We start from the raw sequence: 111,267 nt of genomic DNA, 5'->3' as shown, positions 1-111,267 counted from the left end.
GTCCATCAGCGGGGCCTCCTGGCCAGGCCCGGCTCTCAGCCAGTTCCCCTGCCAACTCCGTGGGACAGGGGACTCTAAAAATCATTCTTCCTGTCCCAAGCCCTTCCCCTCCTGCCATAAGCCCCATAAAATGCCAGTCCTGTAGAGCCCCCACGCGGTTTCTCCTCTGACCTGTCCACTTTGTTGGTCTGGTCGAGTTCTGCCCGGGAGTGAGTCTCAATCAAGCCTCCTTCAGCGGCCTTTTAAAAATCTGCCTCCTCTTGGTTGCCGCCTTGCCTGACCTTACAGGAAGGAGGCCAGCACTTTGCCTTCCAGGGCAGTCGGCCCAGTGCGCAGCCCACCCAGCAGGGGTGACTAGAAAACCAGACCAGCCTCAGCTGTACAGCTCCCTTGGACACACAAAGCTGACCTATCTAGAATACAACAACAAAACAGGCCTTGTTTTAGGCCACAAAGCAAGGGGTGGAGACTAGGCCCAGCCAAGGTGGCCGTGGTGACTGTCCATCAGGGAACAGGGAGTGTTAGGACCCGGCCAGACACAAACTCCACCGATGAGTCAAAACCCCTTTATTCAGGACTGAAGTCGTGGTTCAGGTGGACCCACTGTCCTGTTGGAAACGAGCCACTGAAGGAAGGAGGGACTAGGCTTATATAGGTTGGTGAGTGTATCAGTCTGGGCACTCAGGAATGTGGGGTCTGCTTTATAGATCCACGAATGTCAGTTTGAGCACTCAGGAATTTGAGTTTGGGGGTTGGGGCCCGTGGTCAGCATCTGGAGAGGATTTACTTTGGGAACGATTCATGCTTGCCAGAGACTATCTTTCAGGTTTGAAGAGACACCTTCTCCCCACCTCAGCCAGCACCTGGGGAGGATCTATTCGGGGGTAGATGAAAGCTATCAATGTTTGGCTTTCTTTTTTGCTCCCTTTTCCCAGGCCTCACTGTTTGGAGGTTTGTCATTTTCCGTATCTTTTACATGGGAACTTTCACCTCCTGGCTCCAGACAGAAGAGGGGACACCAGGACAACCCTGTTGGACCTGCCTCTTCCCCTGAGTGATCCTCAGGTCAAAGTAGCACCTCTGGGGCCCTCAACACCAGCAGGAAAGTTCTGAGGGGTATTGCAGTGGGAGTCTTCCTGCCCCTCACCCCAGTCCTTAGTTCCCTCCCGGTCTTAACTCAGATTATTGGCTTCCTATTTGCTTTCTAGAAACTTCCAAACAAAAAGAACTGTACTGATGACAATAAATTTTTCATTTTCCTGACGTCACATTGATACCACCAGTTATACTGGTGACAAGTTCTGCTTCCTCACATGAAATCTGAACATTAGTGAAGCACACCAAGGCAAGCGCATGAAGCAGGGTTTATTTAAAAAGGGGTCACATAGACTTCTCCCTGGAGGGAGGAGAGGGGCACAGCTGGTGTCCTGGTATCCCAAGAAGTGAGGTGTTGTCACAATAGCAAACGGTGGGACTTACACAGTCGAGGGAGAGAAATAAAGAATGTCTACACGCTTCTGCCCTTTTCGATGCTTTATTCACTCCATACAATTTCACACTATAGGTTCTTAATCAAGAAAACAGCAATCCTTAACTCTGGGCATGGCAATAGACATAATCAATTCACAGCAAACAATTCTAGATTAATTGTAAGCACTGCAAACACACTTAATCATGACAGCTCATAACAGACTGCCGCAGTCTGGCTGGGCACAAAATAACCGAGCCGCCACAAAGTCTTGTAGGTTCAAACAGCAACCCTTTATTCCCGAACTCTCACCGGCACTCTACACATACTTCCCGGGAACACACACACTCCACCGGGCTCTGTGTGCCAATTCTCCCAGAACCCTGCAAGAACTCAAGGGGAACTGCAAAGTAGCGGGCGACAGGAGTTCCAAAGTAGCCAGGCAGCAAGATCCGCCCTCATCCCTGAGCTGCCCTCTTCCTGAGCAGGGTCACCTTTCAACCATTCCCTCTGGCAAAAATGCCAGGCGACGTCCGACTAAACTGTGGCTCTCAACAACAGACATTCCCTCTGCGTGCTAAGCTCAAAAGTCTTCAGCCTTAGGTTTTGTATCCTGCAGATGCACACTCACTCAGACCACGGTGACCAGGTCTGGAACCAAGTCAGGCTTTTCCTGGTGTGGAGTGGACGCCCAGTTGAGGAGGGGGTCGTAGGGAGGAGTTGCAGCTCTCACCAAGGTCCAGATGAGACTGTAGAATGTGAAAGTGGTGAGGATCAGGCGGAGGCTCGGGAAATGATGACAGTGATGGGACGTCAGGTCCTCAGCAGGCTCTCCAGCTCGAGTGCATCCTGGTTTTGGCTGGCTGAATCCCTGTTCATCAGCTCTATTATTTATACTAAATTTTCAGGCTTTTGACCCCCCTGTCAATCCTTGTCAGCTACCACTGGATTTCTCAGTGACATAATTTACCTGGGGTCAGAAACGTCTGGTCTGGTGGTCTCCACCCTGATCTTCTCGCCTTTCCCTCGTATCAAGCGAGCACAGCCTGCCAGGGGCTTCCCTCTGTTTATCAGGGTGAGGGGAGGTGACTGGAGGGCTCTGTGGGTGTGCCTGGTGAGACTGCAGGTTTCAAACTGGAGTTTTAAGATGGAGTTGCTCAGGCTCAGGCCTCAGGCCATCCTTACAGGTGTTCTTTTTATATATTCCAGGCTTCCTTTGTACTCCTGCCCTCTCCCCTTATCTTTCTCCTTCCTGACTAGGCCCAGGAATGCTCCCCAGACAGCCAAAAGGTGGGACACCAGTGGGCTGAAGCGGGAAGGGCAGGGTGGAGCAGCCCAGGACACAAAGGAGGGGCAATTCTGGGACAGGTGACCTTAGCAACAGGTTGGAGCAGGCCAGGTTACCTTGATAAGGGTGGAGGGAGGGCTCTGAAGGAATCAGTCTCCAACTTGCTGGACTCACTCAAAATTGGCCTCCTTGATTGGACCTGGCTCCATTTACCTATCTGCACTGCCTGCCTGTCTAATTCTGGCTTCAACATCAGTCCGCTCTCTCTACGCTGTTCGTTCTCCTTCCATGAAATAGAGGGCCCCCCATGTGTCCCCATGGCTCCGGGCAGTGCCAGGGACCTCTGTACTGAAAGCTCCAAGTCTCCTCTGACCCCTGGGCCACTGTCTGTGACAACTCTCCCTCACAATCTGGTATTCTGCTCTTTCAATTCAGTGGGGAAAGTCTTGGTGTAGTTATCAGATATGGAAAATGACAAACCCCGAAATAGTGTGGCCTGGGAACAGGGAGTACAGAGAAGGGAGCACCCTGATGGCATTGATTCTTTGCCAATGACAGATCAATCCCAGGAAAAGAAGCATTTATCCTCACCCAAATAAGTCCTTTCCCAGGGACAGTACATGGGGACCCTGAAGGGAAAGAGATAAGCTCTGAATGCTGACCCCAGACCCTTCATTCTTCTCCAAGTAAAAATATTGCCCAGTAACAATAAATTTTCCCTAAACTCTCTCAAACCTGTTTCCTGAATGCCCAAACTGACCGCTGTCCCTAGACCCTTCCTGTGAGGATGGCCTGAGGCCTGAGCCCAAGCAACTCCACTTTAAAACTCCAGTTTGAAACCTGCAGTCTCACCAGGCACACCCACAGAGCCCTCCAGTGTGGCCCTCAGGCACCAATAGGTCACTTCCCCCACCCTGACATCAGAGTGAAGTCTCTGGCAGGCTGGCCTCGCCCAATAAGGGGGAAAGGCAAAAAGATCAGGGTGGGAACTACCAGACCAGATGCTTTAGCCCAGGACAAATGACGTCACTGAGAGACCCCCTTGGCAGCTGATAAGGATTGAAAGGAGGGTCAAAAGTGAAAGGAAAGTGACCACAACACTCAGAGCGACCAAGAGATCTTTATTGCAGCAGTGCAACAGAGGAGAAAAGGGAGAAAGAGAAGGCGGGGGGGGCTAGGGAAGGCTTTTATAGCCCTTCTGCTGTGCTGCCTAAATCTAACAGGGTCTCTGGTTTTGCAAAAAATGGGAGTATTAAGGGGGTTAAGTGCTCGGCCTTGAGAGACAGGCTGAGTATTCAGCCTTGAGCATTTGCGCTTGAGGCAAACAGTTGATAAAGAACCAGACAGAGGGTTTGAGTGGCCAGGTCATCCTGCAGCTGACTTTGTTTGGCATGACCTGCAGACAACTTATTCAGCCTGTCCTGCACCTAACAAAAAGCCCCAAAATTTGATATAAATATTGGAGCAAATGAACGGACTTTCAGCCAGTCAACACTGATGCCCTCATGCTGGAGAACCTGATGAGGACCTGGACTGACATCCCAACTCTTCTCCTCCTTTGCCTGATTTTCAGCATCTTCCTCATGATAAACCCAGACTAATTCCCTCTTACGATTGGGAGCCATCTCGCCACAAAGGCATGAAAAGTCAATTTTGGCTTCACTATAAATTACTGCGATTTCTAAACTTGCTTGGAATGCCTGCCCATGCCTTGAACTCCCCCATGCCTGGCTTTCCCTGACCAGATAGCCACCGGCTCTGAAATTTTAGTGGCACCTTATAAATTCTGGCTTTCCCCAGCCAGATAATGACACTCTTTGAAGCTCTCATGGCACCTCATAAATTCTGATATTGGGATCTGAATTCACTCCCCAAGTGCTGGACCAGCATTAGGCAGCCTTTGTGTTATGCTTGTCAAAATCCTGTTATCTGTAAGTTCTCCAGACAATTCCCTCCCCCTTTTTGCAACTTTCTGTGCTATGAAACTGTGCTCCTAGAGAGCTGTGGTGTTGTCTTCTGTTCCCACTGGTTTCGGGAGAGACAGCCCCAGCCCCGGCCGGTCAGAATTACAAGCTTGCTTTAATTTGATTTTAATTGGAGTCGGTGGTCTTTTCTTTGCATTGTGGTTTAACACCTCACTGCTCTCAAATGCTACAGCCAAATCTTGACCCTGCTGAGAGCTGCAACTTCTCCCTATGACAGCCAGCCATCAGTTCCACCCAGGAGAAGCCTACCTTGGTTCCTGACCTGATCGCCGTGGTCTGAGTGAGTGTGAATCTGCTGGACTTGAAGCCTAAGACTTGAGACTTCTGATCTGACACTTGAGCTTTGCATGCAGAGGGAATGCCTGTCATGAGCCTGTCATGATGAAGAGTGTTTGCAGTGCTGAGAATCAATCTAGAATTGTTTGCTGTGAATTGGTTATTGAAAGGCAAGTGACTCACCGAAGATGGAAATTAACCAGGAGATTTTATTGCGGGGGCTGCCCGAAGGGGAAGAACAGAAGAGGACAAAAGCAGCAGCATGAGCCTGCGAGCCTCAATTTCAGAAGGGTGGCCTTGGCGACGTGGAGGGTGCTGATCGGCAGGGTGACTCAGGAACGGGAGAGCAGACACTGTGTCCTGGTCAGAAAACTTTTGACTTTGGCGCCCTTCAGGGAGGAGGTGGAGGGGTAAGGGTTTATATGATGTTCTTCTTGAGACGGGAATCTAACTTCAGCAGGGAGAAACCAGAAAGCCAAAAGGCAAGTCTCCCACACACCCAACAATTATTAGGGGCCTAGCATTAGGATTGTCGTTTTCTTGATCAAGAACCTACAGAGTGGGCTGGGATGTGGCTCAAGCGGTAGCGCGCTAGCCTGGCATGCGCGGGGCACTAGGTTTGATCCTCAACGCCACATAAAAATAAACTAAAGATATTGTGTCCACCTAAAAAAACTAAAAAATAAATATTAAAAAAATAACCTATAGAATAAAATTGTATTGAGTGATTTGAGTGAATAAAGCATTGACTAGGGCAGAAGCACATAGACATTCTTTATTTCTCCCCCTGGACTGTGTAAGTCGCACCTTTTGCCCATCGCTACACCTCCCCATCTCTCCAGTAGGAGATTTCTAATGCCCAAACTGACAAGCTCATTAATTAAGCACCTCTCAGTATAACTTATAAGTTATATCATACCCTCCTTTGTCCAGGGACTCATTTTCCACCAGGAGAGTGGTCCATTCCCATGGGTGTAATCCTGTTCCTGAGTAAAAGACTGAGATGCTCTGTGAAGTTTGTGTCTGGCCTGGTCCTTTTGTGCTAACAGTAGGGAGAGAGAGTCAGACAAGGTCGCTGTGGATGTGCAGGGCTTTGAATCTGTCCAGAACTGGGCCAGGTGGTAGCCTGCTGCCTCCTCTGCGGCTGGTGATAAAGGGGCCCAAGGAAATCATGGATGCCCATGGAGCAGTCTGCTTAGGAGAGGAGATCCACTGGGGTCCCAAGGCAAGGGACACGGCAGGAGCTGCAGCTCCGGGCAGAGCCATGTTGGGCTTGGGGCTCACGGCACACAGGGTGCCTCCACCCAGAGGGATGCCTTCTGTCCACTCCCGCTCCTGGAGTGGTGGGTGCTGGTGCCAGATCAGTAAGAAACTTGATTCAGAAACGCTTCCCAGCAAGCCACCTCTGACCTGCGTCTGCCGTAGGACCACCAACTTGAGAGAGGATGCTGCCCTGCTGCTGAGCCCTGTCTGCTGCCTGCTTCCTCCTTGTGGCCTGGTCTACCTGGCCTCCACAGCTGTCCCCGCAGGCCTCTGCCCTGAAGGCTTTGCAGGAGGGCGGGGGCTCTCTGGACCCTGGACTTGGTCTGCAGCGCGTGCCCTGCACAGGAATTGCCCCTATCACAGGAGTTCCAGGAATTTCCTCCTCTCCGACTTTTTGCTTCAGCGATAAAGCCAGAAATCGCAAGCCTGGGTGTGAAGGAGAAGGGGGTGACCAGATGCCCTGGGAGCAGGGAGCCCTGGCCTTCCCATGGCCTCCCCAGCTACAAACCGGCTTTGGATACCCCGGGGATAAACACCCTCCTTGGGCGCAAACTAATTTTTCTGTTGATGCGCCAGCGAATGTGCCCACATTTCCGTCTGAACCCTGCTCGGGCCCCTTTTCTCCCCAGAGCGGCCCCGGGCCACACCGCCCTAGAGGAGGCGCCTGGCGGCCAGCTCCAGCCCCGCCGCGCTCCGCCTGGTCCGGCCCCGGCCTGCGGATGCTGCTCCTGCCGCCGGGGGCGCTCGTGCCCGCGCTCGGGGCTCGCCGCGCTCGGGACTCCCCGCGCTCCTCGCCTGGCTGCTCCTCCCGCCCAGGGCCGCGGGCAGCTCCGCCGAGTGCTGCTCAAGGCCAGCGGCCCAGAGAGCCCAAGCGCCTCTTCCACCTGCCGGGTTCCAGGCTTCCCCTCCCGGAGAGCAGCGCCCAGCGGGCTGCGGGCTGCGGGCTGAAGTCAGGCCCCGGGCCCGTCTCTCTTTCAGGGAGGAAGGCTCCCATCCACCCGCAGGGGTCAGCCAGGCTTGGAGAGTGGGTTTCCTGCTCCGCCTCCGGCCTCAGGAGACTTGGCCAAGGCCCGGCCTTCCCGAGCTTGCTTCCCCATCTACAAGGGGCTTCAAGGAGGGTCTTTGAGGACCCACGAGTAAGCCCCAGGAAGCCTCTCCAGCAGCAGCGAGCTCAGTAGACTTGGATGGGAAGTGGCACCCTCAGAGTGGGCACTGCTAGCAGACGCCCAGGTCCTGCCCTGCTGCAGCCGGCAGGGAGCAAAGTCCTGCTCAGGGCAGGGGTCAGCCTCTCCCTGGCCCCTTCTTTGGGACCAACTGGCAAGCCAGAGGAAGCTGCTCTGGGAACCGAGGGCATGTAAACCGCAGGTTATGGTGACCAGACCTGCTCCCCACATGTTGAAGTCTGCACATTGGAGAAGCACATCGAGGCAAGCATGTGAAGCAGGGCTTATTTAAAAAGGGGTCACATGGACTCCTCCCCGGAGGGAGAAGGGGCCATAGCTGGTGTCCTGGTATCCCAAGAGGCGAGGAGTTCCACCTTTTTATAAGTCCTAGGCTTCCTGTGTTCTCCTGCCATTTCCCCCTTATCTTTCTCCTTCCTGTGGACGTGACTAGGCCCAGGAATGCTCCGTGGGATGGCCAAAGGTGGGAGCCAGGTGGGCTGAAGGGGGAAGGGCAGGTGGAGCAGCCCAGGACACACCATTAACAACCTGTGGCTCCCAGTAGGGGGGGGCGATTCCTGGGACAGGCTACCTTGGCAACAGGTTGGAACAGGGACAGGTTCTTTTTTTTTTTTTTTTTCAATATTTACTTTTTAGTTGTAGTTGGACACAATACCTTTATTTTATTTATTTATTTTTTTTAGTGTGGTGCTGAGGATCGAACCCCGGGCCCCCCACTTGTGAGGCGGGTGCTCTACCACTGAGCTACACCCCAGTCCCAAGGACAGGTCCTTGATGAGGGTGGAGGGAGGGCTCTGAAGGAATTGGCCTTTCAGTCCCTCAGGGGACAGTCTCCAACTTGCTGGACTCACTCAAAACTGGCCTCCTTGATGACCTGACTTGATTTACCCATGTACACTGACTGCCTCTTCTGGCTTCACAGCAGCCTCCAGGGTCAGCTGCCCAGGCCTGCCCCTGCCCTGCTGGCCGTGAGCTCCTCTCTGGGCTGCAGGTTGGGAGACTGAGGTATAGAACAAGTCCCACAGCCCAGCTCCACCAGGGCTGATGCTGCAGAGACGCCCCAGCTGCTTCCCAGCAGCCACCAGGCCTGGGTGTGCCCCCTGTGCCAGGTGGTGGTGCTGGCACCTGCTGTGGCCAACCTCCGTGCCGCCTCTGCACTGCCAGGCGAGCTGACTTGGTCTCCAGGACCAGACTGACCAGGCAGGGCCTGGCAGGCTGGGCTGGGAGAAGACAGCTGGGTGAAAAACCATGACCAGGCACCATGGCACACACCTGTGACCCCAGCTTCTCAGGAAACCGAGGCAGGAGGATGGTGAGGTTGAGGCCGGCCTGGGCACCTTAGCAAGACCTGCCTCAAAATAAGAAGGCCTGGGATATGGCCCCTTGGCAGAGGCCCCCCCAGCCTGTTCGAGGCCCTGAATTCGACCCTCCATACAAGACAAACAGACAAGCAAAGACAGTGAGTTTCTATGTCCTGTTGGTCACCCGTCCTCCCCACATCCTAGTCCACAGGGTGGCCTACCACTTGGCTTCTGGGGTCACTTCTGCCTACCTGGGACCCAGTCCGCAGCAGATGGAGCCCCTCCCGCCTGGTGCTGGGCTGTGAAGTTCCCACCTTTGGAAACCCCTGGGGTAAAAATAACCCAGAAGACTCGAATTGGATGCTGGGGTGGTCAGGAGGAAGCAGTGGGGCATGGGAGGAAGAGGGGGACAGTGCCTGGGCGGAGGGAGGCCCAGCACAGGCTGTCCCCTCCTTCCCTCCCTGCCACCCTCTTCTGAACTAGACAGGGGGCTGGCTTCTGGGTCTGGGTCCTTCTGGGTCTGTCTTAGGGTTTGATGAACTGATTTGTAACAACATCCTTTTCTGAATATATTGGGAATACATGGCATTGTGGGTAGTTGGGAAACACAGAAAACTGTTTGAGAATGTTGAAATCCGACACCATTGTCCAGGGCTGCGCAGGGCATGGTGGCCACCCAGGGCCTTGTGTTCTCCCTGTCCATATGCAGACTTTTTTTTTTTTTTAATACTGAGGATTGAACCCCAGGGCACTTACCACTGAGCCACATCCCAGCCCTTTTTGTATTTTATTTAGACACAGGGTCTCACTGAGTTGTTTGGGGCCTTGCCTAGATGCTGAGGCTGGCCTGGACTTGATCCTCCTGCCTCAGCCTCCTGAGTTGCTAAGATTACAGGCTCGCACCTCCATGCCCAACCGGCTTTCGGCCTTTACGGACCTGGGATTTCCACCGTTGCTCAAGTGTGAAGGGGTGAGGTCTTCTGGCCATTAGCCCAGCCCTCCCCTGTGGGACCTCCAGTGAGTCACTGTCTCCGAGAGGGTCACACCCACATGAGAGAGAACATGCCCTGCTGGAGGCCGGCTCGACCTCAGCCTCACCCCATGGGGACAGCCTCTGGGTCAGGCCCAGTCATCTAGAGGGACTTCCAGCCCTACCCTACCTTGCATGCCAGGCTGCTGGGCCCTGACCCCACCCCATGTGTCGTCTGGGAATTTCCAATAAGTCACCTGCTTCAGCAGGTACCTCACCCCCTCTTACGGATGCAAAAAGGGGACATCCAGAGCTGACCTGGGGAGGTGCGGCCAGCTGCCCACACTGCAGCCCAGCTTTCTGCAGCCGGGAGGTCACTGCTCACCTGCTCAGTTCTGTGTGCCAGGAGCCGCCCAGCCCTGGGGCGTCTCTTTTACCATCTAGGGGTGTGGGTTCATTGTCTCTGTTCAGCAAAGAATTGAAGAACAGGACATAGAGACAGCAGCAGAAGCAGGTTTGTTGAAAGACAACAGATACAGAGGGAGACTTCTCGGGAGAGAAGGCCCCAGAGCTGGGAGTCTGCTGGGGAGTTGGGCCTGTTATAGGTTGGCTGTTATAGGTTGGTGCCCCCCCCCCCCCCGTGTCCCCGTGTCTGTTTTAGTTTTTCTATTGGGTCCCCTGCTTGGGAGCATGAGTGCAGAAGTGTCTGCTCGTCAGGTCCCCACGAGTCCACGAGCTCTTTCATCAAGCAGGAAGGGGGCCATCAGGAGACCCTCTCCACGCTCCTCGGTCCGGCCCTGCCCCGACCTCCTCAGTCGCCATCCTGCCCTGGCTGCCTGGGCCCCGCTGCAGCTCCCTCGTTTCCGCCAGGACCTAAGGGGAGAAGGAGAGAGAGGCAGTGTCTAGCTGGCAGGGCTTCCCGGGGGAGGAGGGGAAGATGGGTGGCAATCCTCTGGGAAGCCCTGCAGGATGAGGGCCCCCAGAAGGGCGAGGGTAGGGAGAGACGCCCTCCTGGCCGCACTGCCACCCCTGGGCCCAGATGGGCAGAGACTGGAGCACCACCCGGGGTATCCTGGGGGACTGGGGAGCCAGATGGAGCTTCGGTCCCCTTGGGGAGGAGGAGAAACTGGTGGGAGAGGTCCAGACAGGGTCGTGGAGAGAGGGAGACACGTGGGAGGCGTCAGCGTTGGGTTCCCAACTCTGTCCCCACTTTGCTGTCCTCCACGCTGGTGCCAACACAGCCCTCCTGTGTGCTGGCCAAGCCGGCCAGGCCCTGCAGCGAGGAAGTGGCCCAGGCCTTCACCACCACTTGGCTGCCTCTGGGAAGCGAGGGGGAGCTTTTGATTCTTACCCATTGCATCACCGTGATTCTAGGAAGGCTCCAGAGAACTGGACTGAGACTCACTTGTCTTAGTGACTTCGACTTTCTGTTCACTGAGCCCCTCTGCAGGACCCTGCCCTGTGCCCTCACGAGTCCTCGCAGCCAGAGAAGGAAGGGCCCCGAGTGTCTCCAGGTGCATCACTGTTCGTGGGCCGTCAGACCCAGGTCAGGCTCCACCGTCGTTCACCCCTCCTGCCCCCAGCCAGGCCCAGAGCTGAGAAAGTGGGAACAGAGTCGTGGGGGTGGATGCACGGCTCGTCATGCAGGGGCACCCAGTCCTGACGAATTTCAAGGCAGTCTGGGGGTTCCTGGAACCCACACATTGAACAGGAAATGGTGATTTGGTTAGAACCAGAAAGAGAAGTGACACTGAGTGCAGGCAGAGCCCCCAGGCCAGGCTGGGCCTGGGCTAGGCTTAGGCACCCCATCTAACCTTCAGCCCCCACACAGGTCAGCCCCTACACAGGCCTCTATAGTAGAGAGAGGAATCAGGTTTGAATGGCAGAAAAGCATTATGACCTTCCGGAAGGCATTAGTTCCCTTTCTACCACCAAAGAGCTGTGTGCCAGTTTTATTTTTAACCCATGTCTAATTTTGTTATTCTAATCATGTGAATGCATTCAGTGCTGGCCCATATGGACAGACTGCAATGACATGATCTTCCTTATTCAACTTTTTGGTTTTCCTCCAGAGTTGATAATTGCTTAATTTTTCTCCTTGCTCAATTTCCTTTGAATCAGACCCAAGTCTCCCCCACCCCACCCCCTCACAGGTCTGAAAAACACTTCTCAGAATAATTCTCCACATGTGAGGAGTGTCAGCTCGGCTGTGTCTGATGAGGGCTGGGTGTCCCATGCAGGTCCCCTCAGTGCCAGCCCAGCACCTCTGTGCACTGGGCCTGAGCCCCAGCCCCTCCTGGGGTGGAGCAAGACCTCCTAGGGTGAGAGAGGGAAGCAGGATGCTACCTCCCACAAAGGGAGAAGCCACAGAGAGGAAGGGTGGGGAGGAAGTGCCTGTCCTGGGCCTGGCTGTGTGGGGAGCTGGCTGTGGGAGCAGCGGTCAGGACTGGGGCTGCAGAGGCCCACCCCCATCTCTTCCCTGCACTCACCGGCCGCCCAGCACCCCCAGGCCTGGGGTCTCCCCTGCCTGTCTTGTGTGGCTCAGGGGATCCAGGGAGAACTCCGGAGCTCACCCAGAGCCCCGTGGGTTTCTGGGCTCACCCCTCCTACGCCCTGCCTCCTGCCAGCCCCGCCTCCCGCCTCTGCCTGATTCCACCCTGCAGGAGGAAGTCACTGGGGGAAGGAGTCAGAAACAAAGAAGAGGCGACCTGGGGGCAGAGACAGCCAAAGGCAGGGCTGGTCAGGAGGGAGAGCCAGGCGCCAGCCACTGGGGAGGGGAGGTGGGGAGGGGCCAGAAAAGCAAAGCCAGAGAAGGAGGCTGAGGCCCGGAAGGCTGACCAGCTCTGCTCTGCTCTCCAGGGACCAAGTGTGTCCTGGCTCTGGGCTGAAGGCTCATTCCTCTCCCTGTTCCTCTGCTGGACTGGACCACTGGTGCCTCTGAGGGTGGTGCTGGCCTCTCAGTTCTCCTCCCTCACCAGGCCCCCAGGCTCAGCCTCCAGCCTTCCCTCAGTGCTAGCCCAGCACCTCTGTGCACTGGGCCTGAGCCCCTGCCGCACATCCTCCACCACGGGAGCCTCTTAACCTTCAGCCTCTGTGCAGATGGGGTTTCCTCGGTGGGACTTTCCAGCCTCCTACCGGTGTTACTCAGCTGACCGTTGCTGTGACAAAATGCCTGAGAACAACAATTTAAAAAGAGAAAAGATTTATCATGGCTTACGATTTTATAGGTTTCAGTCCATGGTTGGGCAGTGCTCTACCACTGACCTACATCCCCAGCACGGTCCTTGGTGGGTTGGCTCCCTTGTTCTGGAGCCTGTGATGAGGGAAACATCATAGCATGTGACAGAGGAAGGCACTCACCTTATGGTGGCCAGGAAGCGTTATGGTAGGGAGCACAGTAGTGAAGCAGACCTCCTGGGGGTTGTGCTGTTATAACAAAGCCCCTGCCCCCAAAGCACTTCAGTGTGAACCCATGAATGTGTTAGTGCCCTGAGGAGTCAGGGCCCTCAGGGTCCAATCACTGCTCAAAGGGCTCCCTCTCCGAACCTGGCTGCACTGGGACCAACCTTTAGTGCTTGAGCCTTGGCAGGACCTTCACACCCAAACCACAGCACGCCTGTCACCAAGAAGCCCCTGCCCTGCTCTTGGGCTGCGTGGGGAGGGTGGCTGGGTAAAGCGAGGCGGGGACACAGGACAGTGCTCTGGATGGGAGGGGAGGGGAACAGTCTCCCTTCTCCTTTCTATGCACCCCTGGCTGCCCGCTGGGCCCAGGCTGGACCTCCAGGGTCCCCTCTTGTCCTGCCGGCTGCTGGCTTGCTCTTCTCTGGAGCTGACCCAGCGTCCTGGAAGGCAGGTCATGCACCCTCTGCACAGGGAGCCCCACCGTCCATCCACAGCAAAGCCCCCCACTGGGCCGTTTCTAGAAGGCGCTGCCCAGAAGGTGGGAATGGACCTTCTAGCTGGCCCAGGGCATAGAGGAGCCCAGAAGGCTGCTTGCGGATGCTGAGAGGCCAGGAGACGGTGGCCTGGTGCCCGCTGGAGCTGCTCCTCAGCAGGTGCAGGTAGAACGTACCCGAACTCCTAGCCTGGACCAGCATGACCCCCCCTCCAAAGAAGCTGCAGTGGCTCTAAGCTAGCAGGGCTCTGGGGACCGGCCCTCCAGCCCGGCGCCCCGCCACGGCCTTCTCCAGCCACCACTCTCTCGTGCTCCTCCGAGCTGTAGTCTCCCCTGACTTGGCCAGGCCTGGATTTTGTATTAAAGCTCCAAGTACTTGTTGGACCCTCACATCAAGAAAAGCCAGCAGCCTCTGACTCCAGACGTGCATCACATGTGGGGTGAGGGACAAGTATCAAGTGGGGACAGTGGAACAGGGTCTGCAAAGGGACACAAGGTCAGGAAGGGCTTTCCTGTCCTCAGGGGGCCTCCCTGAGCAGGTCAATGTCCTGCAGGAAGTCCAGGGTCCTCACTGTCCCCTGCACACCCCAGCCTGGCCGGGTCCCCTCTTGCTGGACGGCTCCTGCTGTCATTGGATGCTTGCCTGGCCCCTCTTGCCTCCTGTGCCGTCGCATCCACCCATGGCCACAGCCCAGCGAGCCCCACACTTCCCAAACTGAGCTGTGTTCCGCCTCCTACTGCTGCAGGTCCCCAGCTTTGCCCCCGAGTGACCTTCCTTCCCCAGGGGCCAGCCTTGGCTTCACAGACCACCTCCTTCCCTGAACTCCTGCTGGGTGCACAGACACTTGGGACTGCCCCGGCTTCCTCTGGACAGAGCTCTGTCATGGAGTGCCATCTGGACACCACCACAGCTGTCCGTGCTGCACAGCCGCCGTGCAGGCATCCGGTCACTCAGATTTCTCTGGGCTGGAATTTGAATGGTGCATCTTTCCGACCCCTTCCCTTTATCCTACCTGCACCACCACCTGCAAAATGGGTTTCATATGGGCAGCAGAGTTGGGTCACTTATTTATTTATTTATTAGTTGAAGATGGATACAGCACCTTGATTTTATTTATTTATGTTTATGCAGTGCTGAGAATCGAACCCAGTGCCTCACAGGTGCTAGGTAAGCGCTCTACCACTGAGCGACAGCCCCAGCCCACTCGGGTCAGGTTTTAAAGACCCCACCGGCCTGCATTTGTCTTGGACTCCGTGTGATTATGAAATGGCTGGAGTTAGGCAGGCTGTTCAGTTTTGTTTTCTGTTTGCCTCCTGTTTCCCGTTTTCCTGTGCAGTTATGAGTTGCATAGATATTTATACGTCACATCTTAGTTCATCCATTGGCTCTTGGCTGATGCTCCAGGGATTCTGACACCCACAACCCTTGCTGTCTCCCAGGGAAGTGCAGAGACAGCTGGCAACTCTGCCCCTTCCTGTGTGCCCCACCCCTTGGTGCTGTGCTGGTCTTGTAGTTTACATCTCCGTATGTCGAAAACCCACCAGACCGTGTTGCAAGTTTTGTGTTTGATGCGTTCGAAGGAACTTAAGAAAAAAGTGGTCAGTGGTGTTTGCCCTGATACTTCTCCTTTCCACTGCTCTGTCTTCATTTCTAAGTTTCCAGGTTTCTCTCTGGGATCATTTCCCTTTTGCCTACGATGATTTATTTCCGCTATGTTTTCTGGGAACAAATTCCCTTAGTTTTCCTTCATCTAAGAATGTCTTTATTTTCCTTTCATGGATATAGAAATCTGGGTTGAGAGTTCTTTTCTTTAATGTCTCTAAAAACTGTTGCTCATGTTCCCCTGGCCTGCAGGTTTTCAGATGAGAAATCTGAGCTCCGGGGGTTCCTCTGAAGGTGTCTTACCACCCCCCACCCCCACCCCACCCCCACCCCACCCCCACCCCCCACCTCCCACCCCCACTCCCCCACCCCCATTCCCCCACCCCCCACCTGCAGGTGTCTTACCCTCCCACCCACTCCCCTCCCCCCACTCCCCTCCCCCACCCCACCTCTCCCCCCTCCCCCACCGTAGCTCTCAAGACTTCTTTCTTCATCTTTTGTTGTTACAACCTGAGTGAGATGAAGGGAGCAGGTTCTCTTTGAGTCCGTCCTTTTTGAAGTTCACCGACTTCTTGCATCTGTGAATGTGCATTTTCACCAGTTTGGGGAAGCTTTGGGCACTAGAGCTTCAATCCTCTCTTCTGTGCCCCCTTGCTCTCTCTGCCGGGATCCAGGGCCGCGTGCTGCCCGGCTCTTGTTCACGTCACTGAGCACGTTTCCTCTGGGCTCTCTGTCATCCACACTGAACGGCTCAGGCGGGTCTCCATATCTACTCACTCTTTCTCCTCTGCCTTCACCTTGTCCTGTTAAACCCATTCGGTAATTTTTATTTCTGCCGTTGTGTTGACTTTTAACGTCCACAGGCTCTATTTTCATGCTTCCGTATCCTCCTGGGAATTCTCACCTTTGTGTTTATCTCAAGAGTGCCTGGCTCTTCACGGCCATGTTCACACCGATTCAGACAGTGAGAGCATTTCAACGGGGCACCGCATGTTGGTGTCTGTCGGTCATCTTTTCTCTCACAAGGCCTCTGGGTTTTCTCTGTCGTTGTTGGAACAGTCCTAGCTGTGGTCTGGGCACTCTGGACGTCATTCAAAGGGACTGGTCATCAGGATCCTCGGGACGGCATCGATCGTTCTGTTCTGGCAATCAGTCTGGTTAGGCTGGGCCACAGGTCCAGACCTGCCTCTCGGGGGCGGTGATTCAGGGTGAGTTCAGAGCCTGGCAGTGTGTCTGTGTCCACCTCACACTTGAATCCCTCTGGTGCAGTCTGCGACCCTGGCGGAGGCCCGCCCCACAGCAGTTCTCAAAGCTCTTGGGTCATTTCCACACCTGCCCAGCTCAGGGAGCCTGGAACTTGTACACAGCCTTCTGGTTCCCTCTCCTGGTCTCCTCCTTACCACCCTCCCTACACTCCTGGGGCTCTGAGGACCCTCGCCCGGTCCTCCGCCCACAACGCAGGGCGTGAGCCTCCTTGCCCTTCTTCCTGTTACTGGTTCACCTCTGGGACAAAGCGACTCTGCTGTCACTTCTCTGCTGTAGCTGGGGGTCAGGATTCTGCCTTGGGGTCGACCAGGAGAAGGAAACTAAGACGGGGGCTTCCCCCATGCACTCCAGCCTCAGGGAGCCCCTGGCCGCCCTGGTCAGGAAGGAGGGCCTCTCTTGGTCAGGCCTCCAGTGCTGCTGTAAATCTAAGCCAGGCACTACGGCAGGGGAAGAAACAGTGCTCTCGCCACCGTATCAGCCCTTTCCCAAGCTCTGATTATCGCCTGGGCTGTCCGTTATCTTATTCTGTGAGGCGGGTCCACTGTGATTGCCCTTGGAGGGCCAGTAGCCCACACTGGCTCCAGTTCAGCGGGCACCAGAAGTACCAGTCATTTTAAACTTCGAGGAGGAAGGTTCTGAAGGCAGAATCCACGTGCCCACGCGCGTCGTCTTCAGGGCCCTTCATTGATTTTTTTGGTTTGCAGAGCTGTGCCATCATGACCACGATCCACGGAATGTTCCGTCAGCCCAGCAGGTCCTCCTGCTGGGTGCTCTCAGTCCCCCCAGGTCCTCTTTAAAGGTCAAACGTGTGGCTTTTTAAAACTCTGCGTATTTTCATTCTTCAGGTGCACACCTGTGGGGTTCAGTGTGTATTTCGACACATGCACAGCGCGTGACAATCGGATCAGGGTAACTGGCATTTCCCTTGAATATTTATCATTTCTTTGTGTTGAGAACATTGAAAATCCTGCGAGCTGTTTTGAAATAGGCAGTTAGTTATTGTCCGCCTGGTTACCCTCCTGCGCTCCGCAGCCTGGGAACTCATTCCTCCTGTCCAGCCGCCCCTGACCCGACTGTCCCCGGCCTCCCCCAGCTCTGCCCATTGCTGCTCTGCTTTCCGTTTCCTTGGAGCAATTTTTAGCTCCAGAAAGAGTAAGAACGTTGGTGTCTGTTGCTCTGTGCTAACGTGTCCCACTGAGCGAGGTGTCCTTCACCTGCCACCACGCACCTGTGCTGCGCCCTCCGTGCCCTGGGGTGGATGCCTGGACGCCCTGCGAGCAGCGCTGCCGTGAACCTGGGAGGCCCCGAGACCCTTTGGGGTTCTGCCCAGGCCCTGCTGGTCACGGCTCCTTATATTCACAGGCCTGGAGCAGTGCCCTACTCTCCTCCGCGGTGGCAGTACCCGTTGTTTCCCACCAACAGTGCGTCAAGTTCCTCTTCCTCCACACTCTAACTGGCACTTGTTTTCGTCTTTATGGTGACAGCCATTCTAACTGGGGTGAGGTGACAGCTCCCTGCGGTTTTGATTTGGCACGTTGAGGACTTTTTCAAATATTTGTTAAACATTTGTGTGTCTTCTTTTAAAAAATGTTCGACCAGATCATTTGCACACTATTAAATTGGATTATTTCCCCTTTTTTTTGCTGTGGGACCTGATCTGAGAAGAATCTGAATGTTGTGGTTTTGAGATGAATGACCTGATCCTCTCCCTCCAGGTCACGTTGTCAATGTTGCTCATTAATCCAGCCTGAACGGGCCACAGTGCATTTGCTTATTTTATGCCACATTCGCCTTCAGCTTTTCAGGGTGCTGCGTTTTCTTCAGTGCTCTCCTGGTCAGGGCTCATTTTGCTGTAGTGTGTCTGAATCCCCCCTCTCAGGAGGTCTCTGAGATCTCCTTGGCAGCCTGGGAGCGACCTGGTTACTGTTGTCCCCCATGTTTTAACATTAGGTTCTGCAAGTTAGAGAGGGAACCCTGTCCCCCAGGCCCACTCTGATACGCTTGTGGCTGTGTCAAATCAGCACAGTTGTCAGGGTTTGCTTAATGGGTCTTTTTTTGGTACTGGGGAGTGAACCCAGGGGTGCTTACCCACCCAGCCCCATCCCCAGCCCTTTTATATTTTATTTAGAGACAGGGTTTCACTAAGTTGCTTGGGGCCTCGCTAAGATGGCTGGCTTTGAACTCATGATCCTCCTGCGTCTGTCTCCTGAGCCACGGGGATTATAGGCGTGGCCACTGCACCCAGCTAAACATTTTTTTATATTCCTAGAGAAAAATTTCACGTGCATATGAAAGTGGAGGGAAAGGGGTGATGGACACACAGGTCCCCAGCACACCTCCTTGGTGCTCCCACGCCCCTCCCCGACCCCAGCTCACCCTGATCATTTGGAAGCACATCTTTACCACATAACTCTAAAAGATGGGGGCCCCTTCACACACCACAAACAGTATCTCACCTGCAAAAGCCCCGACTTCTTTTTTTAATATTTATTTTTTAGTTGTATTGGACACAACATCTTTATTTTATTTATTTATTTTTACGTGGTGCTGAGGATGGAACCCAGGGCCTCGCACATGCTGGGCGAGCGCTCCACGGCTGAGCCCCAGCCCCAGCCCCACAACTTCTTAATAATGACAATGTTTGTGATTGCTTGATGTGTCCCTAGGTCTCTTACCCCGCCCGGGACTCCCCCTGCAAAGCCTCCGGCTCCCCTCCTTGGCTCTGCATGACCCTCAGTGGCTGTCTGGCGGGGCCCTCTCCAGCCTGGACTGAGCTCAGTGGCCTGCAGTCACACGCTCCTCGGTGCCGGCTATTTCCACAGACAGGAGACTGGACATGAAGGCTTGGTCTGACTCGGGTTCAGCAGACAGCTGCAGATGGACACATGCCTTTATTCTATTTTATTTGCTAAACTTTTGTATGTGGTGCTCAGGATGGAACCCCGCGCCTCACGCTGCCAGGCGAGCGCTCCACACTGAGCCACAGCCGGGCCCCGGTACTTTCCTTTCTTCCGTGTTGCATTCTCTTGATACTCTGAAGGAGACTGAACCATTGTGTGCGCATAGCCTTAGATTTTTTTTATCAAAATGCCCACCAATGAGTACTGTTCCCCTCCCGGATCACATGGGCAGCACTGTGGCCCGTCCGCCTGTCTTTCTGCTCCTCGAGATTGCTGATATTTTTACCATTATTTTTTAAACCAGCAGGTTATAGACTTCATGATTTTTACCTATTTTTGGTTCAGTTTCTCATCGTCCACTGTACACTCACCCGCCTGTCTACGTCTAGGGTACATCTTTTACGAAGGGTTGAGGGTGGTGATCTGAGGCCATCTGACGGTTTTGGGTGGGTGTAGGGGTCCTCCTGTGTCCCTCCCCCTCCCCTCCCGGTCCCTGCCCAGTCTGGCCCCCTCCTCCACGCCTGGGCCAGTGTCACTCCCTCAGAGCTTGCAGACTCTAGTTTTCTTTTATCTTATAAGACATCGGCAGAGTGTTCCAGGTGCAGGACTGATTCACCCAGCCCTGGGCCACCCAGTGGCCTCCTCGGTGGGGCCTCTGGGCTGGAGTCTTCTGTCGTCCGAGGGTCCCCCCGTCTGTGGGTCCCTCCTGGAGTCTGTGCTGGAGGTGCCGTCTTGCCTGGCTTCTTGCCTGGCCCATGCTCACCACCCTGGGCTGCTGCCCGGCCTCCGCCCTGCCCGGGCCCCGCTCGGCGGCCTCCTTCCTCCTGCTCCGTGCTCTCGGAGCGCTGAGGAGCTGCTCCCTCTGTCTGGCTGGTCTGCAGACGGTCTCCCACCAGTCACCAGCACCATTTCACAGGGTTCCACTTCCCAACAGGAGAGCAGCAGTGGGACGCAGGCAGGTCCCGCCCTTGCTTGGGGCTGTCTCTAGTCCCGCCTGCTGCAGAAGGTGAGCAGAGAAACTGGGGTGAGGGGCCCCCAGTGGGGCAACCAGCCACATGTCACTCTGCTTCCTCTGAGGAGCTGACTGAGAACAGGAAGCATCGCGCCTCACAACTGGGCCTTCACCGTGTCCTCCAGAGGAGACCGCGAGCCAGCCTGGCGCGCAGCTGGGCAAGCCCCAGCCAGTCCAGCCCTACACAGAGCCGAGGCCGCCAGGAGACAGAGTGAGTGAGTACGGCCCGTGGCCAGGATGCTCCTAAGGGACACTCAGTGCTCGGCTTTTCTCGAGTAGCGGCTTCCTGGGGAACAACTCCCTGCGACTCTGGGCCTGGAGTGGGCCCTGGGGACCTGTGCAGGCTCCCAGTCCAGGGCGTCCAGCGGGAAGGGGTCCTGGGAATGTGAGTCCAAGCCCCTTTAATGAGACCCGGCAAGGGGAGGTGGCCTGCCACTCAGGGCAGAGCTACAGGAGGGCCAGGGGCACCTGTAACTGAGGAGCCTCCGTGGTGGAGCCCGGCGGGTGGGGGAGCTGTGGGCAGGGAGGCGCGCTGTGGCCCACCTCCCAGGAGTGACACTGGCCCAGGCGTGGAGGAGGGGGCCAGACTGGGCAGGGACCGGGAGGAGGGGCGGCCGGGGCCTGGCTCCAGGTGGAACTGCTGGAGGGGTCCCAGGGGGGACCCCCGGTCTGGGCTAAGCCTCTGGACTGTGACGCCTGGGCCCAGCCTGGCCCAGAGCATTCAGATGAGGGAGGAAGTCCTTCGCCCAGAAGAGGCCCTCGCAGAGGTCCCTGAGCAGTGGTGGCTGAGCCCACGCCTCGGGCCCTGAATCCAGTGCCTGTTGGGGGTCACAACCCAAGTAGGACCAAGGGGTGGACACCCGACAGGGCCCAGACCCATGGCCACCTGACCTTCATGGGGCTGCGGCATCCGACAGACCAGGGTCCTCTGAGGTTGGGTCTCTGCTCTCAGGCACCAGGACAGGTGGAGCACCCAGCCACCAGGGCCGCTGTCTCTGCAAGAGCACACGGGCAGTTTCTGAGGGCAGCAGAGAGGCAGAGAAGCCCGCTTCCTATCCGGACTCCCCTGCTGAGCCCAGCTTGCTCAGCTCAGTGGCTGCCTGCCCCAGGTGGCATTCACACCGAAAGGGGCACACAGGCAGGCTGAAGTCACAGTCATCCCGGGCCACCTGGGAGAGAGCCCGAGGCAGCAAGGCCCCTCACGGGAAGTTCTGCAGAGGAGCCTCCTTCCATCCGGGCAGGGGAGGGGGCTCTGTGCTCACCGTCTGGAAGGGGCGTGAGTGAGCAGACCCCTGGCCCCCTGGGACTCAGTTTCCCCAACTGTGAAGTGGGGGTGGTCCAGTTGTCAAACTCCAGCTGCCTCACTTCCCTGGGGAAGAGACCCAGGGACACCTCGGGCTCCCCGGACGGCTCTGTCCACTCAGGCCAGGTGTTGTCCTGCAGGTGACAGGTGGCTGAGAGGCCTGAAGGCCATGTGCAGCCTGGGCCTCTGCTCTGTGGAGAGGCCCCCTGCAGGCCCCCCTTTCTGCAGTGACCGTGGTCCCTCCTGTAGCCACGTCCCCAGTGGCTTGCCAGTGCAGGTGTGGCAATGCCAGGTTCGCCCTCAGGTACAGGCCAGGCTGCGGAGAAGCCCCACTCAGGGAGCCCGCACCTGGGTGGCCGGCAGTCCCTGGTGACCCCCGGAGACACCCTCTAGGTAGGAGGCAGAGCCCTAACTGTGACCAGTGTCCATTCTCCTTTGCACAAACTGGATCTCAAGGGGGACCACTGGTCCCCTCCTGGACTCTGCTGGAGTGTGCAGGGCCATGAGCCTTCCACAGCAGGGGCAGCAGCAGGCTGAGGGCGGGCAGCCGGTGACTGTGAGCCCCTTGTCCCAGCCTCCTGGGCTGCAGCGGGCGGTGCTGACAGGGCCTTAGCTGGCTGGGGCCAGCCTTGACTCTCCAGCCGGCCTGTGTGGTCAGCCTGGCAGGAGTTTGCCTCCACTCTGGCCATGGCTCAGAGCCCAGTCCTTGCCAGGGCAAGGGGCAATGACTCTTTGCTCCTGGGCAGGAAAGTCGCCTTTCTAAGGGACACTTTCTTGGGGCAGGACCTGTGGCGTGGCCCAAGTCCTTGGACAGGGCTAGTGTCCAGAACCCACCCTGTGCGTGAGCAGCCTGTCGTGAAGAGGTGATGTGTGAGGCCTGCTCTGTGCGCACCCCCGGGGGCCTCCTCCCGGCCCTGAGGCCTTCCAAAGGGGGTGTGTCCACACTGCTCCCTCCCCCGGGGTCAAGGCAGCAAGGATCAGAGTCAGGGAGCAAGAGACCTGGCCGGGCTTCTTCATGAGACTCTCAGAGCTGTCCCCTGTCCTCCCAGTAGAATAGGGAGCAGGCACAGAGCCCCACCCAGGAGGACATGGGGAACTCGGGCTAAAGCCAGCAGGGTGGACCTGCAGGTAATGCCCAGTCCTATTTCTGTACAACCACCGCCCCCTGCCTGGAGTTGACCCTGACCTTAATGCCATGGCCTTGGCCTTTCACAGCCTTTGCCCCTCCCCCAGCCATGACTGGCCATGACCTCACTTCCTGTTGGTGAAAGACGTAGGGCAGGGCTGGCCTCTGGGATGCCCTGGTCTGGCCAGTCTGAGACCTCCATTCCCAGGGCATGCTCCCGCTGCTCGGGGGAGAGGGTGTCGGGCTTCTCTCAGTCTCCGGGGCTGGGGTGGGCAGGGACTCAGCCCTGCGGCAACAGTCCCGCCCCCTGGAGTTTCAAGCACCGAGGTGCCGGGTGTGGGCCTTTTGGTGTGAGGTCCGAGCATCTGGAGTGTGATGGAAACTCGGTGGAGTGGGGACTGTGGGCCTCAGCAGGGGCAGAGTCCATGACCCGCCAAGAGCCTGGACACCCAGGCTGCCCCATCCCTGAGGGGTGTGTGAGCAGGTGCCAGTGGGCCCTGAGGCCCCATTTGGCCCTCCCCGTGATGTAACTGTCCCCAAACACGTGGGCAGTAGGGAAAAAAACCTGGCAGGTTGGGAATCTGGGGAAGTGACTCCAAATAGGGCCCTGGGCACTGTGGAGCTCAGGGCTGTCAAGCCTACAGCAGAAAGCCCAGACGGGACAGCGGGGAACATCAGGAGCGCTCTCGCTGCCTCCCTCGGAGCTGGAGATGACCCCTGCCTCTGCCGTCCACCCGCTCACTTTCCTCCATGAGCCTGAGTGGCCTCAGCCGTTGGTCATGCGTTTTGTTGCTGGGCTCGATTCTGCAGGGCGTTGGTGATAAAGGCTAAAAATCTCCAATTTGACAGCTGCCCGAGCGAGATCCAGGTGCTGCGTGGGCAGGCCGGCGTGGGCGAGGGTGACTTCTGTTCATTTCCCAGAGTGGTTCTGCTTTTGTGACTCTCCCGCCCACCACCTGTGGTCTTTCCTAGGATATGTTGACCCATGCAAAAGCTATGAGTGTCTAAGGTCTCTTCAGAGATGAAGATCACCCTTCACCTTTTACACTAGATATTAAGTAGCTTCCTTTATGCAATTTTTAAAAAATGTTTATTTTTCAGTTGGACACAGTACCTTTATTTTGTTTATTTGTTTTTATGTGGTGCTGGGGATCGGACCCAGGGCCTCGCTCATGCTAGGTGAGCGCTCTCCCACTGAGCCCCAGCCCCAGCCCCCTGTTATGCATTTATGATGCACAAAATTTGTCATATTCAGGGTCCACCATCTTCTTGGGTTTTCCCTCGTCTGAGACCACATCTTCCATTTCCTGATTGTTTTATTTCTTAAAACTGATCTGCAGGTGTTCATTGCCGTTCCTTTATGTCCACACAAAAGCTGTGGGGCTGCTGCCTCCCTGGGTTCCGGCTTTAGCTTGTAGAGGACGGCTGTCCCTGTGCTCGGGTCTCATAAATATGACGTCTCTCCTTGTCTTGGGGTCTTCACTGGAGTGTTCTAAATGGTGATTAATATGGGTTGGAGGTTCATTTTCCCCCATTTGGTCAGAAACCGTGGCTCCTAAAACGGCAGCCGCGTGACTTCACGGCGTGTTCTCGCCTCACAGGCACCTGGGGGTCGCCCTGGGGGCTGGGGAACCGTCTCTGCTGCCTGTGTTCCCGTTGGCCCTCTTGCCCCCCAGATCTGCCCAGAGCCCCTGTGGCCACCCATCGGTGTTCCAGCCCCTGGAGCCAGCTGCTGACCACTTCTTTCGTGTGTGAAGCAGAAAAGATGCCATCGTGACCCCCCAGTTTGGGGAGAGACCTGGGGGTTGGGGTTGTGGCTCAGGGGCAGAGCACTTGAACGGCTGTCCCTGGGCTCAGGACAAGCAGGTGGACAGGCAGGTGTGAGGACCTGGGTTTGATCTTCATGAAAATAAATAAATACAATAAAGGTCTTGTGTCCAACCACAACTGAAAAAAAAAAAAAGGTGGGGGAGACCTGTCATCGCAAATGAGGGAGCGGGACGAGGCCATCAGGACCCGGCTTCCTCCCCTCTCCACCCCTCCCGGCACCTGGGCCCCACCTGACGTGCTTATCTGAGGGGCGCTGACCCGGCAGCACAGGTGGCTTCCTTCTCCGAGCAGGACCCTCCGGCCAGGCTCCGATGCAAAGTTCTCTGGGGCCAGCGGAGCTGGGTTTTCTCAGGCAGCTTGGCTTAGGGTTCTGCAGGTGGCCAGCCTGTGTCTGTAGCGGGAGCCCTCCCACCAGGCTCCTACCCTAACACCTGTGTCCAGCCCTCCCACCAGGCTCCTACCCTAACACCTGCTCTCCGCCCTCTGCGGTCTTGTTCAAGTTTCCTTACCTCCTCCTCTCTTTCTCTTTCTTTTTTTTTGTACTGGGGACTGAGCCCAGGGGTGCTCTGCCCCTGGGCCACCTCCCAGCTCTTTTCATTCTCATTACCATGGGCCTCACCCAGTTGCCCAGGCTGGCCTTGAACCTGCCATCTGCTACCTCCACCTCTGGGTCCTGGGACTTGGGTGCAGCCCCTGTGCTGGCCCTGTGCGAGGTGGGGAAGGGTCAGTCCTGTTTCTCCAAGGGCCACTCAGTTCCCAGCTTGCTACTTGGTGAACTAGGGTCCTGGTTTCCGGCGTTCCTTTGGGGTGGGTGGTACCCGGGCGGCTGGCCCGCGGCAGCACTGGGACTTGGTGACACTTACCACTTCCTGAGGTTGCTGGGTTCCGATAGCACCCTCCCCAGCGGGTGGGTGGAGGTCAAGGGCAGCTCTGATGCAAAGGTCTGGCAGGTCAGTGGCTCCTGGGCTTCTCAAGTAGCCTCCTGTAGGGCTTTGAACCTTAATCTTGGCAAGGGACGCACCCTTGTACCCAGGAAGGTTCTGCCAAGCCTCCCAGGGCTGCAGGGGCTGGGGGTCGGCGCTGCTACTGCCTCCCACATGGAGGGAAGCCTGGCTGCCCAGCCAGTGCTCAGCCCCACCTCTGGGCTCTGCCTCTCCTCCGGGAGCTTGGCCTTCATCCATCTACCCACTGCGCTCCCAGATGCACCCTTGGTCTGGCTCCACTGTGGGGTGGGTGGGGCTGGGGGGGCTGACTATTCTTAGCAGCCTCCAGCTCCCAGTTACCTTGGGGCCTTTCATGGTGTCAGAGTGACAGGGAGGTGGTGGCCCTTCCCATCTACTTCCTGTGGTCAAGGTCAGGACTCTGTGGTCTGTGGGTTGGTCTTGCTGTAACCAAGTTGTGTTCCCCCTCTCGGGGGTGCATGGAGGTGCTGGGGCACCTGCTCACATCCTGCTGCCTAGGGCCCCCGTTTCCCCACTTGGGACCCAAGGAGTTCGCCTGCTGGTGGTCATGAGTGTTGTATGGGGAGGGGGCCCTTCTGTGGTAGCCCAGGAGAGAGCACGGTGTTTAAATGGGTCCCTCCCCAGAACCAGCAACGGGCTCACCCACTGCATTGCTCGGAGCAGCTGTGGCCTCACAAGAGGGGACCATCTGAGGGCTCCTTGCAAGGCCCCAGTCAGTTGAGGGTCGGGGCACAGTTGTGGTCCCCAGACAGGGCAGCTTTGAGGTGTGGGTGGAAAGGTGGGACCAGACACAGCTGCCTCAGCTTGACCCCCGTGTCCCAGGTGGGGAGATGCCGGTTCGGGAGGCCGGAGCTGGGGTGGCCCCTCTCCTGCTGCCGCCTCAGGAAGCCAGACCCAGTGGGAGTTCTGCTTCTGAGCCCAACGGGAAGACATCTCTGAGCCCTGATTGCAGTCTTTCTGGGGAGGGAACAGGGCCATCTCCCAGAAGACGGGGATGTGGGGCTTGGCAGGGCCACTGGTCTGGGGGAGCCCCACCCAGAGTGCCAGGGGTAGATGCAGGGTTTGGGGGAGCAAGGGTGAGGACAGGTGCATCAGAGTCCCACGGGCCACAGCACCGATGAGCACTGTCCCCAAGGTAACCGGGCTTAGCCAGCACGCCCAGTTCTCACCCCAAGGCACCACAAGCAGGACCCCTCAGTCACCCAGGCCCTCCCTCCACAGGACATGCTGGGCCGGTGCCCCCTGCTGCTCTCCCTGGTGGGGCTGCTCTTCCTTGGGTCTGGTGAGTTTGGGGAGGGGTGTAACTACACACGTGGAGTTTCCAGATGGGGAGGAGCGGGCTGCGGAGTCGCACGCTCCCTGGGAGGCCGAGGAAGGACCCCACACTGGCTTCTGCCCCACAGAGCCGCAGGTGGTGGCTCTGATATCCTCCTGGGGATCTGCTCTGCACCCCGACATGGGGCGACTCGGAGCCCCTCCTGGGCCCCTGTAGAGCTGCAGACGCTGCCTGGCCCCGTCCTCTCCCCAGGGCCCCCTCCACCCTCCTGCTGTACTCACCCCACACGGTAGGCCAGGGTGGACACGGGGCCACTCACCTGCCTGTCCGTATCCCCAGCCCTCTCTCAGGAATGTACCAAGTACAAGGTCAGCACCTGCCGGGACTGCGTCCAGTCGGGGCCTGGCTGCGCCTGGTGCCAGAAGCTGGTAAGAGCCACATGGACGCCTCTGCTGCCCTCGCCCTTCCTGCCCTCCTGGCCTGGGCCCCATCCCTGCTGCTAAAGCCAGGGACAACAAGGGTCACCATCTCCAAGTCCTGGAAGGTGGGGAACAGAAGCAGCTCAGAGGCCACGGGATTGTTAGTCTGACAGGGCTGCCCTGGGACAGCCCAGCCCCAGCCCCAGCCCCAGCCCCGTCCCCCGCCCCAGACCCAGCCTGTGCTGAAGGCCTCTCTGTAACTCAGGCAGCACCACTATGGGGGAGCCCTGATCAAGGCCATGGGAGATAAGCTTCCCCAAGTGGACAGATGCAGCACCAGGTGTGGGGGGGACAGTCCAGCCTCAGAACGTGGTGAAAAGCCGGACTCTGGTGGGATCTTGCCCCCTCTCCTCTCAAGTCACAGTCTGTGTTTCAAAGTGATGACCTCAGAAGGGAATGACCATGGCCCGCGGTGGCCCTGCCTGGCGGGAACCTCCAGTCCCTGAGCCCCAGGCTTCTGGTTGAGGTACACTTTGGTCACTGTGGTAAGGTGGCATCTGCCAGGCTTCGCCACACCATGCCACTGTCTGCCCTGGCAGCTGGCAGCGGGGCTGGCTTGTGGGGAGGCCTTCTGAGGCTGGCAGATATGGGTCTGCCCCCAAACCAGCACCGGCCAGTAGCCTACGCTCTGTGAGGGCTGTTCACACTGTGACCGCCCTATGGCCCCGGGTGGCACAACCCCTTCCCGTGGGCTCTGTACCTCTATATTTCTGAGCACTGTCTTGCTTTCTGGACTGACAGCTGCCCCGGGTCTGACCTGCACTGCCCTTGCCCTGGCCCCAGAGTCTGCACTTTTCTGAGGGTCCCTGGCTCCTTCTCCTGAGCAGGGGCCTCCAGCCTCCTCGGCACATCTCCTGTCACTCCCAATCCTGACACGTGCAGAGAGAGGCTTTAGAGTCACCAGCTGTCACTGCAGTGACACCCACATAGAGCCCAGTGCTGCTGGGGTCATCTGTGTTCTTTGGCCTGAGGAGTGTGGTCCAAGCCTGGGTGTGGACGTTCCTGGGCAGATTGGAGCCCCCGCCCTCCTGAGGTCATTCTGGTCATTTGAAATAAAGACAGGGAGGCTCACTTGTTCTGTCTGGGCTGCATCTGAGGTTTCTTTTCTCTTGTCGATCGCTTGTAGTTCTCAAGGACGCAAGGCATTAACACAGTGTCACAGGTCAAACGAACAGGGACACGCTGCCCGGGAAGGGTCAGCCTCCCTCCCCCCACACCTGCCGGCACTAGCCCACCCCATGCTTCTGGGCTGTTCTGAGTGCACTGTGAGAGCGGCGGCTCATCCAGTCTCCTCTCAACGCTCTGTGATTTAACAGTTTTGATGCAGCGGGTGCTGGCCCAGGGCCAGGACCAAACACGCCCGTGTCGGGATCCAGGGGCCTCTGTGAGGACAGAGTGATCGAGCCCCCTGGGCCCAGGACCCTGCTTCCCTCTGTCTGCATTTCCCACTGAAGTGCCAGGACGTTTGCGGGGGCTCTGTCTGTGGCCCGGGGTTCCTGGGCTGCCCGTGGCTGCCCGTGGCTGCCCGTGGCTGCCCGTGGCTCGAGCTCCCTGGGAAAGCCGCTCCCTGGGAAGAGGAGCTGCTGGGGAGGCCCTCAAGGCCTGCTCCCTGCCCTGGGGCCAGCTGCCGACTCTCTCCATCAGCCTTTGGGCAGGAGACTGGACCCCAGGCGTTTTGCTGGGGAGGCCGAGGGTGGGGAGTGGTCTGCTCCCCAGGGTCCAAGTGTGTGCTGGAGCCCAGAGAGAGGCTGCTGGGAGACGGTCAACTCCTCCGCGGACTCTGTCCCAAATTCCAAGTGCAGTTGAGGGGGGGATAGGGCTGGGTCTTCAGTTCCAAGGGTCCAGCAGCCCCCTGCAGCCCTGCTGTGTGGCCCCTCCCGACCCGTGACTGCCCCCTCCCAGAACTTCACGGGGCAAGGGGAGCCCGACTCCGTCCGCTGTGACACCCGGGAGCAGCTGCTGAAGAAGGGCTGTGCGGCTGATGACATAATGGACCCCAGGAGCCTCGCCGAACCCCAGCAGGACCTGGAGGGGGCCTGGAAGCAGCTGTCCCCACAAAAAGTGACACTGTACCTGCGACCAGGTAGGCTGGGCCTAGGCTGTGCTTGAGCCGGCACCCTGTGTGTCCAGGAGCATGGGCCCACTCCAGGTGTTAGGGTGGACCAGGTGTGAGGTGGGTCGGGGGAGGCTGGGGCTGCTGGGGGCTGCTGGGGGCTGGCCAAAGTCTGAGCGCCTCCAGGTCCCCGCTCTGTCCCCAGGCAGGTTCCCACCCCTCCCCACTCCATGTCTGCACTGGGTGTCTGGTCTCCCTCTCAGCCCTGTCTTCTGTCTGTTTTTAGAAGGAACATTTGGAAAACAATGTTCTCTCTCCCTCTCAACAAGCCTGGAACTTGTGCCAGAGTTAGGGCTCTGATAAGTCCTGCAGTCAAGAGACTGAGGGACTGGGGAACTAGTGCCACCCACAGATGGGCCACACACCGGCTTCAGAGCACACCCTGCCCTGCTGTCCGAGGAGCAGGTGTGGCGGAATGAGCCCCAGGCCTGGAGCTGGCAGCCCCCTTGGATGGGCCAGTGGCTGCGGCTGCCCCTTTGATAAGGAGCCACCTGGGGACCTAGTGCCCTCCACAGCCTACGTGGGGGGAGGGCTCGGTGTTTGGATGCGGCCTGGCTGTCCTGGGTCCTACCCACAGCCTCCGGAGGCCATGTGAAGGGCGGTCTGGAGGGCCTGGGGGTGGGGACGAGGGCCAGCAAGGCACAGCCAGCTCATGACCCTTGAGATGCCCTGGACGAGGTGCCAGGAGCCTCTTGCTGTCTCTGTCCCTGACGGCAGGTCAGGCGGCTGTGTTCAACGTGACCTTCCGGCGGGCCAAGGGCTACCCCATCGACCTGTACTACCTGATGGACCTCTCGTACTCCATGCTGGACGACCTCATCAACGTCAAGAAGCTGGGCGGTGACCTGCTCCAGGCCCTCAACGAGATCACTGAGTCCGGCCGCATTGGTGAGGCCCTCGGCCACCGCAGGCCGTGCTCAGCCCTTCCCCGAGGCCTGGGCAGCTCTGCCGCCCACACCCCTCCACACACGCAGGACCCCAGGTGCAGGGACCTGGGGCTCCAGACATGGCATCCCCAGCACACCCGTGGGGCCAGAGTTGGGTCTGTGTCCCCACCAGGCGCCGCGTCCAGTCACTGGTGCCCTGAGACTCAGGGACAGCACCCAGCGCTCCTCTTCCCCTCCTCAAACTCAGGGCTCCGTGTGCGCCAGGCAGAGCTGCGCCACCGAGCCTCTCCCCAGCCCCTTTGTTCATTTTGTGATACGTTTAAAAGACAGAAGTCTCACGGAGCTAATTCCTGCGACTATGTGAACCACGCAGCAATCACAGCATCAAAGAAATAACCACGGTCAAGTCTGCAGGCTGAGGGGTCTCAGACTTGACAGCTTCCGCCACGTCCATAAAAGGCAGGCCCGGCCGGCCAGAGGGAGGGGTGAGGACACCTGCGGTCCCCACCAGTGTCATCCTGAACAGCCCTGCCTCAGCCTTTCTGAGTCTGTGAGGGCACCGGGGATTGAACCCAGGGACACTCGACCACTGAGCCACGGCCCCAGCCCTGTTCTGTATTTTGTTTAGAGACAGGTCTCATGGCGTTGCCTAGGGCCTCACTGTTACTGATCTCGATCCTCCTGCCTCAGCCTCCCAAGCTGCTGGGCTTACATTGCCTCGGTCCTGATGTGCACACATGAACACACTGACGCATGCTCACACATGTGCTGGTCATATGTGCGCGTGCACACAGCTGCTACACCTATGAGACACACACGACCACAGGTGCCGCCGTGTTTCTCCTGGGCCCTGCCACAGGATAGGGAAACCAAGGCTGTCTAGGACCCAGCCTGCCACCTGTTCCCCTCACCTGCCCACCTCGTGCCCTGTGCCCTCAGGCTTCGGGTCCTTCGTGGACAAGACAGTGCTGCCCTTCGTCAACACGCACCCCGAGAAGCTGAGGAACCCGTGCCCCAACAAGGAGAAGCAGTGCCAGCCCCCGTTCGCCTTCCGGCACGTGCTGAAGCTGACCGACAACTCCAACCAGTTCCAGGCGGAGGTCGGGAAGCAGCTCATCTCTGGAAACCTCGACGCTCCCGAGGGCGGGCTGGACGCCATGATGCAAGTCGCTGCCTGCCGGGTGAGGCCCTGCCCCTCCAAACCCGGCACCCCAGCAGGCGCCACAGGGTCGCGTGCCCTGGCTGGCAGCTCATCTCAGGGACCTCCGCTGGCCACCACTGGTGGCCGGGGCCTGGGAGGGCAGCCGGCCTCCCTGCAGGAGAGCGAGGTCTGGTGGCTGTGGGGTCTTTGGCCTCGAAGGCGAGGAGCGAGACCAGGCACGTCTGGGCCCAGCAGCCCTGTCGGGGCTCTCGGAGTCGGCTTTCCCTCGCCTCACTCGTTTGCGGGGCATCCTAGGCGTCTGCCGGGGCTGGCTGGGTCCTGTCTCTGCTGTGAGACCCTGGGGTGGACCCAGCCTGGGAGCGGGCATGACCCCTGCTGCCTTCTCCCCAGGAGGAAATTGGCTGGCGCAACGTCACAAGGCTGCTTGTGTTCGCCACTGATGATGGTTTCCATTTCGCGGGCGACGGGAAGCTGGGTGCCATCCTGACACCCAACGATGGCCGCTGCCACCTGGAGGACAACCTGTACAAGCGCAGCAATGAGTTTGTGAGCCTCTGCGGGCGGGAGTGGGGCAGGGCTCTGCTGAGGGAGGAGGCCTTGAGGACCTCAGGCCCTGGACATCACCTCCTTCAACCTGAATACCAAGTCTGAAGGAGCTTCCCAAAGCCCTGAGTGGCCGCGGTGAGGTCCCTCAGACCCTGCCTCCGGCCAGGCAGCCCTGACCCTCACCCCCAGGGCATGGGCCCTGCAGACAGGCTCCAGGCCCACTGTCCCCCTGGCCGGTAAGGTCAGGTGCAGGAACTGACCCTTTAGCCCCAGGCTTCAGCCAGGGCCCCCTCCCTGTCCTCAGGAAAGGCTCGCCAGGGCTCGGTGTCCGTAAGGTCAGGCAGTGGCGACCCAAAGGAGGCAGATTTAACAAGGCCACTGAACGAGGCTTTATTGAGACCCCACTCCCGGGCAGAACTCTCGGACCAGGAGAGTAAGAAGAGGGTCTGAGAAGAAGTGCTGGGGGCTCGACCCGGCTTAGGGCAGGAAGGGAAGGGCTTGGGGCAGGAAAAGGGGTTTTCAGAGCCCCTTGTCCCACTGGAGTTGGTCGGGGGAACTGGCTGAACTCCAGGATTGGCCAGGAGACCCTGCTGATGGACAGGCGGTTCTGTGGGTGCCTGACTGGGGTTCATTTCGCTCACGCGGGCTGTGTGGTGCTCTGTTCCCAAGTCACCTTCATCCACCTAACAGTGTCCCCACCCCTGGGCGGCCCATCCCTGCCCTCCCAAATGTGGTGCAAAGGGTTTTAGAGATGGTCGGCTCAGGGGCCCCCACCTGGAGCCCACAGACTCTGAGGGCTGTTGTGGCTGTGATCCACATGTCCTGACCTTGATCATGGTCTCTGTCCAAAAGTGAGTGTCCTTTTCCCATGCAAGTGGGCGCCACTGTGGTGAGCAACGTGTCCCAGACTCTGCCCCGGTAGGGCCCCAGGTGTTCCCCAGCCCGCACGGCGGCACAGACGCCCCACAGTGCTGCTCACACACTGGTCAGTGTGGGGAAGGTGGAGCGGCCACGTGCCCTGGCACAGCCATTCTCCGTGTTCTCCGACTGTGTCTCCTCTCTGCTTTGCCACCTCACGCCACCTCTGGGCACTCTCTTGGACCCTGTCCAGAGGAGGCATCGTCCACGACACGGGGACGGGCAGGGCCTGAGCTGGTGCTGGTGCCCGGGGGCCTAGGCCACTTGCCTCCTCCGTGTGGCCTGGGAGGCTTGTCCCCAGCCTCGGGGGCCAGCTGTCTGACTGGACACCCCTCTCCCCAGGACTACCCTTCGGTGGGCCAGCTGGCACACACTCTGGCTGAAAATAACATCCAGCCCATCTTTGCAGTGACTGAGAGGATGGTGCCAACCTACAAGGTCAGTGGGGCTGCGTCCTGGGCCAGTGGGGTGGGGGCCGGGTCTTGTCAGCAGGAGGATGACAGCCCAGCACTGCCACAGCGTCCCTGGGTCCTGCTTCTGTGCACTGCTGTGTGGGCGTCCGTGACCACGTATGGATGTGACCGGAACAACCTAAGGCTGAAGTTCCCTTTAGGGGATGTGACCCTTCCATGGGGACACAAGGACCCCGCCTACCATCAAGGCCCTATGCTGACGGAGGTGTCTCCTTTTCTGCTGGATGCAGCAAGTCTCTTGTATCTGTGGATCCAATTTTTTGTTTTGGGGAAACTTTCTTGTTTTCTACCCACACACCTTCGAACATGGACACTTTCACCAAGAAAGATATGCACAGGCAGATGGCACCTCGGTGAGCAGGAGCCCGAGCCTGTCATGCTGTGCGCCTCCCCTGGGAGCTCCCGCTGTGCTGGCCGAGAGCACCTCTCTCCCCTCGGTGGGCTGGGCACACCTTCTGTGAATGCCCGCGAGCAGGAGCCAGGACCAACACAGCCGGCCCTCGGCTTTGAAGCAGCCGCCCAGCGCTGGGGAAGGAAGCATCCCCCACCTGTGCCTCGGGCTGGAGGGCACAGTTGGAATCAGGCCCCGCTCCCCAGGCTCGGTGTCTGAAGAGCCCTTGTCCCCTGACCGCCATGGAAACCTGGGGGGAGACGCCCCCGTCTTCTCGGGAGTCCTCAACCTCTCAACTCACAAACCAGGGGTCTGGCCTCCACCCACGCATCTGTGAAGAGAGTATCGATTGGATCCAAAGGCGTCCCGGAGCGAGGAGCAGCTGGCCGATGTTTCTGATGGTCAGGGGGGCTTCCTGCAGCCCCCTGCTAGACCTGTGGCACCATCTCTTTCTGTCAGGGCAACAGCCAGGCACTGGCCGACCCGTGCCTTGTCCCACATTTCCGCTGCTGGTGACCCATGCCTGGCCTGGTGTCAGAAGGCAGCCACATTCTCGGGTGGCGTCTCCAGGGGTCGATGCCCAGGGATTTGGTAGATGGACCGCGAGAACTAGCCTCACAGTCAAGCTGTTGCCTGCAGGATGCAGACTGAAACCAGGTGAAAGGCCCCCGGGGCGGAGTCCAGGACACGGGGCTCCCTCCCCACGCAGGCGTGGGCACTACTCAATGCTCCCAGCAACAGCATGTGACCACACACAGGGGCCCTTGCCATGCAGCGTAGTGCTCCCCAGCTGCGGTCCCCAGGGTTTTTATTCAGGTCAATTGCATAAACATGGCTGATGACTGACCTCCAGCCCCTTGGGAAACCAAGCCGATCCAACCTGGCCCAAGGTGCCCCTAAACCACACTGTTGGGCTGCCTGGAGTGGCCCCAGCCCAGGCAGGACATTCTGAGGTCACCTCCTGGGGCCAGCCGTGTCTACAGTGCCCTTTACCCTGCAGCAGGGATTGGGTACAAGGGGAAGTGCTGCACCTCACTCCTAGAGGAGCCCTCTGCACCCAGCAGCTGCCCGGCACCTGGTCCTGAGGCCAGAAGGAGACGGTGCAGGAGGCCTGAGCAGAGGAAGGTGATGTGGCCATCGTATTTATGCAGCCTAATGACCAGTTCTTCAGAGCGGACAGGCCCGGACGGCCAGCCTCAGGTCCCAGCTCCATTACCGCTGGGCCACCTGGGCCTGTTTGTTAGCATGAATCCTCAGCTTCCTCCATGAGGGGTGACAGTACCCCTGGAGGACGCTCACAGTTACCTGAGCTCCCCCGCAGTGAGCTCAGAGGGAAGAGTTATCCTTGGGTGGCAGAGACCTTTCCTTAGCTGAGACTGCATCCCAGTCACCTCCAGGGGACAAACGTGAACTCCAGCTGTGTGCCTCTGCCCTCCCGCCTGTGCTCTGTGCTGCCCCTCTGCAGGTCAGGGCTGAGGGTGGACGTAGAGTCTGGGCAGGAAGAGCACACAAGGGCTGCCCGGGAAGGCGGGTGCTTTCATAGAGCGCTCACTGTAGAGCAAGGGTCACGCGTCACATGCAGTCACAGGTATGAGTCACACACGGCCGAGGTGTACGGGGGCTGGCAGCCACCGGCATTCCCGCGGCCAGGTGTGCCAGGCTCCAGAGAGGAACAGGACACTGGGACACGGGGTGGGGCAGGTGTCCAGCCAGCCCTCCAGAGTGGGTAGTGGAGCTTGCCAGGCTGCCAGGACCGTGGCTCAGCTCAGCACAGGGCAGACAGCGGGCAGCAGGCAGGAGGACTGCCCGCCATCAGGACATCACAGCCCCATGTCTTCACCTGCCATGTCCCCTCTTGTGGGGTCGTAGCTGGTCCCAGTGCTCTGCAGGCATTCCAGGGAGCAGCAGGGTGCAGACAGGAGACCCGAGTCCCAAGCCCACCACCTCGGTGCCTTGGGGTCACAGGCCTCCTGAGCCTCGGTTCTTGCGGTGGTCAAGGCCACAGGGAGTGTGTAGGGCAGAGCCCCCCAGCCCTCCTCAGCGTGCGTTTCTGTGGGAGCCGGGGACTGGACTCCACTTTGGCGTCACAGAGGGTGCTGGCCAGGAAAGTGGCCCGACCATCAACTGTGTGCTCCTGGGGGCGGAGCGGGGGGCGGCGACTGTATTTTTATTTTGAGAAATCGGCACAGCACTTGAACAGCGCCAAGGTGGGTGTGGGAGGGACTGGTCCATCTGTTGTCCAGGCTCCACGTGGCCCCCACCATGGACACTTTGGACAGCAGGACTGGTCTACCAGAGCTGTCACAGGGTTATGCACACAGTCCCTGTCAAAATCAAACCACACCCACCACACGCTCAGAGCCCCCCCCCCCCCCCGATTCCTGCTCGCGGTGCTGGTGTCTGGGCTGGGTGTGCTTCTGTCTGCTGTGCTTGTGTGCTGGGGATGCCACCCAGCTGACCAGGGCGTGTGTCCCCAGTTCAGCCATGTCACCAGCTGCAAGTCCACCAGGGTACGAGCATTTAAACCACAGAACGAGCAGAGCCTCTGCTGAGGGCTGTCTCTCCCCGAGGGCCGGTTGGTCCACGGGTGCCACACATGCCAGGTGCTTGTGCACCGCCAGGTGCCAGCTGCCCCCTGCCCGGCCTTTTCACCCACAGAAACTCACAGAGATCATCCCCAAGTCGGCCGTGGGGGAGCTGTCTGAGGACTCCAGCAACGTGGTGCAGCTCATCAAGGATGCCTACAACGTGAGTCCCCTCCACTGCCCCGCAGGGTGGGCCGGGGCCCTCGGGTGGCCAATCCTGTCCTCCCAGCTGCTGGTCAGCAGAGGTGAGGGAGGGGCTGCATCACAGGGCCCAGCTGTGGCCTCCTGCAGCCCCTGCAGGCCCACTCAGCCTCCTGGACACAGCCAGCTCTGTGTCCTCTCAATAATGGTGTGGCTTGTGCCACCCCAGACCCCCAGGGACCCTCCCTGAAACACAGGCCCCAGGCCCTTGTCACCCAGGCTCTGCTAGCTGGTGGCCATGAAGTGGGATGTGGACGGCTGGGGGTCAGATGTGGCATCCCAGGTGGGATGGAAGCCCTGGAAATCATCATGGTGGACCCGGGTCCAGCCCTCGAGGTGGAGTCTCTGCCTGTCAGCCCTACCCCTCCCTGGGCAAGCCCCTCAGGGGTCCTCGACCCTGGTCCTCCCCCTTAGTGTGGGTCATCCACCTGCAGCCCAGGATTGCTCCCTGGGGGACCCCTGGTCCTTGTGGGCCAGGGCATGCACCCGAGTGGTGCCTGGACACAGGCAGGCCAGGCCTGCGGCACACAGCAGGCAGCTCCCCTGAGCGCTGCTGCCCCAGATTGAACAGAGGCCTGCAGGAGGCCCGTTGGCCTCTCACCTCTGGTGAGCTCCGAACCCCAGCAGGCCTCCTGTGCCCTGGCCACTGCCTGCGTCTCTGTCTTCACATGAGGACTGGGTGAGCTCTGCCGCAGCTCTCCTCCTGGGGTGGCCCTTCATCTCTCTGTCTCTGTCCACGTCCGTCCCCCCATCAATCTCTCCTGCCCCCTGTGCTGATGCTGGGATTCGGTAGTGAGAGGACATCCTCACGGGGCTCAGGGCCCGGTCCATGTGGGTCCTGGCAGGTGGCCTGTCTTGCTGCCCTCCAGTCCCTGGCACATCCTGCTGAGCTCCTAGTGGACCTGTGTGTCATTTACCCATGTGGGGCTGGGAGGAGAGAGGCAGGTCCACGGCCAGCAGGGCTGGGCAGCGGGTGGGAAGCGCCCTGAGCAGGCCTCTCTACCTGCAGAAACTCTCCTCCAGGGTGTTCCTGGAACACGGCACCATCCCCGACACCCTGAGGGTCTCCTACGACTCCTTCTGCAGTAACGGACAGTCACACAAGGGCCAGCCCAGAGGGGACTGTGACGGTGTGCAGATCAACGTCCCGGTGAGCCTGGCTGGGGTCTCGGTCCCTCACACTAGGAGGTCAGCTAGGGATCTCGTGACACCAGCAGAGGCTCCCAGGGGGCCAAGGAGAGGGGAAGCATTGTCCCCCAGCCAGCCAGGTGTTCCCACCTTTAACATCCTCTGATGAGGCCAGAGAGGCCCCCGTGAGAATGTGCCCAGTGCTGGGGAGAGGACGCAGGGAGGGCACCAGCAGGTTTCTCAACACTCCTAAGAACCCCAACTCCCTGGTGCTCCCCAGGGTAGAGGAGGCTCTCACAACGACAGCGCCCCCTGGGGGCAGCCAGTTGTCACGCAGAGCCGGGCAAAACGCCGTGAAAGTGACCAGAAAGTCACCGAGTTCCCTAATGGTTCAGATTTAAATCGTCATCAAGTTATTCATTTTTTCTTTTTTCTGTGAACTAATATTTATCAAAATGTCTGCTTTTATTGCATTTTTAAATATGAGCCTGGACTTACTTCAGATGCTACTTCCTAGATGTTGCTTATGAAGTTCTACCAGAATGTCCCCCATGCCCTGCGGGGGAGCATAGTTCTAACTTGCAGCTGTTAGTTATGCATTTTTACGACATTCCTGCTCTATGTTAAAGTACTGTGCAAAAATCATTCGGACCCATCCTGGACATGGCTGAATTTGACCAACGCTGTGGCCAGTGGTGGCGTCTGCCCTCCTGGGCCAGCATGTACAGGGCCTTCTGCTGGGCTGGGGCTGACTGCGCACCTTCGTGCCCCTGGTTGACGGCCCCTGGACTGGGGCTTTCCCCCTTCCCGGGCTCAGAATGTAGCTCCACCCCAGGCCCAGGACTCCCGTGGGACTCTGTCAGCCTAGCACACTGGACTTATGGACGGGATACGTGGACATGTTGTCCCCACAACTTGGCCCTTCACCCTGGTCTGGGCCTTGGCGCACTTGGTGATGGCAGAGCCCACGGGCCTCCCCCGCCTGGTCCACGGCACTGACCCCCGAGCACCAGTGCTTCCTCTTTCTTCTCAGCTGGGGACAGTCCACATGGCCTCCTTCCCAAGTTAATCTGAGAGGCCAGCACCCTCCATCCACACAAGCCCCATGTCCCCTGAGGCTGGGTGAGGGGACAGAGGCAGGCTGTGACCCTGGTCGCCTACGGTCCCACCTGAGCACTGCCACTCCTCTCGGCAGATCACCTTCCAGGTGCGGGTCACCGCCACCGAGTGCATCCAGGAGCAGTCCTTCGTCATCCGAGCGCTGGGCTTCACGGACACAGTGACCGTGCAGGTCCTGCCCCGGTGTGAGTGCCGGTGCCGGGACCAGAGCCAGAACCGTGGCCTCTGCGGAGGCAAGGGCTCCCTGGAGTGCGGCGTCTGCAGGTGAGGCGGGCGCAGGTGGCCACGGGACCCCACCCACCCTCCCCAGGGCAGGAGGAGCCCTTGCTCTTGCTCCGGAGCCGGGGCGACCCTCAGCAATGCCACCTGGGCTCCACTCTCAGCCCCGGAGCGTCTAAGGCCGGAAAGCGGCTGGCAGAGGGGCGGGTGCTCTCACCAGAGGACAGAGACTGCCCTACGCCCCTGGGCCAGCCGTCCACCCACCCCATTCACCTCCGCCTCAGCCCCAGGGAGCCTCCAAGCAGAACCCACAGCCCTGGGCTGCCCTGGCCGTTCTGCTCCCCACTGTGAGGGGGCACCAAGCCCAGGCAGAGGGCGGAGGGCTGGGGCAGGCCGCGGAGCCAGGAGGTGACCGTCGGCCCCAGCAGCCGCCCCTGCTCAGAGGGGCCAGCTCACCCTCTGGCCCCTGTTGGTAATGTCCATCCCCCGCACACTGCCCAGGCTGCCCACCTTGGGGCTAGACAGCTGTCAGAACTGCCAGGGGACCTGCCTGTTTGTCACCACCACCTTCTCCCTCCTGACTGCTTTCCTGGTTTTCGCCTCCTGTGGTGCTGTGTCCCCGCAGGCCTGCACTGTCCCCCCACATGGCCCTGTCCCCGCAGGCCTGCACTGTCCCCACCCCCTCTTCAGCCCTGTCCCCTCAGGCCTGCACTGTCCCCACCCCCTCTTCAGCCATGTCCCCTCAGGCCTGCACTGTCCCCACCTCCACAACTCTGTCCCCTGACACAGCAGAGCAGTGTCCTGGCAAGGCAGCAGGGCCACGTCCAGCGGCCCCTGAGGCTCCGGTCACCTGTGGGCAGACATCACCCCTGGAACAGGCTGGCTCTGTGGGGAGCCTGCCCGAGGCCTGTGCTCACGGGCCAGGTCAGGCACGGTCCCCTCCCGGAGTCCTTGCCCAGCTCGTGGTGGGAGCAGGTGCCGTGTAGGGCAGGTCCTCGGCCCACCCCGGGGCCTGACCTGCGCCCTCTGCAGGTGTGATGCTGGCTACATCGGGAAGAACTGCGAGTGCCAGACCCAGGGCCGCAGCAGCCAGGAGCTGGAGGGAAGCTGCCGGAAGGACAACAGCTCCATCGTGTGCTCAGGGCTGGGCGACTGCATCTGTGGGCAGTGCATCTGCCACACCAGTGACGTCCCCAACAAGGAGATCTTCGGGCAGTACTGCGAGTGCGACAATGTCAACTGTGAGCGCTACGACGGCCAAGTCTGCGGTGGCCCAAGTAAGTGGGCTGAGTCACCGACAAGGACCACCAGTGGGGCTCTCGGCCACTGGCCCCAGGAGCCTGAGCAGGGGACACTGGGGCAGGACCTGCAGCAGTCCTCCTCTCTGCCAGGCCTGTTTCTGTGTCCATGAGGGGGAGGTGAACTCGCAGGAGGGTCCATGGGCGATGGTCGTGGTCTGACCACGAGTCCCATTCACAGTGGGATGGGAGGCCTAGAATGGCCAAGTGGCCATGCTGCTGGTGGGGGCCAGGAGGGCTTGCCCAGGGACTATTACTCAGGCACTGGTTCACTGCATCCCCAGGGCCCCGGGGGGTTCAGGAGCGGAGGGGAGGGGAGGCAGGGCAGGGGAGGAGGCCTGCGTGCAGACTCCCAGCTGAGGCCGAGCTGGGGTGGGGGAGCCGGGGCAGGGGAGCCGGGCTCAGGCTGCACTGTCCCCTCAGGCCTGCACTGTCCCCCACACGGCTCTGTCCCCTCAGGCCTGCACTGTCCCCCCACACGGCCCTGTTCCCTCAGGCCTGCACTGTCCCCCCACACGGCCCTGTCTTCTCAGGCCTGCACGAGGGAGCCGGGGTGAGGGAGCTGGAGTCAGGGAGCCGGGCCGGGGAGCCAGGGCGAGGGAGCTGGGGGGAGGGAGCTGGGGCTGGGGAGCCAGGGCGAGGGAGTGGAGCCGGGGAGCAGGGGGCAAGGGAGCTGGAGCTGGAGCCAGAGAGCCGGGGGCGAGGGGGTGGGGGGACCCAGGGAGCCGGGGCCAGGGAGCCACCGGGCAGGATGGAGGCTGCAGTGGCCCCTGCTGTCTTCCAGAGAGGGGGAGCTGCTCCTGTGGCCAGTGCCACTGCACAGAGGACTTCGAGGGCTCAGCGTGCCAGTGTGGGAAGTCCACCGCAGGCTGCCTGAACGCTGCGCGGGTGGAGTGCAGTGGCCGCGGCCGGTGCCGCTGCAACACGTGCGAGTGTGACCCTGGCTACCAGCCACCCCTGTGCCAGGACTGCCCGGGCTGCCCCTCTCCCTGCAGCATGTACATGTGAGTCCCCCGCCACAGCCTGCCTCCCTGCCAGGACACCTGGAGAACACGCCTTCACAGCCGTCCTGTAGGGTCCCAGCAGGCCCCACATGCCCCAACATGTGCTTGCACCCCATGGATCTCTGCACCCTGCACACCCGTAGCCGCCGCACACACCCACACACCCCCTCTGTGTCCCCTGCAGCTCCTGTGCCGAGTGCCTGAAGTTTGAGAAGGGCCCCTTGGAGAAGAACTGCAGCACAGCGTGCAAGAGCAGCCTGCTGCCCAGCCGCCCTGGGCAGGGCAAGGCCTGCAAGGAGAGGGACTCGGAGGGCTGCTGGATCACCTACACACTGCTGCAGCGGGACGGCAGGAACCGCTACGACATGCACGTGGACGAGAGCCGAGGTGAGGCCACCTGCGCCCGGGCCCAGGGCAAAGGCCCTGCAGTGGGAGGGTCTCTCTTCCTGGGGCAAGGCGAGCTGTGCAGGGCAGCTGGCCAGGAGCGGTGGCAGGGCAGACTGGTGCGTCCTCCTGCCCTCCCAGGGACCTCTCCTTGAGTCCTCTCCAACTCCACAGCGTTGGGCAAGGTGCGGCCACAGGGGTCCCAGGGCTGGTGCAGCTGCATGCTGGGCACAGCACCCCTGGGTGCTGCATGGCCAGAGGCCATCTCCCACCTGATGTGGGAGCCATCAGCTGTGTCAGGGTCCCCACCTGGAGAGTCCCAGGCACTGCCACCCCTGATCACTGCCAGCTGTCCCCTTGCCCCCGGCCCAGTGACACCTGTGAACTGAGGCCCTGACCTGGACTTCTGGGTCCACATTCTAAGGGGCTACCTGGCACAGGGCCACCGTCAGGCACAGATGCCCAGTGCAGGGTGGGCTGTGGCCACTGCGTTGGGGGTTCTCCTGGAGGGAAGGATGAGAGCCTTGGGGCAGGGAGGCGGAGAGTCTGGTTGGGGCAGTCCACTCCGGGTCAGGGGCCTAGGAGCCTGGGAGGAGTCCAGAGATCCTGCAGCAAGGCGGGTCTGAGGAAGAAGAGTGGACCTGCAAGTGTGGTTTTCCAAAGCCCGCCTGGTGGCCAGGTGGACACCATCCTGTGAGGGCATGAGGTGGACACTGTCCTGTCAGGGCTGGGTGGACGCTTGTGTGTCAGGGCACGAGGTAGATGCTGTCCTGCCCTGCTGCACCCTCTCACCTCTCTCTGAGCCACAGCTGCTAGTAAGGAGATTCCAGACAGGCAGGAGCAATGGGGGATGCAGACAGACAGACGGACGCAGGGAGAGAAAAGTGGGGCCAGATGGCAGCCCGGCTTCGACGGAGTCTGGCCGTCCCAAGCCCGCTCAGCACGTATGTCCCACAGCGTTCATCATCGGAGGTCATTTGTGGGAAGTCCCAGCGCAGCAGGCAGTCTGAAGCATGCAGGATTGGAAGACATTGGGTCATCTTGTTTTGCCCAGAAACCTCCATCCCTGGGAGAAGGTGCTGAACCAAGGTCCTGACTGCAAGGAGCCGCTGTTGTAGGGACAAAGGAGGCAGGGCACCCAAGACAGCAGGAGACAGTTTTACTTGGCTGCAGCCAGGTCCAGAGGGCACAGCTTTTGCTGTAATCAATCAATCCCCCTGAACCTCGAGTTCAGGGAGTTTCAGAGTTTTATGCCCAGCGTGTAAGGGGAGGGGCTCAGAAGTTCACAGTCTGCAGAAGTTCACATAAATCAGCTTTTTCTCTCACTGTTCTGGGCACGTTAACCTTCAAGGACCACACCTGAGAAGGGGGGAGCTGCTTCTCCCCTCTCTTTCCTCCCCTGCCAGCTGTTACCATGGAGCTGTTACCATGAAGACTGATGCTCAGGATGTGTGCTTGTAACTTATCTTAGAAATGTAGACATCTCTGTGAAGCCCAACTCAAGGCCAGAGCCTTGTTTGCACATTTCTACAAACTACTATACTGGATACATGTGTGAAAAGCTGGTAAGGGGTGTCCAGCACCTGGAGTGCAGGTGTCTTCCCAGCCAGTGGCCAAGTAAACAGGGTGACATGAAAATAGGAAGTTTATCCACATTGGACTCTTTCTCAGGGACTCTTTTGCCGACAGTCCTAAAGTCAGCCATGGTGGAGAGGGCTTTTCTGTGGAGAAAGGGGGTGCCACTTCACTGTGTGCCTTGGCACGGAGCCTCCAGGGCCCGTGTCCCCATGGCAGCTGGGCATCTGACCTGCACCTTTGCACAGACAGTTCTCAGCCCAGACACAGCCACGAGAGAATCAGAAAGACCGTGATCCGGACCACCACTCCACACCGCCAGGCCTGGGGTGCTGCCCTGTCAGGGGCTGGGTGGGTACAGGGTGTCAGGGCTGCGCTGGGCCAAGGACATGGAGAGTGGAGACGGGCGCAGTGGATGGGGAGAGTCTGGGCTGTGGACAGAGCCTTCTCTGGACGGCACATGGTGGAGGATGTTAGGAAGAACGGTAGGTAGAGGGTCCTGGAGCCCAGGAGACGGAGTGGGCAGAAGGGTGGGAGGTATGTTGTGTGACAATGACCAAAGATGTTGGGGATGCTGAACCTTCACCTTAGGGTTTTAGGTATGCAGCACCCCACCCATTCCTGCTGAAGGGACAGGGCTGGGCGGCCACTCAGATGGCCACAGGAAGCCCAGGTCAGCAGCACACGGGACTCTTACTGATCTGAGACCTGGAAGCCCCTCCACAGAGGGGAATGTGTGGAGGCGGTGGGCTCAGACCTCCCTGTGCCCTGTCTGCAGCTCACAGCCCATCCTCGGGCCTGGGCTTCAGATCCAGCCGCCCACATAATGGCCATCTCCAGGTTACTCTGATGGACAGATATGGGCTCATGGTTCAGGGCAGCTTCCAGCCAAATTCTTTAAACTCTGAGAAGACCGTAGAGCTCTCTGTAAAGGCACAGATGGAGCCACAGAAGTCATTGTTGGGGACCCAGCAAATCGGGGCTTGCCCTAGAGGTTCCTGCCTGGGTTCCAGGGCCCCCAGCAGGAGCCACAGCTGCCTTGCCTGCCGAGTGCAGGTGCTGGTCCTGCTCTGGTCACCACAGACACCTTCCCTGGTGAGCCAGCAGAGCTCAGGAGCCCCCAGAGGGCTGCCAGGCGGCTGGGCCTCGGGCACCCTCCCACCTGGGTGCCAGTGCAGACTCCGCAGGTCCCAAAGTTCAGCAGGTGGTGGCCCTGTCCACAGGCTGGCATCCTGTCCAGGCTCTGCTAGGTCGGCTAGTGACCTGGCCTCGCCTTCTTTGTGAACAAGGGGCCATGCCAAGTGGCCTGTGAGTGTCCTGGTGGGGGCCAGGGCCGGGCTCTCTCATCGACCTGTAGCAACGTGATGGAGGGTGAGCCCCACGTGGGGACCTCCATGGGACGAGGCGCTGACCGGCTGAGAAGACTGATGCTCAGGATGTGTGCTTCCTCAGAGTGCGTGAAGGGTCCCAACATCGCAGCCATCGTAGGGGGCACTGTGGCAGGGGTGGTGTTGATCGGCGTCCTCCTGCTGGTCATCTGGAAGGCCCTGACCCACCTGAGTGACCTCCGGGAGTACAGACGCTTTGAGAAGGAGAAGCTCAAGTCCCAGTGGAACAACGTAAGTTGCTGTCCTTGGTGGTCCCCACAGACCCCGGGCCCTGTGACCCCGTGCTTGCTGCAGGCTGTCCGGGCAGGTCTGCACGCACCCTGCCCCAACAGCCTGTCCCCCAGTGATTGCGTGAGCCCAGGCTCTGCCCTGCTCACCCCCCAGTGTTGACCCGGTGCCCGGGGCATCTGCTCTAAGAATCCACGTCCACATTCCTCACCAGGACAACCCCCTCTTCAAGAGCGCCACCACGACAGTCATGAACCCCAAGTTTGCGGAGAGCTAGGAGCCCTTGGGGAAGAGGAGGCTGAAGGACAGAGCAGAGGGGACCCCAGAGCACGTCTCCACCCTGCGGCCTGACTTGGCTTCCCCTGTGGACCAGAAGTCCGCTCTGTTTCCCTCTGCCTTCAAGTGACAGAGGTGGCCAGGGGCTTGCGGACTCCTCTTCAGGGACAGTCTCCCCCCACCTGCTGTCTTCCCAATGCAGCCCGAGAGTGAGGCCTCTTAGGGGGCTGGTGTGGCTCCCCGTGGGGGTGGGCAGATTCCTGGCCTTTCACGTTCAAGGTGTCACAGTCCTGTGTGTGGAAAGAACACACCCCAGGAGGCTGGGCTCTGGTGTCCCTCCTGGCCTGCACAGTCCTGGGCTCTGTGCTGCCTGCTTCCACAGGAGGGATAGACCTGCCCACCCCTTGGGCTGCTCCTGTTCTATTCTTTCTCCCCTGCTGGCCACGCCCTGCAGAAGGTGGCCTGCTCAGGTGAGCCCAGCCTGAGCAGCTGGCTCCCCCTCCCAGCTGCCAGGTCCTGCCTCAGCCTCTCTCTCAGGCTCCAGCATTCCCCAGCCTCTTTCTCTAGCCTCCAGCACTCTTCAGCCTCCAGCACTCCCCAGCCCCTCTCTCTAGCCTCCAGCACTCCCCAGCCTCTCTCTCTAGCCTCCAGCACTCCCCAGCCCCTCTCTCTAGCCTCCAGCACTCCCCAGCCCCTCTCTCTAGCCTCCAGCACTCCCCAGCCCCTCTCTCTAGCCTCCAGCACTCAGCAGTACATTTCTGCTGCTTACATATCACCCTTCTCAGGTATTTTGCGGCTGCTATAGGAACAGACCAAGGCCCTTATTTGTAAAGGCACATTTGACACAATCACCAAACAATAAACTTAACCATATTAGTGGCACCACATTCAGGAATTGGCTTTATTTTACAATACATTTAAAAACAATAGAATGAAGTTGAGCTGTTTTCTGATGAAGCTGCCTGTAGGCCACGCTTGTCCTCTGGTCCCTAAAGGTTGGCAGTTCCACTGTCCCCAGGCTGGCCCGCTGGGGGAGCCATCTCAGGTGTCTGCACACCTCAGGCCCCACTCCCTTCACTGTAGGCGCCAGCCCTTGCAGAGGCCTCCACCCACAGGCAGAGGTGGCGCATCCTACCACCCCCAAGCTCCCCTCCGGCCAAGGTCCCTTTGGGAGGTGCTCCCCCCAGCCCCAGGCCTGCACTGGTATCCTGGAGGGGGCGCACACCTCTCCTAGAGCAGACGGCGGCTGCCCTCCGTGCGGTCCAGCCTCACCCCCGGCTCTGGCCACAGCACTGCCTGGTTCAGCTTGTGGCCAGCTTGTGCCCCCCAGCCCCCCAGCCAGCTCCTGCCTTCTGCTCTAAGGACCGGCTCTGAGGCAGAAGCGAGTCAGGTCTTGTACTGTGCATCTGAACCAGCTTGGGGACAGCTGGTCCCCGCTCCTCTCAGGGGCTGACGACAGGTGGGTCTGGTCTTCCCAGGTCCTAGTCCAGCCCTGCACATGCTGCCGAGTGTCCACCCGCTTCCCGTTTGCCCAGGACCTGTTCCAGGCCAGGACGGCAGCAGCCCTGGTTCCATACCTGGCACCAGCCATCACGGGTGGTCTGAATGGCCCCTCCAGGACCTGTCCGATTGCCCTTGTGACCTGCTTGACCCAGGGCTGACACCAGAAGCTGTCTCTGGCTGACACTGGAAAGGGCAAGTCCCTGGCTTCTCTTGCAGCTCCACGACAGGGTACAAATGATGCTTTTGTCTTATTAAAAAGTCACCATGGGCCCTGAGGGAGGCTGGCTGCTCCCAAGGAATGGTGGACAGGCCCCATGTGGCACGAAGCAGCTCCAGAACCCACCGGGAGTGATCGCAGGGTGCGAGTGCGCCTCCTCCCAGCAAGAGCTGCTGCCCCCTGGGAGCCACCCCACACTCCAGGATGCACACCCTGCGTCCTGGCTTGTCCAGCCAAGGGAACTGGGCTCTGGCTGAGCGTAGCTCCTCCCCCTCCTGGCCTCCCATCACCCCAGAGCCCACGGCCCTGCTGCCCTAAGGCTGCACGTCAGGCCCCACCCACGGCTCCCCTCCAGGTGTCCAAGATCTCAGACCTTCACAGGCTTTTGCCCCCTGGCAGTGCTGATGACCTTGGTGGGTTGTCACGAGCCATCCCTGGGTGTGTGTGTGTGTAGACTATTGCCCACAGTAGCGAAATGAGGGGACAGGCCTGGCAGTGCGAGCTCCCTGTCAGGAGTGATCGCAGGGTGCAGGTGCGCCTCCTCCTCCAGCTCTGCCTAAGATCCCACACAGCACCTGAGATGGGTGGGACTGGCCAAGATGTCAATCCATCTGCTGGCCACAAGACATCATGAAGCAAGACTCCACCCTTGAAACCCTATCCTTGCCTCTGATGTTCCCACCATAAAATAAACCCACCATGGGCTCAAGCCCTCTTTGAAGCGTGGAAGCTGACCCTTGAGGTCAAAGAGCCGTCCCGCCCCTGATTTGAAAGTTATGTCTGTGTTGGGTGATTTCTCGCCACCGCCTTCTAAGCTTAATGTTGCTGCCATCCCTGGCTGCAGTGGAGAGTGGGTGGCCGTGCTAAGGCTCGGGAAGTAGTGAGCATTTTAAATGCAACTTCTCTGGAAGTAATTCTTCAACCAACCAAGGAATGTACTCAAAATAATGAAAAAACCAGCACAGACACTTCACTACCAAATCAAAATGGGGGTGAAAATCCCCAGCAGGTACCCCACCCTGCCCAACTCCAGGTAGGTAAAGGGCACCGCATGGGTAGTCCCCTGGAGATCCACGATGACGGGGCTTTGGCCTTAGCCTAGTGGTGGCGTCTCCATGGCTCTGCAGAGCTGCTACCATCTGTCCCAAGTCGATGTCACTGTGACTACAGCAGTCTAGCCCTTAGCCAGCGTTCCTCTGTAATCCCAGACTGCTCAAGGACCCTTGGGTCTCTCTAGGGCCCCCCAGTTTGTGCTGCCTATGAGCTGGGACTCTTCGACTCCAAGGCTGCATGGGGGGCTCCAGACGTGTTGGGCATCATGCACCGACTCTGGGTGATAAACAGGACCTCGGGCTGTATCCACCCAGCGTTGTTTTCTTCACTTCTGCATTACTGAATTGTTCCAATGAGGGAGAACAGACAATCCCTGGTACCAAAACAAAAAGAAAGGAAAAAATAGGAGAAATAGTAGGTAGAAAGGTCACAAATGGGGAAGGAAGGGTCCTCTGTAGAATCAGGCAAAGGTATGAGGGAATGGGTCTCTGTGGGGACACCAAGCTGGAGTGTCTAGCACTGACCAGGAAGGCACAGCACCAACCAGGAGCATGCAGCTGACTCAAGCCACAAAGGGGACAGCAGGCGTTTGAGGTAACTAGCTTAGGTAGATTCCAAAGGTGTTTCTCTGTTCCTGGGAACACCTCAAGGGGGAGGTGTCAGCTGTTACATCCTCCTGTCAGTGCCTCATGGTGTAGACGCACGCCCATGGCTCAGGAGAAGGCCCATCTCATAGGAGCAGCCCACGGTGTAGGAGCAGACCATGGTGTAGGAGCAGGTCATGGTGTAGGAGCAGCCCATGATGTAGGAGCAGCCCAAGGTGTGGGAGCAAGACATGGTGTAGGAGCAGCACATGGTGTGGGAGAAGCCCATGGTGTAGGAGCAGCCCATGGTGTGGGAGCAGCCCATGGTGTAGGAGCAGTCCATGGTGCAGGAGCAGCCCATGGTATAGGAGCAGGCCATGGTGTAGGAGCAGGATTGGTGTAGGAGCAGGTCATGGTGTGGGAGTAGCCCATGGTGTGGGAGCAGCCCATGGTGTGGGAGTAGCCCATGGTGTAGGAGCAGCCCATGGTGTGGGAGCAGGCCATGGTGTAGGAGCAGCCCATGGTGTAGGAGTAGCCCATGATGTAGGAGCAGCCCATGGTGTGGGAGCAGGCCACGGTGTAGGAGCAGCCCATGGTGTAGGAGTAGCCCATGGTGTGGGAGCAGGCCATGGTGTGGGAGCAGGCCATGGTGTGGGAGCAGCCCATGGTGTGGGAGCAGGCCATGGTGTAGGAGCAGCCCATGGTGTGGGAGCAGGTCATGGTGTAGGAGCAGTCCATGGTGTAGGAGCAGCCCATGGTGTAGGAGCAGCCCATGGTGTAGGAGCAGGCTGATGGTGTAGGAGCAGGCGATGGTGTAGGAGCAGCCCATGGTGTAGGAGCAGGCTGATGGTGTAGGAGTAGCCCATGGTGTAGGAGCAGCCCATGGTGTAGGAGCAGGCTGATGGTGTAGGAGCAGCACATGGTATAGGAGTAGCCCATGGTGTAGGAGCAGGCTGATGGTGTAGGAGCAGCCCATGGTGTAGGAGCAGCCCATGGTGTAGGAGCAGGTCATGGTGTAGGAGCAGCCCATGGTGTAGGAGCAGGCTGATGGTGTAGGAGCAGCACATGGTGCAGGAGTAGCCCATGGTGTAGGAGCAGGCTGATGGTGTAGGAGTAGCCCATGGTGTAGGAGCAGCACATGGTGTAGGAGTAGGCTGATGGTGTAGGAGCAGGCTGATGGTGTAGGAGCAGCACATGGTGCAGGAGCAGCACATGGTGCAGGAGTAGCCCATGGTGTAGGAGCAGGCTGATGGTGTAGGAGTAGCCCATGGTGTAGGAGCAGCACATGGTGTAGGAGCAGGTCATGGTGTAGGAGCAGCACATGGCATAGGAGCAGGCCATGCTGTGGGAGCAGGCCATGGTGTAGTAGCAGGCCCATGGTAAAGGAGTAGCCCATGGTATAGGAGTAGCCCATGGTGTAGGAGCAGGCTGATGGTGTAGGAGCAGCCCATGGTGTAGGAGCAGACCCAATCATGTAGGAGAATTCCCACGGTGTTGGGGATGGCAAATCAAGTCAAGATGGCGCCTGGCAGTTTGCCAGGAGGAGTGGTTTGTGAAGCAACACCACCGAGCCATTTAGATGGTGGGGATTCCTATTTGGCTGCTTGCTGTATCTAGATGATGCTAATTGAGTCAAGCTGTGTGTAATCAGTTAGGTATATATACACCTCTGGTGTCCTGCAATAAAGCGGCTCCTGCTACCTTGGGTGCCCGCTACCTTAAGTTCCCGCTCAGTTTCCCCACAATAAAGCAGTTCCCACTTCAACCTTCAAGTTGCTTGTCACCTCCTGGTTATTTTGCCCAGCTAGACTGCGGCATATGGTGGCCCATACGGGGAGCTCCAGGACGCTTGGGAGTAAGTGACAAGGTAAGGCTGCTTGCCCCTGAGGATAGGGCGAGAGGATGGGTGACCATTTCAAGAAACAGTGTGTTCTTGTTTCATTTTTTTTTTTTTCATTTCATTTTTAAGCTGCCTGTCCCTAGAAATAAATAGGATGGGAGAAAAGCTGATCGGCCCTGAGGAACAGATAGGGCCAGAGAACGGATGCACATTTCAAGAAAATACAAAAGTTGATACAGTGTGTTTTTGTTCCGTTTTGTTTCGGTTTTATTTTGTGTTATCTTAGTGGATTGTTTTATCTTTGTTATGGAAAAATGGGATCAGAAGTTAGTTAAAACCAAACCGAAAGGGTGTTAAGTAAATTGCTAGAGGAAGGAGGCCCCCAGTAAAACCAAGAATAATTAGGGCATACGTTGATACGATACAAAAATGTAGCCCATGGTTCTTTAAGGAGGAGTTGTTAATATCACAATGGGACCATCATGGTGAAGATTTAAAAAAGATAGAAAAGGAAAGCCCAGGAACTCTGCCAGTTGGCACATTACCATTATGGACGTTGGTACGATCCTGTTTGCTTAGTCAAGAAGACATCTTTGATCAAGTAAAAGAGGAAGTCTCTCGAGCTAGTCAGACAGGAGAAGAAAGTTTAGAGGAGGAAGGGCTATCAGGGGAGGAGTTACAACGGGAGGCTGCTACTAACACCTTTCTAACACCAGAGGGTGTAAGTATTCAACCAACAGCTACACCTATAGAGACAACATATGCTGGGTGGCCCCCAACCCCCATAGTTGATAGATGGGATCCTGAGACAGGACCTTGAAGATTAGCATGCCCTGTACTTGAGGATGAGAGAGGGCAGCGATATCACCAGGCTTTGGATTTTAAAACTGTAAAGCAGTTAAAAGAAGCTGTAGCAGCCTATGGTCCTCAAGCCCCTTTTACCATAAGCATGGTTGAGTCCATTGCAAATTATAACTTGACACCAGCAGATTGGGCTAGCATATGCAAGGCTGTGCTAAATGGAGGACAATATCTGTTATAGAAAGTTGCTAATCAAGAATTGTGTATGGAGACTGCCAAGGGAAATGCAGCAGCTGGGTATCCACAGAGAAATCTAGATATGTTGCTAGGAGAAGGACCTTATGAGGATCAGCAGCAACAAACTAGATTTGATCCTGCCATATACTCACAAATCGCTTCAGCTGCAGTTAAGGCATGGAAGACTTTACAAGGACAAGGAGATTTACAAGGTCAATTATCTAAGGTAATACAAGGAGCTAATGAACCTTAAGCTGAGATTGTAGATAGGCTTATACAAACAGCAAGCAGAGTCTTTGGGAATGTAGAACAAGCGATGCCATTAATAAAGCAACTAGCCTACGAACAAGCCAATAGATGGTGTAGGGAGACTATTAGACCTTGTAAATATAAAGACTTAAATGCATACATTAAACTGTGTAGAGATATTGGTGAACCAGTGATGCAGGGGCAAGTCTTGGCAGCTGCAGTAACCGGAGAGTACAACAGGCTTTAGGTGCCAGGCCAAAAACATGTTATAATTGTGGTCAAGCAGGACATTTTCGAAGAAATTGCCCTATAGGAGGAGAGTTTAAAACAAGTTACAAAACTGGGTATGATCAAAAAAGAAAAATACCAGGTGTTTGCCCACAATGTCATAGAGGAAAACACTGGGCTTATGAATGCCGTTCTCAGACTACTGTAGAGGGTACTCCGTTGCCAAAAAACGGATGAGGGGGCCGATGCCCCAGGGCCCACAACCGCAAATATACGGGGCACTGAAGGAACCCAGCAACACCATCAGGGTAGTGCCCAGGACACATTATCCGTTAACTCCTTTATCAGACAAACCAGAGGAAGCGCAGGATTGGACATCTGCGCCTCTGCCAGAGCAGTACTAACTCCAGAGATGGGAGTTCAAATCATTCCCACAGGGGTAAAAGGACCTCTTTCCAAAGGAACAGTAGGCTTATTATTAGGACGCAGTTCTTCTACTCTAAAAGGACTTATGATAAATCCTGGGGTAATTGATTCCAATTATGAAGGTGAGATAAAAATTATAGCTAGTTCTCCAAGGGGTATCTCAGTAATTTCACCAGGAGATAGGATTGCACAGTTATTAATACTCCCTAGCTCACATGACAAATTTGCTAGTCATAATGTAGAAAGAGGTTCCAAAGGATTTGGCTCCACAGGTATAGATTGGGCTATGCTTTCTTTAAATTTAGATTCTCGCCCTACGTTAAACTTAACTATTCAAGGAAAAAATTTCAATGGACTACTAGACACAGGTGCAGATCTTAGCATCGTCTCTCGTCAAGAATGGCCAAAAGATTGGCCTTTACAACAAGCCACTCAAATGCTTCAAGGCCTAGGAGTGGCAACTAATCCCCATAGAAGTGTGATGGTATTAAAATGGAAGGATCCTAAAGAATGTAATGATTGGCTCACAGCGGCCCCAGCAAACTTCCAGCTGCCAGCTGATTGGCTCCTCTGTGGTGATGCTCATTGGGCTGTTTCCCCACCCTTTCAGACCATGGAGCTGCTCATTGGGGGACTCTTTTGGCTCCACCCACGCAACCCAGCCAATCGGCCTCAAGAGCAGGAGGAGTGTGTGGTGGGGGTTGAGAGGCTGTGGGAAGCCGGTGGTGGTAGTTGGGCTCCCAGGGAATTCCTGAAGAGGTCATGTGGTGTTGCCTGTGTGTTCTAAAAATAAAGTTCGTTTCTGCTTCACAAGTGCCTCCTGAATTGTGCCCAGCCAGACTGCAGCAGACAGTGAGGAGCTGAAGCTCCACGCCTCAGTTCTTCTGTCCCAAGGAAAGAATTTAAAGTCAGACACAAAAAGTCAAGTAAGAGGGGGCTGGGGTTGGGGCTCAGTGGCAGAGCACTTGCCTAGTATGTGTGAGGCACTGGGTTCGATTCTCAGCACCCCATAAATAAATGAAATAAAGGTCCATTGACAACAAAAAAATATTAAAGAAAATAAAAGTCAAGCAAGAGTATTTGAGTTAAAGTCAGGCTCAAGCAGGGAAAACACAGGCCATCTCTGAGCTGCTTCCAAATGCGTTACTTGATAAACTGGGGGCCACCTTCTGCAGTCTTCACCATTTGTTCGACTCCTTCTTCACTTCAGGCAGGGGTCCTCTCTGGAACACTCAGGGGGCTTCATCTACAAGCCCTGTATCAAAACCTAGGTCAGTGGGGGTGCTGGGGTCACTGACCTGACAAAATCTACCTCAGTGCACCTGAACAGTCATGAAATGCCCTTCTGAAATACACCAAGGAACCTGTGGCCAAAACTCCTACTTTTACTAGGATCCCAGTAGGCCCTGCCAGGAGCCAGCCCTACCCATCTTTCCTTCCTCTTTTTCTTTTTTTAAGTTAACTATCCCCTATTTTTTATTATTATTTTTTAATTGTAAATGGACACACTTTTTTTTTTTAAATGTCGTGCTGAGGATGGAACCCCAGTGGCTCTCAAGTGCAAGGCAAGTCCTCCACCACTAAGCCACAACCCAGCCCCCACCTTTCCTTCTTGATGCAATTCTTACCTGGCCTAGGGCCTACGCGCAGAAATGAGCAGTGCACCCTCTCTCCAGTGCTAACAGCCCTGGGGAAGTGCAGCCCCCTCCCCAAGGCTAACAGGCGGTGCACACGGGAAGTGCACACCCCCCCTGCTAACAGCCGGGTGGGCGGGGAAAGTGCATCCCCCCTCTCCCAGGTGCTAACAGCCGGTGGGCGGGGAAGTGCCACTCAGAGGTGAGCTGATAGCAGCTCATTTCCTTTCCTTTGATAACCAATCCTTGGCCCTGGCCTCAACTTCAACAAGATGCCTCCCTCTCCTGGGGAAGATGCGGGCGGCTCAGGACGTGACCCAGAGCGTGAGCGAGGGCGGCGGGCAGTGCTGGTCACGGGGCCACCCCACCCCCCAGGGCGCCCCCGCGCCCCTGCAGCGCTGGGAGCTAAGCCTACAGGGTAAGACGACAGCCCGGGGACCCTAGTTAAGAGCACCTTGAGGTGGTGTCTACCGTTCTTAAAGGGCCGTGAACGGACCTTAACGGAATAATGTAACAACGCAAGTAGCAAGTAACGCACAGTAACGTGACGTTCCTACCCTCAGGGCTGCCGCGGGCCCCTCAAGGACGTGGCAGGCTTGAGGCCACCATCTGCAGCCCTTCAAGGCCAGGCCTCGCGCCTTCCAACCCAGGACTCGCAGCCACAGTCTGCTCAATCCGCACGACCCACCGATCCCCAAGGCGAAGGCGCAGGCGCACTGAGCCTCAGGCGCCTCAGTCTGGCGCAGGTCCTCGCCGCGCAGGCGCACTGAGCCGCAGGCGGCCTGGAGGCTGGCCCGAGCCCCGGGCCGCGCACTCCCGGCCCCGCCCCTCCCGCCCACTTCCGGCGCCGCGGCCTTCCGGGCAGAGACCGCAGGGCTGGCGTCGGAGTAGGCTCGCGTCCGAACTGCTGACCGGCCGACCGACCGACCATGGCGCCAGGCGGGACTCGCGGGCCGACGCCGCGCTGGGCACTGCCCCTCGCCGGCGCCGCGCTGGTCCTGCTGCTCATCCCGGCGGCCGCCGCACAGGAGCCGCTCGGAGCCGGTGAGACCTGGGGTCGGGCGGGGGGTCGCGGGCGGGGCGCCGCTCTGCGCGGCCGGGCCCAAGCGGCTCTCGGTGGGGCCGCAGCGGCTGTGGCGCTCGGGTTCACCCCGCCCCCGGGGGTCGCGGACAGCGGCGGACGCTGGCCGGCCCTTACTCCCCAAAGGCGCGGAGGAGGGGCTTGGTCGGCTCCGGGCCCGTGGCCTCTGCCTGGAAGTTGGCGGTGCGGGGTCTTCGTGCGGTAGACGTGCGGTGGGCACTCTGCGTTCGTGGGTCCCACCCGCGCCAGCTGCGGGGCGCCAGCTGCGGGGCCCCAGTGGTGACCCACAGAGTTCCTCCAGACACCGGCCAAGAAACAGGCGGGCGCGGGGTGCAGGGGTTGTGGAGGCGGAAAGTGCGCACTGGCTCGCAGAACCCAGCAGCATTTCTAGAGGGTGGCTTCCTGGAGGGCAGGGCCGAGCAGAGCTTGGCCTCAGGGCCGTGCAGGCTCCCTCCAGGCTCTAAGCTGGAGGGTCTCGTTGGACCTGTTTTAGAAATGGTGCTCACTTGTGTATGAGTAAGGAAGCCTCCGTGTCACCTTCGCCTGATTCCTGACTTTTGCAATTAGGGTTGACCTGGCCCCGTTGGAGGGGCTATTGTTTTTTTCAACTCGTGTTAGATCAGCCTCTGTCAGTTCTCTTGACTCTAAAGCACCTTTTCTCTCTGTGACCTTTTTGAGTGTTATCCATTGCGTAGTGTTTGTTTCTAATGCATTTCTAATGCGTTAGTGACTTCAGTTAGGTGTCTTTTGAGTGTGTTGCTGAAGACACCAACTAACACTGTACAGGCTTGGGGTCTCAGTTGAGTTGTGAGCACAAGTGTACAGTGAATGCTCTTCACCAGACAGTGGGCATCTGGGAGAGTCATGGAGGCCTAAGACAGGGCTGTGTGTGCTTTTTTGCCGGAGTGGGAGTGAGGAAGGCAACCTGAGGAGCTGGGTGTGGCTACTCTGTTTTTCCTGCCCTGGACTTCTCAAGGGCAACTTGGGAATTCACCCAGTAGTGCAGCTTCAGTGTGTCAACCAAGAAACTTCCTTCTCCAGGTGGTGGCTGCCCTCCTTGGTGGGCAGACTGTTTTCTTATTGGGGATATTTTGAAAGGGACATTAGTTTCATGCCTGTGTAGCTGTTCTTCACCTAGGTGCCCTCCGGGTCTGCATTCACCTTGTCCCTGGAGAGGAGCACTACTTTTCTACAGAACATGGGCTTGGAATGAGATTGTTACTGTTTATTGTTCAGTGGGAATATGACTACTAGTGTTTAAAACATTGTCTTTACAAGGGTACTTCACGGTGTCATGCCATCCAACACCCCCACTTTTTAATACCTTTTAAATACTTCTCTGTGTGATTTGGTGGAGGGTAGACATTAGTAACTATATTAAAGATCTTTAGAGCAATATTCATGAAATTAAAAGAGACCTTGATAGGGTTTTGGATCCCATATTAATTGTTTATAGAATCCAAGAACTTCATCTAGGGAAGACAGTCCCTATTAGGACTTCAGCTTCAACCTTCAACAGGCATTCTAAGGAACAGTGGCTGTTGTCAAGAGTGGTGTGTCCTTATAGTGGGACTAGGCGTGGAGGTGCATCTTGCCCACCCTGAGAAACATGGGTTAAGGCACAAGATGCCGTGGTGGCATGCTCAAGTGGTTTTGATGACACTATCACATCTCACCTCATTGCCTACTGAAGTGGTGGCTGCCCTCTTTCTTCACCTGAAATTGACAATGAAGGTGTCCTCTGCACCTGTCACTGTGCAGAGTGGGCACAAAGCTGTGGTGGGGTGTGTGTGACAGGTGCTGCATGATAAAGAATATTTTCTCTTGTTTCCTTGTTTTTTGTTTGTTTGTTTTTTTGTACCTGGGGTTGAACTCAGGGACACTTGACCACTGAGCCACATCCCCAGTCCTGCTTTTGTATTTTATTTAAAGACAGGGTCTCACTGATCTGCCTAGTGCCTCGCCATTGCTGAGGCTGGCTTTGAACTTGAGATTCTCTGGTCTCAGCCTCGTGAGCCACTGGATTACAGACGTGTGGTGCCTACTGTTTCCTTGGTTTTAAAAAGTATATCTCATGTGCTAGCATGTCCTTTTGTTCATAATGAATTAATTGACCTACCTGAAACTTTAGAAAAGCACTAAAAATGAGTTGTAATGATTTAGTATATTCTGACAGAACTTTTTTTTGGTCTTTATTTAATTTCCAAAGTGAATGAGTCTGAAAATTCTTGAAAAATTAATCAGTAGACTCTAAGTGAAGCTTCAGAGTCACAGGAGTCAGACATTCACATTCGGTATTACACTTAGGAAATCCACAGGCATGTTTTCTTATTTCCAGCACTTGTTTTTCTGTATCCCATGATGAGTAAGGATGGTCTGTGGCTTCTGAAAAATGCACACTGCCTTTCTCATGAGCAATAACAGTGCTTATTGTATTTCCTTCCTTACTATTCGAGATGGTGAGGTGTGATGTCATCAGGAGAATGGAGTAACCTTTCCCATTTTGGAATTCATCTTAACAAGGACTGCCTGACGGTGAAGACCTCCCTGTTCTTGGTGTGCAGAGGAGGAGGGTGGGAAGAGCCGCTGGGCAGTTCTTCCTCTTCCTCTGCATCTACTCCTTGACTCAGACTGGCCCGTAACCCAGAGTGTATCTTGGAGCTTGGTTCTTTCAGTTTACACAAGACATTTATCAGAATGAAGATCCTGTGAAAGGAGGTCCCTATATCATCATCACTGTCCCCCGGGCCACTTGACTGATAGGAGGAAGGTGTTCTTGCTTGTAGACCTGTGAACAGAAGTGGAGAGTGGGCATGGTAGGCAGGCCCCGTGCTCCCTCTGGGGCCCTGAGGAAGCTCCTGAGCTCAGGAAAGCCCAAGAATCCCAGTGCTGGGTTGCTTGGTCATCTGTCTGTTGTCTCCTTATTAGTGTCTTAACGTTAAAATACTTATATTTTATTTCTTTAAGAGTGTTTATTGCAGATTGACAATTTGCTTATTATTATTTAGCCAACCCAGAGAATAAGCTGCTGAGGTGGCCCTTTACCCCTGGGTGGAATTTCTCCCGAGAACAAGAACACTCTTCTGCACAAGTGGATATAATTAGCACAGTCTGGACATTTGGCACTGATACTTGCATATTATATTTGGAACATTGATATTATAATATTTGCAATACTTGATTTAACATGTAGTCCATACATAGATTTTACCAGTTACCCTGATATGTCTGTTCCCCACTCCTGAAACCAGTATGTCACACTGCCTGGTTTTGAGTCAGTCACTGATCTGGAACAGCCCTCCAGCTGTCTGTTTTGGAAGCCAGTCAGAATTGTCAGTAGGTTCACCGAGGCCCTCACTGCCCAGGGTCAGGGAGCTCAGCCATCTCTTTGCTCCATAGCTGTGTTTTCCCATCTCTTGGAGCAAGACACTGGCGACTTTTAAAAATGGGTGGTCAGTTTTCTTTACCTCCTGGGACTGAATAAAATCTTCTGTTCCTAGTATTTAAAGTGATTTACAGAAAATACCAACATAGATCAACAGTACATAGCAGGAGACTGAGAATAGCACCATTCAGTGACAGTCACTGTGGAATGGTAGGGGTCAAAATGTGCTTTTATTTCAGATGAAGTAGATTTCATTTAGAGAAGTAAAACGTAGAGAAACTGGACTGTTAACTAGAAGGACTCCAGTGGGCCTGTTAGTTCAGGTCTTCCCTAGAGAGGGAGGGCAGGGAAGAATTGAGTAGTTCCTGTTCTCGTCCTTCCACTTAGGTTTGGTCTGCACATTTGCCAGTCCACCTGTCCAGGTCCAGCTGCAGCCTCCCATAGTGCACCTGGAGTCACTGGTAGACATCTCCTGTACTTTCACACCTGTCATTATCTGAGGTTGTCTTGTTTTTCAAGATGAATTTCTCCTTTGGTGAAGTGCAGGAAAGTTGAACGTGCCTTTGGACGAGTCCCCCCACATAACCCTGACCCCTGCCAGAAGCAACCATCAGTCCAGAGTGCTCTGCCTCTCCCACCCAGGGCTGCACTCGCAGCCTTTCCCTTGCTGAGGGCCGAGGAGTCCCACGTGTGGAGCTGTGGAGCTGTGGGGCGTGGGTTTGAGGTGCGCCTTCTCTCAGTCCATGAGTGTTCTTCCGTCGTCTGCTTTCTGTCTTTTGTGACTAGATAAGTGTTCCACTGTGGATGTTCTGGCCTGCCTGTCCATCCTCCTAGAATGGACCTCTGGGCTCTTTCCAGTGTGGCATTGTTAACTTGTACTGTGGCAGTGAGCGTCCCTGCTGGGGTCTCCTGTGACGTGTGTCCGTTTCTCTGGGTGAAGTGCCTGAGTGGGATTGGCAAGTCATAAAGGGTGCCTGTTTGCTTTTTGAGCACCTCCAGGCCGGTTTTGAAAACGGCGGCATCAGCCAGGCTCTGTTGCTGTTGTCTTTGTCACCACTTGCAGGGCAGTCTCTAGCCGTTCTGTGGGTGTGCAGGTGCTTGTCCTCGGGGCCTTAATTCTCATTTCTCTGGCGACCAGCAACGTTGAGCATGAGCTCTTTGCACTGTGTGTTGCAAGGCGTGGTGGGGAGAAGCAGTTGGCAGTTGACCAATAGCTTGTGGGGAATTCTTGGTGTGGACCCTAGTCTTCACTTCTGACTAACTCGTGTTCCAAAGCTGGTAGCCACTTGGAGTTTGATCTTTTCCTGCAGCTAGTGGGCAGAGTCCCAGGTGTTCCTCGTGACTGGAACAGGCTGATAGGCCATTGCTTCTCCCTTGGGATTGGGGAGAACAACCCTGTCCAGGGGAGGCTGGCCACAGGCTTATGAGATTTTTAGGTAAACGTGATTGCTGCTTGTTGCTGTGACACATACCTGAGATGAAGAGCATGAGGAAAGATTCAGTTAGGCTCACAGTTTCAAAGGTTTTAGGTAGGAGTTCAGGGACACCGAGGTGGCAGAGGCAGGCACAAGAAAGATGCTGCTGGGGGAAAGACAGGGAGAGGAGCATCATGTCCCTGTTTTAGATAAGTTCCGTTACCATAACAACTCCCACCATGACATCTGCCACCGGTCAGTGTTTTTAAATGACCAATGGGGGTAAACTGGGCAGTATTCTAATTAGGTTTTCCAAAGTCACCAAGGGGGGAAATTGGGCAATATTCTACTTAGGTATCTAAGTAATCAGTGGGGTAAACGGGGTGAGGTCCTCAGTCAGGTCTGCTCAGGGAAGAGAAGCCGCACAGCTCAGCCTGGAAGGCCTAATTCCAGACCTTGGGCCTTGACCCCTGCTCTGCCCACTCTGCTCTTCTTAGGGAGCGCCACTTCCACCTCTACTTGCAGTAAATGTTCTGTACTCTGCCTGTTACTTGTGTGGGCCTTGTTCAGTTCCTTGTTAGGGACACCAGGGACCTGGGCTGCACCTGGCCATCCTGACGAGAGCGGTGGGCTGGCTCCATGTGTTGGGCCTGAGGTAGAGCAGAACGTCCTGGCACAAGGGTGGGAGGAGGAGGGATGTCAGCTCGTGGCAGCCAGGGACAGTGTAGTCCCCAAGGGCCCACTCCTTTCAACTAGGCCCCCACCTCCAGTGGCCAATTCCCATGATCAGTTCCCACATGAACTAACCCACTGATGTGGTCGAGCTCACGATCTCGTCATTTCCTAAATGTCCCACCTCTGGACGTTGCTGTGTCCAGGACCAAGCCTTCAACACACGAGCCTCTGGGTGAGGGGGTCCAAACCCTAACGGTAAGTCTGCAAACTTGGCTGCTGTGGGCAGTGTTGCTGGCATTGCCGTGCCTCCTGGTTCCCTGGAGGGGTGCTGAGACCTGCTGCTCAGGTCACATTGATGGTGGTGCGCAGCCCCACGGCTCACCTTCTCCAGAGGCCAGCGGCAGAGCGCAGCTTTTGTGTTTGGAACCTTTCTTCCCTGAAGATCCTCGCTTCTGCTCTTCCAGGTCCCCTGCTAGCAGCAGCAGTTGATGTTTTTCCTGCGTACCTAAAGCAGGCTGGTGCCGGGAGGGCCCTGGAACTCCTTCAGAGGTCTGCCCCGCCTGTGAGCTGTCTTTCGTCGTGACCCTCACGATGCCTGTCTTTCCCCACAGGTTGTTCTCAGTACACAAACAGATCCTGTGAGGAGTGCCTGAAGAATGTCTCTGTAAGTAGTGCAGATGAGGTCGCTGACCAGAAACGGACCGGCTTCCTCTATCCCAGGAGACACGTGGGTGTAGAGAGATTGTAGGGTGTTCGTGGTGACGGCCATTACAGACACTGTCGGGCTCTCCCGGGCACACTGCACCTCCTTACCTTTCACCACACAGGCAGCGAGGGCGACTGTACTCTTGCAGCAGGTGTTAGCGAGGAGGAAGTGTGCAGGCAGGGTCTCCTGGAGCTCGTTGGCAAGCTCAGGAGTGCTGGTGCTTGGTGGCCAGTGCTGAGACAGAGTCCCTGGGCTGAGCATCTGCTGTACAGCCACTTCCTGGCCAGGCCTTCCCTCTAGGGCCGTCAGCCCTGAGAGTCTGTTGGGGACGGTGACTTCATCTCACTGAGGGGCTGGGCCTCCACAGCAGGCCCAAGGCTCTGTTGCCCACTTGTGCTCAGTGCTGTGGCAACCACCCCCCTCATAGGGCCTCATCAGGAGGACCTTGGGCCACTGTCTGCGACTGTACCATGCCTTCCCTCCACAGTCAGGGCCTGTGGGGTGCGTCAGTTCCTCTTACAGGAGGGAGAGGTTGCTTAGGGAGAGGCACCTGGCAGGTCATTGAAAGACTTGGGGCCAGCCTGTCCACTGAAAAGACAGCCAGCATGTTTGGATTTTGTCCCCAACGTTTTAAAATCCCTATGTGCCCTTCAGTAAGAGGGTGGTCATTCTGGAGCAAGATTGCCCAATCCTCCGCTTTATGAGGTGGGTCAGAGACCCAATTGTCTCCCTGTAGATGGGTCATTCTAGGCTTGTTGGAAATGGGTACTCCATCTGGGAGAAGTAGGAGCCAGCTGTGGGGATACCCCAACATAGATCCTGAGAAGATGCATGAACGTCGGCTTGGTTCGGGGCCTTTGGCCTTTCTGCCGCGGTGGCCTGCCCCCAGCCACCTCTCAGCAGCTCTGGCCGGCCAAGGGGCTCTCAGTTGACCCTGTGTAGTCCAGAGCCCTGTAGTAGCTTGAGAGAAGGCTAGCAGTGGGGACCAAAAGCAGCCTTCTGTGGCCTCTTTCTGAGGTCCAGGGAGTCCTCCTCCCCCATCTCCAGGAGGTTGTCACGGGTTTTCAGGACTAGAGAGCCTGTTTCTTCCCCAGCCGTGGGAAGCAGCAGGAACTGAGTGGCAGATGATTTCCACTGCGTGGTGTGTTTTTAAAGAACAACTCTCACCCACCTGACAGTGGTGCGGTTTGTGATGTGTCTTGTCACTTAGTGGGACTGAAAATCAGGATCAGCTGCCCCTGTAGCCTATCTTTCTTTTTTTTATTATTATTTTTTAGTCACCAATGGACCTTTAATTAATTTATTTACATGTTGCTGAAAATCAAACCCAGTGCCTCATACATGCTGGGCAAGCGCTCCACCACTCAGCCCAGCCCAGCCCAGCCCTGGGCAGCCTGTCTTGACACCACTGTTTTGTGGCTGTTTGTTTTCTGACTCTGGCTTTCCTATTGGAAGTCATTTCAGCCATAAAAATAGCTTGTCGCCAGACCTGGCCTTGTAGTCTAGAGCTGGTTTGTGCTGTACTGCCCTGGGTAGGTGTGGTGACAACAGAGTCCACAGAGACCCAGCCAGGTCACATAGGTGGGGCCAGTCCTGGAGAGCCGAGTCCTGACCCCACACTAGCCACAGGGCAAACCAGAAAGGCCAGGTACAGAGGGCTAGCCCCAGACCCTCTGGGCCTCTGCTGGAGTGCACTCAGGCTTCTGGAGGCCACAAGAGGACCAAGTAGGATTTGAAAATGGAAGACTAGCCAAAAGTGGTTGACCTCTGGAGTGGAAGATGTTCCAGATGGCAGGTGCACAGGGTCTGACTGTTGTTACCACGTTGTGCTCTGAATTGTGTGGAAACAAGACATTAAGGCATTGCTGTGCTCTTGCCCTGGGGAAGGGAGCCCAGGGTACACTTTAGTATTTTTGTAATAGATGTTCACCCTAACTTAAGATCAAAATATTGTGATTGTTTTTAGTCCTGTTAAAAATTCCGGGGCTGGGATGTGGCTCAATGGTAGAGCGCTTGCCTAGCATGTGTGAGGCCCTGGGTTCCATCTTCAACACCACATGTAAATAAAATAAAGGTCTGTTGACAACTAAAAAAATATTTTTCAAAAATAGAAGAATGGCTCAAGTGGTAGCGCGCTCGCCTACCATGCGTGAGGCACTGGGTTCAATTCTCAGCACCACATAGAAACAAAATAAAGATATTGTGTTCACCTAATACTAAAAAATAAATATTATTAAAAAAACCAGGAGAAAGAAGAGTTCTGTAATGCTGTTAGCATCAGGGTTTGCAGTGCAGGTGTGCCCCAGCGTAGGCTGGCAAGCTCGGTGCTGCTGGGGCTGCGGCTTTTCAGCCCCATCCCGTGTGTTAGCTGCCCTGGCATCCCGCTCTGGGAGCATGCCCAGACTGTTGTGCACACCTGTGGCGTCTGGTGGGCCTTGTCCTGCCCTGCTCTTGACACCACTGCAGGTGTGAGGGTGCCATCTCACACAGCTGCACCTCACCATGACCCTGTGGGGCTCAGCGTCGACCGTGAGGTTCCCATAGGTCTTCAGCTCAGGCAGTTGCCTCTGAGCCCTGGCCATGTTGTCTTCCAAGCTGTAGTGATGCAGTGCCACTGTAAGGAGGGACCTCTCAGTGATTGTTGAGGTCCCCAGTTCCTTCACCAGGCACCTCAGGAATGCCCACTGGGGGCCAGGCTGCATCCCAGGCCTGTTTGCACAGATGCCTGTGCTGGTGCAGCGTGGCAGCAGGCATGTGAGCAGGGCAGGCTAGCGGCACCAAAGGGCGGACAGTGGGGTGGGGAATGTGCTCCCTGGACAACAGCCAGCCTATGTAGCCAAGTCCAGTTAAGTTGTGCAGGCTGTCTGAGGTACAAGGGTTGTTGACAGGACTCCTAGCCATTGTATGGGGCATTGACTGAAGGGCAGCAAGGATGAGAAACACGAGTTGGGGGCCAAGGCCATTGTGGTCATCTGGGGAGAGGTACTGCTGCCCATGGCGGTGGAGGTGGTGAGAAGCGCCAGGTCCTGGCAGGCTGGCTCTGGGTTTTGCATTGTGTTCTCGTTTGGTCTTTTCCAGTGTCTGTGGTGCAACGCTAATAACGCCTGCTTGGAATACCCCGTCAGAAAAATACTGCCCCCTGCCTCTCTCTGCAAGCTGAGCTCTGCACGCTGGGGCGTTTGCTGGGGTGAGTTGTTTTCATTTATTTCTTGCAAAATGGTGCTGTTTTGAAAATTCTAACACATCTCAGGTAGTGTAACATGCGGCCGTAACTCTGTGACACTCCTAGAGAGAAAGAAGTCAGGGAGCCAGTGGTCATCTGGTGTCAGGTCAAGCGGCCAGGTCCTGGGAGTTTGAAGGAATCCTTCAGTGTAGTTGGCCTCAGCATCTGTAGTCACACAGGTTCTGAGGGAGATGGCCTTGTAGTGGCAAGAGGGAGGGTTCCCTGATTCCCAGATGAGCTCGGGTTGGCTTATCTGGTGACTTCTGAGGGCTGAGAGAGACCTGCAACCTGCTGCTGGGGACAAGCCCATACTGTGTCTGTCCCATGTGTGAGAAGGGGGTTGTGAGCTGGGGGTCCACATCATAGGAGCGTAGTGGTGGGAGTTTGGAGGGCCTCTCAGCATCTCCTGGTGCCAAGAGGGGTCAAGGCCTACCTGGGGGTGGGTGTTTATCCTTAAAAATAACTCTCTTGGCAAACTGCCACCTTCCAGACCTGCCAGGACGGCAGCCTAGGGAGACAGCTCTCTGTGGTATTTCTTGATGTCCTTGAACAAACTGAGGCCACGGTGCACCACCGCCCAGAGAATCTGTTCTTAAAGCTGTCTTCAGTAAACTCTTCTAACTGGGTGATGGAAATATGTTTGTAAAAGCTGTACAGCATGTTCTTTAATTGGCTCTGGTTTGAATTGAGTAGAATTGACTACTTTCAGTTTAAAAAGACCTTTAAGGAAAATTGAAGAAAATGGTAAAACTTGTTTTGGATTGGCTTGAACTAGCAAGTCACACCACTGAAACTCATTAGGCAGCCACATTGAACAAACCCTGGGGAATCGATAGTACTCAGATTTGAAGACCACCCCACATGGCCTGTGGCTTGGGCTGCTTCTCCAAGCTCCTTCCTTTTGGGTCTGGTGGTCACTGTCCCCTGAAAGAAGTTTGTTTTTCTGGGGAGTGGTTGTAATCTTCTTGACGTTGATTTAAATGATAAACAGAGCTTCCTCAGGGTGCCTAACCTGTTTTTACAGTTCCGCTATGTTAGGAGTTCAGGCTGTCCTGGGACAGGACCAATAGACAGCTTGGTGGGTTTTTTCTTTTCTTTTTAAATATTTTTTTCAGTTGCAGTTGGACGTAATACCTTTATTTTATTTATTTATTTTTATGTGGTGCTGAGGATCGAGCATTCTACCACTGAGCCACAACCCCAGCCCGATTCTTTTTCTTCTTGCTGGTTTTTGTTAATCTTCGTTAGTTTGTGAACATCTTTCCAATCTCAAGTAAAAGAAGCTGTTGTGTCCCTTTGATTCATTGTGGTTAACCTAGAAATTGTAAGTCACACATAGATGTCTAAGGAACGCGGTGCCAGGAGCCACAGACCAGGACTGCCCCGGTGGCTGAGGGGAGGGAGGTTCAGTGGTAGGTCCCATACCTGAAGCAGTCCTAACTCCAGCTGTTGGATTTCCAGTGAACTTCCAGGCGTTGATCATCGCCATGTCAGTGTTGGGGGGCATCTTCCTCCTGGGCATCACTGTTTGCTGCTGCTGCTGCTGCCGCCGGCGGAAGAGGAGTCAGAAACCAGATAAGGACGACGAGCGCGCCATGAGAGAGCACGAAGAAAGGAGGGTCCGGCAGGAGGAGAGGTGAGGTCTCAGCAGGGGAGTTTACTTCAGGGAACTCAGATCTGGAAACATTTATGAGTCATGAATTTTGTTTTTTCAAAAGGAGAATGTGCTCAGTGTCCACAGGGTGGTCCTAGGCTATGTAAAGAGTGAGAAACTGGCAGGCATCTCGCGGAATGGCTCTAGCCGTGGCCCAGGCCTTCGTCTGTGGGTTTTCTCTTGGTGGCAGGCAGTTGGTGGTGCAGCCTGGCTTGACGTGTGCTCCTGTGATGTAATGACTGCCCTTGAGCCTGCAGAGGTGTCTGGGCTTCTGAGCCCTCTAGTCCCTGCCCCATCTACTCAGCTGAGCAAGCGGAGGCTCCGGCACGGATGGGGTCACCCTGACACTGTGCAGCACAGCACTCTGCTGGCCTGTGCAGGGGCCTCAAGCCCTGGTAGCTGGAGGGGCTGTTGTCCCCTCAGACTGGCAGCTGGTGTCCTCCTGAGGTTTCCACCCTCTGGGCCACTTGATGCATGTCTGCAATTGCGTTTTCCTAACCTCCCTCAGAACCTGGCGGGGTTGGTGCATTTTCATTGTACAAAAGGAGATTGTAAAAGATCACAGTGTTGGGCATTTGAGGAGGTGTACTGATGAGGAGACTGGATGCTGAGCAGCCTTGGGGACTGCTCTGCCACCCTGTGCTGCCCTAGTGGGCCCGTCTGATGGCTCAGCTCACCCAGCTGGGTCTCCTGGGAAGCGTGTATTTTTTGAGACAATGTTGTGCATTGTGGTTTGATGCTACCTGATGTTTTTTATGCTTTTTAGGAGAGCTGAGATGAAGTCAAGACATGATGAAATCAGAAAAAAATATGGTAAGGCTCCATTGCACCTCCTTTGGGCTGTCCTGGAATGGGTACCATATCTTGTGCCGCAGCTACTCTCTGTGGCTCTCCGACATGAGGACAGCAGCTGGTGTTACTCTAGGCTCAGTGCTTAACGCGTGATGGCACGAGTGTCTTCAGAGGAGAGACCCCCGCAGGCGTTTATCTGGGCCAGACTTGTTTTTCTTGGGTACTTGTTTGTTCCTGAAGTATGGTAACTTCCAGAAAGGCCATCAGTAGCTGGTGTGTCCTCCTCGTTGCCTTCAAGTGGGCGCACCTGTGCCACAGTTAGGCTGGTTCCCTGTGCAGCCCACAAGCCCTTCACCCTGGCCTGCCTCCTGCTGTGGGCTGAGTGCAGCAGACAGCCCTCCTTTCTCAGGCGCTGGCCTGAGCTGCAGCTGGTCTGTCAGTGCCTCTGCTGTCCCCTGCACGCTTGCTCTTGCTGCCTTGTTTTGGGGTGGCTTTTTTTTTTTTTTAAGAATTTTGTTTTATTTTTTTTTTTAAAGATAGAGTGAGAGAGGGAGGGAGGGAGGGAGGGAGAGAGAGAGAATTTTTAATATTAATTTTTAGTTCTTGGCAGACACAACATCTTTGTTGTACGTGGTGCTGAGGATGGAACCCGGGCCGCACGCAGGCCAGGGGAGCGCGCTGCCGCTTGAGCCCCATCCCCAGCCCCTGGGGGTGGCTTTGAAGGGGTCAGAGTGAGGTGTGTGTGTCTCATGTAAACCTTTCATCCTGGTGGCAGGGTCTGGAAACCCAGTCACATGTTGCTGGGAGCATTGGACCCTGCTGTCTTCTGTGCTCCTGTGCTTCTGAGCTGATGTGGAAGCCACCAAGTTCCAGAATTTTCTGTGCTGGGTTTGGTGGTTGCATGGTGGTGGGCATATGAGCAACTGCCTCCCTTGCTGTCCAGGAACCCAGGCCTCTGGGTCCCTGTCCTTTCCTTCACTGAGGCCCTGTGCTGTCCTGGAGAACTGTGTTAAGGGTGAAATCCTATGAGGAGAATTTCTTTTTTTTTTTTGGTGCTGGGGATTGAACTCGGGGCACTCGCCCACTGAACCACATCCGCAGCCCTATTTTGTATTTTATTTAGAGACAGGGTCTCACTGAGTTGCTTAGCACCTTGCTTTTGCTGAGGCTGGCTTTGAACTCAGGATCCTCCTGTCTCAGCCCCCTGAGCTGCTGGGATTATAGGCATGCACCACCGTACCTGTCACCTGAAGAGAATTTCAGAATCTTTTCCCAATGAATGCAGTTTGAGTCCTCTAAGTAAATGCGATATTTTGAGATCTTAGCCGTTGGGATCGTTATTATCACTCCTTGGTTTCTGTGGTTGGGGGAAGAACAGAACCCAGTAGCACTAGTAGACAGTGTGGTGCTTCCAGGTGTGAGCTGTTAAAATATTAAATGTGTGTGGGTTTAGTTCCCTGTGGTGGGGCCACAGGGGCCCCATTGCTGCTGGTGTTGGTGCTGTGCACAGTGATTAGCTCTGTCAGCTGGCCAGGAGGTCTCTGTCCTAACTGGTCAGACCGCTTCCCAGTCACACTGTGCACAAGAAGCCAAGACTGGGTTGCAAAGGCCAGGACTGACCCTGCTGGCTTGGCGTGTGGCCTCAGGCTAGAGATGGCCCTGCTTTCCCGAGGCCCGGGACTCCTCTCCTTCCAGGGGGATGCGCAGCAGCTGGTGGAGCTCCTGCCCTCGCCTGCTCCAGGCTGCTGCACTGGCCCCTGCTCTCTCCTGGCCAGCCTGCCATCCCCACTGCCTCTGCCGCAGGGCCAGCCTGTTTCTAGCCCTCACCTGGCCCTCTGCACCCCCTGGCTCCAAGTGTGGGTGGCGATTGGACTTCCTGGTGCGACTCCCATGTAGAGCAGGACATCAAGCATCCATACCACCCCTTGGCTGGACGCAGCTTACTTTGAAGAGTCCAGAGGAGCTTTTTGACACTGATGAGTGTAAATATGAATAGAAGACTAGGTGAACATGCATGCTCACGCGTGCACACAGAGCACAGTGTTGGTCACTGCCACGCACCCTTGGACTTTGGCTTTGCCTGACTTCTGTGTGGGCAGAGGCCAGTTCATGGCTCTGGGTGGGTCGTACTGCTTGCCTGTTCCTGCCATGGTGGTGCTGGACTTGCCCTCTCCTTGGGCCTCTGCTTTTTTTGCTCGCTTATAATAGAGCCCATTGAGTGGCCTGCACTTTGAACAGCCTTGGCTGCGTGGAGTAAGTCCCCGGAGGTCCTGGTAGGGGAAGACACTTGGGTTGACTTGGTCAGCTAACAGGGTCCTTGGGCCTCTCGTGGTTTTGGAAGGCATTTAACTTGTTATCACAAAATGGCTTGCCTCGTGTTTTGCCTCCAAACTGGCATGAGAGCCAGGAGCTCTTCTCTCACTAAGGCCTTGGCATGGCTGCTCCTGTGTGCATTCAGTGTCTGGGCTATGGGCCAGAACTGACTGCAGCCTCCTCCACTGAGGTCTGCACAAACAGTCCTGACCGGTCGCACCCTCCTGTTGCCCTGCCCGCGTGTTCCCTGCCCCTGCTTCCCCGCCCCCAGCAGACCTGCAGTAAGTAGGTTTGTTGTGCTGGCTCCTGGTCATTTTGTCACACACAGTGTGTGTGTGTTTCTGCAAGGTGAAGAGGAAACGTCGGGTTTGGGGTCAGTACCACGGACTGACTTTTGTGCATACATTCTCTTTTTATCCCAGTTATGTTGTAATGCTCAAGTCAACTTGGTGGTCGGCTTCCTTTTGTAACTTTGATTCTAAAGTTTAATAGCAATTATAGGAAATTCAGAGTGAGGAGGTTGGTTTGGTTTTTCTGTATAATTCTAGGAGCCAGTACCAAAGGAAGCATTTGCTTTCTCTTTGTGCTTTCTCTTCAGCAAGTCAGTCTTCACTTGTTAGGATCTGTCACCATTATTGTTTCTGGTAAGTTTTCAGTTTCAGAGTCCACTGTGGTTTGACTTCAGGAAGGGTCCGGCAGCTTTGGCCTGCGGAGAACCCGTTCCTCGGCCTCAGTACATGTTCATGTGAAACTCAGCCAGCCAACATTGCTTTCAGGCGTTCTGTTTCCAGTTGAGTGAGTGCATTTCTAATTCAAGTCTGTTTTCTTTCAGGTTTGTTTAAAGAACAAAACCCATATGAGAAGTTTTAGGACGACTGCGTATGTGTCCGAAAGATTAGGCGGTCCTGGGCCCTCCTGCAGGCTCATGCTGCCCAGCACAGGTCAGGAGCCCGCTGCACCCTGGGCTAGCCTCCAGCAGAGTCCTGGAAGCTGCCCTGAGAGGACAATCCTGCTCTTGCCCTGTCGGCTGTGGCCTTCTGTCCCTCCTGCCTCTGTTCTGTATTTAGCTGCTCAAGACATTAATCTCGCTGGGCCCTTGCTCTTTTCCGTTCACTGTCGTCTGCCTGTCTTGGTCTACAAGCTGATGACCAGGTGAGCAGTCCACAGTCCGATGTGCCAGCAGTTCTGCTGCAGCAGCAGAGGTCCCGAGGGCCTCTCTCCACCAGCAAGCTTCACACAGTGATGGGGACAGTCACCTTCACTGTGTCATGGGCGAACTGAGCAAGCCATTCTCATTTCCCAAAAAAAAATCCATGGGTGGCACTTCTGTGTGCCCATCTCTTTGAACCTTGGTGTGTCTTAATGCAGGTAGCTTTTTGTAGAAAATAGTGTCCCATACACAGTTTGATAAGGATCTCTTTCCTCACTGCAACTATGTCGAATAGCACTAAAGAAGAGTTAAAATCACCTTAATTAAAAATAATAATTCTTGGATGCCATCACCAAAGTATTCCCACCCCCAGATATTCTTGTAAAAGATCAGACCCTTATGAGATGGTAGTTTTAAATTTACATCTATTAAAGACCCGAGAGTCTTTCCCCATGGAAACACAAATTGCCCTCGGGCTGGAGTGGGTGCTCTGGTGCCCACCTCACCTTCCCTCCAGCTCCACCAGCACCTGGGCCGTCATAGGTCCTTGGGAATATTCTCGTAAGCCTTCTGAGAGGTGGTCATTTTGGGTCATGGGCCTGGCACGTTTACCCCAAGAAGGGAGAAGGTCATCCATAGGCCAGCCCCTCTTCAAGGCCCAGTATGCAGGACACCCGTGTGTTGGGGCCTGCCGAAGGTCCTCCACACACTGCCACAGGTAGGCTGCCTGCAGCAGGCCACCTACTCCAGCTGCACTTCAGCTTGGGCTGTGGGAGGCTTTCTGTCTGAGGCGGCGACTGTAAGTTATCAGAGAAGCTCCAGGTGCCCCAGGCTGTGCATTTCTTTAAAATCAAGACACATGAGTAGTGAGCAGAACGTTCTTGGTGGCACGGACAGCTAGATGCTTTTCCTAAAAGATACTAGACAATACTTCCAGTTGCCAGGTTGCTTTGAATTTAAAAAAAAAAAATTCTCCCCGGGAATGTAGGTAGCCAGCACCAGTGGCAAGCAGCGTGTTCCGTCCTCACGCTCCTGATGATGCTGTGGGTGGCATCCGTGACTGTGGCCCTCGTGACGGGCAGGTCGCCTGGCAGTGGCTCTGCCAATTCTTACACTAAGGATGTGGCCCTTGACAAATGCTTCAGTCTTATTTTTCTGACTTCTTGGGAATTGGATAGTAATTTTTAAAGTATTATGAAACATTCCTAAGTATGTGATGGCAGCTGTCATAATAGGCTTTAATGAACTTTGTATTAACCTGATAGTATGTATGTAAAATCACAGTTTCTTTCATTGAGGTTGCCACGTTAAAGTAGAGCAACCTGTTTTTAAATACAGTGTATTTGATTCTCACATCAGGTGACCTTAGGCTGGTCTTGGTTGAGCTTTTCTCTGAACTGAGGCTAAGGGAGCCACACAACTGTGAGCTTGAGGAGACTGCCGTGTTCAGAGTGCCTTACTTTTAACCAGTTTCCAATAAAATGGTTCTGTGCCTGCTTTTGTTTACTAAACACAGTGTCCCTCTCTGGGTGGCGACTCCTCTGTGGCTGGGGGCAGGTGGATCTGTCAGGTGAGGCTGAGCTTCTGGGCTATCCTATGATGCCGTGAGCCGATCCAATGACACCATGACCCCCAGGGCTGGACCAGGCTATGTCCTGGAATTGCCCCACCTGCCAGCGGCTTTCCTTCTGCTTCTGTGCGGGGCACAGAGGAAGCCGTCTTCCTTTGCAGTCTTTGAAATGCCATGGTGACAGGCACCTGGTCTAGAGGGCCTGATTCTGCAGAGTGCCCGGAGACTGCCTCTGTAGGGCACTTTGGGGTGCAGCAGAGATGGAAGATATCCAGGTGACAGCAAATCTGCCCCTGCAGAGACAGCTGCTGAGGGCTGGGGATGTAGCTCAGCAAACTTGGTGAAGTGCAGGGCCCTGGTTCAACCCCCAGACCACCAGGAGTCTCTGAGCCCCAGTGTGCACAACCAGAAGGTTGTGGGTTCCCTGGCCACTAAGAGCTGGCTGCCCAGCGCCCAGCTGCAGTGCAGGACAGCCAGGGAAGGGGCTCAGAACAGGAATCCAGGGAGGTAGCTACATGACCTTGGGGAAGAAAGGAGCTTGCTGGGCAGAGTGCCACCCGGGCTGTTTGTGTGGGAGGCCTTGGGAAGCAGAAGTGCCCGTGTCCCCGCCTTTGCAGGCAGGGCACTGAGGGATGGTGATCCCCAAATGTCCTTTGCATCCTGGTCCAGGGCCCTCATACCTGGTCACTCCTGGTGCCACAGGGCCCCCGGTTTCTGTGACACAAGCAGACTGCTCTGGGTAAATAATGTTGGCAACATTCACCAAAAGCTTTACCAAAGAAGGGCTGACGGGCGGGGCTGATGGGTGGGTGTCAGCCTTCCAGGGAGGTGGGTGAGCTCCTGGGTCTGGCTGCTGCTGCTTCTGCAGCAGCAGCAGCTGCACAGGGCCTTGGTGGCCTTGAGACGATGAGTCCTGGGCATGTTCCAGGAAGGTGGGACAGATCCGTTCACAGTTGACCTGGGCCCTCAGACTTGGTGATCATGTGGAAATGCGGAGCAGAGGTGACCTGCAGCCTCCGCAAACCTCACACCTCTGTTTGCAGAGCAGAGGCCCCTCACAGCCCTCAGCCCACACTCTACCAGATCACCGTGGTCACCACTGAGCCTCACTGTCACACCCTGTGCTGCAGGGTGGCACTGAAAAGACAAACCCCATTTTGCAGTGAAGAGTCAGCTGCACAGAATGCTGGTCTGGGTTCTATCCCAAGGAGCATTAGCACAGGGAAGAGCAGGAGGGGCTCCCACTGAGCTCAGGTGGGGCCTGAGTCTGGCGCTCATCCCAGCTGTTCTCTTGCTCCCTCCCAGGGCTCAAGATAGGCACAGGTTCCAGCAGGGGAAAGGTGTCCCGCACACAGCCAGTTGGGAGGCTCTGAGCTGTGACTTGATGGGATTCTTTCACTGGAGGCACCTGGGTTCCAGGAGATGTTCAGCCAGGAAGAAGAACTTTCATAAACTAGGACTTAGGAGCAGTGTGCTGAGCTCCCAGGGCCCCGTGCTCTCTGCCCAGGTCTTCCTTTAAAGTCTCAGGGCATAGTCTGTCACAGGAACTGCCTTGGCCTGGCCCTCAACCGGGGCCCTTGCAGGTCTCAGAGGCACTGACCCCAGGTGCCTGCCCACCAACCTCAGCACTGAGCTCAGTGCTCAGCCTTTCTCTGCATTTCATCCTGGCCCATGCTCTTGACTCCCACCCTCCAACCTTGGGGTACCCACCTTCCCCAAAGAAAGACCTCCAAGACATTGTCCTGGGTTGTGCTTCCCAGGAACCCCTGGAAGTCATCACTTATGGCCATCTGGGTCTAGGAATGTGATTAGCCAAGTTGCAGCAGGAGGTAGAGTTCCCTCATGACTAAGTTCATGTGTCACCTTAGTGGGTTCAGAGATGTCCTTGTACCTGATGAGGCACTGTTTGTGGGTGTCTCTGCGGTGTCCCCATGAGGTTAGCATTGGACGACCAAGTGAACCCAGGCAGAGAAGAGAGAATTTGCCTTCCCTCTGCAGGTTGCTTGAGCTGGGGCCTGGCCTTATGCATGATTGTGTGAGACTCCCTAATGACAGGTTTGCTGAAATATTTAAGAGTTTTGCATGTCATGCTGGGTATGGTGGCACACACCTGTCATCTCAGCTGCTTAGGATGCTGAGACAGGAGGATCATCAAGTTCAAGGCCAGCCTGGGCAACTTAGTAAGACCCTGTATCAAAAAAAAAAAAAAAAAAAGGGATGGAATGTAGCTCAGTGGTAGAGTACCCCTGGGTTCAATCCCCAGTACTGCCCAAAATCTTTTTATCTTTTTTTTCTGCCCAAAAAAAGATAAAAAGATTAAAAAGTCAGGGCTGGGATTGTGGCTCAGCAGTAGAGTACTCCCCTAGCACGGGCGGGACCAGGTTCTATCCTAGCGCCACATAAAAATAAAGGCATTGTGTTGTGTCCATCTACACCAAAAGAAAATAAATATTAAAAAAAAGGATTAAAAAGTCGTTTTCATCTTTACTCATAAGTTTAATATAGGTTTTTGCTATGCTTGTGGGTTTGGGTTTAGGGTTAAGCTAGAATTGTAATTAACTGTGGTTTTCTGTATCATGAACGGTTTGATAAAAGACCAGGATGTAGTGTTTTTTTTCGGGGGAGTTGGTATTTCAGTACTGCTTTGGTTTCTTTCACAATTCTTGACCTATTGTTGTCTAGGTTTTAAGTCTACCATTTAGTTAATGTTTTTCTCGAAAGTCGTCCATTTAATTTAGTCTTTCAAATGCATACAAATATTTGCCTAGTGCAGAATCTCTCATCAGTGGTTGTGTTGTTTCTCTGTATGGTCTTCCTGATCCCAGGTAACTTGTCCCTCTTCACAGGAGCAAGGAGTGAATCTGCTGGTTGAGTCCCCACTTTCCTTTTCATTACCTGGGGGGTCTGGGCAGCAAGGTACTCTTGGCCCTCCCACGCTGACCTACTGGGACTCAACCTGGGCCTCAGGGGACCTGGCGTCTTCTGCTTTCCTCTCATTTATTTGCTTGGTGTGAAGGAGCCCCAGCTGTCCTGCTGGTGCCGTAGCCTAGTGATGACCAGCACCACATGCCAGACACTTGCTGGGGTGGAGCCACTTGCTGACCAGAGCCACAGGGTGCCTGGCAGAGTAGGACAAGCTGTTGATCCAGAAAACATGTGTCCAAAGAAAATGGTAGCTGTTCTAAGCCGCCAAGTTTTGGGTAATTCATGATTCACCAATAAACACTCGATACATTCCCCCCCCCCCAAGTATACTAAAATCAATGGTATTTTTATATAGTAGCCAAAATAATGGAAAATGAAAATAGTATTTACAATAGAATTGAGAACATAAAATTCGTAGTAATGAATTTAATAAAGTATATGTAAGACGGGTACACTAAGAACTACATTACTGAGAGAACTTAAGAGCTGGATAAATATGCACATTATTCATGAATCAGATGACTCAATTTCTAAAAATTTAGCAATATTTTTATTGTGTTAAAATACACATAAATTTACCATCTTGCCTTTTTTTTTGTACTAGGATTTGAACCCAGGGGCACTTAACCACTGAGCCACATCCTCAGCCCTTTTTTAAAAATATTTTTTTAGCTGTTGATAGGCCTTTATTTTATTATATGAGGTGCTGAGAATTGAACCCAGTGCCTGCCTCACACATGCCAAGCAAGTGTGCTGCTGCTCAGCCCCAGCCCATTTTTATATTTTATTTAGAGACAAGGTCTACCTGCATTGCTTAGGGCCTTGCTAAGTTGCTGAGGCTGGCTTTGAACTTGTGATCCTCCTAAGCCACTGGGATTATTGACCATTTTTAGGTAGACTTTTCAGGAACAAGTACGTTCATGTTGTACAACCAACACAACCATCCATCTCCAGAACTTTTTCATCTTGCAAAACCGAAACTCTGATCCCATAAAACAACTCCCCAGTCCTCCCTGCAGCTCTTTCAACTACTGCCCTGCTGAGCCTCTACAGACTTGGCTGCTCCAAGTATCTTGTATAGAAAGGGAATTGTACATTATTTCTTTGTGTGACGGCCTTATGAGAGTTTCCCTAATCTCTTGAGGGTACCACTTCTTTTTACATTACCATCTTCTTTTGAGTTTAGCTAATTTTTTGGTTAAAAAAATACTAAATTCATTCATCATTTCTTTTTCATATATTCTAGAGCTCTTTTCCTTGTGTTACCATGGAGACTGAAATGCAACAGTGGTCCACTTTATGCTTTGAATGTAGCCCTTGCTGATCTTCCGCTGCAACTTATTTTAAAAATGGACCTGTTTCTGGGGCTGGGATGTGGCTCAGCAGTAGAGCACTCGCCTGGCACGGGCGGGACCCAGGTTCGATCCTCAGCACCACATTAAAAAAAAAAAAAAAAAAGAGGCATTGTGTTGTGTCCATCTACACCTAAAAATAAATATTTTTTTTTAAAAATGGACCTGTTTCTTTCTCTTCCTCTCTCCCTGATCCTCCTCAATCTTAGGGGGAACAGGGTCACCTTCTTTCCCATCCTAGGCAGAGTTATCTGTCCCTGAGCATGCACCCACCCTGGGAACGAAGTAAACAAGACTTTGGGGATGGCACCAGAAGATCTCAGAAATGACTGTCTCCCAAATTAACAAATCACAATTCAACAGAGAACCCTGGGATGTAGCCTTTGAACCACCTCTCTAACAGCCCTCTGTTCCTGCAGAGGGGCAGAATCACAGCCTCTGGGGCAGCAGTCCCCTGTGTTTCCCCTTTGCTATCAAAGCAAGAAGCCTTTTTTCTCAAAATCATATGTTGCTAAAAGCTTGGTCCTTGTCCCTGAAGCCAATCCAATAACAAGGACATGCTTTTGAGAAAAAGGAAAAAATTAGTTTATTGCTTTTAGGAAGGATAGATCAGGGGAAAGAAGATCAGGGAGAAGTTGAGGGAAAAAGATATCAGAGAAGATCAGGGAAAAGTTTAGGAAAATGAGGATTATAGAGGAGAAGTTGAGGGAAAAGTAGATCAGAGAGGAGAAAAAGCTTGGGGAAAAGAAAAAAAGTTCTAAAGCCACAGGGATATAGTCAAAGCATCAAGTGGACCCTGTCACATCCTCATTACTGGATTGGCATCCGGGACAAGGACCGAACTTTGGGCAACAATTACTTTAACATTCTAAGACTTTAATGTTCCAATTTGAGTTTGTGCCATCTTAACCTCAGTAACGCATGCCAAAAATGTGCCTCCTCATACCTCCATTCTCAACCCATTTAAGGTGCTAATGTGACAAAATCACGTTTTTAACACTGTCCAAGAACAAACTAGTAATTGCACATATAAATATATATATGTATATGGGGGATACCAGGGATTGAACTCAGGGACACTCAACCACTGAGCCACACCCCAGCCCTATTTTGTATTTTATTTAGAGACAGGGTGAAGGGAAAGCAAGGAACAAGAGATGGGTAAGCAAGAAATGAAAGATGAGACCAGCAGGCAGAGATGCGCAGGAGAGTGTATTGTCAGAGTTGACAAAGGCCATCTCTGTGGGAGAGTCTAGTTCTGGGACTTTTATGGGGAGGTTCAGGAGTGAGAGACGGGTGGGTCCCAATGCGGGTGGATAGGGGTTGAGTTGGTGTGAGGGAGTGCTGAGCCTTTCTCAGAAAGGCCCTTGGGTGGGAAAGCAAAGGCTGTCAAGATGGCCATCCACATGCTAAGCAAGGACCTTATATTCCCCCTTTTTTGTGTGTTTATTAGGCCCCTTAGGGAACAGGGACAGGTCAATCTCCTATAACTGCTTCCTGCTGGGAAGGGGTGTTTGAATCTCTCATTAGGGGTGCAGGATGTCACTGGAATCATGATGGAGGTCAAGTGGTGGTGGAATACTGTCCCCGGTTCCCCAATTTTTGGTGAGCGATTGGTATTCCTATAATAAAAGCTGGTTTACAGTTTTGTTACAGATTATTTGGACCTGGTCTTGAGCCAATCTAATGATGCAGGGGACAAGCATTAACAGAAGGCCTGTGACAAGGAGAGGGGTCAGGAGAGGAAGTGCCCACTGGAGAAGGGGTGACATGGTGGCCACCTTCAGCAGAGGAGAGCTGTTGTTTCTGACCTTCAAGGTCCTGTTGGAGTTGTTTATCTGTCCTTTGCTCTGCAGATTGATTGACACCAAACAGCATTCATCCTGTAGAGACAAAGTCCGCCTCTTTTGGCCATGAAAAGATCAAGGCCCCTTGGATTCTGCAGTACCACAGCTGCTGAAGAATCGAGCTGGGACTGGGTGGTTAGTATGGTTTGAGCAAGTTGCTGTGAGTCCCTAGAAATTGGACTGGTAACTCCTGGTGAGTGCAGAAGGAGGGAGGAGGGCAAAAATGAAAAGGGAAGTGTGGGCCTCAGATGCCGCAGTCTGGCTGGGCACAAAATCACGAGCCACTCAAACAGGAACAAACTTTATTTCCAAAACTCCCGCGAACACCACACGCAGCCTTCTCCCGGGACACACCACACCAACCGGAAATCCCTCCTCTGGAAATCCCTCCTCCGGAAATCCCTCCTACCGCACTTCCCCAACCAATGGGAACTCTCCGGAATCTCCGCAAGAGCTCCAAAGTAGCAGGCCCAGGTGGACAGCAGGGGTCTAATATCCAATTGAATACACATCTTAACATAACCATTATCATCTCAATGGCTTGCTGGTATCACCTTTCAACCAAAAATGCCATACATCATTCCTACTCAGCTATGGCTCTCAGCATCTACCCCCTTCTGTTTAATTAAGCACCAAGCATGTGGCTTAGGGACCGTGCCTGTCAGGCTGTCCAATGCTACATATGGCCCTTACCCGTCATTGGATGAGCTGACCTCAAGGCGTCAGCCTGCTGTCTTAGGTTGGTACCACTGCAATTGGATCTTACCCATCACTGACTACCGGTCCAGCATACAGCCATACTTGTGGATAGGCCTATGCACCAGTGGGGGGGGGGGTGTGTGAGGTTCATTGCCTCACCTCTGTTGGCCCCCAAATTTGTCCTTGGTGCCAGTGGGGGGTGGTGAGTTTCTTTGCCTCACCTCTGTTGGCCCCCAAATTTTAGACCATCACTAGTAGAAGGTAGGAGGATACAGAAATGCCATGACACTAAGCCAATTGACGGCTCCTTTGAAAAATTGTACCACTGGTGACTCTATCAGCAAAGATACGCCAGCAGTACCACAATTCGCTGCACCAACAGATAGTTCACAATGCATACAAGTGATGCATAGTCCAGGCAAGTTCTTCAAGCAGTTCAAAGCAGAGGAATCTATCAATATGTCCATTTCCTCCCAAAGTAAATCGACTCCTTGATTGAGCATTACTTGTTGAGTTATTATTCATTGATGCATCAGTTTATACAGTTTACTATGATAGCTATCGAAGAAGCTGTAGTTTGGTTTTATCATTGTCTTCACTGGCACTGGGATGAAGATAGGAATTCTGGCAATGATGGCTAAAATATATATATATGTAACATTCCAACAGGTACTAAGAAAACAATTTTCTGAACAATTTACATTATCCTGAACAGAATTATTAAATATAATGAAAAGGAAAGGTGAAAGTAAACAAACACATCTGTTAACCTCTTTATTTGTTCACATATTAAAACAATCCTCAACAGCTGTTCACCCAATTTAAATTAAACCATTTAAATCACTTGAATAATAAAAATATTTGGATCCATTTTTTCATGAGTGCTCCTCATATATGATCTATGGACATACGCACATATAGACATACAACACAAAACACAAGTGTGCACACATAACATACAACACATAAGCCAAAGTAAAGGCCTTGTAGCTTTTCACAGGTGAAATCTCCATTGCAATGTTTAAAAATTCCACAGTCAAAAAATAAAACTGATCAGAAAAACGCTAACCTAGGTCTGAATGAGCTCAAAAAATGAAATAGAACTTTATGATGTGGGAAAAGGCAATAATAAAATAGATATTGAAAAAGACATCCTGGTTACCACCTGGGTTTGACTCCTTTTTGGATAACCCATCCTTTTTCCTGTAACTTGCATAATGGGTCTGAAGGTATTTCCATAAGCAAGCCCCAAGGTTTTTTACATTTGAAATAGGCTTTAATGGTGTTCATTATTCATTAGCCTCCAGGTGTGGGAGAACCACTGTTGCAGATCAAGAATAGCCAAGTTGGAGCTCTGGATATCAGCTGTTATGGATTTGAGCCAAATCATCTTCTTTTTGGTCTGTAGAAATCGCTTTAGTTAGTCTCTCTGGAATCCAAATCGGCTGCTGTTCTCCCGGTGGAAACACACAAAACAGAACCCGACTCCAGACAATCACTGGGTCAGGACCTTTCCATTGTCCTGTTAAAATATCCGTCCAAATTACCTTAGGCTTATGTACATTTTTTGGACACATATGCCTTTCTGCAGCACTAAGCCCTGATGAATCCAAATTTAAAAAGTTTAGAGTAAAAAGGGTTATTTTAAGTTTACCTTTGGGGATATATACCCCTTCCCAATTCCCTCTTTTTGCTTTAATAAGTACATTTTAATAGTTTGATGAGCTCTTTCAACTATGCCTTGTCCCTGTGGATTGTATGGGATTCCTGTTATATGAGTAATGCCAAATGATGAGCAAAATTGTTTAAAAGAGGTAGAAGTATATCCAGGGCCATTATCTGTTTTTTACTGCTTTGGAACGCCCACAGTGGCAAAATTTTGTAAGCAATGAGCTATAATATCTTTAGTTTTTTCTCCGGCATGAAGGGAGCCCATCAAAAATCCGGAAGAAGTATCAACTGTAACATGCAAATATTTTAATTTTCCAAATTCTGGCAAGTGTGTGACGTCCACCTGCCAAATATGGTTAGGTATCAGTCCTCTAGGATTGACTCCAAGATTGACTTGTGGTAAAATGGTCACACAATTTTGACATTGTTTTATTATTTGTCTAGCTTGTTCCTTAGTTATTTTAAATTGCTTTTGTAAAGTATTCGCATTGACATGGAACCCTTTATGAAAATTTATAGCTTCTTCTAGTGTAGAGAAAATATGTATGTCATGTGTAGTTTTATCTGCTAAATCATTGCCCAAACTAAGGGCTCCAGGCAATCCTGTATGTGCCCTGATATGTCCCATAAAGAATGGATCTTTTCTGTCCCAGATTAGACTTTGTATAGTGGAAAACAAAGAGAAAACAGTAGAGGAAGGGGAAATCCTACCAGCATCTTCAAGGGATACTATAGCATTAACTATATACTGACTATCAGAAAATAAATTAAATACCGAATCTTTAAACATCACAAAAGCTTGTAATACTGCATTAAGCTCTACCTTTTGAGCTGATTGTTTGGGTACTAAAAATGTAAAAGTTTGATCAGGGGTAACTACTGCTGCTGTACCATTATTTGACCCATCAGTGAATATATTTGGAGCATTCATGATAGGTGTTTTTATTGTCATTTTTGGAAAAACAACAGGATGTGAAGACCAAAAAGACAACAAAGGATTAGATGGTAAGTGATTATCAAATGAAACGTTAGATTTACACATGATCATTGCCCAAGTATTTAACTCATTAGCTAACTCATCAATTTGATCCATAGTATATGGAGTAATAATTTTATTGGGAGAAATGCCAAACACTCCCTTTGCTGCTTTTATTCCTTTGAGTAGTAATTGTCCTACAGCCTCAGGATACCTAGTAAGAATAGTGTTAGGAGAATAAGATAAATGTGTCCACAATAATGGACCTTCTTGCCAAAATACTCCTGTAGGAATATTTTTTGTTGGTAGTACAATAAATAAGAAAGGCAAACTTATATCAATTCTATCCAAATACATATTTTCCATATATGTTTCAATAATTTTTAATGCCTTTCTTGCTTCAGGCGTTAACATGCGGGGTGAATTTGGATCTGATGGACCTTTTAGGATATCAAATAAAGGTCCCAACTCTCCTGTTGGTATGCCTAGATAAGGCCTTATCCAATTTATGTCTCCTAATAACTTTTGAAAGTCGTTAAGTGATTTGAGTTGATCTACTCGTATTTGAATTTTTGGTGGACGGACCATGGTTGAGGATAATAGAACTCCTAAATAATTAATTATAAAATTTAATTGTACTTTATCTATTGCTATCTCTAGATTATAATTTTTTAATAAATTTGCAAGTGTGGCATAACATTCTAGCAATGTGTTTTTATCTTTATGTGCTAATAATACATCATCCATATAGTGAAATATTTGTAGTTCAGGATTTTGAATTCTAAGTGGCTGGATTGCTTTGTTAACATAAATTTGACACATAGTTGGGCTGTTAGTCATCTCTTGAGGGAGTACTTTCCATTCATATCTCTGATCAGGACCTTCATGATTCAGTGCAGGGATAGTAAATGCAAAACTTGGACTATCCTCAGGATGAATTGGAATTGAAAAAAAAAACAATCTTTAATATCTATTAGCTAAAACCTACCAGGTTTTTGGCAAAGCAGACAATTGGGGAATCCCCGATTGAGCAGGTCCCATAATAACCATCTCATTATTAATGGCTCTTAAATCTTGCAATAATCTCCATTTACCAGATTTCTTTTTGATGACAAAAATGGGAGTATTATGGGGGAGATACAGAAGGTTGTATATGTCCCTCCGCTAATTGTTGTTTGACCAGGTCATGGGCTACTTGTATCTTTTCTTTAGTCAGGGGCCACTGAGGAATCCATACTGGTCTTTCTGATTTCCAAGTAATTTTGATTGCCTCAGTGACCCCTTCTGAAAACCCAGTCCATGTCTATTTATTCCTTTATCTATTTGAATTGGTGCTGCTATACCTTGTTCTTGTTCTCCTAATCTTTTTTCTTTCCTAAAACCTTGTCTAGCCCTAGTAGTGGGCACATTAGGATTGATGTTATTTGTTAATGTCAAACCTAATTGATCTAGGACATCTCATCCCCATAAATTTATAGGAAGATGATCCAATACATATGGCTGTATAGTTCCTTCACATCCTTCAGGATCCTTCCAATCTAAAACCATCACACTTCTATGGGGATTAGTTGCCACTCCTAGGCCTCAAAGCGTTTGAGTGGCTTGTTGTAATGGCCAATGTTTTGGCCATTCTTGATGAAATATGATGCTAAGGTCAGCACCTGTGTCCAGTAGCCCATTAAATTCATGTCCTTGAATATTTAGTTTTAGCATTGGGCAAGAATCAAAATTTAAAGACAGCATAGCCCAATCTACACCTGTGGAGCCTATTCCCTTGGAACCTCTTTCTACAGTACGACTGGAAAATTTACCATGCAGGCTGGGTATTATTAATAACTGTGCTATTCTATCTCCTGGTGAAATTACTGACATACCTCTTGGAGAACTGGCTATAATTTTTATTTCACCTTCATAATCAGGATCAATTACCCCAGGACTTATCATAAGTCCTTTTAGTGTAGAAGAACTGCATCCTAATAATAAGCCTACTGTACCTTGGGGAAGAGGTCCTTTTACTCCTGTGGGAATGACTTGAACTCCCATCTCTGGACTTAGTACTGCTCTGGCGGAGGTGCAGATGTCCAACCCTGAATTCCCTCTGGTTTGTTTGATGAGGGATTTAATGGACAATGTGTCATGGGCACTACCCTGATGAGGTTGCTGGGTTCCTCCATTGCCCCATATATTTGTGGTTGTGAGCCCCAGACCATTGGGCCCCCCAGTCCGTTTTTTGGCAATGGAGCCCGATGCTTTTCTCCATGATATCGTGGGTAAACACCTGGTCCTTGTCCGTTTTTTTGATAATGGAGTACCCTCTATGGTGGTTTGAGAATGGCATTCATTAGCCCAATGTCTCCCTCTATGGCATTGTGGGCAAACACCCGGTATTCTACTCCTTTGATACCTAGCTTTGTTAAACCCTCCTCCTATGGGGCAACTCCTTTTAAAATGACCTATTTGTTCACAATTGTAGCATGTTTTTGGCCTGGCATCTAAAGCCTGTTGTACTGTAGCTGCCAGGACTTGTCCTTGTTCATTAATGTCTCTACATAATTTGATATATGTGTTTAAATCTCCATGTTTTCATGGTCTGATGGCCTCCTTACACCATCTGTTTGCTTGCTCAAAGGCTAGCTGTTTAATTAATGGCATTGTTTTCTCTGTATCCCCAAAAACTCTGGTAGCTGTTTGAATAAGCCTATCTACAAATTCAGCGTAAGGTTCATTAGCTTCTTGTATTACCTTAGATAATTGACCTTGTAAATCTCCATGTCCTTGTAAAGTCTTCCATGCCCTAACTGCATCTGCAGCAATCTGTGAATATATAGCAGGATCATATGCAGTTTGTTGCAGCTGACCCTCATAAGGTCCCTTTCCTAACAACATATCTAGATTTCTCTGAGGATAACCAGCTGCTGCATTTCGCCTAGCCGTCTCCATGCAAAATTCCTCATTGGCAACCTTCCATAACAAGTATTGTCCTCCATTTAGCACAGCTTTACACACACTAGTCCATTCTGCTGAAGTCATGTTTAAGTTGGTAATGGATTCGACCAAGCTTACAGTGAAGGGTGCTTGAGGACCATAGGTTGTTACAGCCTCTTTTAGCTGCTTCACTGTTTTGAAATATAAAACATGGTGAATTCGCTGCCCTCCTGCCGCCTCAAATACAGGGCATGCTACTCTTTGAGGTCCTGTCTCAGGATCCCATCTATCAACTACGGGGGTTGAGGGTCCCATAGGTGGAGCTGTTGGTTGGACACATACACCCTCTGGTGATAGAAAGGTGTTAGTAGCAGCCTCCTGTTGTAACTTTTTCCCTGATGGCTTTTTCTGCTCTAAACTTTCTTCCCCTTTCTGACTATCTCGAGAGGCCTCCTCTTTCTCCTGTTCTAATATGTCTTCTACCATAATCTGAACTGAAAGATTTGGACTAGGCAAACAAAATCGTATCATCATCCACTATGGCAATGTGCCAACTGGCAGAGTTCCTGGGTTTTTCTTTTCCCTGTCCCTTAAATCTTCACCACGATGGTCCCATTGTGATATGTTCAACAACTCCTCCTTAAAAAGCCATGGGCTACATTTTTGTATTGTATCAACGTATGCCCTGACTCTTTTTGGTTTTACTGGGGTGCCTCCTTCCTCTAACAATTTACTTAACATTCTTTCGGTTTGTTTTTTGCTAATTTCTGACCCCATATTTCTGCTACAAGGATAATGCAACTCAAACAGATAAAACAAAACCGAAGCAAAATGAAACAAAAATCATTGTATCAATTTTCTCTTCCTCAGGGTCGAACAACTTCAAACCTTGAGCCAACCATTTTTCCCAGTTTGCCTGAGAAAGTTCTAGGGACAGGAAGCTTGAAACAAAAACAAAATAAATCAAAACAAGAACATATTGTTTTTTGAAATGGTCACCCATTCTCTCGCTCTCCCTCAGGGGTGAGCAATTTCACTTTCATTTGGGCCACCAAATGCCGCAGTCTGGCTGGGCACAAAATCAGGAGCCACTCAAGCAGGAACAAACTTTATTTCCAAAACTCCCGGAACGCCAGGCACGCGGCCTTCTCCCGGGACACACCACACCAACCAGAAATCCCTCCTCCAGAAATCCCTCCTACCGCACTTCCCCAACCAATGGGAACTCTCCGGGGATCCCTGTGAGAGCTCCAAAGTAGCAGGCTGAGGTGGACAGCAGGGGTCTAATATCCAATTGAATACACATGTTAACATAACCATTATCATCTCAATGGCTTGCTGGTGTCACCTTTCAACCAAAAATGCCATACATCATTCCTACTGGGCTATGGCTCTCAGCACTCAGAGACTGAAGGAAGAGGGGGGATTCCGGCCTTGGAGAAAGGCAGCTTGAGAGGGCCTGTGGGTGTCTCTGTATAAAAGGGGGAGAAACCGCTTTAAGTGGGAGTTATGAACCCAATATGGGAGGCCCTCAAGGTGGGCCGTCAAGGGAGTGGTAAGAATGACTGATAAGGTCCAGTCCACTTTGCAGAGAGTTAAGGGGAGGTGCCTGTTGGGGGGTTAAAGGTACCAGGGCGCCAGAGACCGAGTGGGAAAGGAAGAGGCAGAACTAGGCTTGGCCAGAACAGCATCACTGTGTTGCCAAAGAAGGTTCCTAATGTGTGCAAGAAGGGGCCAGAAAAGATGAGGAGCAAGGGGCAGTGGAGAATCAGAGGGGCTGAGCTGAGCATGGAGGTGGTTCCATATAGGAGCTCAGAGGGGAGATGTGGAGTGGCTTCCTTGGGAAGGCTTGAGACCTAAGAAGAGCCCAAGGAAGGATTTAGTCCAATCTAAATGTAATCAAGGGATAGTTTAGTGAGAATGTTCTTCAAGGTCCAGTTGGTACGTCCACCTTGCCAGAGGACTGGGGATGCCAGGGGACATGAAAATGCCAGGAGATGTTGAGTGCCTTAGCTACTGACATGAAACATGGGGAGTAAATTCAGGACCATTGAGACTGGAGCGAGGAGGGGAGGCCGAATCGGGAAGAATGTGTTCAACCGGGATGTGGCCACCATAGGGGCACACTTATTGGTGGTAGGAAAAGCCTTGACCCATCCCGGAAAGTGTTGAAAGTACCAAGAGAAAGTTGTGCCTCTTGACCGAGGGCACATGGGTGAAGTCCAGCTGCCAATCAGAGCCAGGGAGATGTCCTCTTGCCTGGTGTAAAGGAAGGCAGGGGGTGGAGATTGGAGGTAGGATTGGGTTTCTGGCAGATTTTACAGGAGGTAGAGGGTAGAGAGGAATTGTAGGTCCTCTGGAGAGAGTTTGAGGTGGGATGTGAGAAGTTGTTTTAAAGGTGTGGTGTTGGGGTGAGGGGGTGAAGGAAGGTGAGCCTCTGTTGAGCATCAGCTGGGGGAGAGTCCGTCAGGGACTAGCAAGGCCGAGGACTGCAGGTGGACTAGGCTGTCGCAGCACCGCGGCCCTCGCATTGGAGTCTGCCTTGTTGTTGCCGAGTGTCACACAGGAGGTGTCTGTCTGGTGGGACTTGAAATGTGATTTTCCAGGGGCTGGGGATGTGGCTCAAGCAGTAGCGCCCTCACCTGGCATGCGTGCGGCCCGGGTTCGATCCTCAGCACCACATACAAACAAAGATGTTGTGTCCGCCGAAAACTAAAAAATAAATATTAAAAAATTCTCTCTCTCTCTCTCTCTCTCTCTCCCCCCCACTCTTTCTTTAAAATAAAAAATAAAAAAAGAAAACTAAAAAATCAATAATAATAAAAAACCTCTCTCTCTCTCTCTCTCTCTCTCTCTCTCTCTCTATCTCTATCTCTCTCTCTCCCTCTCTCTCCTTAAAAAAATTTAAAAAAAGAATTAAAAAAAAAGAAATGTGATTTTCCAGTGGCAGAGGGAAGCTTTGAGCCCTGAAGAAGACAGAGGTAAAGGGGCATTAGTAACAGAAGTCCCCTTGGTGGTCAGGAATCCGCGCTCCTTCCACGTAGCAGAGTGGAGAGAAGTAGGTGGAAAGTAGAGTCAGTGTAGACATTGGGGGAGGTCCCCTTTGCCACAGTGAAGGCTCTGATGAGGGCACCATGTCAGCCTGCTGAGTGGATGTGTTACCGGGGAGGGGAGCGGCTTCCACAGCCGAGGGTAGAGAGACGGTAGCAGACCCTGCCTGACGACGCCCTCCTGAAGGAAGGAGAGGCCATCTGTGGACCCTGTGCATGTGGCCTGGAGCAGGGCCTCCTGTATGTGGGAGGGGTGTGGAAGGAGCTGCCCCAGAGTCTCAGTGCATGAGTGGGTGAGAGGAGGAGGGGGGAAGGGTCCTGAGGAGCAGGAGGAGGGTAGCAGGGTTTAAAGGTGAGCAGGTGTGGACAGTGAGACTGGATCTCCCACCAGGGAAACCTGTAGAGATCAAAGGTGACAGGGGTAAGGAGTGTAAGCCCTGGTAGGTGAGGAGATCCTTTAGGTGACGGGGAGCCAGGATGGTGAGTGGGGCCCCAAGGTGGGTTTCTTTATGAGTAGAGAGGCTGCGGCCAACATCTGTAGGCAAAGGGTCCATCCCTCATCAGTAGGGTCAAGACCCTTGGATAGATAGGCCTCAGGAGCAAAGGTTGGCCCCAGCATGTGTCCGAGGACCCCTAGAGCAAATCCCTGCTTTTCAGGCACCTGAAGGTGAGGTGGGCGTGTGAGCTCAGGGAGATGGAGAGAGGGGCTGGAGGAGGCCTGCTGGAGCCTGGTGAGGGGCTCTGTAACGGAGGCAATAGGGGTTCAGAGAGGGGGTCCTGGGCCATCATATAGAGGTTAGCCAATATGGAGTAGTTAGGAATCCAGGCTCTGAGGAATCCCGCCACACCCAGAAAGGAGAGAATGTCTTCCTCAGTAGAGGGGTTGGTATGTTAGTGATGAGGGCCTTTCTGTCAACCGACATGGCTGTGTGTAGGGTCAGGAGGAGGCCTAGGTCTGTCACCATGGCCAAGGAGAGCTGTACCTGGGATGGAGAAGCCCTATAGCCACGGGCAGAAAGGAAGTGGAGAAGTTCACAGGTGTCCTGATGGCTGACCTCAAGGGGGGACTGCAAAGAAGGTCATCAACATGCTGTGGCACCACAGGCTGAGTGAGATGTGTGGATGCTAGGTCCTTAGCCAAGGCCTGTCTGAAGGTATGAGGGCTGTCCCGGAACCCTTGGGGGAAACTGTCCCCATCAGCTGACTCAGGGTCTGTCCATGGGAAGGCGAAAGTGTCCTGAGAGTGAGAATGGAGGGGATAGAGAAGAAGGCATCTGTCAGGTCTAGCACTGAGCTCTAAGAGGTCCCGGAAGGAGTGGAGGAGAGAAGGGTACAAGGATCCGTTACCACGGGATGGATTGGGACCACGCAGAGTTCACGGAAAGGAGCTCTTGGACCAAGTGGTAGGAACCATTAGGCCTTTCACTGCCAAGATGGGGGTGTCATAAGGGGAATGAGGAGGTCTGAGGAAGCCCTTTTGCACGAGGTCTTGAATGATAGGTGTAAGCCCAGGAGTTTTTGTCAGGGGAGCAGGTGTTGTGATTGGGCCAGAACATGGAGGGGGCCTTTGAGACAGATGTGAATGGGCTTGTGGCATGAGGCGATAGAAGGACTTGAAACATCCCGGACAGTACGGTCCACCTCAGAAGTGGGTAATGGGAGGCCCTGGCAGATGAAACAGGGGAAGGTCCTAAGGTCAGGGTGAGGATCAGGGGAGCGGCTGCGAGTTTGGATGGAAGCGTATATGAGGGGAGAAGGAAAGCGTAGCCCCCAACTGTGTGAGGATGGCCCTTTCCATAAGGGGAAGAGGACACTGTGGAATGACCAAAAAGGAGTGGGTAAAAACTAGAGAGCCCAAGGCACAAACACGGCCGGGTGTCTGTAGGGTTGGCCAGGTTTACCCTCTACCCTGGCAGTCGAGGTCACAGAAGGAGTGGTAGGCCCTCACAACCCCTTGAGGACTGAATGTGTAGCCAGGTGTCTAGGAGGAAGGACACAGGCCCACCTGAAATATGCAGTTACCCTGGGCTCCCGCAGAGTGATGCTAGTGGTCAGGTGATGGGGAGCTGGGCCTCGTCCGTCCTCTGCAGCCAGTCCTAAGAGTTGGAAAGGGGAACCAGAAGAGCTGGGTGACTGGGGCCTGCTATGGGCTCGGGGACAGTCAACAGCCCAGTGTCCCTTCTGATGGCATTTAGGACAAGGGCCTGGAGGCTTGTAAGGCTTAGGACATGGACGAGCCCAGTGACCCATCTGACCACATATAAAACAGGGTCTGGTGGGTGCAGAGAAGACATTCGGCAGAATGGAGGCCCTGGTCCCAGGATGGAATCCAGATTGGGGCTCGGGGATGTTCAGTGACTGTGAGGATGGCCTTAGGCCTGAGCCTAAGCAACTCCATTTTAAAAAACCTGCAGAGACCCTCCCGTGGGCCAGTGCAACCAGGGACAGATGCTAAGTCTGGACAGACGGCTTGAGCCACCATCTGATATTTCTCCTTCTGTGCCTTCTCGTCTCCCCTGTTCTCCACCTTAAAGGCCCCTTGCAGAACCTCAGCTTGGGGAGTTAGGGGCCCCCATCAAGGTGCCTTAGTTTGGCCTTAATATTGGGGAAACTCTGGGAGGAAAAGTAGGTCTCCCATCTGGAGCCTCAGGTCCAGGTTAGTATATTGCAATAAACCCTGGTCAGGGGTCTAAAAATGCTGAAGGTTTCATTCTTATCTTGGAAGATTTCCTGGAGCCTTTCATAATTGCTGGCCTTGTGGGCTGCCTTTCTCAGTCCTTCCATGAGGCAAGTATGAATTGGTTTCTACGAGTCACTCCTCTAGGCAAATTACAATCCCAACTGGGGTCCCGATCAGGGACTGCCTTAGTGCCCATCGGATGGCAGGGGAGGTCTGATGTACCTCATCAGCATAATTTCTAGCTTGCTCTCAAACTCGCCTGCGGTCCTCAGGCAGGAGGGTGTTAGACAAGATCATATGGACATCGTGGAAGGTCAAATACCTGACTTATCAATATCAAATACCTGACTTATATGATTGACTCAGGTATTGAAACTCTTTGGTCTATGTGTTGGGACTTGAAGTGTAGGACCCAAGCTGCTTTTCCATCTGTGAAAGATCTGACAAAGAGAAAGGCACATGAACCCGATTACACCATCCACCCAGCCGCCTCGCGTAGAGGACACAGAGATGCAGGTTGAGCAGTGGTAATCCGTGAGTGTGTGGCAGGAGGACAGAGAGCGGAGGGGCGTGGGGACAGTTGCTGCAGAGGCTTCAATAGAAACAGAATTGTGGCATGGTGGGGGCTCATCTGCTGGGTGGAAGGAGAAGGAGTCCTGGGTAGGGTCTTCTGTTCCTTTGGAAGCAGGCGCAGAGGAGGTGAGAGCTAAGAGGACTTGTGCAGGAGAGCAGGAGTTGCAGAGAGAGGGCTTAGAACGTAGGGAGGAGAAGGCCTGAACATATGAAATCTCTTTCCAAACACTCACGATAGTTGAAAAGATCCCTGATGATATTGGGATCTAGAGTGCCATTAAGCGGCCATTTAGAGTCATCATCCAAAGGATATTGAGGCCAGATCTGATTGCACAAGTGGATGAGTTTCTGGGGGTTTAGGTCCGGGGTGAGAGAGAGAGACCCTAGGTTAGCCAGGAGGCTTGAGAGGGAAAGCGAAACCTTTTCCTTAAAATGGCAGCTGTCACTTAAGATGGCCATCCAGATGCTAAGCAGGGTCCTTGTACTCTTGGTCTGGTAATTCAAAATCTGAGTCTTTTTGTTGGTATCTGTTGTCATTTCCCTTAAGAAATCATCATATTTTCTTTGTTATTTGTATACCAAGTTTGTGAGTTCTACGCTGAACATTTTGAAGTTCTGTCGCATCCTCTGGGTCCTGCTACAGTTCTTGGGACATGTCAGTGTTCTTCTTGGGGCTTGCACACGTGTCCAGGCTCTTGGCTTTAGCCTACCTCTCTACCCGCTGTCTGGGGCCAAGAGTGCTCTCAAGTTGGGTCTTGAAACCCTTCTGTGCTGCCGCGTCCCCTTCTGTGTGAAGGGGCAGCACGGAGGTCAGCCTGGAGCTGAGGCAATTCACACTGAAACACAAGGTCCCTCCTCTGTCTCTCTTCTTCCTGAATCATCTGTCACATTCCCCAGTTTCCAGGGGCCTCTTCCCAGAACTCTGGCTGTGAAGGGGAACTTCCCTAGGAACCTGCACCACTCATACTGCCTCGCAGGCCAAGGGTCCCCGCCCTGTCTGGACCGCAAGCTGCCCTTTCCTGATGACTGTGGCCAGAGAGATGCTTTTGCCTTCAAGAGCAGCATGGGTGTGCGACTTCCAGTCCACCCTCGCACGCCTCTTATGATTGGGTCCTCCTTGAGAAGGAGCCGAGAGAGTCCAGACCAAACTGGCAGCCAAGCCTGGGAATCACCACTTGCTTGGCTTGCAGGGTCTCTTTATCCCTGGAGCTTTTGCTGTGTGTCCATGTGTAGAGCCCACAGGGCCACGTGTCATGCTGGGAGGCAGGAGCAGATGGGAAAGCCACCCCATCAGGTCTTTTGTTACTCTGGGTCTCATTTGCTATCGTGGTTATTACTTTTCATGTTTTCTGGAGTTTTTAGTGTTTCTCGGTAAGTTTGGTGGGCTGCAGCGAGCTCTCTCCATCTGGTCTGCCACTGGGGCGCCTTCACTTTTGGAAGACATGTTGCTGGGTATAGAAGTTTACTATTTCCTGTCACTTCCTTATCTTCTGGTTTGAATATCTGGCAGTGGGTGTGTGATTCTTCTTATTCCATTCATCTCTATCTACAGGCAAGATGTTTTCTTTATCCTTGGTTTCAGAGTTGAATATGGTATGACTGTTAGGTCGGTGGTGGTGACTTGGTGGCGATTAGTGGCAACTTAGAAGAAAGCAGCCCGCGCCAGGAAAAGAACAGCAATCAGATGCCGGCGGAAATGCCTGTCAATCAGCCAGATCTCCTGACTAACGCCTGTCAATCAACAGGACCCCCTGGCCAATCCTGGAGTTCAGCCAACTCCCCTGACCAACTCCAAGGGGGCAAGGGACCCTAGGAACACCTTTTCCTGTCCCAAGCCCTTCCCTTCCTGCTGTGAGCCCCATAAAAGTCCAGTCCGGTTGAGCTTCCACATGGTTTCTCCTCAGACCCTTCCCCTGTCCCCTCTGTGGGTCTGATCGAGTTCCGCCCTGGAGTGATATCTCAATAAAGCCTGTTCAGTGGTCCTTTTAAATCTGCCTCCTTTGGCCATTGCCTGCCCCGACTGATCTGACATCTTGGTGCCGACACCCAGGAAGGGATCTTTGGGCTTCTCCCTCAGGGGATTGAAGCCCATCCCTTCCCCCTTGAAACCAACTGGGAAATTTCTAAGCAACTCTTTCTCTCTCCCTTCATCCAGCTGACAGGAGTGGGGTAAGTTCCTCCTTTCCCCTGACCTTCCAGATCCTGTCTGTCTGTCCGCGGGGTCTATCCATAAGTGCCATAGGCCCTGCCCATTCTGTTCAGGGCTCTGGGGACTGTGGAGACGTCCTAGTCCTCCTGAGAGCCCCCCCCCCCCGCCAACCAGGTTGGCCAACTGCTGGGGCCCGCGGAGGCTGAAGGGACGTCTCAACCTCCGCCCTGGCCCATATCTCTCCGTAGGTGAGTGCAGACAGAATTTGGGATGCCTTTTTTCTGCTCCCACTCACCCCCGAAGGTGCCAGAAGGTCATGGGAAATGCAGAGTCCTCTCCTTAGACCCCAAAGTCCTTGGGTGTCTATATTCAAATTTTGCCAAGTTAGGGCTCATTTAAGAACCGCCTGGTATTTTACTGCACTGAGACAATTGGTCATAATGGCTCCCAGAAAGAACTGTTGATTTTAAACCCTCACTGAATTGGACAATTTCTGTCGCCTGACAGGGAAGTGGGAAACCACGTTCAGGATTTTTGAGATTTGCTCCCGTCCTGCCCTCTGCTCTCTGCTCCCGACCTGCCCTCTGCCTCCTTCCCTCTGCTCTTAATGTCTGTTCTCCCTCCTAGTGCTGAGAGCCATAGCCAAGTAGGAATGACGCATGGCAATTTCCTTGTCAGCCTACCCAATGTTGCTTAGAGGGAGGACTCTCCATTGTGAAAATGGGCTTGCCTTGGACCCAGGTCATTTGCAGTGACATTGCATGAATATTTGAGAGTTTTGTTTTGAAAGGTGACCTTGCTCAGGGATTAGGGTGGATCCGGGTTTAGGGTGGATCCTGCTGGGAATAGGGCATATCCTGCTGCCTCAGGCGCTGGCTCCTTGAGTTCTCGCGGGATTCAGAGGGTATTTGGGATGCAGAGCCTGGTGGAGGTGTGGATTTTCCCCGGAATGGAACGTGCATGTAGAGTGCAGGTGAGAGTTCGGGAATAAAGAATTGCTGTTTGAATCTACAAGGCTGTGAGTGGCTCGTGATTTTGTGCCCAGCCAGACTGTGGCATCCTAGCGGTACCGTGTCCCCTCCTCCTCCCTGCTGCCACTTCTGCAGCTGCTGCTCGCTGCTCGTGGCCCAGTCTGCGCACTTCCAGTCTGCCTGGCTACCAGACACGTGCGCCCTTCCTCCCTCCCTTGCTGGCTCCCTCTGCCACCCTGGCAGGCAGAACGGGTCCCACCTGGCTGCAGGGGGTGGGATCTCCGGATCCCTCCGAGCCTCCTCCCCCACTCTGCTCACCTCTTCTACTGATAAGCCCTTCCCCCTCCCCCACTCTCTTCTTCCTCTCCTGCTACCTTGATTTCTCCGCTCACTTCTTCCACTGATACCACCCTTCCCCCTCCCCCTCCACCCCTCTCCTCTTCCTCCTCTCCTACAGCCATGATCACCTCCACCCACTCACCCCTCCCTTCTCCTGATCCCTCTTATCAGATAACCCACACTTTCTTTGTCCTCTCAGAGAAGTTCGATTCAAGATCTTTCCCAGATTGAAAAACCTCTTGGGTCCTTCTCTGCTGACTCTTCTGCTTATATTAAGGAATCCCGACATCTCTCCCAGACCTATGATCTTACCTGGCACGACGTCTTTGTTGTTCTGTCCTCTACTCTGACCCCAGATGAGCGAGCCCGCATTCAGCAGGCTGCTGGAGATCATGCTGACCAAATTCGTTTAACAGATATGACTCTCCCCACAGGTGAAGCAGCTGTTCCCCTAACCGAACCTAACTGGGACTATCAAGATGGCCAACAAGGTCGCCGTCACTGTGCTCGCGTGGTCCAATATCTTATAGCAGGCATGCAAGCAGTTCCTAATAAGGTAGTTAACTTCGATAAACTGAGGGAAATTACCCAGAATCCTGATGAAAATCCAGCCTTATTTCTCAACCGCCTTACAGAGGCTCTCATCAAATATACTAAGCTGGGTCCTGAGACTCCCACCAGGGCTACAGTGTTAGCAACCCATTTCTTTACTCAATCAACCCATGATATTAGAAAAAAGCTCAAACGAGCTGAGGAGGGCCCTCAGACCCCCATCCAAGACCTGGTGAAAATGGCCTTAAAAGTTTATAATGCCCGAGAGGAGTCGGCTGAGTTAGTCAGGCAGGCTCAATTACAGAAAAAGGTAACACTCCACACCCAAGCCTTGGCAGCGGCCCTGAGGCCTACGGCTCAAACGAGGGCTTTTTGGAGGATTCAGCATTCCTCTCCATCAGGGGCTTGCTTCAAATGTGGATGTGAAGGTCACTGGGCTTGCCAATGCCCAAACTTATGGCCTCCTTCCAGGCCATGCCCCACCTGTAACCAGACAGGACATTGGAAGATTGACTGCCCCATGGCTGGCCCTTCCTCGGTGCCTCTACGCAGGGGGTATGACCAGTCAGGCAGTCCCTTCTCCTGAACTATTGGGGTTTGCAGAAGACTGAAGAGGCCCAGACTTGAAGATCCCCATCACCCTCGCTGAGCCCAGGGTAACGCTCCAGGCAGCGGGTAAGTCCATACGGGGGCTACCTATTCTGTCTTGCCTGCCCATTCTGGCCTCTGTTTCCTTCCCAGGTCTCAGTTATGGGGATTGATGACCAACCCTTCTCCCAGACAGAACTGTAAGGCTGGCCTGTGCCCTGGAGGGACACCCATTCACTCACTCTTTTCTGGTCATTCCATCCTGTCAGTTCCTCTCCCAGGCAGAGATGTTCTCCAATTACTAGGAGCCACCCTCCAACTACACCCCAAGAATACTACCACCCATCTCCTTCTGCCTTTAATTCTTACCCTCTCTAATGACCTGACCTAATTGTCCCCAGATCTGGGACATCTCCAAGCCAGTCATAGCCTCCCACCACAAGCCAGGCCGAATCCAGCTGAAACCCCAAACTAAACTTCCTTGAGTCCCTAAGACTCCCCCTGCAACACTCCCATATTTCTGGTACGCAAACCCTCAGAAGCTTATCACTTAGTCCAGGACCTTTGCCTAATTAACGAGGCTGTTATTCCCATCCACCCGGTGGTTTCTGGCCCTCACACTTTTCTTACTCATATCCCCCTTTGACCACTCACTTTACTATCCTGGATCTTAAAGTTGATTTCTTTACAGTGCCTCTGCATCCTGACTCTTAATACCTCTTTGCCTTCACATGGAAAGACCCTACATTCTTTAGGTTTCAACAGCTGACATGGACAGGCCTACCCCAAGGCTTCAGGAACAGTCCCTACCTCTTTGGTCAGGCCTTGACACAGGATTTAACTGTTTGTGATTTTGGAATAGCACTCTCTTACAGTTGGATAGAAGCCTTCCCTACATCCAGGGAATCTGCTGACACCGTCACCTCCATCCTCATTGAGCAGATCATTTCCAGATTTGGACTTCCTACCTCCATCCAGTCAGACAACGGTCCAACCCTCACTTCTCAGGTTGCTCAACTAGTCTCCAAAGGCCTCAACATCACGTGGAGGCTCCCCATCCCCCAACGACCCCATACAGTTATACTTCCATGCTGGGGCCCACCGAACTCAAGATTTCTCGCCAACCCTCTCCTTCTTTTACTAATCATTAATCTCTCAAGCTTCTATCCCAACCCACAGATGGCGCTTCTACATCCAAGGGACATGGCAACAGGATGGCACCACCCGCTCTCAGTTTATGGGCCAAGGCGATTGCCCTTTCACTGGCTGTAATCGGGCCGTCACCCTTAATGTTACTGGATTCAGCCGGGCCACCTCATCCCACTTATGTTTAGCAATGCTACGCTTCATATCAGACCAAACTGAGGAATCTTGTAAGCGCTGGCCTGACACCTATGGTTTGGATCATACTCCATTGACTGCGATTCCCATTGATTTTCCACTCAATACCTCATCTAGACCCCAAGGACCTCCCTCTCCAGCCTTTGAGGAAGTACCTCTTTTTCGTAACTCATCAGGGAATTTCTCTTGCTGCTACGCTTCCTCAGGTTCTGCACCCTGTGACCAGATTGTTCGAATTTCTTCCTTAACCTTTGCTCCGCCTGGGTTTTTTTTCTGGTGCAATGGTACCCTAACAAAAAAATCTAAGCCTCAACATGCCCTTTGCTTTTTGTGTTCCTTCCACCTTGGTCCCCAATTAACTCTGTACAGCGAGGCTGAGTTAACATGGCTTGTCACCACCTCCCTTTCCACGACAAGAAGGGCCATCTTCCTACTGAGTAGTTGGACTCTCCCTGGCCTCCTCCCTCGCTGCCTCTGGACTCAGGGCAGGAGGACTTGGTTATGCAGTAACCGCTACTCAGAAGCTTGAACAACAACTTCGGGAAGCAGTAGAGGCATCAGCCACTTCTCTCCCTTCCCTACAAAGGCAAATAACATCTCTTGCCCAAGTCTCATTGCAGCTCTAGATCTCACAGCAAATAAAGGAGGAACCTGTTTGTTCCTGAAAGAAGAATGCTGCTATTATATCAATGAAACTGGATTGGTCCAAGAGAATGTTGACACCCTCCGTCATTTGGGTGAAAGGCTTAAACAGCAACCATCAAATGACCCCTGGCCAGGCTGGCTAAATTCAACCCTCATTGCGTGGCTGACTCCCATTCTCACTCCTATTTTAGTAATAAGGCTTCTACTAATGATTGCTCCCTGCCTCCTCAGGTTTGCTCGAAAGCACGGAGTGAAATTGCCAGAGTGACCTACAACCAGATGGTCCTACACCCCTACAGTCGCCTCCCCACCGAACCTACATCCGAGCCACTCCCCCCTATGACATCCCTAAACAAGCAGGAAGTAGCCAGATGAAATTCGCTGCCCTATATCACCAAAAAGGCTGGACTGTTAGGTCGGTGGCCATGACTTGGTGGCGATTAGTGGCAACTTAGAAGAAAGCAGCCCGCGCCAGGAAAAGAACAGCAATCAGATGCCGGCGGAAATGCCTGTCAATCAGCCAGATCTCCTGACTAACGCCTGTCAATCAACAGGACCCCCTGGCCAATCCTGGAGTTCAGCCAACTCCCCTGACCAACTCCAAGGGGGCAAGGGACCCTAGGAACACCTTTTCCTGTCCCAAGCCCTTCCCTTCCTGCTGTGAGCCCCATAAAAGTCCAGTCCGGTCGAGCTTCCACGAGGTTTCTCCTCAGACCCTTCCCCTGTCCCCTCTGTGGGTCTGATCCAGTTCCGCCCAGGAGCGATATCTCAATAAAGCCTGTTCATTGGTATATCTCAATAAAGCCTGTTCAGCGGTCTTTTTAAATCTGCCTCCTTTGGCCATTGCCTGCCCTGACTGATCTGACAATGACTTTTTTAAAAAAATAATTTTTATTACCGGTTAGGACTTTCTGAACTTGGATCTGTAACATTAAATGTATTATTATTTTTAGAAAATTTTTTATGGGGCTGGGGATATGGCTCAAGCAGTAGCGTGCTCGCCTGGCATGCGTGCGGCCTGGGTTCAATCCTCAGCACCACATACAAACAATGATGTTGTGTCTGCCGAAAACTAAGAAATAAATATTAAAAAATTCTCTCTCTCTCTCTCTCTCTTAAAAAAAAAAAGAAAAGAAAAGAAAAGAAAATTTTTAGCCATTATTTTCTCAAATATCCTTTCTCTTTTTTATTTATTTATTTAGGTACCGGGGATTGAACTCAGGGGCACTTGACACTGAGCCCCATCCCCAGCCCTATTTGGAATTTTACTTAGAGACAGGGTCTCACTGAGTTGCTTAGGGCCTCACTGCTGCTGAGGCTGGCTTTGAACTTGTGATCCTCCTGCCTCAGCCTCCCAAGCCACTGGGGAGTACAGGCATGCACCACTGGGACCGGCTTCAGATATTTCTCTTCCCTCTTCTCTTTTCTCCTTGTTACTCCAGTTATTTGAAATTACCCTCAGACTTTTGCTTGCTCTGCCTTGTTATTAGTTGTTGTTTGTTCCTTTTCCAGTTTCCCTCTTGGTGTTGGTGGAGGGACCCTGCACTTAGCTCAAGTGACCCTGCACTGACCCTTTCTGGGGACCTCTGGGAGCCTGTCAAGGCAGCCTCGTCCCTCTGACCGGGTTTTATTTCTAGCGGTTTCCTTAGACGGTCTTCTGTAGTTCTGTTTCTGTGCTGGGACCCTTCGCCCTTTCCTTCACCCCTTTACCAGGGCACGTGGACCTTCCAGGTGAGTTCTAGGAGGTGGCCCTTCCCTCGGAGCTGTCCCTGGGTCTGGCTCTGCAGGCCCAGCCTCCTGACCGTGTGTGGGAGTTTACTTCCTGAGAGAGACTGCGGCGCACGGTGGTGACTGGTGACGTGGTGACAGGTGTCTTCTGGCAGGCAGGGGCTGAGCTGGGCTTGGGTTTGGCCCATGTGGCTACTGCCCCGCCCTCCATGCCCCAGCGTCACTGTGCAGCAGGTGGGAGACGGGGTTGCTGGAGGGTTTTTCCCTCCATGTTCCCGCCCCACCTTGGAGTTCAGGTCTCCCCATGTTCCTGCCCCTGCCAGGGTTCCCCTGGGTGCTCTCGGGCCTCGTGGTGGTGAGCTGCCCTCACTGGCTCTTTGATGCTCGCAGCCTGCTGTCCGGGGACCAGCGCAGTTCTCCGGGCCCTGGTCCCGTCTCAGGCTTAGGCAGGCCTGATGGACCCGGGTCTTGGGTTTTCAGGATCCTCTTCCTTCTGCAGGGAGAAGAGACGCTGTGCCCAGAGGACTCTGACCCCCTGAGAGGTGGGCTTTTTCCTGGTCCCTTCCCCAGTCCCAAGGGTCCTCATACGTGCCCTGGGGGACAGCCAGGGGTTCTGCCTCTCCCTTGCCCCCTGAGGCTTTGTTCTAGATGGGGTGGGGGCCCCGCCCTCCCTGCACTGCCCTAGCACAGAGGGCTCCCTGCCCCTGGGCCCCCCAGGGCACAGCCAGTCTCCGGGCAGGCCCACTCCCTGGGCTCCGTGGAGGGACGCTGTGCTCACACCCTGCCTGGGTTCCAGCCTCCCACTGCCCTGCCGTTTGGCTCCCTGACCGTGCAGACTGTCCCGGCTCTCCTGTTTCAGGGTGGGCAGTGCTCTCCCCAGCTGCCCGCACTCTTGGCACGTGTTTTCCTCGGCTTCGCAGCTGTAGGCACCTACTGCACGCCACCAGCGCATGGGCACTGTGACAGATCACCGAGAGCGTCAGAGCAGGGAGGTCATTTCCAGAGGTGGCAGCCCATGGTGGCCGGCTCTGTTGTTTCTGGGCCTGGTGGGGCAGAGCTGCGGGGGTGCGGTGGGGCACAGCTGGGAAGCAGAGCTCATTTCATGTCGAAGGGACTCCATTGCTGAGGCCAGAGCCCCCACCCCCATCACCTTCTGGGGTCCAGCCTGCAGCCCAGGAGCCTGGGGACCGCCAGGGCCCTTCACACTGCCACAGAAACCCCTGCGGTCCTTATGGCTGGGCTTCCTTGACTCACTCCAGGAATTTGCTGGATTGGTCAAGTTTTGTCTTTGCATTGTTTTCCTCCCAGTAGCTTGAAAGCTAATTTTTGGGGGGATAATCCTAAATATTGTTCTTTGAAAACCACTTTTTTTTTTTAAAGAGAGAGTGTAGAGACAGAGAGAGAATTTTTTTTAATATTTATTTTTTAGTTCTCGGGGGACACAACATCTTTGTTGGTATGTGGTGCTGAGGATCGAACCCGGGCCGCACGCATGCCAGGTGAGCGCGCTACCGCTTGAGCCACATCCCCAGCCCCTGAAAACCACTTTTTAATTGAAGTTAAACATACACACAGAAACTTGCTCACCTAATCTGAACATTTTTCTGTGTGTTCAAACTCGTCATTCTGTTGGCAGCTGTTGGTGGCTCTAGGTTCTCGCTGTGAGCCGGACAAGGCCCAGGCCTTGCTTTCTCTCTCCTGCTTCTCCCACACCCACTTCTGGGGTTTCAGTCTCAGTTTTTTTTTTTTTTTTCTGAATTATTTTTTTTACACTGTTAGACCACATATTGAGCATTAAATATGAGTTTTGCTGTTTCTCTGCTCATGACCTGTTCATTTTCCTGGTCAGGAAATACGGCTTTTGAGTCTGCAGTCTCAAGGTGTTTCTGGTGAGTGGTGTTCCCAGAATTCTGCAGTGCGCAGCCCGCCCAACAACACAGGTGGCTCTGCTAGATTTTCTGACAAGAGTCACGTTTGCATTCTGTTGCAGTGAACCCTTAGTGAGCCCCTTCGCCTTCACGGTCTCATGTCTCTTGCTGAGCTTCTGCGTCTCTTCAGGGCCCAGCTCCCTCTTGGTGCTCATGGCGGCTCCTCTTTCCAGGCTCACCTGGGGCCACTTCCCTCTGCTGAAGAAACCCCGTTAGCTCTCTGCCTGTGCGCCTCACCGCAGCGGGTCTGCTGTGACTTGCTTGTTCCTGAAGGGCTTCATTGTGGGTCTTTGACGCCATCTTCCCTCTGGGTGTGAAGTTCTAGGTTGGACATTATTTTCTTAGCACTTTGAAGTATTCCATGACCACCCAGTTTCTGTGCACAGGCAGATATAGGTCCTTCTCCTTGAGACACACAGTCTTGCATCGCTTAAGGACGGGGACACCTTCTAATGAGAAATTGTGCTGTGAAATCGCAGTGCACCTGCACACACACCAAGATGCTGCACTGTCCCAGGTGAGTGGGGTCTTGTGGGTTGTGGGTGGGACGCCGCTGCCGGGTCCTGGTGGCCTGGCTGCTCTGCCTTTGTCTCTGGTTCTCAGCAGGTTCACTCTCAGAGCCAGGTGGGGTTTCCTGCGGGTTCCTTCTGGTCGGGTTGATGCTGTCTCTGCAATCGTGTTTATCTTTTCTTAGTTTTGAAAAAGTCCTCTTTTATCTTGAAATACTGCTTCTGGCCCTCTCTTCTCTCCTTTGGGTTCTGTTTTACTCTGTGTTGGGCTTCCCTCTGTGTGGCCTGTCTTCCAGGCCTCCCGGGGAATCTTGAGCTTCTGTTTGTATGCTTTCCTCCAGCCTGCCGTCCAGCCTGCTGACCCTCCCTTCCACGGTGTCTAATCTGTTTTAAACGTTCATCCTGCTTTGGATCTGGAGCATAAGGCTCATGCATTGATGATTTGTCCCCAGTACAGCAGTGTGCAGAGCTGGGGGAGGTGGTGGGACTTGGTAGGTCCTTGGGGGCATGCCCTTGGGGGATCTTGTCCCTGGCCCCTCCTCTCTCTGCTCCCTGGCTGCCATATGCTGAGCAGCTTCCCTCCACCGTGCCCTTCTGCTGTGAAGATCTGCCTCACTCAGGCCCAGAGCCATGGAGGAGGTTGACCTTGGACTGAGACCTCTAAAGCCAGGAGCCAAAATAAATCTTCCCTCTTCTAAGTTGATTTTCTCAGGTATTTTGTCACAGAGATGAAAAAGCTAATACACCATCTACTAAATTCATTATTTTAGTTACTGTATATTTTTATTTTTAAATTTTAATTGAATTACTTTTTTGGGGGGTGGGTACTGGGGATTGAACCCAGTGGGGCTTTACCTCTGAGCTGCATCCCTAGTCCTTTTTATTTTACTTTGAGAGAGGGTCTTGCTAAATTGTTCAGGCTTGTTGTCAAAAGCTTGGTCCTTGTCCCTGATGCCAATCCAATAATGAGGACATGGTTTTGAGAAAAAGGAAAAAGAAGGTTTATTGCTTTGCTAGCAAAGAAGAAACACAGGGGACTCCCATCCTAGAGGCTGTAATCCTGACCATCAGTGGGAGCAGGGGCTTTAAAAGAGGTGATTCAATTCACTTGTTAATTTGAGAGACAGGCATTTCTGAGATCTTCTGGTGCCATCCCCAAAGTCTGGATTAGTACATTCCCATAAAGGGTGTGGGCTCAGGGATAGATAACTGCCTGGGGTAGGGGAAAAAGGTGACCCTGTTTCCCTTGAGATCAGGGAGGAGCAGGGAGAGAGGCAGAGAAAGAAACGGGTCCATTCTAAAAATAAGTTGCAGTGGCCGAGCAGCAAGGGCCACGTTCAAAGCATAAAGTAGCCCACTGTTATAGGCTGACCTTGTTGCTGAAAGCTCAGTCTGTCCCCAGTGCCACTCCCAATCATGAGGACATGGTTTTGAGAAAAAGGAAAAAGTTTATTGCTTTGCTAGCAAAGGAGAAACCCAGGGGACTCTTGTCACAAAGGCTGTGGGGGTACCAGGTATTGAACTCAGGGGCACTTGACCACGAGCCCCATCCCCAGCCCTTGTTTTCTGTTTTATTTAGAGACAGGCTCTCACTGAGTTGCTCAGGGCCTCACCGTTGCTGAGGCTGGCTTTGAACTCAGGGTTCTCCTGCCTTAGCCTCCTGAGCCACTGGAATCATAGGTGTGTGCCACTGCACCAGCCAGGGGGCTTTAAAAAAGGTGATTCAGAGAAGATGAGATTAGGGAGGAGAGATCAGGAAGAGAGGATCAGGGAAAAGAAGAACAGTGAGAAGGTTAGGGAAAGGAAGATCAGGGACAAGTGTCAGGCCAGATTCTGGGACCCCATAGACCTCCAGGAGCCGAGTCCGATGAAGCACACCAGAGTCTTTATTGCAAGCTCGAGTCTGGACTCACAACCGTTCCCGATGCAGCGGTCCCAGGGAGTGAGTGCCGGCCCTTAGTCAGTGAGGATTTATAGGTTTTGGGGGGATACTTTATGTGTCACCACATCACACAGCAAATCATTGCACACTGCAGGAAAGTCAAACACAACTCTTACATGGATCAGCACCTTCACTGGCAGGAACAAGTTGGGTGGGTGATTGGTTAGTTCACATGGTGGATACCTTTGAACTGATTGGTTTAGGCCGGAGGGGTTGCAAGAGTGTGTGCTAAACTGCAGGTGAAAAACCAGCCTCTACCTCAGAGCAAAGCCTGTCCAAGGAAGGGACATGACCTTGGAAAAACCCACAGAGCACTCCTAAGCACATTCCCACCCTGCTAAGTTGTTTATCTACAAATAACAGGAGAGATCTGCTGCGCCAGGTGTCCCTGACTCAGTCAGGCTAGGTGGGGATCCATAGCAGCCCCCTAGCAGCCACCAATCAGCCTGAGACAGGGAAATACCTGGGATGCCAGATGACCCTCTCAGTGGTTTATGGTGGTTGATAACAAGTTGGGAAACCATGTAGTTCAGCACGTACACCCCTCTTGGCTTAAACCAATCAGTTCAAACGAATACCCCTTTTGTACTGACCAATCACCCCTACCCAACTTGTTCCCGCCAGTGAATGTGCTAATCATGTTTTAGAGTTGTTATTTGATTTTCCCGTGGTGTGTGATGATTTGCTATGATGTATGTGAAGTCCCTGCCCTCTCCAAAGAATGTATAAAACTGCTGCAAACCCTGGGCTCGGGGCCTCTCAGTGTCACCAGTTGCTGTGTGTGTGCGGAGGACCGAGCTAGCTCGCAATAAAACCTCTTTGCTGCTTGCATCGATCTTGGGTCTCTGGTGGTCTTTAGGGGTCCCGAATTTGAGCATAACACAGGGTGGCCTGATCATGTTACCAATCTCAAACCCCTGGGGGCCCTGGCATTTCAGGTGTCTCCCGTGTCACCTGGTGGGTGGTTGCTGTGGCCTGGGGCATTCTTTTGGTCTTTCCAGGAACTTGCCTTTGCTGAGTCAAGGACCTCTGGTGTGGACAAATGACTCGGCAGGTAGCTGTGTGCCTAGGAACAGGTTTTCCAAGGACAGGGCCACCCCACTCCTTGGACAGGCCCTGCTCTGAGGTACAGGCTGGTTTTTCAAAAATGGAGTCACATCAGTTTCTCAGAAGGTTGGGAAAAAGAAAAAAACATGTAAGTTTCAAAGTGACAAGGGATGAAGTCAAAGCATCACGTGAACCCCTGTTACAATCCCCTTGCCTCAGCCTCCCCTCCCTCAGGCATGCCACAATGCCCGGCTGTATTCCTTTTTTGTTGAGGCCACAGCCAAGTTGGGATGATGCATGGCATTTTTGCCAGAAGGGAGTGGTTGAGGTGACGCCAGCGAGCCATTGAGATGATAATGGTTAAGTTAAGCTGCGTATTCAGTTGTATATAGACCCCTGATGTCCGCCTGGGGTGCCCGCTACTTTGGAGTTCTTGCAGGGATTCCTGGGGAGTTCGTGTTGGTGGGTGAAGTTCCCGAGGAGGGATTTCCGGTTGGGGGTGTTCCTGGAAGGGCCACGTGCGTGGGTGGTGTGTGAGGGAGTTCAGGCAATAAAGGAGTTCCTGTTTGAACCTACAAGTGCCTTGTGGTGGCTCAGTTATTTTGTGCCCAGCCAGACTGCGGCACTGTTTTTTTTTATTTTTAATTTTTTAAAATTAGTTATCCGTGACAGTAGAATGCATTTATGCACTTTGATAAATCATACATAGATGGGATATAATTTCTCATTTTTCTGAGTGTGCATGTTGCAGAATCATACTGGTCCTGCAGTCACATACACACTCACAGTAATCATGTCTGTTTTGTTCTACGTCTTTCCTATCCCCACATCCCCTCCCCTCCCCTCCCATCACTTCCCTCTACCTAATCTAAGGTAATGCTAATTCTCTAGTGTTAGAGAAAACATTCGACCTTTGGTTTTGTGGGTGAAAGGAAAGCAAGGATAAGGGCCAGCAAGAAATGAAGGTCAGAGACCAGGCGAGACACACACTGGAGTTTATTTTTCGGAGCTGACAAATTAAGGCCATCTCTCCATAGACAGAGAGAGGCAGAACAGGCTTGGGGTTCAGAATTCTTGGGCAGCTCCTAGTGCTGGGGGTGAAGGGTTGGGTTGGTATGAGGGAGTGGTGAGCTTTTCTCAGAAAGGCCTTTGGGTGGGAAAGCAAAATTTTTCTTAAAATGGCAACTGTCACTTAAAATGGCCATCCAGGTGCTAAGTAAGGAACTTAGAGTGGGATTGACTTATTTTGCTTAGCATGATATTCTCCAACTCCAACCATTTACTGGCAAATGCCATGATTTCACTCTTCTTTTTTTAAAAAATTTTTTAAATTTATTTTTTAGGTGTAGATGGACACAACACAATGCTTTATTTTTATGTGGTGCTGAGGATTGAACCTGGGTCCTGCCCATGCTAGGTGAGCGCTCTACTGCTGAGCCACAATCCCAGCCCCAATTTCATTCTTCTTTAAAGCTGAGTAATATTTCACTGAGTATATATTGTTGCATTGCTCACAACTAAAACACTCAGGGTCACTCCAGGGGAACTGGGCTGCATGAAATAACCACACAAAAGACAGAAATGCCTTTTTCTTTGGGGGTGCTGTGATGGCTCCTCTGACCTTAAGGGTCTGTAGAAAGAGAGCGAGCATGTGCTGATCCCTGTTATTGAGGAGAAGCCATTCAAATGAGGCAAGGGGTCAGGATTTAGGGGACTGAGTCTAGCTTCATGATGTCCACTGTCAGCAGATTGGACTGACATCTAGGAATGTAAGGGTAAAAGAAATTGAAGTTAAAGTGTAAAAGACCGGGCATTGTAAAGTTTCTAAGCTGCAAGGCCTGAGTTAAAATGTAAAGGACCAGGTATTGTTAAGTTCCTATGCTACACGCAAAACCTGAAATTCCTGTAGCTGTTAAGACAACACTTGGAACCGCCCAGTAAATATTCCCCCTGACCGCCTGGTTGTTTGGTAACCTAGGACCCTGTGTGACTTTGCACGTAGACATCGCAGGGCCTAAACCAATCAGTTTGAATGTACCTCCCCCCTTAGAACTGACCTATCACTCCCGCCCGACCTGTTCCCGCCAATGAATGAACTAATCATGTGTAGGAGTTGTTGTTTGACTTTCCCGCGGTGTATGATGATTTGTTAAAGGAGACTGTGATGTATGTAAAGTCCCCGCCCTCCCCAAGAAGTGTACTTAAGCAGTGCTCAGCCCCTGCTCTGGGCTCTGGGCTGCTCTCCCTTCTTGAGTGAGCACAGAGCCCCACCGCGCTGGATTGGATCCTCAATAAACCCCACTTGCTTTTGCATGAGCCGGTCTCTTAGTGGTCTCTTCCTCCGACGCTCGCCGGACCCTTACAGGAAGGCCACACTCAAGGGCAGAGCAAGAGAAGGGGACACACAAAGGGAGTTTCTATGGAACGTTCTATCCCAAACAGGGCAAGGGGTAATATCACAAAGGAACAGTGAGCGTAGCTCGACCCTTGGGGATGCAGGAAGGTGGCGCCTACCCGTGAAGACACATTTGGCTGCATTTTTACTACCCTCAAGATCAGAGCTACCATCTTCAGCAACTTAAGAGAAGCCAGATCATCAGGAGGATGATGGACAGTGCCTCAACCCATCAGGAGGGGAAAATGCTGGTCACATGATGTGCCGGCCTCCCACAATATATACATTTTCTTCATCCATTCATCTGTTGAGGGACACCTGGGTTGACTCCATAGTCTAGCTATTGTGAATTGAGCTGCTATAAACATTGACGTGGCTGCATCACTGCAGTGTGCTGATTTTAAGTCCTTTGGGCATAAAACAAAGAGTGGGATGGCTGGGTCAAATGGCGGTTCCATCCCAGTGTTCTGAGGACTCTCCATACTGCTTTCCATGGTGGTTGCCCCAATTTGCAGTCCCACCAGCAGTGTATGGGTGTGCCTTTTCCCCACATGCTCACCAACACTTATTGTTGCCTATATTCTTGATGATTGCCATTCTGACAGGAGTGAGATGTAAATGGGATGGATTCAAATTAAAAAGCTTCTTCTCAACAAAGGAAACAATTAGTAACTTGAGGAGAGAGCCTACAGATTGGGAGAAAATCTTTACCACATGAACCTCGGATGAAGCATTAATCTCTAGAATACATAAAGAACTCAAAAAACTTAACACCAAAAAACCCAAATACCCCAATCAATGAGTGGGCCAAGGAACTGAACAGACGCTCCACAGAAGAAGTACAGTCCATCAACAAATATATGGAAAAGTGCTCACCATCTCTAGCAATCAGAGAAATGCAAATCAAAACCACTCTAAGAGTCCCTGTCACTCCTGCATCCCCTTTTTTAGACATGCTCCTCCTCTGCTGAAGATTTCCGTCTATTTTCTTGCACATATTAATCTGCTGCTTTCTTGTCTGACTATGTCAATATCTTCTTCTCCCAAGGATCTCTTGGATCATTTGGTTTTCTTTGTAAAAACCCACTCCTACCCTCTGGCCCATGGTGCCCTTAGCTGAAGCCTCTCAGAGCCCCCATCTGGCAGGTCATTGCCACGTGCTCCCACCCTACAGGTTCAAGAACTGCTGTGGGACTCACTTCTTGTCACTGCACTTTAGGGACTGAGCCTGTCCCCAGATTCATGTAGGAAGCCTAATTCCCAATGGGACTGCTTGGATCCAGAGCCACTGGGCAGGTAGTGAAGGTTAACTGAGGTCATAGGGTGAGGCCCAAAGTATCCCGGCTGTAGAGACACCAAGGAACACTCCCTGTCTGCAGGCACAGAGCGAAGGCTGGTGAGGGGACAGGGAGAAGGGACCGCCCACAGCCAGGAAGAGATCTTAGCACACCAGCCCCAACAGCACCTTGGTTTCAGATTTCTGGCCTCCTCTGAGATGCAGAAGCCCAGGTCTGTAACCCCTGTAACTCACAAGTTGCAGGCCAGCCTCATAAACTTTGAGAGACCCTGTTTCAAAAAGTAAATAGAGGCTGGGCGCCAGGGTGCAGGCCTGTAATCCCAGCAGCTTGGGAGGCTGAGGCAGGAGGATTCCGAGTTCAAAGCCAGCCTCAGCAAAAGTGAGGCGCAGCAACTCAGTGAGACCCTGTCTCTAAATAAAATACAAAATTGGGCTGGGGACCTGGCTCAGGGGTTGAGTGCCTCTGAGTTCAATTTCTGGTACGAAAACAAAAACAAACAAACAAACAAAAAAGAATTGCTGTCTCTTTTCTAGGGTCTTTGCCCATATGGGGGCATATTTCAGGTAGATTTTCTGGCTGACTTTAGCAGGAGGGCTCTGACTGCCCCAGGAGTCCTTGCTGCGGCCCAGCGGGAACCCTCATTCCCAGGCTTAGGCTGGCCCCTCTCCCGCCCTTTCCGTTTGTGGAGTCACAGTTTTCTTTAGTCCTGAGAAATGCCCTTCATGGGGCTTTGACTTGTTCTTCTCCCACTCTGTTCCATCTTCTGACGCTTCTGTCTGGTGGACATGGTCTTTGCACTGATCCACAGTGCTCCCACTTTCTCGCTGTCCCTGCTGCCTCTGTAACTGGGGAGTCCTGTGATGTTTCTTATAGTTCCCCAAGTCCTGCCTGGGCCAGGGCCTTTCTCCTGTTCAGCACATACCAAGTCTTAAGCCATAGTCCTCCCACTGACTTTCCAGCTCCATGTCTTCCCAGGGGGTTGTGCCTACTCCCACGCCCCAGAAGGGGGTGCTGGGCACGTGGTGTGGGTGTTGGGGTCTGTGGTGGCGGGCAGCCTGGTGCCTCGGTGTTCCCCACCGGCTCGGGCCTCCTGCAAGCCCACAGCCCTCCAGGGCCTCCTCAGGCACAGGATCTTCTTTGGAGTGAACTCTGGGGTCTCAGCCTGGTGTCATGGCCCAAATCCTCCTGTAGCTACAGCTCTGGGTGTGGGGACAGGTCAGGGCCAGCCTTTGGCTAGCCCAGGCCAGGGCCCCTCCTGGAGCTCAGCTGTGAGCAGCTGTCCCCTGCTCGGTTCTTTCCACCTTGCTTCCTGTGGGCGGCAGTTTTTCCTGGGCTCTTGTCTGTCAATTTAACCCCATTTTGCTAAGTTTTTTGTGACTCTTTAACCCTCTAACAGCATTCTTTTGTGTTTTCTCCTGTTGCTGTGAACACTGCATTTTTTTTCTGTCATTTTAAAGGATCTGGAACAGATGGGAAAGTGTGGGAGCTGCAACCAGCTCCATCCACTATTTATACACACAGAAATACGAATCAAATCCATAGCTTATGATCTGCTTGGTAAAACTTACCAGTCTTTTTTTTTTTTTTTTTAACATATCTCTTTTAATAGTGACATAGCCTTCCACTGTGTGAACAGATCATAGTTCAGTTAATTTCTGTTCTAGCACATTTAGTTTTTTTTTTTTTTAATCAATTCTAAGCTGTATATTTTTCACGTCCTCAACTCTAACCTGGAGCCTTTCACTCATAGCCCATCATAGTTTAATAAGTACATGGTGTATGCAATAATGTCATATTTTATAACTCATGGTATCCTGGACTTAGTGGTGGGCTATGGTCTCTGAATATGGCCTGTCCTGGCTCACCAGTCACCCTGGGGCTGGCTCCTAGAGGAGGTGCTCATCTTCTAGAAACTGAGCTGGCTATTTTACCTGGGCATGTTCTAGCTAGAGGCCAGCCACGGTCCAGTTTTAGGAACCAAACTGTGGAACTGGTTGGAGGTTGGCTCCAACTCCTTCATGAAGAGCCCCTGCCTTTTCCCAAGTAGGCAAATGCTTCAGAGTGGAGGGCTGTGAAGTCAAGTACACACACTGGACTCCATGGCTGCAGTGTTAACAGGGGGTGAGCAGCACCCTCTCTGTGGGCCTTCCTTGGACAGGATGGAAATGGGATGCACACTTAGGTACACATCCAGATGCTGCCGCCGTTTCCTGGTTGCTAACCCCGTTCATCCAGCTTCCTGGCTTCAGGATTCAGAGGCTGCTGAAGCCAGATTTAAAGTTAGGTAGTCAGTGTAGTTAGGTAAATCGGGTCTAATATCGAGTAAAATAAAAAAATGGAGGCCATGTTGAGAATGAATTCCGGGAAAAGCAGGACAACTCATGGAATGTTAATGTCCCCAAGGCCCAGAGCCCATCCCAAAGAAATGTTAATGAAACAGCTCCCAGCAAACTTGAAGATGCTGACCCAAAAGTCCTAAAAGATTACTTCTTTGGCCCACCTGTGCCCCACCCTTGGAGCCTTTCCACCTACCTCCATCACTGAAAGAACTATATATAAAAGGGGGAATACATTCGCCCTTCAGTGGATTCCATCTCTTGGGTCCCCTTCTTCCTCCAGGAGAAGTCTTTTCTGCTGTCCTTTAACAAACTTCTACTTTCCACTCTGACCTTGCCTCGGCGTGCTTCTCTGGTGTTATACTTCAACATTGGGGAACCAGGTCAACAGCGGTAACACTGCTATATTGCTCTGGACACAGCTGGCCAGCACGTGGCTTGGCATGCCTGGGGGTGGGTGAATCAGTCCTAACTGGTCCATCCCTTCTGAGGACATCAGGATACAGAAGGAAGGACAGGGTGAGGTGGCACTCATACTCCCTGACACATGGAGGACATCCTAACTACACAGGTTCAAGTTCTCTGCCCATTTTCTCTGACCACCTGAGAACACATTCTGTTTCCTTGAGATCTATCCCTGGGTTTGCAGTCAGAGTTGCATTGGACACAGGTCAAGACTGCTGCCTTAACTCAAGACTCCAGTAGTGCTTCTTAGAGTATGACCTTGGGTGTGTCACTCACCTCCAACAGACTGTTTCCTCCTATGTAAAATGAGTTGGGAGGATT

The 111,267-nt window shown here is 53.7% G+C and overlaps 3 protein-coding genes and 1 long non-coding RNA gene across 5 annotated transcripts; 3 read left to right on the top strand and 1 right to left on the bottom strand.

Moving 5' to 3' along the window:
- The first annotated feature begins 20,371 nt into the window (after positions 1-20,371).
- Positions 20,372-45,847, top strand: Itgb2 (integrin subunit beta 2). Its single transcript, XM_046438956.2, has 16 exons — positions 20,372-20,623; positions 26,851-26,911; positions 27,245-27,333; positions 29,287-29,467; positions 30,215-30,385; positions 31,324-31,565; positions 31,937-32,092; positions 33,353-33,448; positions 36,533-36,622; positions 37,670-37,810; positions 38,984-39,171; positions 40,159-40,403; positions 41,209-41,428; positions 41,613-41,815; positions 44,840-45,006; positions 45,218-45,847. Exons 2-16 carry the CDS (start codon positions 26,854-26,856, stop codon positions 45,278-45,280), a joined length of 2,310 nt encoding a protein of 769 aa, XP_046294912.1. The 5' UTR covers positions 20,372-20,623; positions 26,851-26,853; the 3' UTR covers positions 45,281-45,847.
- Positions 45,848-48,739: 2,892 nt separating this feature from the next.
- Positions 48,740-54,798, bottom strand: LOC124089102 (uncharacterized). Its single transcript, XM_058577230.1, has 2 exons — positions 54,609-54,798; positions 48,740-52,070 (listed from the first exon to the last, which is right to left on the bottom strand). The coding sequence occupies exon 2, from the start codon at positions 50,108-50,110 to the stop codon at positions 48,740-48,742; it is 1,371 nt and encodes a 456-aa protein (XP_058433213.1). The 5' UTR covers positions 50,111-52,070; positions 54,609-54,798.
- Positions 54,799-54,908: 110 nt separating this feature from the next.
- On the top strand, positions 54,909-97,727 carry Pttg1ip (PTTG1 interacting protein). Of its 2 annotated transcripts, none has more exons than XM_046439024.2 (6): positions 54,909-55,095; positions 61,219-61,271; positions 64,392-64,500; positions 65,998-66,172; positions 66,957-67,003; positions 97,530-97,727. In XM_046439024.2, exons 1-6 carry the CDS (start codon positions 54,981-54,983, stop codon positions 97,550-97,552), a joined length of 522 nt encoding a protein of 173 aa, XP_046294980.1. In that variant the 5' UTR covers positions 54,909-54,980; the 3' UTR covers positions 97,553-97,727. The 2 variants fall into 2 exon arrangements, with proteins under 2 accessions (XP_046294980.1, XP_046294979.1); XM_046439023.2 differs by lacking the exon at positions 97,530-97,727 and adding an exon at positions 70,128-70,882 and having other exon boundaries at positions 54,911-55,095.
- On the top strand, positions 71,022-96,568 carry LOC124089091 (uncharacterized). The gene is made up of 3 exons (XR_006850595.2): positions 71,022-78,274; positions 94,607-94,728; positions 95,196-96,568. It is a non-coding gene; the product is annotated as an uncharacterized LOC124089091 (long non-coding RNA).
- Positions 97,728-111,267: the final 13,540 nt, after the last annotated feature.

The sequence above is a fragment of the Marmota monax genome, unplaced genomic scaffold, assembly GCF_021218885.2.
Source record: "Marmota monax isolate L192 unplaced genomic scaffold, Marmota_monax_Labrador192_F-V1.1 WCK01_AAM20220418_F8-fsc00125, whole genome shotgun sequence".
NCBI classification, from domain to species: domain Eukaryota; kingdom Metazoa; phylum Chordata; class Mammalia; order Rodentia; family Sciuridae; genus Marmota; species Marmota monax.
Note: the sequence above shows the minus strand (reverse complement) of the source record. Positions and strands in the feature narration are given on the sequence as shown.

Coding starts and splice junctions, on each gene's coding strand:
- Itgb2 (XM_046438956.2), top strand. CDS start 26,854: ATGCTGGGCCGGTGCCCCCTGCTGCTCTCCCTGGTGGGGCTGCTCTTC. Junction 31,566..31,936: donor TGCAAGTCGCTGCCTGCCGG/GTGAGGCCCTGC, acceptor CCTTCTCCCCAG/GAGGAAATTGGCTGGCGCAA. Junction 40,404..41,208: donor CCAAGTCTGCGGTGGCCCAA/GTAAGTGGGCTG, acceptor GCTGTCTTCCAG/AGAGGGGGAGCTGCTCCTGT.
- LOC124089102 (XM_058577230.1), bottom strand. CDS start 50,110: ATGATTGGGTCTGCTCCTACACCATGGGCTGCTCCTACACCATCAGCC.
- Pttg1ip (XM_046439023.2), top strand. CDS start 54,981: ATGGCGCCAGGCGGGACTCGCGGGCCGACGCCGCGCTGGGCACTGCCC. Junction 55,096..61,218: donor ACAGGAGCCGCTCGGAGCCG/GTGAGACCTGGG, acceptor CTTTCCCCACAG/GTTGTTCTCAGTACACAAAC. Junction 67,004..70,127: donor TGAAATCAGAAAAAAATATG/GTAAGGCTCCAT, acceptor GTTTTCTTTCAG/GTTTGTTTAAAGAACAAAAC.